Raw genomic sequence first — 137,057 nt, 5'->3', positions numbered from 1 at the left:
ACTCTGAAGTTAGTCACATAGATAGGGATTCACCGGTAAAAGAAGAAGTATGTAATAATTTAAAACGAAACACGTGGCAATATAATAAAATATTTACAGATATCCTAAGTAGAAAAAAGGACAGACTAGAAACTCCTATAGACGATTATTTGTCAATGACTTATAAAAGAAATCTACAATTTGAATTAACAAAAGAAACACCAGTAATTCAATTACCTAGGTTGTCCTTTTACAACCGTAATTTCGTATGTGGTTTCTGTAACAGGTATTTCGACCGCTTAAAAACACTAAAACAACACAAAGACTGCCACGAATTACCGCCGAGTAGAGATATCAAACCGTTTGTTTGCAATTTATGCCAGTACAGATGCAGCAAATCGAGCCACTTGAAAATACATAAAATGACGCATACGGATGAGAAGCCTTTCAAGTGTCCGGAGTGCGATTACGAGTGCAGGACGCTGGGTCATCTGAATAGGCACAAGACGTTGCATAGCGATGCGAAACCGTATTCGTGCGATGTTTGCAACGGTACTTTTAAGACAGTCAGTCATATGAAACGTCATCGGCGGATACATACGGCTGTAAAGCAGTTTGAATGTCCTACGTGTCTTTTTATGTTTACGGAACTATGCGAATTGAAAAAGCATGAAATTATACATACGGAGTACAGACCGTACGCTTGTGATATATGCCATTATAGATGTCGTAGAGCAAACAATATGAAGCGACACAGAGTAATACACTCGGAAGAGAAACCGTTTTCTTGCGATATATGTCAGTTTAAAACTAAAACTATAATCGACGTAAGAAAACATCGGTTAATTCACACTGACAGCACGAAGCCTGTTATTTGCGCCATCTGTGATTACACTTGCAAAAGAGAGTGTGATATGAAATCGCACAATTTGATTCATAGCGGTGTTAAATCGTACAGTTGCGATGTTTGTCAGTATAAAAGCGCTAGAGCCAGTGAGATGAAAGCGCACAGATATATACATACGGGTGAACGACCGTTTTGCTGCGGCAGTTGCAGCTTTAAGTTCAGGACGTCGAGCGGTCTGCGGCGGCACAAGTTGACGCACGTCGAAAGAAAGCTGATTGAGTGCGGCGATTGTGAATTTACGTCGAAGTACATGAGTAATATGACGAATCATAGAAAGACGCATTTAAAAAAGAAGAAATTGGCTTTCATTTTAGATACAATTTGAAGGTGGTCAGTAAATGAATGGGTATGAATTATTGAAAGAAAATTAATTTGCTGTATTTATGGGCCAAACGGTGACGGCGACAATTGGATGAGGAGATACGATGCTGAGTTCTACTTCTTCTTCTGTCGTGTCTGTCCGAGAGATGCATCTATGTCACCGATAGTTTAGCTGGATGCAACCAGCAGATAAACTGTCAACTGTTGCGCAGGCACCATATTACCAGTTTAGAGAATCATCAGAGGATCTCCACTTCTTCATATTGTTTTTAGTTCTGGTCACCCTAGATCGTATGCGATTCATTGTCCTCCAAACAGTGGTTCTGCATGCCCCTACGTGAAGGCTATGCAGTTCCGTCTCTCGCGGCATTTAAGGAAGATTTTCCTGGACTTCAAATGTAATTGTGTCGGTGTATTTCTACATAGTGGGTGTCTTTCATCGCACATTCGGGCTGTGTAATTTACATTGGCGGCTACTTCTCTGCGGACATCCATCCATTGGTGCGATTCCAGCTAGAAAATCCACTTTTGCCAGAGGAGTGCGTTTCAAACGTCAGTATGAACTCTATATTTACGTTTTCTTTCGTTTACTCTCTTACGTGTGAATCATAGACCGCCAAAGATCGTCTAAGAAAGAATAGTATAGCATGACATTGACAGGTTCATGTTGGGCATAATGTGGAAAGATTACAAAAAACACCATTGGATACGGAAGCAGACAAGAGTATGCAATGTATGTCGCTAAAATGAAGGAAAGGCAATGTTAGCGGACAAATAATTACATACAACAATACCCAAGAGGTTCTAAATGACCACAGAGCTACCCTAAAACCCTCTGGATCTGCGATAGATCTTAGTGGTGAAAAGCCAAAGACACAGAAGATTTGAAAGAGTTATGAATTGCCTGTTCTTCAAGCGAACTGGATTCCGGTGTCCTGGAAGGCCGCTAAATACTATCTGTAGAGTGTATACTGGAATGCCGTTATGACCTGGAATAGCGCAAGAAGACTGGCGAGCGACAAGGATTCTTGGTGGTGCCGTGTGGTATCCATATGCTCCATCTAGAGGCTAAACATGGCCGAAGAAGAAGAATTTTTGTAGTCTTGGTAACGTGTCACTACCAAAATAGCTATCGACTAATAATCCAGCCTCTAGAATTAAAAATGATTTATGTTATTATCATTCTGTAAAATCTACCAAGTAAATGATAACTCCATTGATTTATTAATGAATACCATTTTATTTTGTTCGATTCACATGCATAAGTAAACAAGAACATATTTTATCTGACGCAGTTTTGCGTCAGTTTGATACGTTATAATTTAACAGGATTTAAAAAATAATACAAAATTAAACGACAGTTAACATTTTACATCGTCACCTAAATACTACATATAGGCAACATGAATTATCTTGATTTTTGAGATTAATACTGAATCGGATGTAGCAACAATTCCACAGCATAACGCTATAACTAAACGGAAACTGTTGATATAAAGCTTCAGTTGTCTATGCTCTTGTGCTCTTGTTTATGCTCCCATCAGAAATTAAAGGTTGGCTATGCCACATGACCGACCGAGTGCAGGAGTGCCACGATTCGATCCGCACTAAGCTTAAAATTGAATCGGTGACAACCCGCGATTTTGTCTGCGTGAAATATTTTAAATATAGAGTAGATGTAGACGAAATGAAGAAATAGACTGATACAATTAGATAGACAATAATAAGATGTACGCATCTCTACTTGAACCTCACCTCCCTACTTCGCCGCTGCTATCTGACATCTTTACCAACTCATGATGAATTGTTTCAAGAATTTTCATCTTAACTTCGGAACCTTTCGAGATATCGATATGAAACTCTACCATATTTGCTCTAACAATGTAGTTTATAAGCTGCGAAAGTGTTATCGATATTGGTCCAGTGGTTTTTGAGTTATAATAGACAGACAGAAATTTAAAAATAAAGATGCTCACCGAAACAAAAATATTCTAGACAAGTCACATGAGATTCAATAATACTGTAAAAATCAAAAATGTCCGAATGCAGTACCGAAATTCTGGGAGAGCTTCTGCTATTGAGCAGAAGCGTACACCACCATTAAAAAAATATTACAGACAAACCGTCGCACCCTTTGGCGAAAGCTGGCTGTCGAAACGAGGGGGAGCAATTCGTAACAAAAAATAAACAGTAGAGTAAGTAGCGTACACTCAGACAGTAAATTTATATGTAGGTAAAAACCTACAACCTACAACACTTAGACGATATGACTGTCATGCACTGCACCGACATTTACATTTCAATCATAAATTCTTCTTCCAAGCCAGCTATCTCATTGGGCACTTCAAATTTGAACTCGGAAGGGTATCCGTCCGTCAGCGGAGTAGAAGATGCAGCCGTTTCTCTATCCGGCTCGTTGAATTCTCCCGTGAGCATCGGAATGTTTTCTTCACTTGACGGACCGGCAGGTAAAGACGTTTCTATATAGGAATTGTCGAATTCTCTATTGTACTCGGGGAGGTTACGATCCGCCGGCAGACTGGGCATTTCTACATCAGTCTTATCTTCAGTTGACTGCGCAAGGTTTTCATCTGTCCGCAGACTAGGTGTTTCAACGTCCGGCATGTCGAATGCTTCAGGGAAGTGTGACATGTTTGCATCTGTTACCGCACTACAAGAAGCTGGTATTTCTTCATTCGGCTTATTGAATATTGAATTTAACGATGGAAGAGAATGAGAAATCGTTTCCAACACAGTCCTCACCGGATAGCCACCTTTGAAGAAGTCTTCGTTTCTGGTATCATCGCATCTCTCCTTACGGCAGACAGCCAAATAGTTTGTACTGCGGAAGCACTCCCAGAATTTGTCCCACTTAGTCTGCTTCGACGTGCTCTCGATTTGGTTGTTGAAACAGTTGACACCGGCGAACTTCGGCAGCACATATCTGTCAGAGTTTATGACCTTCTCGACAATGCCTGGACAGAAAAAAAACAGGATATTACATCAGCATTTTCCAAATGGGATTATGTGATACAATAACAATAAAAAAAGTCTAATAATGACCTATCGCAGGTATCGACTACTATAAGTTGTTGTAGGATCGCGTAGTCTTGTACCTGCAGCCTGCCTTCCCGGAATTTGGCCAGCTCGCTCTTGACAGGGTGTATATAAAACATTGATATCAAAAGTGATTTTATAGTATTTAAAGGGCCTATATAACAGTATACACAGCGTGCGGATTTTCATTTTCATAATATCGCCACACTTATTGCCAAAATTCGTTCGGAAAGGTTGGCTAACATGGAAGAGAGGTCTATAATATGCGATGTACAATTTAATACTTTAAATTCAAAGAGATTGAACTTTGTTTAAATTCGATTTTTTTATTTTTATGTTTTTATTGTTTGCTCTATTCTGTGTTATCTTAAAATATCGATTTTAAAATAATAAACTGCTTATCTTTCGAAATAAACAACATTGAAATTGATGTAAGTGTGTACTTACCTTTTTATTTCGCTAAGTTTAGTGTTTTTAATCTTTCCTGAACATTTTTGTTTTTGCATATAGACGCCTTTAGATGACAACATCGCATCTCGCTTACTCTTGAAGAACTCTTTCTAGATCGTGCCTGTTATATTGCCTTATCTTACCTTGGCACCCCTCTCACTGTCTCTTGTCCATAATATACATGAAGCGGAAGCGAAGGGTGAAGGTAGGCTGTTAAGATTCAACATGAATGGTGCATATTAAGCTTTGTCAGTCAAACGTGAGCTAAGCTGTTTTCATTGAGCTAAGACAACAATTGTATACATAGTGTTAGTTAGTTTTTAAATTTTAAATAAACCTCGTCTAATCAAAGCCAGAGTAGATATTAGTAAAAAAATATTCATTTAAGGGCGGACGTGCTCAGCGTGGGTCTAAATGGAGCTTTTTTTCTATTTTCAAAGCATGATCCTGGACATACCTTAAACGTTGTAGATAATCTATTTATATATTTTTGAAGCCTTATTATCCTTTATATTTATTTTAAACATTTGATGACTGCATAAAGTATTTTTATTACATAAAATAGTATTCTTTTAAACCTCTTGCTAAAAATAGAACAAAAGCTCCATTTTTACCTACGCTGAGCATGTCCACCCCCCCTTTAGTACACCCGATCCTTTTTGCATGGGAGATACATACCAAAGACTACCGTGCAAAACAAAACCGTGTAAAAAAAGATAAGGTGCCCATACAAAAATGGTAGATAGGTTCCATTACATAAAATCAGCTCAAAATACGAAATTATTGAACCCAAAAATAAATTGAATTTATTTATTATTGATATGATATGAATTAAATTTAGCACAGAGAAATATATTCATTCAGTGTCGCCACTTGACAATAAACGTGTCCGTTTACTGCTGTTTTTCGCTTTCGCTGGCGAAAAATCACTCATCGCTGGAAATATTTAAACTGAAGCACGCGGCGCGTCTTGTATCAAACCCAAAGTGACTGACTAGTGGCGCCATGTATGTACGTATGTATGTCTGGGCGGCATCCGGTGACAACATATGTATGCACCAGCAGTGTGCGGTCCATTGCAACGCAATTTTTTGATAAATATGTACATACATAAATATATATTTTTATGCTTTTTAGTTTTTTTCAACCGTGTTAAAGCAAAAAAATCAGTGTAAATAAGAAATAATCGGTACTTTTTTTTAAACTGTTATTTCGAAACCGTGCAAAAAGAGGATCGGGTGTACCTACCTATACAATGTCGAAAATTATGCCATTAAAATCATACATAATTTTAGATCTTTTATAGATATAAGAATATTTTTTATCTGTATGGTTTTTAATATGCAGGGTTTAATTTAATGAACTTAAAAAAATTGTCTAACACCATCTGTAATTTGTATTTTTAATTCAACGAAAACAAATAAGTATGACTGAAAAAGTGTGCACTATTTTTTGACGTATCGTCCATAGCATATTACATTAACTGTTACGGTTTGGCTTAAGCAGGGTATAACTGAATTTTAAAAACTAACCAACCCCATCTGCAAATTGTACTCTCAGTTCAAAGTAAACAACTAAGTTTGACTGACAAAGTTTTGTGTGCTCTATTTATGTCGGATCATAACAGCCTACTTCCACCGCTCGCCGCTGACGTGAAGTCATGATATTACTAACCGGATTTGCAGGCGCATCTCATCTTGCGTTCTAAATCCATCCTCAGTCCGTCAGCCTTGAATCTTGGGTTCATCCGCTGTGAATTTTGAAAAACAAGATACAATATGTCAATAATCAATATTTTTGTCAAATAATGTTGAAATCACCTTATTTTTTTAATTGCTATGTTAGAATTTAGTTAGGTTAAGTCGTGCCCAGAAATTTGTACGTATGCAGTTCGCCGTATCACACTTCACCTTGTCCTGTTGTATTGGAAATGTGGCTATCAATGGTAGATATCTGTGAGAACCAAGCAGTGTCAGTAGAATCCATGACATGAATCGCTTTCAAATTAATGTTAATCAATTAAATTTTCTGTGCGGTTGCTCCGAACATAAATGATGGTACCAGCATTTGCCTTGGGTGTCTTCTCTCGTCGGCCGTTTTACCCGTGGACATGAGTCGCAACTGTGGATGCCGGTGATTTCATCTCGGATGCTTGTCATTTGAGTGAGTTTCCGCATCCTGGTCTCAATCAGTGTTTCCATAGTTGCCTCCGAGATTGATGGTCTGTGGCTTCAACCATGGCATCAGCAAGGTCCGCAACTTTGTCTAGATGTGTGTCCTTTTGGGTGGCGAGCGCTACCTGCATGGTGTGTGGCAACCTACCCATCTTCTTCCCAATTCTTAGGAATTTGTCGAAAATTAATAAGCGTCCTTAAATGACGTAGGAACTGTGATGGTTTCCGATGCCCCATCTCTTCGTGTTCTAGAAGACGTCTTGTTTTTTGCTCTTGAGTGGAGCTGAGGCGATGTATCAATTCCTTTTTCAAAAGCTGGTATTGTCCCTCGTCTGGTGGGCGTAATATGATGTCTCGCACCTCGGAAGCGTATCGTGGGTCCAATGCTCCCAGGATGTACCTGAACTTGGTCTCTTCCATTACGACTCCTGATGCTGTAAAACTCTTTTCTGCCATGCAGAACCACATCTCTGGATCCTCCAGGCAGAAGGGTGGAATTCGTACGGCGACCCTGTTGACTTCTCCGACCTTCGAAAGTCCGCTGTTACTGGTTGCGGTGGGGCTAGGTGTGTCGTATCCTCCCGGTATCATCTTGAATAGGTTGAATTTGCGGTTGTGTTGCTATCATGTCTGCTTGTTCAGAAGGTTGCGTGGAACGTCGGGTTCACCACTGTGGGAATGGTCGATGGTGTGGTCCTCTCTCCGTAACATTCACTTGATAAACTTGTATCTTGCTAGAGAACTTAATGCCTTGGAAAATAACACCTACCTCTATTATATTGTACCGATTGTACCCTTGTACTTATGTAACCATAAAGAAACTCTCAATTCTCCATCATCACGAATAATCACGATCGACTTTCATCTACCATTGACCACTCCCACAGAAATATATGGTCGCATATTAAAGACTATCCAACCTCTTTGAGTTGTAGTACTGAGATAAAATTCATGTCTAAATAAACACGGTTCTTGTCGGCTTACAGGAAGCCAGTGTAAACAAATTTTGAAAATAGACGATACACTGGATTATTTGTTAAGTTAGGTTAGGTTAGGATCTTAAAAAATTGGAACATTATTGTCTGAAATGCTCCACGATCTCTTTCCGATAAGAAAGCTCACGGCGAACTATGCTACGGTGAAATAAAATACATACAATTTACATGTAACCAGGATAAGTGGGAGTCAAAGGGTCGACGATAGCTAAACGTGTTGCTCTAGGTACCCACCGATATTTCTTTGGCGATTTCCGCGACAGTGCTGCCGAATTTATCGCCATTATTGAGTCTGACCATGGCAGTCTGTATCATTTCCGGGTCGACTGAGCCAACCTAAAAAAAAAAGTAAAATCCAATAAACACTGCCAACAGTTGGTAAGTCGCGAAATCATGTTATGGAGTAATTGCTTAATTTTTTTCTAGCATAGATATTTATGTATAGACACATTAACCGTTGTTAACTCTAAATACCTAAATTATCGACTTACCAACTTTTGGCAGCAACCGCACTAAGAATAACATTTTTTTTTTGTTTTTAGAATTATTAATAACCATGTCCTTGCTTTTTCGTACAAGGTGGTTGTTAGTAATTTTTGAACAATCACAAACACCCAGGCTTTGAGAAAAACACATAAATGTTTTTGTCATGACCGGGAATCGAACCCAGAACTCTCGTGTGGAAGGCCATCGCCTTACCCACTGCACCACGAGAGTAAACACATAAAGCATTATTAAATTGGTAAACACCACAATAATTCATCTTCTCGGTCGTTCCCTCATGGCTGAGGATCGTGACCACCTTGGATTTTTTTCATCGTTTGAGCGACCGAGACTTTCCACCCCTCTCGATCACCTGCTTCTCGCAGGGCAGAGTGAATGCCGCCGCCAGCGCACGGACGCACTTCCTCTGCTTCGCCTTCCCTGGAGACTACCCAAAACTGCCAGTCTTTCCTTATCTGATCTGCGATGAACAATAATATGTCCAAAAAACTGCAGAATACCCACTAAAAAAAACTTCTTTCACCCAACGGGACTTGAACCTGTAACCGCTGGATTCGCCCCAGTGTGCTTTTTCGATTAAACCACGGGCATTCTAGTTAATTACGACGAATGTAACCAATAGTTTTTTCACGAAATGCTTATCAAATTGCGTTATTAATGTTGGCTATTGGTTTTTGTGTATTACATCAATGTAGGTATCAATTAAATGTCTTAATTACAAACCGACTTCACGGACCACTCCAAATATTTAGTTTTTTTTTCAAATGCAAGTACCTATGTTATAAAAAAAAACTCGAGTCCCGCCGGGTGAATTTTTTCTAATGGGTATATCATGGCGCCCACAAGGGGGGTCGACGAGGCTCTAGCCTGGGGGCCCGGGCATAGGGTGGACCCAGCATGGGGGGTCGACCAGTTAAGTGAGATAAACAGACACCGCAAAAATATTAACATTTATTCATATATGATGAAATATGATCGATATAATTAAATAATTATTCACGTGTATGTGCGTTTCCTGACTAATAAAAATCCAATATAGCGAATAGTCGCATGTTACTTGGCAACCATAAAAGGGGGTTGCGATCAGTGCTTTATAATATTATGTCAACAATTCAAGTGGATTTATCGAGATAATATATAAAAAATCACTAAAAACACACAGAACACCCTTAATAATTGTACCTCACAGAAACATGGGGTCCGTGAAATATCATTTGGGGAACTCTACTATTTATATAATATCGAACTGCCCTTAACCTTGGCGATAGGTAAGGGGCATGCCAAACATCCTGGCCTGGGGGCCCGCTTCAGGATGTGGGGGCCGTGGGGTATATGCATGAGATGTTGTCAAATTATGCATGTTCAAGAATATAATTACAGTTGAACTCGGTTATTACGATCACCGACGTAGCGAGATCTCGAATGTAGCGAGGAAACATTCGTTGACATTTTAGTTTATGATTTTCTCCATACTTTTATTAACTTTTATAATGAGCTACTTATCGGGTATACCGAGCTAAAATATTGTCAAAAAAAATTTAAAAACTGTTAATGTGTCGATCGTTTAAAAACATTTCGACCCTAAGCAATAAAATCCGATCGTAGACCGTTGCCGCAGGGATCGGATTACGTTTATGACACTAGTTAAGTGTCTAAAGCATCAATGACATTGAGCTACTTTACAAGCTACAAGCCTGCTTGTAAACTCGCTCAGAGTCATCATCGAACTAGCTTACAAGCAGATTGTAAACAATCTACCGAGAAAAGTTGAAAGCCGGGCTAGATTACTCGCTACTCGCTGGCGTGTGGGCCAATCTGCGTCTGATAGTGGCGAACCTGCTGGTAAAAAAACGAACTACTCAATATGTCCTGTCAAATAGTACCAAAAATGATGGTTTCAACTCGCTAGCTTGTTAGCTTCTGAGCGAGTGGAAAGTTTTGTGTGTCATCATCACAATCGGACTAGCTGATACACCCGCTTTTAAACTCGCCGACTACCAGCTTGGAAAGTAGCTCAATGTCATCGACGCTTTTGTACCTACCTAATTGGTGTTTTCGCCGACAATATTGAAAAAGTATCCATGCATATGGTTGAATTTGCATGTAAAAAATCCAAGGCTTGTGAAGTCACTATGGACCTATCAGCGTTCATTACAATAGATAACTTCTTTGGAGTTTATGAATGCCATGCTTGTTTCGAGGAAAAATTCTAATTGTGTATTTTTGTTTGAATTGTGGCTTTTTGTGTTATGTGTCATTTAAAAATACCTATTCTCTGATATAACGAGTGACGCTTATAACGAGCAAATTCAGTCGGTCCCATCTTCCTCGTAATAACCAAGTTCGACTGTAGTTAAACAGGCCTTCATCGAGCAGTGGATTGATCGAAGAGAATGATTAATGATGGAGTAACACATAAGTTTAAGGTTTTACATAAGTCATACCTGCGGCAGTTTCATCATCGCATTATTTTTTGGCGTATTTAGACATAATGATGTTGTTTTATCAATTATTTTGACTTTAATGGCATCTCGTTTTATTCTTTTATTCTTCTTTTTAACTGTGGCACTTCGTGTCACACGTTTCGATTGAGCGCCTTTTGCCTTCGCACCTAGTTTCCGACGAGCCACTGTGAAAATTATATATACGCATGTCAAAGCAATATAGTAATATGTCAAAAAATACAATTTCAACTTACGCCACAACCTGGACTTAAAATATATAAATCAATAAATAAGCGGACTTAATCTAAACTAGATGTATATAAATATTAGGGACTGGATTTCTATGTAGTGTAGTTTTGTTAGGGTGTATGCACAGCTATGAGAGTTGCGCAGAAATCTGTTTTGAGAGACGAAGAATCCAAAAATAAAATTTCATTGTCTATATAAATGCATATTTGAGACGTTAGAGCATATTTGAGACATTGGTGCATATTTGAGGCGTCTAATTACAAAAAGCGACAAGTCCACAATATTTTCGGGAAACAACGTTTTTATGTTTCAAGCTTCAATTAATTGTTTTAACGTGAGATTATTTTTTCCTTTGTATTCTATGTCGAAATTAGAACCAAATGGCAATTCGTTTCAGCCGATAAACTCTTAAATGTAATAAATATAGGCAAAATAAAATTGGACGTAGCGCTACTTGTACCTCACTTTTTAATTCCGTGGCACTGCCATGAGTTTACCAGATGCTTCAGCATGGGAGACGCCCTTTTCAATATTGAACGTTGCCTTATTGGTTGACTTAAACACGAGTGAAATCAACCAAGCTTTAAATAATATGAAACACGGACTTGGCGTTTTTTGTAATAAATCGAGACTTAAAATATTTTTTTTCGTAGGGTTATGTCGCGTTTTGGAAGTTATAGATCAATACATATTGTGTAAAATTGTTCAAAGAATACGTGCGTATTTTTTTCTCGATTTTGACCCAATGTGGACTTATTGCTTTTGGAATTAGATGCCTCATTTAATAAATAAATGCATATTTTAGGGCCTTTGCATTTATTATTTTAGTTTTTTAAATTATTTTATTGAAATATAACGAAATTAGGTACTTAGGTAGATAGTTTAGATGCACTTGCATTTTTAACGGCATCCCCGAGCTGTGGATTTATCAGAAAAGGTCAACTCGGGTACCTTTATTTAAGTTTTGCGCAATCACCTCTGTGGACATTTATGCAATATATTTATGGACAGATATGCGGAAAAATTGAATAATGCCAGAGCACAATATTGAAAAAAATATTTATACTTATTTTTTCGGACAAAAAATACGGCAAATAGTATTTAGGAATATTTAAGTGTGTCGTGTTTGTTTTTAAAGTTGTGTTTAGTTTACAGTGCATTTCTTGTTCAATTATTTGTACTTGTAAACAAACTAATTTGAAAATTATAATTCATTAACTTTATATTGATTATTTGTATTTTTTGTTATTGTATTATATTGATTAACGCGCTCGGTACCGCAAACGAGAATTCTCGTGATATTAGGTGAAATAATAGATTGAGATTTAAGGGATTGGACCGATTGAATAGGAATGAATTGACCTTAAGATATATTCACTTGTATAGCGACAGGGTGTTGGTGAAAGCATTGAGATAATATATATTAACAAAAGCACAATCACATTGTCAGCAGCACTACAGAGGCACCGGTAAAACCTCAATAAATTCCCCACTCTGTGATAAAAATATACTACACCACAATGGCGAGGGGTGGAAGTAGGTTGTTAAGATCCAACATAAATAGTGCATACTTAACATTGTCAATCAAACGTAATCGTTTCCATTGAACTAAGACTACAAATTGCAGATAGTTTTTTTAAAAATCAATTAAGACGATACTTCAGTGAAACGGCAAATAATTTTTAACTATAGGCGCGATGAAATTTTGGACTCGCTGGCAGTCGGAGAGCGAACGTCGAGGCGTGAATACGTCAATTTGTTTCGTGATGGCGACGGGGGTATTAATTTTTAAATCGTGTAAAGATGACTAAAAACGTTACCCATTTACTTTAAAAAGAAAACATGTCAATGAATATATTATTATTGTTACTGATAGATCAATGAACAGAACATTAAATGGACACATATTGGATTCATATGACAAATTATATATTGTTTGGCATGCGTCATTTGTACCCGCGACCCGCTATCCGCGCATCGCCTAGCCACAATCTTTTTAGACCATGCCTCAGCTGAGGTATAGCCTTAATTAAAATATACAATAAAGCACTAAATATACAGATTAATTTTACCGCATACACCATTTGGAAAACACTACTGTGGAACGTCACACTGCCTTTACGCTTAGCGATAGGTAGAGGGGCCCGCTTGACGATGTGGGGCCCATGGTCTATTCTATACCAATCGACCGCTAACGTGATAAAGTGATAAATATTATTAAACTTAGGTTAGGTTTGTATCAAAGTATTAGCAGTTATTGTAACGATTACAAACATCTTATTGTAATTGTTACAATAAGTGCTGATACTTTGATAAAAATCTACCATAAGTTTGATAATATTTATCACGTTATCACTTTAGCGGTCACTAAGTATAGAATAAACCCACAGGACCATCTGCAAATTGTATTCTTAGTTAAATGACAACAAATAAGTATGCCTGCCAAAGTTTAGTGTGCACTATTTATGTCGAATCTTAACAGCCTATCTCTACCCTTCGCCACTGGTCACATAAAGCACAATTGACAATTTAATATTATGGTTGTGCAAATTACATTTTGAGGTCTTCTTCACGATCGTAGTATTCAACTTCTTTATGGGTCTGTTGCATTCTAGGCATCTGAAACACGGATAAACGATGAATGATTTAAACCAGTGATACATAACCTTTTCTTCTAAATATTGTGAGTAGAATATGACGTAATTCTAACTTACATTTCATCATTCTTATTCAATTTTGTCATTTTTCTTTTGCACTTTTATGATAAGCTCTACCAATTAATTTCTTCAGATGAATCTAAAAACAGAAATAACAACAGCTACGTAAGTCATCGTCGTCACTGTCGCCTTTCATTGTGGCCGCGTTCCAGTTTGGTACCCCAACGGAAGCTCCATCTAGCCCAGGGGTATTCAACCTTTTTATACCTACTGCCCACTTTTGTATCTCTGTTAGTAGTACAATTTTCTAACCGCCCACCGGTTCCACAGTAATGGAGATTTATAAAGTAGGTAAGTAACTTTACTTTATAAAATTTATGAAGCAGAGTTACAGCAAGACAAGTTAAAGCATATTATAATGAAAATAACTTACCAAGTACTTTATGTCAGACTTTCGCTCAGTTTGGCGGAATAAATCTTCATAAAACAACTTACTGTAGTTAAAATCTATGTTTTTATTGATTTTTGCATATCGTCGCTATAGGATTAGTTTGTCGAATAGACCAAATGTAAAATGTTCAGTAGATGAAAAACAAATTACATTATCCTATATTTAAATTCATGAAGGTGTTTAAATTGTTGTTTTTACAGCATATGAACGCTGTTTTCATTACAAAGCAATTTAAAGAAAATGATGGTTCTGGTCCATTTAGATACAAAAAATCATTCTGCATTAAAATGTTGATTTCGAGAAAAACGGATATTCGACAAACCAATCCTATAGCGACGATATATATATATAGTAGCATGAAGGCTGATGAAATTACATTCAATTAATTAAATTATTAATGAGATGCCTGAGGCCGATACTGCTAAACTAAATACTGGATATCTGGCTCAATTTTTATGAGGAACAAACGAAGGTCTCCTCTTTCGGAAATATTCAGGCGGTTTCTTTCTTTAATCATAATATGATTAACATCACTAAAGCCTACAAGATATGAGTTAGGGAAAGGTACCAATAAACTGAATATCATTTTCCTCATATTTGGATATAAGACAGGCATTTTTTTTATTTTGCCATAGGTTTTCATATCCACCACTATCGAACCTGCCTAGGTAAGTACCTATTTGATAATCTTCATAACTAGAAACATTTTAAAATAATAAATACGATAGCAATAAGATAAAATATTTTTGTCATCACATACCTGGGTACCCGATCAAAACTAAATAATTTTTACAAATGAATTTCAACGCGTTTTTAACAATTTGATGATTCTCAATTTGTCAATCAATTGAATTAAAATTTATTGGGTACAGAACAAAATTATAAAACAATATGTTTTGAAAAATAATAAAAAACAATGGCTCACAAACGAATGGCAATAAATTTTCCCGACAAAACAGGAATTCTATTATTTCTTTTGTTTTACTTTTAAATTTAAATGTAATAATATTTTCTTATTTCCAAATTATTAATGATTTAATATAATAAATATTTGAATATTATAAATTAAAAATGGACTTTCTCATGTAAAAAAGCCGTAATAATAAAAATAAATTAAAAATAAAAAAATTACGACATATTTAATTATTTATGTTTGTTTTATAAAGGTTTTTTCTTCAATTAAGTGGGATTTCAAATTTCATATGACCATTTTAAGTATAGTTTATATTACTACTGGCAGCACTTAAGTATTCCGTTATTTCGTTAATTGTCAATTTTTGTTTACAACTTAAGTGGTTATCACAAAATAAGCAAATTATGTTGTTTTGAGGCAAATGTGGCCTTTAAAATAATGAAATATGAAAAATATCAATCCGATGCACATTAATAATGTACAGTGTAACCGTTCTTAGCAGTAGAATCCTTGCAATTAGTGAAATATACCAAGATGCCGGTTGGCCGTGGTGATTATTTTGTATTCGCTTTACCACGGATTTGTGTCGCTTTTTACAGGTTTTTATCATTTATTATCAATTATAAAAGTAGGATATAAACTATTTGTAATGTTAATTTTATTTTGAAATACAACAAGGCCTTAAAACATGTATTAATAACGATAGATGAATATAAATTATGGTAATGTTTTCGATGTCAAACGCAAGTTTACTAACACTAAATCGCATTAAAACTTAATATCAAACGTCTACAATAATATTCTTATGAAATTTGATCATGATTGTGTTATTTGTTTATACTGTTTTAATGTAGTTATAGCCAATATTTAGTGCGAAAAACAAGTTCTAGGTTATAACATCGCTTAGGTTATAACGACATGCCAATACTACTAACGGAAAGAGCCCGATAATGACAGAAGTCGAAACCAACAAAGCATAAAAGAATCCAGATATAATGACTGCCAGGTAACTACGTCCAAAAAAATATTGCAGTGGGTATGTAACCTTCTACTTAGTCCATTTTTTGTATGTAATTATACAAGTGATCACAGGATTCAGCGCCGCAGGAGAAACTATTTCATAGAATGATCTTATAAGTGGGCATTCAGTTAAAATATATACATTTAGGGATAATGGGTAAAGATACAGCACTGTTTCAAATTATTGCTATGATGAGAAAAGACAAGGCATCATAATGATATTTATTTACATCGTTAACCCATTGCAGACAGATTTAATTTTTCAGGATCACTTAAAGAGGCACACTGATTACTAAAATTGAGTTTTAAGGCCATGCATTAGTTGAGGCACGGTCTAAAAAGATCGTTGCTAGGCGATGTGCGGATTGCGGTTCGCGGGTGCAAAAGACGCCTGTCAAACGAAATATTATTTCTCATATAAATCCAACATACGTCCATTTTATGTTCTGTTTATTATTCTATTAGTAACAATAATAATATATTCATTGACATGTTTTCTTTTTAAAGTAAATGGGTAACGTTTTTAGTCATCTTTACACGATTTTAGAATTAATTGGCCCGTCGCCATCACGCAGCAAAGTGACGTGCGTCTGACTCGACGTTCTCTCAATGAATGCGAAGCGAGTACAAAATTTCGTCGCGCGTACAGTTGAAAATTATTTGGCGTTTCACTGATGCGTCACCTTAAGTATTTACATTTTAAGTAAACTTTGTGTATAAGTGGAATGAAAAAAACTTCAAATATAGTTTTTTGGGTTTTTTTAGCCTTTTTTTTATACAAAATGACATAGATAAAAAGTCCATGATAGAAGTAAATAATAAAAGGAAGATATACTAAAACTGGAGCTAAATATAATACTCTTCAAGATATTTAGAAGATGGACGGCCATTTTATGTTTATTACTGTCTCAAACACCTCATACCTAGCGAACTGATCATTATTTTGACAAATTTAAATAAAAATAGATTTTATAAATCAAATATTTTTTAAAAACATATTGGACTGTATACAACTAACATCATACAATGATAGCTACATCGATTATTAAGTAATTTCAACTTAAAAAAAAATTAAAATATGATTAAAAATGTTTTATTTTCATCATGTCCTGCATCCTGTAACACCAGCAATTGGCGCCGATAGGGCGGTATGGGTTAATACATTGTCTTCAGATTCTTCAGGCTTTTCTCCCAAAGTTACCCCAAATTCTTAATTTTTGACTGAATAATGTCTTCAAAAGTGACCTTCCACTGTGCCTAAAGCGCAAAGTGATCAACCAGTGTATGCTTCCTGTAATCACATAATTTGCGTGTGAAACATGGACCCTAAGTAAAAGAGAGATCCAGAAACTTAAAGTAGCACAACGTGGCATGGAGAGGTGCATGCTGGGCATAACGCGAAAGGACAAAAAGAGAAATGAGTGGATAAGGAAGCAGACAAGGGTTTGCGATGTAATAGAGTTCATTGAAAGCCTCAAATGGAGATGGGCTGGACATATAGCTCGAAGAAGAGACAATCGTTGGACAAATTTAGTCATCCAGTGGTATCCAAGAGGTACAAAACATCCGCAAGGTAGACCTAGAGGCCGCTGGATGGATGAAATGATAAAGTTCTGCGGAAGTACGTGGCAGCGCAACGCACAGGACCGAGAGAAGTGGAAGCAGCTTGAAGAGGCGTTAATCCAGCAGTGGATAGATTCAGGCTGATGATTATGATGATGATAAAACACTCATGGTACAAGTCGGTTATGGGGAAGCGATTGACTGACATGTCTGACTTATGGTAACGAATGAATTTGTATATGTCTATTTGAATTTATTTCAGTTAAACTCGGAGAGAATCGAAGATGGAGGTCGATGCTAGGTGCAGGGCGTGTTTGCGGCAAGGAGTGGAGTTGAAGTCAATATTCTACGATGCTGAAGATTCCGAATTGTCTCTACGTGAAGTTATCGAATACGTCACCGGAATTAAGGTGAGTTATGTCAAGACTGCACGTTAATTTCTGATTCACCATAATCTGAGTACGACAACCGATATGTTATCATTTGTTCAGCGGTGAGAGAATAGAACCTCCGTCAAGACGCGTGCCAATTGTTAGTGAACTGTCTACTGCGAAGGTCTTTCCCGATTTAGATTTCCTTTTGATCAGTGACGGGCAGAACATCGTTCACCTTCTCTGTTCGATGGAATTTGAAGAAGATGAAACTGTACTATATTAGTAACAAAATTGTCTCTATCAGCCGTGCAAGTCTTATTACGAGTTATAACACTCAAAAACTACTGGAGCAATATTGATGAAACTTGCACAGCTTATAGAATTCATTGTTGGCACCAGTTTAGTAATAACAATAGAATACGAATTCGACATAAAACTTAGAAGTTTTTCTAGAGAAATTAATACTTGCAAAAATTCATCACGAGTAGGTAAAGTGGTCAGATAGCAGCGGTGGGGTGGTGATGTGAGGTGTGAATAGGGAGATATGCACCTACATCTTTTGACCATCCTAATTTGCTTGATTTCAAAACCTTGGTTCATGGCAACTGGTTTTCACATATCTATCTTATTAATCTGTTTTGTGGACTACATAATAATAATATATGACCATGTTTACACAAATTTTACTGTGATTGTTTGACTTGTACTAGAACCAAAGCATTAATCATGTACATTGCGTATATGGGTATCGCCATAAGTGGGATTTATGAATCTTGTTTAAAACGTTCTTGGTTTAGAGAATACACTTATTTTCATAACAAACGTCTTATGAATAAAATTAAATATTGTCGGTGCTTTGTAAAAAGGGCGGACCAACCATTTTGGCGAAATTGAGATTTTAATGAAGCTTTGTCGTGTAAAAACGGCGAATTTGTATCTCCAAAGGAAAGTACTTAAAAACCATAATCGTAAGGGTGAATATCCACTTAGTGTTACGGATAAAAAGCGAATGTGACATATTATTCCTTTTAAAATACTATATTATAAAGACAGTATTCATTCTAAGCTCTATTATAAACTTGTTGGACATTTATAATCATCCACAGGTAATTAATAAATAAATGTCAAAAGTTAAAACTCCTGTAAAATAGCATTTTGGTTAATTCGCCCTTTTTACAAAACTATATGATTCATTCGATAGATAGATAATATAGTTATGCCAAAGTATTTTCTATTAAGTATTTGTTTACGAAATCTTCAGAGGTTATTTTATAACCCATCGCAAAAAAATATATCAAAAAGCTCCTCGATAGGCTCGAATCGTCAATTTTTCTTCCACCGAGCTCTAGTAATATCTCTTGTTTTCCGCAATTCCAGATAGTGGAAGACGACGGCTTACCCTCGGGGATGTGCGCGCAGTGCATCAATATCGCGTGGGCCGCCCACCGCTTCAAGGAACGCTATGTTCAAGGGCACGGCGCGCTCAGAAAGGATAACCGTCCCACAAACAATGGGGCCAAGGGAGAACAAGAAGACGGCTCACTCATGGACCCTGACATGATGGATCTCTGCGAGAGACCTTACCAGTGCGCCATCTGCGGCAAACGGTGAGTAAATAAATGTCATTATGTTAATCTAACTAATAACCGAGTTAAAATGGGTTACATGTAAGTTGTACGTAAAACATTTCACCGTGGCACAGTTCACCGTGAGCTTCCTGTCGGAAAGAGATGACCGTATACTATACGGTCTCCAATTTTATTAGATTCAATATGAACATTAATTCAATTTTCATGGCTGATTTTGGCAAAATTCAAGAATGAAAACCTAACCTAACCTAACAAATAATCCAGTCTATCGGCTATTTTCAAAATTTGTTTGCTGTCTTCCTGTAAAGCGTAAACCGACAAGAACTGTGTTTTATTTCGACATAAATTTTTTGTCAGTACTTATACGACCCAAAGAGGTTGGATGGTCTTTAATATACGGCCATATATTTCCGAAACTTAAACTTACTAAAAGCTTCGAAAACAGATGTTTGCGACGGATACTGGGTGTGCGGTGGTATGACTTTAGGAGCAACGAGGAGATAAGAGAACGCACCAAGCAGTCTCTCATCACGCTGAGAGTGAAGAGGCGACATTGGACCTGGCTTGGCCATGTGCTGCGGATGCCAGAAGAGAACCTCAACCTGGCTTGCTTGTTCTTCAAGCCAACCAGATTCCGGCGTCCTGTAAGGCCGTTAAATACTATCTATATAGTGTATACGGCGGAGCTACGGGATGCTGGTTTGACCTGAAACGAAGCAAGAAGACTGGCGAGCGACAGGAATTCTTGGAGGCGCCGCTTGGTGTCTATATGCTCCAATTAAGGGCGGATATGGCCAAAGAAAATATTTCCGAAACATTTCACGGTGAAGTGTGATACGGTGAACTGCATACGTACAAGTTTCCGGACATTGTTAAAATGAGTGGCCTTGTTGAACCCCAAACTTATGGTTATACCGCGGATTGCGGGTCGCGGGTGCAAATGACGCATGTCAAACGAAATATAATTTGTCATATAAATCCAACATGTGTCCATTTAATGTTCTGTTTATTGTTCTATCAGTAACAATAATAATATATTCATTGACATGTTTTCTTTTTAAAGTCAATGGGTAACGTTTTTAGTCATCTTTACGCGATTTAAGAATTAATACGCCTGTCGCCACCACGAAACAAATTTACGTGTTTCCAGCTCGACGTTCTCTCTCCGAATGGCAGCGAGTCCAAAATTTGGTCACGCCTATAGTTGAAAATTATTTGCCGTTTCACTGATGTATCATCACCTTATATTTGCGAAAAAAACCTTTGTGTGGTAAAATAGTTGCCATATACAAAATGGTGTGGTTTCAGATTCGAAGAGATGATTTTGAAAAACTCTTTATTGATCGTTTCATAGATAAATAATGATGTGAACCTTCTCAGACTTATTTATGTTGTCATACTCGGCATTTTCCTTTTACTTATTATAATATTGTCAATCTCGTACTGTAACCCAAGGTGATATCACTGGAACGGACGGAATTTATTAGAATCGTAAAGGGAGAGTTAATAATGGTTAAATTGCCTTTTCAGATATCCCGTCAGCAGCCATCTCCAGGCGCACTTGAGGCAGGTTCACAAGAACGTGGTGCCCGACAACTCAGCGCTGATGTCGGCGAAGGCCAAAAAAGATGCGATCCGCTCCAAGATCCGCCTGGCGTGCTCCCTCTGCACCAAAGTCATCACCAAAAAGAGCTACAACCGACACTTCAAGCGGTGCCAGTTGACAAATGGCGGCAGTCAGATTATCAAAGTGGAACCGGTGAGCCGATTGACCATCTTACAATCGAAACTGCAAGGATTTCAACCAAAGACGTTGAAAGCCGATAGATAATCGATGGAGCCTAAATGTATTGTTATGGATCGGCAGGATCAATTTCATATAAACACCTTTTATATATAAATTGGCTTTATTAGAATGTAATATAATATATAATAGATATTAACTTGTAAACAGAATTGAATGCACTTGATGCTTAAATGCAGTTAATACTGATTTCAAAAGCTATTTTGATTCCATATAAAACAAACTTTATTAATACAGTCGAACTCGGTTATTATGATCACGGACATAGCGAGATCTATGTAATGAGGAAACATTCGTTGACATTTCAGTTATGATTTTCTCCATACATTTATTCACTTTTATAACAAGCTCCTTATCGGATATACCGAGCAAAGTCAAAATTTTTCTTAAACCTGTTAATGTGTTGATCATTTAAAAACATTTTCGACCCTAAGCAATAAAATCCGACTGTGAACTGATGCCGCCAGGATCGGATTACGTTTATGACTCTAGTTAAGTGTCTAAGTACTTAATTGGTGTTTTCGCTGACTACATTGAAAAAGTATTGACGCATATGGTTGAAATTTCATGTAAAAAATCCAACCTTTGTGAAGTCAGTAGGTACCTACCATCATCATCTGGGGCGCGACAACCCGGTGTGGGTCCTGGCCTCCTCCAACAGCTCCCTCCACCTGTCCCTATCCAGTGTGGCCACTTTCCAATTTGGTACCCCCAGAATACGGCAGTCACTGGCAGCTCCATCCAACCAGCGAATCTTTGGCCTGCCTCTTCTTCTACGCCCTATTGGATTGCTGGACATCACTCTCGTTGCCGGTTCATTGTCATTCATACGGTGCACATGACCTAGCCATCGCAGTCTCCCAATCTTGATTGATTGAACTGCGCTGCAATCTTTGTATAGCCCGTAGAGCTCAGCATTATATCTTCTCCTCCAATTGGTGCCATCCCTGATCGGTCCATATATACGGCGGAGAATTTTTCTTTCAAAGATGTTCAGGGCTCGTTCATATCGCAGAGTTAATGTCCAGGTTTCCGATGCGTAGGTGAGCACTGGCTTTACAAGTGTCTTGTAAAGAGTGCTTTTAGTTCGGCGGATAGTAAGCGGCACTTAAAATGTCTTAACAGGCCAAAGTAGCATTTATGTAGGTACTTACCAGGCATTCATTTTAATAAACAACTTCTTTTGTGGCTTATGAATGCCATGCTTGTTTCACGGAAAAATTTTAATTGTGTATTTTTGTTTGAATTGCGACTTTTTGTGTTATGTGACTGCTCATTAAATACCTATTCTCTGATATAACGAGTAATGCTTATAACAAGCAAATTCAGTCGGTCCCATCTTCCACGTAATAACCAATTTCGACTGTATTACGCATGGCATTCTCAGACGTTTAGTTTGATATGATAAGTGGATATAAAACAATACCCGTTAGAAGGTAGGTTTGAAACAATGAACGATATAGATGCATTGCATTCCAGACGTTTCGATTGATGAGAACAATGGTGCGATAAAGCAAATCTTTATCAAATGCATTCCGAGACATTCATTATGCTGCTTATTAATACTTGATATGAATAGGCACAAAACTGCGGGGCAATAACAGTATGAAATTGAACCAAAAAATGACCTCTCATATATTGATTAAGTTAGGTACAGGTGACTTTCAGCGTGAGTTCATTTGAAGAGAACTTCACACTTATATTGTGAAAATCAATTTTAATTTGAAATTAACCTGATAACTCAATTACATACGTCATGATTAAATGTAAAAGCCTTGAATACTTAAATTCACAGTATTAGACATTTTAATAAGTATACAATTTAGCTATATACTCCCTTGTCAATTTTATGTGGGCAGCCAAAACAATATATTTATCATCATTTTTAGATTGAATTTTTCGATGAATAATCACGTAAAACACTAAGCCGGCTCGCACATCTAAACTCGTCTCATCTGTGACATAGCCATAAATCAAATATTGTAGGAATGTCGCGCCTAGTGACGGTGACGTGCGAAATGTGAAAGTCCTCAACAAAAATTTAAACGTCATTGCACAAAAATGCCATTAAATTATTAAGTCTCGATACGACATGAGCAACATGAAGTGCGTGAAATTTGTTGCTGGCAACACCGGCTGTTTTTTCCAAAGTAAAATGACACATTCCAGCAGTGTCCGTTAGATAATGTGTGTTTTGTGAATATCAATAAAGTACATCGACATATTCAACGTGATGCAGTAGGGACGAGTTTAGATGTGCGAGCCGGCTAAGAAATGCATAAGTAGGTTATGTAAACGAAGCGACAGACTTCAAACTGAAATGCAATCCGCCATTTTATTTTCGGGGTTGCCAATAGAAGAAGAAAATAATGAATATGTTACCAATACAACCACATGTACAATCGTTTGATTAAAATTCCAAATACTGATTGCATAAAAGAATCTTGGTCTATATTCTAGTCGCTGACCGAGTAGTTACAGCGTCGCATATAATGTCGAGTGTCTTCGGTTTGAATTTTACATGGTGTTTTTCATTGTGTCCAGAGTATGGGCCCAATAGGTTGAACAAGTGGCTAACATTCATTTCTAATAACATCGTTTAATCCTAAGTTTCTATACTTTATCCAAATTTTTTAGGAGAGCAGTGATAGTGACGCCCCATTGGCCAATATCCGTCGCCGGAATGGTTCGGAGTCGGAAAACGATCGCTCTTCCCAAGACGAGCACATCAGAATCGAACCGGAGACCCTCCTGGTGGAGATTGATGAAACGCAAAACCGCCTGGACCCTTCCGAACCCTACGAATCTCCGCTGGAAGAGGCCCAGAACCAGTTGAACGACAGCGCGCCTCCGAAGAAAAAGTCGCGCAAGAATAATGATAACGTGGATTCTGAGAGCTACGCCAAGAATAAGACGAAGAAAGTGACGTTCACGAAAAAGAGGAACCGGAGCGGAGGAGTCACGTCCTACAAAGAGTGCAGTGACGACGACAGCATCTTGAAACTCGAGTCCGATATGCCCTTCCCTTGTACGTTGTGTGAGAGACGTTTTTACAATGCAATCACGTTGTCTCTGCACGTGAGGGAACACGAGGAGGAAATACCCGAAATTCACACATGTTCAACTTGCAAAAGGTTGGTTTTGCTATCATTGTATATATTAAAATCCTATGTGGTATTTTCTGATTTATGTATGCGTTTTCCATTACTAACATCGGCATGATCTTCCATGCATAATTTTTTGTGTAATTGACCGATGCGGTTTCCTTTTGTTTCCAGAGAATTCCAGAAGTTGGTCCACCTGGAGAATCACATGTTGACGCACTCGGTGGAGAGCCAGATCGCTGCGGCCAACATCGTGCCGTTTCATCACATCGTAGTTCCCGAGATTCAACTCGACAATGGCCCCAAAAAAAAGAACAAGTGTAAATTTTGCGATAAAAGTAAGTGCATACATAATATACTCCAAATTGCTCAGTGTGGTAAATAGCGAGACGATTCTAACACATCACTTAACACCCAAAAAGAGCTAAATCTAATATATAAAAATTAATATTTGTTTGTTTGTTTGTTCGTATTGAATGCACTGCCATACCGTTCATCCGATTGCGATAAAACTTTGTTAACTTATTGCTTGCACTTCCGTGAAGAGTATAGGCTATATTGTTGTTCGCTGATGACTTGAAACTCTTTTTGGAAGTTGTCACCTTGGACGATTGTCGTCAGCTCCAACTTGATATAGATAATGTATTAAATTGGGGCAGGAGTAACAAACTAGAATTCAATATTGATAAATGCAATCTTTTATCGTTTACCAGAGCCTCAAAAGTGTTGTTTTTCCAATACTCGATGCATGGCAGAGTACTGTCACGAATATCATCTGTAAGGGATCTTGGCATTACGTTTGAGAGTAAACTGACATTTATCAGCCATATAGTTACTATTTGTAACAAAGCGCTTAAAATGTTGGGCTTCGTCATGCGTACTTCCCGGGTTTTTTCAGATGTTACGGTATTAAAACTTTTATTTAATTCTTTAGTTCGAAGCAGACTTGAGAGTGGGTCTATTGTTTGGGCACCACACCAGTTGAAGTGTGGCCTTATGGTGGAGAGGGTACAGAAGAAATTCTTGAGACTCCTTTACTTGAGGTTGTATGGATACTATCCGTGGCTTTATCCAACTGACTTTCTCTTAGGCATGCTTACATACTGCAGTCTGCAATTTAGAAGAAATTTTTATTTAGCTACGTATTTTTTTCGACTTATACAAGGTATAAATGAGAACTCTGCCATTCTGGGCAGTGTTGACCTGTGTGTCCCTGATAACTATCTTAGAAATAGAGACCATCAGTTGTTTATTCTCCCAAGGTGCAGAACCAACCTGTCACTGGTAATGCCAATTGGGAGAGTGATAACTATGTTCAACGAAATTGCTTCGGGTGTTGATATATTCCACCTACGTGAGAATGAGTTTAGGTGGATGTTGTTTTATAAATTCTTAAAATAGGGTCTGCTTAACTCATCCGGTGTACTTCCTTGTACCTATCTAATTCATCTACTATATATCTTTGTTTCTAAATGTCATGTTGTGAACGTCTTAAACTTATAATTTGTAATGTCCACAATATGTTAAAAAAATAAATGAATTGAATTGAATTGAATTGAATTGAATCTTGTATATAAAAATGAATGTCTGTCTGTCTGTATGCATGTTTGTCTGTATGCATGTTTGTCTGTATGCATGTTTGTCTGTCTGTCTTTCTGTCTGTCCCGTATGCGTTCCTATACCATTCATCCGATTGCGATGAAATTTTGGTAAGTGGTTGTATGCACACCCGCAAAGGTTTCTGAATTAGAAAAATCATCATCTTCTTCTTCTTCATCATTCTATTTTCTTTTATTCGTATGGTTCCTATACCATTCATCCGATTGCGACGTAACTTTTGTCAGTTATTGTACACACACCCGCAAAGGTTTCTAAATTAGAAAAACCATCTTCTTCTACTTCTTCTTCATTATATCTTCTTTTATTCGTATGGTTCCTGTACCATTCATCTGATTGCGATGAAACCTTCGTCAGTTGTTGTGGTAACACCCGCAAAGGTTTCTGAATAAGTACAACTATCTTCTTCTTCTTCATCATTCTATCTTCTTTTATTTGTATGGTCCCTATACCATTCATCTGATTGCGATGAAACTTTCGTTAGTTGTTGTGGTAACACCCGCAAAGGTTTCTGAATAAGTACAACTATCTTCTTCTTCTTCATCATTCTATCTTCTTTTATTTGTATGGTCCCTATACCATTCATCTGATTGCGATGAAACTTTCGTTAGTGGTTGTGCCAACACCTGCGAAGGTTTCTGAATTAGTACAACCATCTTCTTCTTCTTCTTCATTTTATCTTCTTTTATTCGTATGGTTCCTATACCATTCATCCGATTGCGATGAAACCTTCGTCAGTTGTTGTGGTAACACCCGCAAAGTTTTCTGAATAAGTACAACCATCTCCTTCTTCTTCTTCTTCTTCTTCATCATTCTATCTTCTTTTATTTGTATGGTCCCTATACCATTCATCCGATTGCAATGAAACTTTCGTTAGTGGTTGTGCCAACACCTGCGAAGGTTTCTGAATTAGTACAACCATCTTCTTCTTCTTGTTCGTTATATTTTCTTTTATTCGTATGGTTCCTACACTAATCATCCAATTGCGATGAAACCTTCGTCAGTTGTTGTGGTAACACCCGCAAAGGTTTCTGAATTAGTACAACCATCTTCTTTGATTTTATATTCTTCTATTCCATTCATCCGATTGCAATAAAACTTTCGTCAATAATTGTGCCAAGCCCCGCGAAGGTTTCTGAATTAGAATAACCATCTTCTTCTTCTTCTATTTTATCTTCTTCTATTCACAATGAAACTTTGGTGAGTTGTCGTGCGCATGCCCACGAAGATTTCTGAATTAGAAAATCATCTTCTTCTATTCGTATGCGTTCCTATAACATTCATCCGATTGTGATGAAATTTTTGTCAGTTGTTGTGCGCACACCTGCGAAGGTTTCTAAATTAGTATTATATAAAATACAATGTTTATTGTTTGTTTGTTCCATGCAGTTTTGATTTTTTTTACTACATATTAATAACATTAATAACGTTTGCATATTTTGGATTCGATTTTAATTTAGTGATCTTTTGTTTGACCTTTACTCCTATTAGAATTATTTTCATATTGCCATTTTGTATAATACAGATATTTTAATATTAAAAAAATAATTACCTCTTATTATTTTTTAAATATCTAAGATAAATATAACGACGAAGCGACCCTATGCGAAGCCGGGTACTTCAGCTAGTAGGAAATAAATATCATATTTATCACTAAGTACTCAGGCAGTTAATTATTACAATAAGTTAACTGTCAAAAGTGTTATCTTTTAACACTCCCTCTCTTGGCTGTGTTAACTTTTAGAGTGAGATAATACATCAATTACATATTTGAAAATTGAGATGCGAGTATTTTGAAAAATAATCTACGTTACGGTCACGGCCGACGCCTTTTATTCGGACGGTAGCCGCAAGCTGTCAGATGTCGAGTGCCGAGTAGTAATGTATTTTTTTTATTACAAATACTGCAATGACATGACTGAAATTGTAGATCATGTTGATATGCTCAAATCTTGTTTGACATTTCAATACAAAATTTCAAGCATCTAGAAGTTCGGGTGAAAAACTATAGATACGCCAGCACGAACATACCCGAATTTGACCGAGGTCCGCAAATAGACGTATTTTTAGTACAGCCCTACAAACTTATCTGAAGAATGGGATGAGGGAGCCACTGGTGAAAACTACCCAATCAAGACTCGTAACTGGATAAAATCTGACATTCAAATGAAATTTTCAAAATTGCGTCCTATGGTAGTTCGTAGTTCCATTTTTGGCCATTCTACAGATAAGTTTGTAGGTCGTTACCCATGGGTTTACAGAGCGATCAATCAAGATTGGACGCATTGGACATGCCTGGTGTAGACTGAATACACTTTCTTCATATTTTTCAGTCTCCTTCGTAGCGATTGAACTTGTGTTCGATAGTATTGATTTTCTTTGCACCTGTGCAGGTTTCAACATGTTATGCACCCTGAAAGACCACCTGAGGACCCACACGGGGGAGAAGCCTTTCGTGTGTCCGCACTGCAACCGAGGCTTCACGCAGAGGACCAATCTGAAGGAGCACGTCAGGAGACACCAGGGCAGTAAACCGTTTCCGTGTGAACTCTGCGACAGAGCGTAAGATATCTTACATTTTTAATCAACCTTATTCTCTGGCGCTACAGCCTAGGTTGTCGAACTAATGAAGCTTTATTCTACCGCACAATCAAATACGCATACACCAGGACAGCAAGCCAATTCAGTGTGAACTGTGCGACATACGTCACCTCGACTCATTCGATCGTATGGGGATCATCTGAGCCTAGTGGAGGTTGTATTAATAGACTTCGTTTTTACGAGAAATGAAAGTCAGTCACTTGTTCAATCTATTAGTTCCAAACACACTTTGAAAAACAACATGTGAATTTTCCAGGCCTGAGATTATAAGTCAACCTCAAGTTCAGGCAATCGTGAAGCATACATATATTATTCAATAAAATTGCACCGTCTTGTCTGTTCGAGTTTGTTCCGTTCAAAAACTACTTAACCAATATTGATGAAACTTGCACAGCGTTTAGAATTCATTGTTGGCATCATTTTAGTAGAGTTTCATTTCAATATCTCAAAAGGATCCGAAGTCGAGATAAAACTTCTAGAAAATAACACATTTGCAACAATTCATCACAAGTAGGTAAAGTAGTTAGAGAGCAGCGGTGGAGTGGTGAGGTGAGGTGCGAGTTGAAAGGCATGCGCCTACATCTTCTTTTGACCATGTCCGATCTTAATAGGATCATATGGACCTCCACAGAGTGGATCACATCTCAATATCTCAAAAGGTTTCGAAGTTACAAGATTAAACTTCTCAAAAACAACGCTTCAGGTAAAGGGATCGGATGGTAAAGGGGCACCAGTCTAAATCCAACCGTTGTCTATCTCATTAGTTCAGAAAATAATTTTTATACTACATTGTCTTTTTTTATCTGGGAACCCATCCCGTGATCTTGTATGAACTCTGTGGAACGTATCAACTGCATAAATCGATTGATGAATGTGCATATATTGAAATTGTTCCACCCTTTGTGTCTCCAGATTCGTGTCGAAGGGGGAGCTGAATGCGCATACCCGCAAGCACAGCGGCGACCACCCGTACATCTGCACCCTGTGCTCTGGCGGCTTCACCACCTCCAGTTCTCTGGCGAAGCACATGAGAATCCACACGGGGGAGCGCCGCTATACGTGCCACTTCTGCGCAAGGAAGTTCACCGCCATCGACACTCTCAAAAAGCACATTCGCACGCACACCGGGGAAAAGCCCTACAAGTAAGTCGGCTAATAAAAGAGCTGAGGTTTTAAGGAATCCAGTCTACAGTAGTGGCGAAGGGTGGAGGTAGGCTGTTAAGATCTCACATAAATAGTGCACACTAAACTTTGTCGGCCATTCGTATTTGTTTTCATTGAACCAACACTACAATGTGTACATACTGATTTTTAGTTTTTAAAATTTAATCAAACCCTGCCTAATCCAAGCCATAGTAGATAATAGTCAAAAAATATTCGTTTATCTATAAAATATCTAAAATTATGGTATTAAACCATACATACATAATTTTAGATATTTTACTTAGATTATTTTAGGTTGTTGAACTGCAAATCTTCTAAATATCACGCACAATAAACGTCTTAAATTTATAATTTGTAATGTTCACTGTCTAAAAATAAATTTGAATTGAATTGAATATTAGAAAATTGAATTCTTAAGAGCATACATAAGTGAAATGTCAAATAATTTTCAACAATAGGTGGGACGAGATTTCGCACGCGTTGGAGAGCGGCAGTCGAGATGTGAGCAGGTCAAATTGTTTTGTGATGGCGTCGGAGGAATATATTCTTAAATCGTGTAAAGATGACTAAAAAACGTTACGCATGTACTCGAAAAAGAAAACAGTTGTTAAGACTTGTCTGCGCTTATTATGTATAGTTTAATGGCATATTTTTAGATATTTTATAGATAGACGAATATATTTTATAGATTATGGTTTGGAGATGAAGGGCTTAATAAATTTAAAAAAAATAACCAATTTCATCTGTAATATCATTAATTCCACGAAAATAAATAAATATTACTTAGAAATGTGTGCACTATTTTTAGTAGATCGCTTTATAGCATACCTAAACTTAGGGATTGCAATACCGAATGAAAATTTCAATACCGGTTTTTCGGTATTTCTTATTGAATACCGGTATTAGTATTTCTTAAACATTAAAAAAAACAGAAGTAGCTGCTTATGAATAAATATAGCTATTAAAATCTTTTTAAAATAATATTTTATAGCAAAAATCTACATAGCTACATTTATTATGTTGACATTTAAAAATATGTATTGATCATAATCGTAGAACTAGTGATTTTTTACAAATAATTTGAATATATTGATAATTTTAACTAAAGCCCTCAAATTTCATCAAGTGCAAATAAGTCCGGCTGCAGGAAAAGCTTCTTAAATTAAACGCTTGTACAGTCATCAATAATTATAGAATAATTGAACATTTTTGTCACGGATGTTTTATATTTCGAAATAATATTATGATAATTCATCGCGACAATCACTTATATAAGTAAATATATTTGATGAAATTTGTTTTATCATTTTTTCACCTCTGTTGGATTCACTCAATATATTTTCATTTTAGCAGCACATACCTTATAATTCATTTTCAAAAACGTAAACGGGTGTGCTTTCTTAACCCGGCACCTGCCTCAAAAATCGTATGACGCACCATAACTACGCATGAATTTCATTATCGTCTTTGTTCTATACTAAAAAAAGCAATAAAAAATATGTCACAGCTCCAGTCGAGAACCCAAAGCCATTAAGATAATTTCGACACACTAAAAAACCGTAATAAATCAGTTATAATATCAGAAACACTCGAACAAACGAATGCTATCCAAATTTGAAAGAACTTACCGCAAGTCGCCATTTTGTAGCAACTAGTTAGAGCTCTGCGCGGTGTGTAATATTTCGACACTTGTGCATACGTTCCCACGAATCGAGCGTTACTAATTTTCAAGTGCATATCGATAAATCACATATTAATGTCTTCGGGTTGAGTCATAAACAAATATAAAGGGGACCCTTTTAATATATTTAAACTACACAAACACTTCACTTATTGAATATTATTGATAAATTAACACGAACTCACATATTAAAAAAAAAAACAAATACAATAATAAACCTATTTTAAAATTCTTTAGATGTGTGATATATTTTAAAGCAAGGTGACAGACATAACGCAACATCACACGTTGGGCACATATAGCGAGAGAGTTTTGTTTTTTTCGGATTTTTTTTAGAATTCCCGCATACGAAACATCTTCTTCTAGGCTTATCGGTATTTTGTGTCGGTAAAATGTATTCTGGCAAATGTCCCGTTGCACTTTTGGGCAATAATCGTACGGGATTATCGCTAGTTGACGCTGTCGGCTTAGGCAGGGGTGCATTTGAAATTCTCACACAATATTTGTCCACTAGTTGTTTTATTACACAGAGTTGAAAATCGCCCAATGTTTTTTTGTCAGATTTAATAAATTTATATAAATAAAAAGCATTTAATAAATATAAGTCGATCATGTGGAATGCGACCTTTTTATACCACTTGATCGATTTTCTCATACACGACAAGTTGCTAAGCATCATGTCGGACTTATCTACCGTACCCATATTTTTGTTATAATCTATAACACATTTTGGTTTTTCAATGTTTTCGCCAGTTCTATAGTTCACTTTTCCCGTTGGTCCAAATGATGCATCGTGGAGGGTGGATAGCATGTGAACATCCCTCCTATCGTGCCATTTCAGAGCCAAAAGTGGACTATTGTACTTAGCCTCGGTATCTCCCTTTTTCAGTTTGCTGAACTCTGGCATATCTTTACGATTTTTTCTCACTGTACCGCAAGCATTCGTTTTGTGAGAGTGAAGGTATTTAAAGAGCGCCGGACTCGAATACCAGTTATCACACCATAAGGTGTGACCTTTCCCGATATAGTCTTTCATTAGCGTTGTCACTACCGCACCGGAAATACCGAGATTTTCATTGTCTTGTATGTCAGTCCCTTCCCCACAATAAATTATAAAGTCAATAATATATCCTGTCATTACGTCACACATCACAAACATTTTTATTCCAAATCGATGTCTTTTGGAAGGAATGAATTGTTTAAAAATTAATCTACCCTTAAACACGATTATGCTCTCATCTATGCAAAGATTCTGATACGGTATCATCGTTTCCCTAAAAATTGTTCTTGTGTGTTCTAACAGTAATCTAATTTTAGCTAGTCTATCATTTGAGGCGGTCACACTAGGATCAGAAAAATGAAGCATTTGTAAAATAAGTTGGTATCGATTTCTAGCCATTATTTTCCCAAAAATGTCTGCATGCAGGTAAGGATCGGTACTCCAATGTTCCTCTATCGACGTGTGCTTATTTCGAGTCATCAGCATTGATACGGCAAAAAATGTATACAACTCCGGCACTGACGTGTCTGTCCAATTGTGTGACCGCGATTTCGGTCCGAGGTCTCCCGCACTGTACGAATGGTTAAAAAATGTATTCGTTTGGTTCACTATTTCCGACATTATATTTTTATTCAAAAAATGTTCAAAGAAAAGACATTCGGGAGAGGATTCGTCCAAGTCGTTCGATGTCACGCCAGATCGACAATCATTGAATTCGTGAACTATTGGAATATACGGACCAGTTCTCCATGACCGCAAAAATTCAATTGGCTCGTCAGAGTCCGTATCGTCAACATCATGATCAGTCTCATGTTGTTCCAATTCCTCTTCCGACATGTCATAATCTGAGTCCAATTCCTCATTAGTACGCACATTTTCTTCCTCCATATTTACGCACTATAAAACTATGAAATGTTTTTAAAATGTTTAACTACAGTATTAAGAAACGCCAAATCACAGAAACCATTAAACTCACACACCATAGTTATTGATATCAGTATTAATTTTCACATTCACTAAAATGGGACACGGTAGACAGTACAAAAAGTATTTTAAAAATCGCGATAAAATAAAATCATACGTTCAATAGTTAATCATGCCAGTTTTAATGTGATAAGTACACCAGACAGCAAAAAAAGTATTTATCAACGATTGCGGTAAATATTCAACTTGTATGCGATAAATACAATCCCGCGCAATGGCCCGCTCGGTTGAAAGTCTGTCGTATACTGCGCAGTCGCGGCGCGCAGTTCAAACTGATTTCTGTCGACCGGCAAAACTTGGCCGTACGAATTGGTTCGAAACTTTGGTGATTATTTTATATTTAGAACCAATGCTTTTAAAATATGTCATAGGTGGCAGGAGAAGGACAAATCAGGCCAAATTTACGTGAAAAAATCAGTCCCGTATGATAAATATGGACGCGGTGGCATCGATTTATACACATGCGCATTGCGAATTTGGCCGATTTGTACAAGGTGTGTGACATCGGCGCCGGCCGGGTTAATACCGAAAATTCTGGTATTTTGGATTTTTATAACAGGTGTTTCGGTATTGATAAATACTGGAATACCGGTATTGCAATCACTACTTAAACTATTATGGTCTGGTTACGCAGAGTTTATTTGGCATGCCACAGTATCAGATCTAGTTCAATGATAAACCTTGACGACTGTGAACCCGAGCACAGCTATGATTATTTCTACAAATATTTTTGAACTGCTTTGTACAATAGTGTACCTATTTGTTTGCTGACATTAGTCTGTTTTTACTTGGTCCGCACTATGATATACAGTCGAACTTGGTTATTACGAGGAAGATGGGACCGACTGAATTTGCTCGTTGTAAGCGTTACTCGTTATATCAGAGAATAGGTATTTTTAAATGACACAACACAAATAGTCACAATTCAAACAAAAAGACACAATTAGAATTTTTCCCCAAAACAAACATGGCATTTTTGGTTAAATTTCATACTGTTATTGTCCCGCAGCTTTGTGCCTATTCTTATCAAGTATTAATAAGCAGCATAATGAATGTCTCGGAATGCATTTGATAAAGATTTGCTTTATCGCACCATTGTTCTTATCAATCTAAACATCTGGAATGCAATGCATCTGTATCGTTCATTGTTTCAAACCATCCTTCTAATGGGTATTGTTTTATATCCACTTTTGTTATCAAACTAAACGTCTGAGAATGCCATGCGTAATACAGTCGAACTTGGTTATTACGTGGAAGATGGGACCGACTGAATTTGCTTGTTATAAGCATTACTCGTTATATCAGAGAATAGGTATTTTTAAATGAGCGGTCACATAACACAAAAAGTCGCAATTCAAACAAAAATACACAATTAGAATTTTTCCCCAAAACAAGCATGGCATTCATAAACTGCAAAAGAAGTTGTTTATTAAAATGAATGCCTGGTAGGTACCTAATGACTTCACAAAAGTTGGTTTTTTACATGAAATTTCAACCATATGTGTGGACACTTTTTCAATGTTGTCGGTAAAAACACTAATTAGGTACTTAGACACTTACTTAACTAGTGTCATAAAACGTAACTCGATCCCGGCGGCGTCAGTTTACAGTTCGATTTTGTTGCTTAGGGTCGATAATGTTTTTAAATGATCGACACATTAACAGTTTTAAGAAAATTTTTGACAATATTTTTGCTCGTTATATCCGATAAGAAGCTCGTTATAAAAGTGAATAAATGTATGGAGAAAATCATAAACTAAAATGTCATCGAATGTTTCATCATTACATCTGTGTTGTTGTTTTTATTTAATAAAACGCAATTTTTTTATAGTACTTATTCCACTTTTAAAAGTACTATAAAAAAAATTGCGTTTTATTAAATAAAAACAACAATACAATGCAGTTCCACCATGAATTGACAGTTAACAAAATAAAAGAAATTACATCCGTGATTGTAATAACCGAGTTCGACTGTAATATGATATTTTTACACTTGTTTCTTATTCCCCAGATGCAGTTACTGCGAGAAGGCGTTTGCCCAGAAAAACGATCTGGTGTCTCACACCCGGACGCACACGGGAGAGCGACCCTACTCCTGCCCCGTCTGCAGCCAGCGTTTCCGCCAGAACTCTGCCCTCAAGACCCACTACAAGGTGCACGGGGGCGCCGATAAGGTCTTAGCGATGGAGGCTGCCGGTCTAATCAAGGCTGCAATGATGGAGGGAGTATCGGTGCAGGTGAGTCGCTATTGGTTGCTGTTTAAAAACCAATTAAACCTTGCTTATACCGAACCATAATAGTTTTGGTATATTTTGAGCGAATGACAAAATTGTGCACACTTTATCATTCATACTTACATATTTGTTTTCGTTGGATCAAAAATACAGATTACACATATTGTTGGTTCATTTTTCACATTTTCACCCTGCCTAAACCAAACTCTAATAGATAAAAGATATTATTTTATCTATAAAATATCCAAAGTTATGTATGATTTAATTCCATAATTTTAGATATTTTATAGATAGACGAGTATTTTTTGACTATTATCTATCATGGCTTGGTTTCGCAGGGTTTAATTGAATTTTAAAAACTAACCGACACCATCTGTAAATTGTAGTCTTATTTCAATGAAAACAAATACGTATGTCTGAAAAAGTTTAATGTGCATTATGTATAGCGGATCTTAACAGCCTACCTCCACCCTTCGCCACTGGTATTCAGAATGGCACAAGAGTCGCAAAGCGGGCGGCGATTTCGGATATTTTCGTACGTTCTCGGCAATCTTTGATACAGCTGTAGTAGAATCGTGGAAGAAATAAGATATTTTCCCAATTTCTCACGACTGCGGACGATTCAAATTGACGTTTAACCATAGACAATATTATCTTTTCGCAATCGTGGGAGGCAATCGGGCCAAACAGAATCTGCCAAAGTAATTTGAGCATTAGGATCGGACACCGTAAAAAAACAAATTTAAAACAAAAGACAGTTTGTACTTTCTCGTAAAAAAGTGTTTTTTAGTTACAGTCGAACTTGGTTGTTACGATCACGGAAATAGCGAGATCTCGGATGTAATGTGGAAAAATTCGTTGACATTTTAGTTCTTGATTTTCTCCATACATTTATTCACTTTTATAACGAGCTACTTCTCGGGTATACCGAGCAAAACTGTTAATGTGTCGATCGTTTAAAAACATTTTCTGTCAAAGTTTAGTGTGCACTATTTTTATGGCGGATCTTAACAGCCTACTTCCACCCTTCACCACTGCTAAACGGTCATCTCTTCCCGATAAGAAAGCTCAAGGCGAACTGTGCCACGGTGAAATGTTTTACGTAGAATTTACATGTAACCGGTCGTTATAACGTATTATTTAAATATTTTATTTAGACATGAATTTAATCTCAACACTATACGGCTATCTATTTATCTATTATACAATCAACTGTGACTGCAACGTACAAATTCAATTTGCATTCAAATGTGACTGATATAATCGTAAAGTTTTCGTATTTATGAAATCTACATCTTTCTTAGCTGCTAATGTATCTTTCTTGTTTCAGGATCCCGCGGGCTTCCCAGCGATCGGTGACGTTGGTAACGAGGGTGTCACTTCTATCGCCGAAGTCATGGCCGAAGAGTGAACCGACTCGCAGACGGGCGGAGCATACGGCAGATTTGAAAATTAATCCGTGTGCTATGCGTCCTACTAGCTCAAGTGACATTTTTGCGCAAGCTGAGACAATTTTATTGATAGTGTTTACTTGGTAGTGTACGGCTTCTAAAACTTTGGGCCGGCAAATATTTGATACGGAAAAGTCAAATTTTGGTAGTGCAGCGATTTAATTATATTTCAAGAGCCATAGAAATATATATAATATAATTTTATTGAAAGACTTTGTAAACGTACATATTAGGGATTTTTTTTTTAAATATTTGTAACGAATGGGACTTGAACTCATAATCATCGCATTCCGGACGCTGTATTTTGCCGTTTAAACTGCATTTCTTTTTGCTAATCACGATGAAATTCACGTAACCTACATTGTTAGGTTAATGATTATTACAGTGAAACACCAATTTTACATTTTTAAAGAGACTGACGAAACAATATGTAAAACGTATACAGTGAAACCCCGATTCTACGATTTTCAAGGGACCCTAATAAAACGATAAATGCGGGATATATAAAAACAAGTTTTTTTGACGTCTTGAATTATTTTCATTTTCTCAGCTAGAGTTCTAGTTTTCTTCATGGGTGGAATTTTAGTTGCGACTTATAAAAATTCGTGATACTAATAAATAATTCTACGAAAGCGAAATGAAAAATATTCAACAAAAACGGTCAATCAGGATAATAATTGTGACTGGACCATAATATTTAGACGGTATATAGAGTAAAACGATAAATCGGGGAACGGTTAATGCGGAATTATTTAACATTGTTCTTATGGGTGTTTGGCGGGACTTCAAAAATGAATGATCGATGTGGTAAAACAATTTATGCGAGAATGGTAGAGCGGGGGTTCTACTGCGTTAGAGTTATTAAAATTTTTATTAAAAATCGTACAAATGTTTGGAGTAGGTATATTTTGTCAATGTGTTCTTTCACTTTGTCGAGAATGTTCCTTTATTCTTGTTTTTCTTGTCTGAGACATTTGAATGGGCGTAAACAAAAACATCAGCAATAAATAACATACAATCCCGTTGTGTAACCTTGGTTTTGGGCACTGCAGACATGTTTTTAAATAGAAACGCGCACGTGTGTCCGTAATTTATGTATTAATTTACGATTGCCATAAGTTGAATGTGTTGAAATAAATTTGAAACTTGTGCATGACTGATACATGAAAAGAGTGTTGGGCACATCTGAGCAGAGCGTTCTGCATGGTATCTTCGGACCCATCAACGACACACAGTTGGAGCAGAGACGAAGATACATTTTGTACGCTCATCTGCAACAGCTTATCTGGTATACACCTGCCGAGTCCAAAGGCTGCGAGTCCTTTCTTGTCGCGATGTACCTAAGTATTCATTTTCCAAATCGCCACATCTCAAAGTCAAAAGTCATAATTGTCGTCCTATATCCAGTTCAGTCCAGGACTGTTCATACTTTGAGATGATCAACTCTTGCAATACGACATAGCAGTTATGTTGGAATGGCCCTGTTGAGCCGTAGTTCTGTAGCTGTTAAGTGACGTCACGTACTTAATATTACTATTTGCGAACCGCCACTCTGCGTGATTGAGGAGACATCTATTGCTTGTTTTTCGAAGATTCTTGTCGCAAAATCGTACGAAATTTGAAATTTATAAAAATTATGTCTAGGTAAAATTATCTTGGATAACATATAACGCATTGGTTCATGAGCCTCATAATGTAGTGAAATTTCATTAGGTATTGTGTTTAGAAAATTCTCATAATATAGTTTAATTATTTTTATAAATCATGGTAAACGTTAAATAACCGGTTAGTATCGAGTCTTCGTCACTGGTACATTGTGTAAATAATTGGGGCGTGTATTTTCAAAACCGATAAGTCAACTTATTATGGTAAAAATTTAAGAAAAAATATGTAGGTAGCAGTGTTGCCATCTTTCTCTTTGTTGATTATAGTACAAAAGGGTAAAAAATATAGTATTTATGAAAAAACTACAGTACAAGAACATTTTTTGTCTGGAATCCTTCAAAATTATAGTATTTTTGTGATATTTGCATAAAATTTTAAAACTGACCAACACCATCTGTAATTTGTCTTATTTCAATGAAAACAAATACATATGACTGACAAAGTTTAATGTGCACCATTTATGGCGGATCTTAACAGCCTACCTCCACCCTTCGCTACTGTCAATCAGTTGGCATTCCGACATTCTTACATACGCAATGGTGGCAAAATTTTTTCATTCACTGTGTTTATGTACTTACTCGAGTGCGTGTTTGTGTAAAACCGTTTATAACTAAACGGTTTTACACAAATTTTACATGATTTTTAAACTAAAATAAAAATGCTGAAGTACAACAGTACATATTATTATTGGCTGCTTAGTTGAAAATCATGAATCTATTTATATGCCCTACAAATTGGTAAATAAATGTCATAGCAGTAGTGTGAAGTTCTCTTCAAATGAACCTGTAGTGCAAAGTTCATGACGCCCACAGGCCACGACCCTTGGCGGGTCCCCCTACGTAAGATTAAAGGCAGTGTGACGCTCTACAGTAGCGTTTTCCACGAGGATTTTTTTGTATTTGTTAATATATTCACTTGAATTATGGAGTTGTCGATACTCAACACACAAAGTTAACATTCTTGAAGTAACATAGTGCCGGTCCTTTTTACTATTAGAGGAAATTTGTGATGTGTGTTTATCTCATTTATCTGGTCGATCCGCCATGTCAGCCGGTCATGGCGAAGTACTATCTTAATCGGTGGACGATTGGTCCTTGCTTAAATTTCATACATTTAGGTTGCATCCTCAGTCTTGGGTATTTTCCCAGGAAAAATTAAAATAGATGCTTCACATCGCCACTGTAGGGTCCCGTGATACGCTCGATTAAGACCGAGTGTGGTGCTGGGCGAGTTTTTGGTTTGGAGGGAATAACTTCAATGTATAGAAGAAGTAGGTTTTTCAACATCTTTGGTTGTAATATAAATGTAACAGTGGCGAAGGGTTGAGGTAGGCTGTTAAGATGCGACATAAATAATGCACACTAAACTTTGTTTTCATTGAACTAAGTCTTCAATGTGTAGATAGTGTTTGTTAGTTTTAAAAAAATCAATTAAACCCTGCGTAATCTAAGTCGTATTAGATAATAGTAAAAAAATATTCAGCTATCTATTGAATATCTAAAATTATGACATTAAATCATTCATAATTTTAGATATTTTGTAGATAAAAGAATATTTCTTCTCTGTTCTGGCAGAACACACTAACTGGAGAATACTAGTTTTGAGTAATTTGACTTTGAAGTTGTTAAAATGTTTGAAATGGTCTATCATGTGAGTTTATTAAGTAATCGTAAAAAGGATGACTTTAAAATAAAGACTGTTTATTTATTATGAAGGTTTCCAGACGGTAAAGTTTGAAATAAGGAACATTTTGGTATAACTAACTCAATATGTCATTTTTTCGAATTAGTGTCTTCTGCCAGAACAGTGACGATTTATTATCTATTATGGTTTGGGTAGGCAGGGCTTAATGAATTTTAAATAACTAACCAACACCATCCGTAATATGTATTTTTAATTCAACAAAAACAAATAAGTGCTGTTTTTATCAGATCACCCATAGTATACTGTAACTATTTTGGTTTGGTTGAGGCAGGGTTTAATTGATTTTTAAAAACTAACTAGCACCATCTGTAATTTGTATTATTAGTTGAATGAAAACAGATACGTATGACTGACAAAGTTTAGTGTACACTATTTATATCGGATCTTAACAGCCTATCTCAACCCTTCGCCACTGATATGTAATTATTGTGGACTTACGGTATTTGTAAATATACGCTTCAAATATTTTTATCTTAACGGAGATCTTTGGGCATTATGAATATGTCTCTCCAGCTGAGAATCTTATCCTAGGAACTGTGGTCGGCTTCATGGATTTAATTTTATCACTGGCAATCGTTAAGGTGTTAGCAGGGCTTTATTTTAAAAAACAAGGGTGCCGGAACTCACTTCTTGCTAAACTTCTTACCTACTAAAGAAAATTATATTCAAATATCATTTAAAGCAACTTTTCCTATGCCACGAAACGCATAAAAAATTAAACAAATACAAATAAACAACTAAAGCTGTAAAAAATAAAATTGGAAAAACATCATATATTTGAATAAAAGTATATAGTGATTTCCATGGCCCCCACATCCTGAAGCGGCCCCCCTACCTATCACTAAGGTTAAAGGCAGTGTGACGCTCAATAGTTGCGTTTTTCAAATGGTATTAAAGGTATTCAGTGTATCAACAAACATTAACCAAAAATGCAAATACAATATCACATATTTTAAAATGTTAATACACCTGAAGGAAATTAGCGCCTTGAGCCATTGCGATTAGAGCAAATTTGTGATGTGCGTTTATCTCACTTATCTGGCCAATTCCCCAGGCTAGCCAGCCCCCCCTTTGTGGGGGCCATGGTGATTTCCAAAGTTCATTCCTATTTTCGTCTGGCAAATCGTCTCGATTCCTTTTATTAGTGGCCGAATGTCTTCCACTGAGTAACCACCGATCAACGTATTTTGAAGGATCGAACAGTGTCAAAGGTGGTCCGACGAGTTTGATGAACAAAAGTGCCGAAACTGTTTTGGTCTTCAACGAAGCTGTTATTGGGGTAATAATTAGATTCATTTGCGAAAATTCGCGTTCACATTCACTTGAAGAAATGGCGATAGAATTCAATGCATATATACGCGATAGTTTTTCATATAATGTCTTTTTTTATGAGATGATTCGGGAAACTTAATGTGTACTATTTAAGCGCCAATATTGTTTAGTCCAATTGCTTTGATATTGATACCATGAAAAAAGGTGCCGGAACGCCGTTCTACCGTTACATTACAAAAAAAACATTGGGTGTAAGTCGTCTTTATAGTAACCGAACAATCATCTGTTTAGTTTTTTATTCATTCGCTTTATAATATGCAAAATTTTTGTATTATAGAGGTTTAAAATAGTACTGCCCTTTTTTTGTATATAAAGTTTCAATGTGCTAACAATATTTTTGTATTGGATTAACAACAATAAAATGATTAATTTTAAACAATAAACGTATTTATTTATTTATCCCAGCATATAATTTTGTCACTCTCTCGGTGAAGCTGTGCAATTTGGAAGATGCTGAGCTCCTATTCGACAACATTTAAGAGAACGTCGACAGGCTGCGTGACAATTTGTCTCACGTTGGTTTGAAAATTCATGGTTAATTGGTTCCACTATGACAGGCAGCTATACCAGTGGTGAAGGGTGGAGGTAGGCTGTTAAGATCTGACATAAATAGTGCACAGTAAACTTTGTCACTCATACTTATTTATTTTCATTGAACTAAGAATACAAATTGCAGATGTGGTGCTCGTTAGTTTTTAAAATTCAATTTAAGCCTGCCTAAACTAAACCATGATACACAAGATTTAAGAATGTAACATTCTTTTATTGAATATATTATATAATTCCAAAATATATCCACTAAAAAAAATCTTTTTTGAAACCCAGCAGGATTTGAACCTGTGTCTCGGGAATTGCGCCCATGTGTAATGACCACTATACTATAGGTATCTTATCTAATTGTGATGAATTTTAACTTACGGTTATTACAATACTCCCTAAAATTTATGATATTTTATAGATAGACAAGTATTTTTTGACTATCATCTATTATAGCTTGGTTTTCGCAGGGTTTAATAGTATTTTAAAAACTTACCAATGTCATCTGTAAATTATCTTATTTCAATGAAAACAAATATGTATGACTGACAAAGTTTAGTGTGCACTATTTATGGCGGATCTTAACAGCCTACCTCCACCCTTCGTCACTGAGCTATAGTATATTATTTTATACAGGCCGCTGGGACAAAGCCAGCTATCTATGTCTTGGTTTTTTTTTGAAACTTCTCATGACAATTCCTGCGGAAATTCACATTTTGATCAAAATATTGTTGAGTAGCCTCTCATCACACTGAGAGAAATGTGGATGTCGGACCTGGCTCGGCCACGTGCTGAGGATTCCAGAACAGAACCTCAACCTGGCTTGCCTGTTTTTCAGCCAGATTCCGGCGTCTTGGAAGGCAGCTAAATACTATCTATAAAGTGTATACGGAGGAGTTATGGGATGCTGGTATGACCTGGAACAATGCAAGAAGACGCGAGCGACAGGGATTCATAGAGCCGCCAAGTGATGTCCATATGCCACAGCTAAGGGGCCGACATAGCCGAAGAAGAAGACAATATGTCGCTATAAGATTGGTTTGTCGAAATCGACCTTTTAATGCAGAATGATTTTTTGTATCTAAATGTACCAGAACCATCCTTTTCTTTAAATTACATTGTAATGAATACAGCATTTGTTTTTTGTCTCCTGAACATTTGACATTTTGTCTTTTCGACAAACCAATCCTACAGCAACGAATAGGCAGCCAAATACTGAACCATCATGATTCATTATGATTGACATGACAATTGGTGGGTCTTGGTCGCCTATAAGAGATGTCTCCACCGCCATAATCTCAGGTCTGATGTGTCTCTTTCTATACACACCAACTATTGATTGTGGTCTAGGTTTCCTGACCATTCTCTATTCTTCTTTATTGAAAAAGGGGCTGTTAGACGGTTTTTTTTTTCTGACCATGTCCGATCCTAATAAGATTTTCCATATTCTAAAAATATGACCAAATAGATAAATGCTGACTCTTATGCCCATTTATAAAGGGAATAATTTATTCAAAAGAAACGAATCTAGATCATCGATGACCCAGTATTGAACGGTAACAAATATACTCGTAAAAAATGAGGTCTTGTTGGTTTTGTACAGAAACGATTCGAAAAAAATAATTTAGATACCTCGAGAGTCAAAAAACCCATATGAAATTTTACAAACTTTCTAACAAAACCAGTTTTGTACAGAAACATTTCGAATTGTTTCCATTTAAAACTGACGATTGACCATACATTTCAATTTAAACTAGATAAATTCTGACATGTATATTAAATCTTGTGTATTGTAAAATAGTAATCAAAGTATTAAAACATTTTTTAAGTTGTTACTGTTTAATACTGGGTCATCGATATATCCACACTTATAATATTGTTTCGGCGAATCGATAAAATACGCAACATTAGTGAAATCATTGTTTATTTTACCAACCGTCATTAGTGTGTATTTTATGTCAATTTGTTTCTTATAAAAATAACTAGTTATAATAATTATCAAAGTAAAATTATTCATGTATCAATATCGTTCAAGTATACCCTACTTAAAACCAATTATTTAAACACTACCCCTTTGTATTATCTCTGTGAACTTAATCTCCTAAGTTTCTGACGCTTGGTACAAACTTTACGCATATGGACACGTCTGTTGACAGTTTGAAAGATTTAAATGGGGTAGTTTGAACTGATCTGTGATGTGCCCACTAACGTAGTTATTGTCTGTGTAGGCTCAACCTGGAGGTGATATCGCTGTGTATGGGCACCTATATAGTTTGTGGATGTCATCCCACGTTTCATTGAACCGTCCATACAGATTATTTAGTTGAACAATCACAAAAAGTCATCTCAAACTCGTTAAGTCATAAATCAAAACTGCCACCAAAGTCCTTGGTCTATGGCAGTGGCGTAGGGTGGAGATAGGCTGTTATAATAGGTAAAACGTATTATTCTATCTATAAAATATTTAACGTTGTGTATGATTTAATTGCATGATTTTAGATATTTTATAGATAGACGAGTATTTTTTGACTATCATCTATTATGGCTTGGTTTTCGCAGGGTTTAATAGAATTTTAAAAACGAACCAACGTCATCTGTAAATTGTAGTCTTATTTCAATGAAAACAAATACGTATGACTGACAAAGTTTAGTGTGCACTATTTACGGCGGATTTATATCTTTAATCTGTTTTGTGTTCATACACACATAAGACTTTCCCCATCTCGCATAAAGAGGATCAATTGCCCACATAGAAAAAGCGAATCTAGTCTTTTGAGGGTCTCAGAGAATGGTAAACCCACCAGAGCATCTTCCGTCCGGAGCCAGTCTCGAGTATTGAACATGGACAACCCATAATAGAATGAAACCATGGTAAGGCGCACCCAGGACGATGGTTCTCTGATTACCAAGTCTGCAAGTACGGTGAAAGAGAAAGCATGGAGCAGGTGTTTTCATGCCGACTGAAATGCAATTCCGAAGATCCTACAAACTGGAGTGACATCCGGTAGCCATTGAGGACCTGAGGACCAGGCACAATGAAGAAGATGAACTCCCTCCCAGTAAAAAATTCTTGATTTAATTAATATGTTATCTACTATATAATATCATAATTCAGTTGAAAATGTCCCTCTGAGACGGACGAAACCGGTCCAAATTTAATTATAAAAGTGGAATAAGTACTACAAAAAAAAAATGCGTTTTATTAAATCAAACAATACATAATATCTATTGTGATGATATCAGATATTTTAATTGAATCAATTATCTTCTGCAATACTGTCCATGGTGCGGTCTTCATTGTCTGTCGAGATTGACATGGACGCTTTGACTTCGACGCACTTTCTGCCGGCTCTCCGTTTCGTGCAACTGTAAATACAATAAATTATGACTAAAGATTCAAATGGTCATATAGCATTGAGATCAAATTCATGTCTAAATAAAACATGAAATATGTAACGAAATAAGTAAATTAGAAATACAGTCATATCATATTATATATATTTATATAGAATTCTCACAAGACCCGAAAGACCTCCAAGGAAGAATGCAAGAACTCGCGGATGTCAGTCAAACAGTCGGTCTAAAGATAAATGTCTCAAAGACAAAAGTGATGAGGAACTGTTTTTCGGACCCTGCGATTATCTGTATTAATGGCACCCAACTCGAGCAAGTCAGCAGCTATGTCTATCTCGGACAGCAGGTGTCCATAGACGGAAGCATGCACGATGAAATTGCTCGAAGAACAAAGCTGGGATGGAGTGCTTTCGGATGTCTGAATAGTATCTTCAAGAGTGACCTACCATTATGTCTTAAGCGTAGGGTGTTCGACCAATGTGTGCTACCCGTGCTCACGTATGGCTGCGAGACGTGGACCCTCAATACGAGAGATGTCCAAAGGCTAAGAGTCACACAGCGAGGCATGGACAGGTGTATGTTGGGCATCACGCGAAAGGACCGTAAGAGAAACGAATGGGTTAGGAAGCAGACAAGAGTATGCGATGTAATAGACGTTGCCAAACAGCTGAAATGGAGATGGGCGGGGGACATTGCTCGCCGAAAGGACGGCTGCTGGACAAATGCCGTCATCCAGTGGTACCCGAGGGGCACGAAACGGCCACAGGGTCACCCTAAAAGCCGCTGGATTGACGAACTGGTAAAGTTCGGCGGAAATACGTGGCAGCGAACGACACAGGACCGAGAGAGTTGGAGAAAGCTTGGGGAGGCCTTCATCCAGCAGTGGATTGACCCCGGCTGATGATGATGATATAGAATTTTGAACGAATTAGGTTAGCAAGTAGGCTTGGAAGTCTCAATTAATAACTATCAATTGTCTGATATTAATAACAGCGTTGGATATAATCAGATATTTGATAATAATCAATTTTTAAATTAATGTTCTTATTGGATCCAATAAAATTGCAACATTACTGTCTGCAATGCTCCGCAAACAATGCGTCATTTTTTGATCTCATTGCTATATAACCATCTCTTTTCGGTATGACACTGACAGTGATCTGTTGATACGGCTCATTTAGTGCTAACACAGCGACTGGCGCGTTTGGAGTAGTTGGCCATTCGATATAATTAACATGTTATTTAAATGAGGTAATTAAAAGGTCAGCAGTGATTGTGTTAATATATGTCAATAACATTATTAACGGACAACGCATCCAATACAGTAGCTAGCGAGTAAATTCGCGCATAGCGACATTCGCACATGCATAGGTAGACGTCACGCAATTTCCATTATGCAATATCCACGCATCGGGAATTTATAGCAATATCACCTTTATTGTAATGGCGTTAGAACAGTGTTTCTAGTGTCAATGTTCATTTGAGCGAACCCGTTCGAACCGAACCATTCGGCAGACCCGACAAAAAGCGTTGGGAATTTATAGCAATATCACCTTTATTGTAATGGCGTTAGAACAGATTATGCCGTTCGGCAGACCTGACAAAAAAGTGAGTGTCATTTTTTTTTCCAGATGCTTCGTCCATATTAATGTCATTGATATATGTAGACATCACTTTCTGATACAGCATTCGCTATTCTCATGGAGGAATTTGGTTATGGCAGTTCAGTTTAATATTTAAATATGGCCGACCGGCTAACTCGTTGGCTTATAATGACGTGGGTCCCAGGTTCGAATCCTGGGTCTAGCAAATGCGCATATTGTTTTTCAATTTGTGTTTGGAGTCAGAGTATGGACTTAATAGGTTGAGCAAGTGGCTGACATCCATTTCTAAAAACAAAATCTGTAAATACAATCGAACTCACTCGTATTTCCTGGTCTTCCCGCAGCGTTTCTTCTGATGCTTAACGAGGTTTTTCTTGTAGTTGGACGTGTACGGGCAGTTTGCACAAGTGTATTGTTGTTCATTGTTGTGTGACGCCATGTGTTTGGCCAACCCTGAACTTGTTGAAAACCTAAAAAGACAAACATCACGACCATTACATATATTGAATCATCCAAAGACATTGAGTTGCAGTGGGAATTTATATCAAGTATTCCACGTCACCACGATCGTTTCTGGAACTAGCACATGCCCCCTGCATTTACTTTCTCCCCAACCATAATTCAGTGTGTGTTTGATATTGCATGGGGTTTTATTAATGTTTAAATGCCTAATAATAATAGACAAAGAGAATTATTTCGAATGTAGAACAATAGTGCCAAGAGGGCAATTTTTGAATCAAACAGTATCAAAAAGGGCCCGTAAATAAGCAACTTTTTGCGGCAATGTGATACCGCAAATGTGTTGCCGTTAATGGCTTCGTAAAACGCGAAAATAGTAGTCTACTGTCATCTCCCGTCAAATGAGCGAGGGAGAACATGCATACTCCTTCTCACTCAGTATGCTGGTTGAGGGCTTCGTCTGTTGTTTGGGACTTTGGGAGTGATCAAAATAAACACCTCGAAATTGTGAGATTTATTTAAATTATACTGGATACTAGGTACTACACTTTATACAATTTTATATCTGCTTTTGCGGAGGGCGAGATTGACACTGTTTACAGTTTGCTCGGCTAGGAGATTCTTCCGCCAAAATCTTTCACGCCTCCGACAACGCAGCCCCTTTGTGCAAGCTCACACATAAAGACAACATGGCTGGATATTTTTTCAATGGCGTACAAACAAAATATGGAAATTATTTTAAACAGATTTAGAAAGAATTTTTTTTTATATTTTTATATTTACCATTTTTGTCATAAGTATGCACAGAATACATCGGCCTCACTTGCCCGGCAACGATGTCGGGTCATACATTGGTCCAGCAATTGGGAATAGTTTCACTGTGGCAATTGTATCGGCAATCTGCCAATCAAGCAGCCTGCTTCGATATTTTATGAGAAATTTTATTTTTGCTTCGATTTGTACAAACGCAACTAAAAGTGGCGGAGGTTTTTGAGTTTCACATGTTTCCCCGGTAGAGACACTAGTTTGTCGCTGGTGGTCATCCATTTTAATTTTGATAGATCGAAAACAGATTGAATGTCATAACGTAACGTCGTAAGGCTCTATCATTTATTGTTTTTTACCTTTTAAATATTATCGTTAGACGTGTTATTTTGTATAACTTCTGAAACCCGCGAAAAGTATACAAATAAATGGTCAATATTGCGACATAAAATGCAAAAACAATGAACATTCACCTGAAGTCACATTTTGTGCAAGGGTACGGTCTTTCACCAGTGTGGATTCTCTTGTGCGCTTGAAGACGGTCATTGGAGTAGCATTTGTATGGGCAGGTATCGCACGCAAACCGTGCGTCACCCATGTGTCTCTGCCTGCAAACAGACAACATTAAACACACGTTTAATAGCGTGTCCGGAAGATTGCACGTATGCAGTTCGCCGTAACACACTTCACCATGAAATGTTGCATCGGAAATATCGTCACTGTTCTGGCAGAAGACACTAATTCGAAAAAATGACATATTGAGTTAGTTATACCAAAATGTTCACTATTTCAAACTCTACTGTCTGGAAACCTTCTTAATAAATAAACAGTCTTTATTTTAAAGTCATCCTTTTTACGATTACTTAATAAACTCACATGATAGACCATTTCAAACATTTTAACAACTTCAAAGTCAAATTACTCAAAACTAATACCAGTTAGTGTGTTCTGCCAGAACAGAGACGATATTATATATGGTCATATATTAAAGACCGTCCAACCCCTTTGGTTCGTATAGTACTCACATGTCTAAATAAAACACGGTTTTTGTCGGATTTTAAAAATAGCCAATATAGCAGATTATTTGTTAGGTTAGGTTAGGTTTTCATTCTTGAATTCATGAATTTTGCCAAAATCAACTATGAAAATTGAATTAATGTTCAAATTGAATCTAATAAAATTGGAGACCGTATAGTATACGGTCATCTCTTTCCGATAAGAAAGCTCACGGCAAACTGTGCCCCGGTGAAATGTTATACGTACAATTTACATGTAACCGTTTAATAGACGGACAGATTTCCTTTACAAAAATCAAATGCGATTTTATATTGCTACGATGTAAGTGGGCTCAGTTTGATTTTTGTCTGTAATGGCGTCTCTGTGGGCGCAGTGAAAAATTCAAACCATATTGTAATGTTCATAGTAGATTTATTTGACGTCTTCGATTTAAACTAAACGTGCAAAAGAGGAGATCGGAGACGTTCTCTGGTGACGAAGAGGAACTCACTTGTGAATTTTCAGGGCGCTGACCGTGGTGCATTTGAAGTCGCACAGATCACAAGCGGCGGGCTTCTCCCCCGTGTGTTTGAGCGTGTGTTTCTGCAGAGTGGCCAGGGCGGTCGCTCGGTAGCTGCAGTGGCTGCAGGCAAACCTTCGTACGATTGGCTTGCCAGGGGAGTGCTTTCGGTCTATGTGGAATTTCAGGTTCGATTTCTGAAAGAAAAAAATATTATCCCAAGATCAGTTGATGGTCGCAATTATTTTGAAATGAGTAAGTGGAGTGCAGTGGCGACGGGCGGAGGTAGGCTGTTAAGCTCCGCCATAAAAAGTGCACACCAAATTTTGTTAGTCATACGTTAGTTATATGTATACAATTTACAGATGGTGTTGGTTAGTTTTTAAAATTCAATTTAACTCTGTGAAAATCAAGCCATAATAGATAATAGTCAAAGAATACTCGTCTATCTATAAAATATCTAAAATTATGCAATTAAATCATACATAACTTTGGATATTTTATAGATAGAATATTTTTTTATATATTATACATAGTTTGTTTTAGGAAGGGCTTAAGGGGATACATGCTCAGCATAGGTCAAAATGGAGCTTTTGGTCTATTTTCAAAGCATGATCCTGGACGTGAAATGCGTTTAAAAATTAATAAACGTAAAAAACCACTGCACATTTATGTACTGAAATATGACTATATTCTAGAACATTAGAGCGAGAGGTTTAAAAGAATACTATTTTATGTAATAAAAATATTTTATGCAGTCATCAAATGTTTAAAATAAATATAAAGGATAATAAGGCTTCAAAATTATATAAATAGATTATCTACAACGTTTAAGGTATGTCCAGGATCATGCTTTGAAAATAGAAAAAAGCTCCATTTTGACCCACGCTGAGCACGTGAACAATAAGTGCAATATGTATTCTTAATCCAACGAAAACAAATAAGTATGAATGAAAAAGTGTGCACAATTTTGTCGTATCGTCCAAAATATACCAAAAGTATTATGGTTTGGTTGGGGCAGGGCTTAATTGATTTTTAAAGACTAACCAACACCGTCTGTAAATTGTAGTCTTAGTTCAATAAAAACAAATACGTATAACTAACAAAGTTTAATATGCGCTATTTATGGCGTATATTAACAGCCTACCTCCAGCCTTCGCTACTGGTGGACTGTATAGAGGAATGAGAACTAAGGAAAAATATTGAGTTGCTATTACAACAAAATGTTGTAAAGTTCAGTATGTTATGTTAAATACATAAATTTGACAATATTGAATGGTTACCAACCTGACCGAAAGCACTCCCGCAGATGTCGCAGATATGTGGCTTCTCTCCAGTGTGTGTAAGGATGTGTGTTTTCAGGTAAGTCGTTCGGAAAAAACTTTTACTACACGTGGGACACTTGTGGTTTTTCACTTTCTCATGACATCGAGCGACATGCTGTTTGAGACTGGAAAGATGAAACATTTATGAAAAAATATACGCCGCGAGTGATGCTGTTTTAAATTCATCACTGATGATAAAATTGGAAGTTAGTTAACTGTAAGTGTAGTGCTTAAACAAAGGGTTTTGAACATGTCAATATGAGTATTCGAAAGATAATTAATCGTAATGTGACCTAACTTAATCTAGCCCTTTCCTCTTCGTTCCCCTCGCCATGCAATCATTTGACGCTCGTTATTTCTGACGTGTTAATAATGTAAAAAGTGTTAAAACGTGGTAGCAGGAGGATTATAAGTCGTGTTATAACCTACCACAAAGAAGAAAAAAAACAAAATGAGCTCACTGGGTCTATAAATAAGGTCGATGATAGAGTCACTGCAATGACAGGTAGATATTCTTTGACATTTCAGTGTTACCATATAACTAAAAATATCCCAACAGATTGGGAAAATATTGTCGTCTGGTATTGTATTCGATATTTCGGTTTTTAACGGAAGTCTCCTAACACTGGCAATCCTTTCATAATATATCGCAGCCCCACAACGGCGGCCATGACACTTCAAGTTATAAGTTTCGCACTTTAGTGTTCAAATTAAAAGTCAACCAAAAAAATATGTTTTCGACGGAAGAAGTAATCGAAATGGCCTCCTTACCCGCTAGCCAGCTTGCAGACGAATGCACACTGCTGACACGCGAAAGGTTTCTCCGAGCTATGCGTCGCCATGTGCACCCGGAGAGCTGAACTCGTGGCCGATCGGTATTCGCACTGTTTACATGGAAACGGTTTCTCTCCGCTGTGCTTGCGTTTATGATCAACCAGGGAGCGGACGTCAACGCACCTACGAATGAACGAAAAACATTATAGAATCGATAGATCAAGCGACATATACATGAAACACTGAGAGACCGACCATTGATATTGTAAAAATAGAGACATACGGAAGGCAATTGATGCCTTCAAAATGTGTTGGCGCCAAATGATTCATATTTCTTGGACAGAGCACATGATGAACCGGTTAATCATCCTACAGACAAAGGAATGACTCTCGACAATATGTCTGAGATGCATTCTGCAGTATTTTGGACATATTGTTCGGCACGGATCGGATAACCTGGAGAGACTGGTGGTTTTGTGTAGCCTCCAAGGGGCTGAGTGAAGGAGCTGACTGGGGGGCAGCATTCACTCTGCCTTGAAAGAAGCAGAGGATCGAGAGGGATTAAAAGTCTTGGTCACTCAAAAAGTGACAGAATTTCAAGGTGGTCATGAGGGGACGACCAAGAATTGAAGCAAAAACTGTTGCTCAGCCGTGTATTAAACTTCCAAAAAATGCATTAGTAGATGCTGAGTACTTCCGCTACACAGAAGTACATTGGACCATGTATATGTCAGAGAGCGATTATTTCTCCTAGAGGTAATCGTCTAAGTTTATAAACGTTAATTTTGTCACTCATAGCGCAGCGGTAGCGTGCTGGGCCCATAAGCCAGAGGTCCGTGGATCGAAACCAAGATCTGCTAGTTTTTTTTTTTTTATCGAAGCAGGTCTTGATAAATTAAAATACATATTAATAATAAATTACTTAATAATTTAAGAAATACTAATAATAAAATTTCACAACTTATTTTCAGTTGTGTAATTCGCAATTATTATAATATTATAAAGTAAAATCGTCACTATTGAAGTTTTATGCCATGGCGCAAAGCTAGCACGCTCGGCTGGTTATTTTTTCGTGTGAAAAAAAAGCAACCACCCATCCAAGTACTATCCATGCCAGATATTGCTCAACCTCGGTAATCGGACGGACGGTACCACTTGGCTGGTAACATTCTGCGTAACTCTATGCACACAATTTCAATATCATGGTCAGGGATAAGACATATACATGTCAAAAATAGAACATCTGGTCCACTGATTGTGTTAATTACAAGTGACTTCAAATTGCGGGACCATTTGCATTGACATTTATATGCTAATTTGCAGGATGTATGAATGCGAACGCCGCTCTAAGTATGTCAAAAGGTAATTCGATAAACTGAGAGAAAAAGTTGCTCAGATTCAAATAGTACGAGGGTGTATTGTTAGTTGTGACAACCAGAGATACCGGATGGAATATTGGATTTCACTGACAGTTCCGGCTTGCGCTCTTGCCTAAAATACTAATTTACCTATAATTGCACTCGTCGCAGAATATAGGCTTGTCTCCAGTGTGCAAAAGCATGTGTCTCTTCAGCAAACTGAACATTTCCGTCTTAAATTCACACTCTGAACACTTGTATTCGGAGCCGTTGTCTTGTTTTACATCGCTGGTGGTGTGCGGCACGCGGTCGGCCTGCGGAGTACCGGCTGTCGGGAGGACGAAGACCATTCCGTGTATTTTCTTCAGATGCTTCCGCTGAATATGTGCACTGCGGAATATAGCCTTGCAGAATTGACACGTGTACATTCTGTAAAAAAATATATAAATGACAGACATTCATCGGCAATTAAAATTTTTATTAAAAAGGTCAAGGGTAGATTAGGTAACGAAGAAGAATGGAGTCTTCGCTACTGATAAATACTATATAACTTGGCTTCATCGATACCGTCGCCTGGATCTTAATAACAAGGTCTTACGTGGGCGAAGCTCTGTACAGAGGTAGCCTAATGAAATTTTAGTATTACAACCTAACCTAAACTATAAAGCTTGTAATGCATGAGTGGTAAGTTCAGCTTATGTCGCGGGTCTCAGCTTTGAATCCCGTGTGTGTTTCAAGCCTCGTATTCACTAGGGGACAAAATGTTCCTCAACATAGAGTTTATGTGATGCTGCAACCTTGCGCACTGTCCCGCAATGTTGCATGCAACATAGTTGGGCATTTCTACGTGACGCGAGTCATGTTGCATATTGTCGCTTCGTAAACAAGCGCACAGAGCGCGCGTCTGTCCCACATCAGATATTGGCGAGTGTAGATGGGTGCGCAACATGAGTCACTCAAAAATCCACTCTTTTTTCTCTTTGTAGTAAGTAGTTGATAAACTACTTGTTATAACCTCCTCGGGAGACAATTCTGCGCAACTGATGTCAATCCTGGTGTCTACAAGCCAAATGTTCCGCAACATTGTTACCGAGACAACGATGCAGATGTTGAGGGTCATGTCCCGCGACATGCTGTCCTCTAGTAATACAATATGGCTTAAGGCCGTACATCAGTTGAGGCACGGTCTAAAAAGATCATTGCTAGGCGATGCGCGTATTACGGGTCGCGGGTGCAAATGACGCCTGTCAAACGAAATACTATTTGTCATATAAATCCAACATACGTCCATTTTATGTTCTGTTTATTGTTCTATTAGTAACAATAATAAAATATTCATTGACATGTTTTCTTTTTAAAGTAAATGGGTAACGTTTTTAGTCATCTTTACAAGATTTAAGAATTAATTGGCCCGTCGCCATCACGAAGCAAAGTGACGTGTTTCTAGCTCGACGTTCTCTCACTGAATGCGAGCGAGTCCAAAATTTCGTCGCGCCTACAGTTGAAAATTATTTGCCGTTTCACTGATGCGTCACCTTAACACATTCACTGCGTACACATTATCATGAGCATTATAAGATGCTGAAAAAATGGCAATTTTCAAAACCCGAAAACCCTATCAAAAATATGAAATATTCAAAAGTGTTAAATTGAAAACGTCAGTTGACTATTTGACCCGAAGAATGCGAACAACACGCGCCGCATCTACCGGATGCGTGACTCACAACACGTCGTCAAAGAATGATCAAACAAGCAATTTCAAGACGACTAAAGCTGCGTTCACACATTACACATAACTTACGTTTTATTATTTTTTACTTTATGCTGGAAGTGATGGCGTCTCAATGTAGGCTAATCTTATCTTGCATTCACATTGTTTACATTCACATTGTTTTCACTCATTTTATTACATTTTTTTTTTTATTATTATAGGTTTTCGAACATTATCGATGTATTTATTACATTATATAAAACTACTTATGTATTAGAAAAATCAATGAAATTACACCATGTTTATTCCAATTAGCTTTATAAAAGTTATTATTCACACTACTTATATTTATGGAACAACCTAAAACATGGGTCAACACAAAATCCGGGATTTCCGGAACAATCTGGGCAGCAATACATGGAATCGCAGCGTTTATTGAGAGTATCCAAACAATATTTACACCTTTTTCTTTTTTTTTCCCGTTATTCCCCTTTTCTAATAAAATGGGTAAATGTATTTTACATGGTAGAGTAGAACTCAACGGTGTGGTAGAATGCAACAATTTTTTGATAATGGCTAGCCTAAAATCATATAATGTAGCTTTTTTATCACAAGTTTCTCGGTATAAATAATAAGAATTTAGCAACATTGATTGAAAAATATGTATTCCGAGTTTTTTATACCACCGAAGTGTCTTCCGTTGACATGGATAGTATGCCATCATTTGATCATGGTAGTCGATGCCACCCATAAATTTATTGTACTCCACTATCATTTTTGGTTTTGTAACCCGTTTCCCGAAGCGATTTGTTGTTTCCGTAAGTTCGCCGTCAAATTCTGAAGATATTGATAGAACTTCTCTTCTATCCTTCCACTTCGTAATACAGACTCCGTGCTCTGTATATTGACTAATCGATTCTCCCGTTTTTAGTTTTTTATTTGCAACATCTACTGAGTTTCCTTTTCTGTTGCTTCTCAGTGTTCCAGTTACAAACGTGTCTTCATTTAGCATAGATTCTGTTAGTTCTACGCTATTATAAAAATTGTCCATGAACAATGAATGACCGTATCCAGTTTTCCCATTCATTAGTTTGAAAACCACTTTGTTTGTATGATTTTTGCCACCCAACTCCTTGTCAGCGGCGCCACCATAAACTATCATTTTCAAAGCCAGGCCATTCGATTCCGCCAGTATGTATAATTTTATCCCGTATTTGGCCTTTTTACCCTTGATGTATTGACGAATAATCAATCTGCCTCTCCACAGCATGAGAGGTTCATCAATAGATAAATTTTTTTGAGGTGCATAAATAGTGTCCATTCGTTGGTTGAAAAAATCTATCAGCGGCTTTACTTTATCCAATGTAGAACTATTTTCGACATTCTTATTGAAATGTAATGCACGCATTATCAATAAAAACCTATCTCTAGACATATACTTCGAAAACATTTTGAGATTGAACAGCTCATCTGTTTTCCAGTAATCATTTATCCTATTTATGCGGATAGTGCCCATATGAAACAAAAGCCCTAGCCAAACACGGAATTCTTCCACAGTAATATCTTTCCAATGAGTTATTCTGCTTTTTTCTCCTTCCGATTGAGCCAAGACCTCTACTGCGTAAGCGTTTGACTCACTTATAACTAAATTATAAAAGTCATTATTGAATAATACATTGAAAATATCTACAGGATCCTTGCTTGGGATGTCAATTTTTACACCCGGTATTCCCAAAAATGGTATATTTTTAGCCGGTTTTCGCGTACTCGACCATTGTGTGGATCCAGAAGTTGATGGTCGTAATAATTCAGGTGTTTCACTGATCTGAAAATCATCCTGTCCCGATGTTGAAGTGCGATCGGGTGGCAACCGTGCCAGTCTAATCACCCCATCATCACTTCCTGAGTCTGTTTCCGATTCACTATGTACCTCAAATTCAAAGTCACTATCATCACCAATGTCAATAGATTCACCGTCACTATCGTCATCTTCAACCCTTGCTCTTTTAGAATTTGAAGGACCATCCATTTTGATAATAAAAAAAACAGTAGCAGACTATGTATAAATGATAAAGAGTAAAAAAAATGTAAAATGTTCACGTTGTTTATGTTCACTGCTCAATGTTTATGTTTGTAACGAACCGTAAATAAGTTTATAAAAAAAAGCTCTAAATAATATTACGACCGAGAGTGTGAATGCACCTTTATCTAGATTTTTTATGAAGCCGCGCGAAACGCCCGATTTCGTCGACGAAAGGTATTGGAATGAACGTATATGATATGCTACATGTGTATGTGTTCATTTGTAACACGCTGACGAATATTTTTTACCATACAAACCCATACTAACGTCTGACGCACCAGTCTCGTAATCAGCGCCTTACCAATGTATACGATTACGCACACGGTGCGTCTTCAGCGTCCAACGTGTTAAATGTGAGTCTAGTAATATCCATCTCTCATTAAAAAACGTCTTAAGAAATATAGCAGAAATTGTAGAACCATTGAAAAACATAACCTAACCCATAAATAAACATACTAACGTTTTCTTGCTATTGGTGCGGTATTTGTTGATGTATTTTGCTAAAACTGCCGTCGATTGCGGTCGGCCGACTTCTTTTTTTATTGTAGGCGAACTAGTAGATGTTATAGAATGTGAACTATCACATTTATTAGTAACCGTACTATTAGATTTTTTAAAAGTTGAACTAATAGATTTAATAAAGAATGATTTGTCATCTTCGTCTTCCGATATTTCATCTTGGCATAAATCGTCTGTTGGATCATAATCCTTATCGTCGTCGTCATAGGTAATGTCAACTTCAAACTCGTCGCTTGTAGACGGATCGGATTTGATTTCCAACATTTCCTCTTTTACTTCATATTCTTTGATTTCTTCTTCCTCATTCTCTAATTTGGTTTCCCTCGGTGCTCCGATGCTCTGTAAGCCACAAAACAACTCTGTTAAAACACATGACTCCTCAATTATAGCCAGTTTTTGAATTTTTTTAAATATATTAATAACCACGTCTTTGCTTTTTCGTCCAGAGTGGTTGTAAGTAATTTTGAACAATCACAAACACCCAGGCTTTGAGAAAATCACATAAATATATTGTGTCCGCACTGGGAACCGAAACCGGAGCTCCCGGATGGAAGGCCAGCGCCTAAGGGCTCATACGCACTAGCGGCAGCTAACCGTGAGTCGCGGTTGTATTCGTGGTTATCGGCAAGGCGGCTGACCGCAGGGACAGCGGTTACGTTAGCAGCTAGCCTCAGTCAGTTTTAAAATGAACGTGACTTATATTGGAGTTCTGTTAGCTACCTCAGGATGTTTGAGAACCCAGATTGATCAAATTATAAATAATTGTCTGAACAGTTTTGGAACTAGGACACTTGAAAGAGGGGCGAATCAACTGAGAATGGTTATAAAATAAAACTCATCGGAGATTTAAATGTTTTATTTACCTCCTTGTTTGTTAGTGCACTCATTTAATATTAATTTCAGAAATAAAATATTTGGGCGTTCATTTAGGAACTACTGCTTTACTATAATTATTCTTCTCGTTTATTAGTACTCATTTAATAAATATATATTTTTTTAAATTAAATAAATTAAATATTCGACGCATTTCATGTTCCATAATATGCAAGGTCGTTTTTCTACATCGTGTATACATTTTTCAGTGTCAAAATTCATATTGGAATAAGTTTTTAACAAAAACACTACGTGTCACTCATGTGGTAAGCCGCCGATTAACCGCCTAGTGCGTAGTGCGCCGCGGTGCGGTAGACCGCGCTGTGCATGACAACCGCCGCGGTAGCCAAACCATCGAGATGTAGTGCGTATGGTGTAGGCACTTTTCTTACAAAAAAACAGTTGGCGGCCGCAAGTGCGTATGGGCTCTTATGCATTGCACCACGAGAGCCGCCTCCAATTATTGCATTATTTATAATATGTAAACCAATAACAAAGTTGAAGTGTTTGTGATTTTGAAATAATTGGCTTTTGATTATTCACATGATAATTAAGCACAAAATATAGATATAAATTTTTTTGTCTCCCTGCTGTTCCGTTATACTAAAAAAAAAACTGTTGCTGACCAATATTGATGAAACTTGTACAGCAGACAAGATTGCTTGTACCAATTTAGAAGAATTTCATCAAAATTTCACTACTGCTAACCAACACCGTCCATGTATTCGTAATTCAACAAATATACAAATGAGTATGACTGAAAAAGTGTGCATTATTTTTGTCGAATCGCCCATAGCATACCTAAATTATTATGGTTTGGTAAAGGTTTAAATGATTTTTAAAAACTAACCGGCACCATCTGCAAATTGTATTCTAAGTTCAATGAAAACAAATAAGTATGCTGACAAAGTTTAGTGTGCACTATTTTTGTCGAATCTTAACAGCCTACCTCAACCCCTCGACAATGATATATGAGGCGTCTAATGCCAAAAAGCGATAAGTCCACATTTGGTCAAAATCGAGAAAAAAATACGCACATATTCTTTGTATAATTTTACACAATATGTGTTGATCTATAAATTCCAAAACGCGACACAACCCTACAAAAAAAAATATTTTAAGTCTCGATTTATTACAAAAAGCGCCAAGTCCGTGTTTCATATTATTTAAAGCTTGGTTGATTTCGCGTTTCGTTTTATAAACGTTAATCAGTTGAAATAAGTACACTGCTTCAATTGTTCGTCATTTGAATAATCTAGCTGACATAATAAAATTAATATCAAGTGTCAAAGTGGCCATTCATTTAATAATCATAAAATGATGGACTTATGTTAAAGGTAACCGTGGTTTTCTGATTATATTGTTTCAAAGAATAATATTTCTGTCATTGAATGCATTATAAACGTGTTCAGTTTCATGATATGTAATTACGAAATGGAATTATTTTTGTTTATGTGGTGCTATTGCATAATGAATTAATGCGTGTCCATATGGACACGCGTGCCACTTAACACTACAAATTTAAATTATGATTTGTTATCAGCGTTATCACTATATTTTTTATAAAATATATTATTCTCATTTTGTATTTAGTATTTAGTTTCTGGGATATGTCTAAGATTGAAGAAAGAGAAATGCTAGTAAATAATGCATTGAATGCACTTTATGAAGCTGGTGATGATGATAATGTCGACAAACATAATATTATTATTTATCTCACCAAAGACCAGATCCTGCAGTTTTAACAGATGAGGATGGTGGTGGAACAATCGATAATTTAAATCATAGACAATTAAAAGCAGATACACAAGTGAAATCTAGGAATGCAAGAACATAGATAGACCGACCTGATATTTTATACTATAACTGGAGATTCTACACGCAATTACACCTAACTGCACAAAATATCAATTTTACGGGAAAAATGTGGAAAACAAGAACGCTGATGGATCTTGATAGGATGGATATTCAAAACTATGTACATCAAAATCAATGGTTCTAGCAGATATACGATTTAATGATAAATTTTATTCAAAAAAATAGAAAAAATCAACACTGGACTGATTTTTGAAAGAAAAAGAAACATCTGAAATCAGAACGCGGTGAAGAAAATGCAATACTAGCTTGTGTGTAATGTGTATTGAAAACTATCATACTTTATAATAATTCTACTAATAAACCATACAATCCAAAAAAAAAGATTGATAGCATAAATGTCACGCGTGTCCATATGGACACGGCTATTATCTCAAAACTTAAAAACGATATGAAAATTTTATTTTCACTATTCATTCTCTGTTATATTACAGATACATAAAAAATGTAAATAAACAATTTTTAAAACAAATAAAAATTCATGTCACACCATCAACAAAATTGATGTGTCCATATGAACACCTGTGCCACTAATGAGTTAAGTCAACCAATAAGGGAACGTTCAATATTGAAAAGGGTGTCTCCCATGCTGTAACATCTGGTAAACTCATGACAGTGCCACGGAAATATGTGCCTTATGCGGAGTATATAAAAAAGTGAGGAACAAAGAGCGCTAGGTCCAATTTTATTTTGCCTATATTTATTACATTTAAGACTTTATCGGTTGAAACAAATTGCCATTTGGTTCTAATTTCGACATATAATACAAAGGAAAAAATAATCTCACGTTAAAACAAATAATTGAAGCTTGAAACATAAAAACGTGGTTTCCCGAAAATATTGAATTGTGGACTTGTCGCTTTTTGTAATTAGACGCCTTATATAGTGAATTTGACATGAAAAAACAAGGAAATACTATTAAAACCAAAGATGTTGAAAAAGCCTTCTTCTATACAAACGGAGTCAAAAAAAGGACCACTGGTCCACTGATTAAGTTAGCTACAAGAACCTCGACAAGAGCCTGTACATGCGCATGGATTTACTTGCACCAATAGTGGGTATTTTAAATTATCGTGATAATAACTGTTTACACGTAAAAGTGCTGACTGTCTTGCCAATCTTATTCTTCGAGAGTAAGCAAGGCGCGATGTTGTCATTTTATGGTACTATTTGACCGGTCGTGAAAATCGGTTAACCTCAAAATGCGCGGTCTAGTTAGTTTTTTTACCAGCAGGTTCGCCACTATCGTTCTACTGCGCAGGTGCAGATATCGCACAGTCCAATTGTCACACTTTTTTAATCCGTGTATGCAATCTTTTTTTTTTTCATGGCCGCGATAATAAGTACTGTCAGCAGTAAATCCATGCACGTGTAAACGGGTAATACTGCTATGATATTTATTTGCCTATTTGCTGGGCAGTCACGATGAGCAGATAACAGTTGATAATACTAAACTTATTTAATTGAAAAACCTTATAAAATTTGAGTAAAATTGTTCACAATCACAATAAAAATAAAAAATGGTCGCCATTGCTTAAGTAAGAAAATCAGAAAGGCAACTAAACGGTGTTAATATTAATAGTGGCGCAACTTAATCATGCTTTATGCGCTTGAAAAATAGTTTCAAATATCATAACATTAACAGCGTACGACTCATTCTATTTATAGTCCAAATTTTTTGATTAAAACAGTATTAACCTTTTCTATGCCTCGCGATATTACTATGGCAGTATCTGACAGGCTACAGATTTATAATGACACGTCGAATGTAGAGCAAAGCTCATACTAATATCGCTGTAATACCGATAATTTGTGGCTTAGTATTACATAATAATTATTCAAACAGATGTCACTGTGTGTTTAATTTTTTATATTATGCAAATCAATCGACAGTGGTTAGTAATTTCGGACAAGATAACTCGAAATTTGTATGTGCGGCCTGTCGGTCACGGCTTCATAGAGCAAGATAAATCGCTGAGGGCTTAGAACCGGTTTAAAAAACGAAGAAATAGAAGTAATATTAGTAAATTAGTATAAAGAATAAATGGAAATGGAAGAACTAGATGGAAGTATACCGAATGAGCTAAGTAGACGCTATTTTAAGAATTCATCCATCTAAACTCATCCACAAGTAATCCATCTTAATGTTACAATATCACCTCTGCTTTGGTTCGGAGTATAGTATCCGATGCTTCACAGCGTATCTTGAAGTCGTACGCGCTTTCTGCATCCATCGTGCATTTGTCGCATACAAATTCCGACAGACCATCCATTTCTGATATCTGGAATCATAAAATCAGTCTTTTTAGGTATATTCAAGCGTAATCCCAAAGAGTTTCACTAAAACAAGAGGAGGCCTTATGAAATTTTAGTATTCAAACACTTGATGGCAGTTCTGGAACGTTCTTGGTGTGGTTGAATTGGTGGCTAGAACAACTCGATACTCACAACTATACTCAGTCAAAACCAAATGCTGCCTATTTGACACTTGCATTATGACGGTGCTGCTTTACGATACCGAGTCATGGTGTCTTACGAAGGTTCAGAGCAACCGTATACTGAGCTTCGAGAACAAATGTTTGCGACGGATACTGGGTGTGCGGTGGTATATATTTAAGAGTAACAAGGACATAAGACAATGCACCTAGCAGCCTCTCATCATATTGAGAGTGAAGAAGGGACATTGGACCTGGCTCGGCCACATGCTGGGGATGCCAGAAAAAAACCTCAATCTGATTTGCCTGTTTTTCAAGCCAAACGGATTCCGGCGTCCTGAATGGCCGCTAAATACAATCTATATAGTGTATACATACTGATTTCAATCAACTAAGACTAGAATATCGCACCGTGAGTGTAAAACCAACACATCTACAAATTTTTCAATTTCGAGATTAAATGCAAAACAACTGCAAAAGTCGTGAACCTGATAATGTAAAAGTGAAGTAACTGAAAGAACATGCAATATAATGTAGATATAAACCAAATATTAACAAAACAATGACTTCAAACCCTAATATATCCAAAATATGTCTTTTGCAGATGCCTTGGTTTTACACTCACGGTGCGATATGTATAGTGTTTGTTAGTTTTTAAAATTCAATAAAACCCAGCGTAAACCAAGCCATTAGTAATAATAGTAAAAAAATATTCATTTATCTATAAAATATCTAAAATTATGCCATTAAAATATACCTACATAATTTTAGATACTTTATGGATACAAGAATATTTTTTATCGATGATGATTTGGTGGGGCAGGGCTTAATGAATTAAAAAAAAAACTAACCAACACCATCTGCAATATGTACTTATCTTAATTCCACGAAAACACATATTTAAGTATGACTAAAAAGTGTCCATTATTTTTGTCAGATCGCCCATAGCATACTCGGTTTGGTTAGGTAAGTTTTAATTGAATTTTAAAAACTAACCAACACAATCTACAAATTGTATTGTTAGTTAAATGAAAATGGTGCTTTTTACTGGTGCTCCGCCGTTTTTATCTGTCAGTCGCCATTTTGGAATTCAGCTATCTTTTTGTCATCGAATTATAGTACGCGGTCCAAGACATATTTGTATTTCGGCAAAAATTATAGGACGTGTTGAAAATGTAAGTTTTTTGTTTGTCACATAAACAAAACAGAGTATTCGAGAAACTCCGATGCCCTGCTTTATTTAAGCACCTCTTACGACCGAAAAATGCTAACACCGGCCGCCGTCATTAACTGTCACGTTAGTTTTTTAGAGTATACAACGCAAGACTACGTCCATAGACTACTATCGCACACTGAGATCTTATATTATTTATATTATATTACAACGTCCCTCGCTTCACGTTATTACGATTTAACAATACATAAATGACCCCCTAACAAAACCGGCCAATTCAATAAATTCCATTTTTCAAAATTGTGGTATTTTTGACATACTACACTTTTTTAATAGTACGCGAACCAAAATGTACTATAATTATACTTTGGTTGGCAACACTGCGCTCACTGACAGATGACAGCGAGCGACGGCGGAGAACCAGTAAAAAGATCCATGAAAACAATCAAGTTTGACAAATTTTAGTGTGCACTATTTATATCGATTTTTAACAGCCTATATCCACAACTTTTTAACGTCTGTTTTGACGACATGGAGCACCTATGTATTATTTATTTGCTTTGGTATGAACTGGTGATGTTAATAAGAATAAACAGTTGAAGCAAGTATACAAAATAATTGATGCCATGGCAACTAACCCGAACATTTGCAATGGTCGTGATGATGTATTTGAAAGATAAATTGTGGAATGATTTGGTCTCCAATGTGGATGTCATATTATCGTCTAACATGGTCAGACATGTTCTGCATGTTTTTGGACACAGCAAACTATCTGAACATTCTGACATTTTGCGATATTTAACCAAAACTAAGCGTTGTTGTCGAATAATAAAATTATGAAATGTCAAACCCAAACGTATGATTTCTTGTTTACCAACAGAGTTGCCATGACAAAGTTTATTTAAAGAAAATTCATTTTCCTTAATAAAATAATAAATTTACTATTTTTAAATAATCATTTTTTGAATAAAGATTAAACGGTGCCCATTTTGGTAATTGTGCCGCAGACGCCGTCTTTTTTACGAAAACAGTTTATTCCATGTAGACCAGTACTTCTCAAACTGGTAGGTGCGGCCCCTAGGCGGCCTTGTAGCATCTGCCCAGGGAGCCGCGAAATATTTCAGTATTATTTGAAAAAAAAATCATAAACATGTGATCACTGGACGATACCTGATACAAATCAGTCTAAATCTCGAGGTCGAATTTTCACGAGATCACAATATTATCTACTACCTAATATTAAATATATAAATTATTTAGATTTTCCAGGTAAATAAATATTATACAAAATTGACCTAATTGACCAAAATTGACCTAATTGCGACATCATAACTATGCGAAACAGCATTTTCATCATTACTCGTAATACAAAATAAACACAGGTCGTCTCTTTCAACGGTGACTTTGGAGAAAACCCTGCCTATTACCATTTCAAACATTGTACCGCAAATTGATTTATTATGACGTAAAAACATGCAATCATTCCCCTTTCATTAAATTGTGTTTGTAGGCTGTATCTGTAATAAATTTTAAGGCTATACTTCAGTTGAGGCATGGTCTAAAAAGATCGTGGCTAGGCGTGCGCGCATTGTGGAAATGACGCGTGCCGAACGAAATATAATTTGTCATAAAAATCCAACATGCGTCCATTTAATGTTATATTACTAGGTAATAATAATAGTATATTCATTGACATGTTTTCTTTTTAAAGTACATAGGTACGTAAAGTTTTTTAGTCATCTTTACACGATTTAAGAATATTTTCATCCGACGCCATGACAAAACAAATCGACTGTCGATCTCCGATTGGAGACTAGCGATAGAAGCGAGAGGGTCTACTCTCGCTTCTATCACTAGTCTGGTAGTACTGGTCCCATCATTACAATTTATTGTAGGTGTATTAATGTTAGTGTATTCATTTATCATTTAATTCATCTATTCAAATCAAACCATCCCTGTCAAGATAGGTGGAAATATCGATTTGTAATAGCATTTAAAAACTCATATTTTTATTAGCAGTGTGCCTATGTAATATTATTATGAATAGTGTAGGCAGCGCTCGAAATGGAAAATTTTACGAACCGGAGCGCTCGATAATATTATGAAAATATTAACGTTGTTATCTAATTGTGTAATATACAATGAGATAACAACGTTAATATTTAAAACCATCAGCACAGAAAACAATATCAAAAAGTCAGTCAAAAAATATCAATAAGTAGGTATTTGTTAGCCCTACTTCTACTATGCTTAAAATATCTTAATCATACACCGAATCCGAATATTCAAAGTTAGTAGTACCTATCTTTGTTACTAAGTAATGTGAAAAAAATCACAGAATATGAATGAATATTTCAAATCAATATTGATCAATTCAATCAATTCCTAAATTGAATATTGTCAATTTACTTAATTATTTACAACTTCAATTAGTCATCTATTTAAAAATAGCCTCATGGGTTTCTTAATTATAATTATTATATTAGATAGAACATAACTATTTGATTTTTTTTACTTTTTCCCTATAGAAGTATGACAAGCATCAATGTGCTTGAATTATTTTAGTTTTATAAGGAACCACATAAAATGTTTCCTTATAGAACTACGAATTTGAAGAATGCAAAGAAATTCCATAATGAATTATTTGCTTTTATTAATTGCAGAGATTTTTATTATTATTTTTTCTTATTGTATTATGTAGCTGTCACGATTTTGTATCAAATCATTAACTCAAAACACCAAAATTTTGAGTTGTTTCCTTATAGAACTAGGGTATCGATATGTATTTTATAAAAATAAGTCTGTTAGATTTTTTATTATATGACATATCTAGCTCAGGCGGTCAAATTAATATTTCCACGAGACGGAGCGATAATTTTGGAGATTTTATGAACCGGAACGGCGCTCCGGTCCATTTCGAACCCTGAGTGTAGGAATATGTTTTCTGAAAATAGAATGGCTTGTAATGAATAAAACTGAAATCAAGTAAGTCATACGTTTGAAAAATTGATATTCTGATTGTCTTATTATACTTATCACGCTTCTTGCGTAAATAAGCCCTGAAAAGGAAGGAATATAATAATATTATGAAAAAAATGCCATCGTGTATCATAAAATATTTATTTTAAAATCTGAAATTAAGAATACTTCGACAAGTGAACACGACAGTATGAGCACTCTATAGACAATGACAAGTCATACATAGACAACGGGAGGGTCGGAAAGGTAGGACCAGTCGTGAATGTATCGGCTTTCTCTTCAGTCGGCAATGAATGAATTCAACCACTCAATATCGTAATACATTATTACTACCTACTAGGTACCTACCTTCAGTCGGCAATTATTAGGGACACCCTACCAGTGGGTCTATTCTATACTTATCGATCGCTAAAGTGATAGATATCATCAAACTTAGGGTAGGTTTGTATCAAAGTATTAGCACTTATTGTAACAATTATTACAATACGTTGGTTGTATTGTTGCAATACGTGCTATATTTTAACAGCAACAAGAGAGGCGCTGTTAAAATGTAACGCTTATTGCAACAATTACAACCAACGTATTGTAATTGTTACAATAAGTGCTAATACTTTGATACAAACCTACCCTAAGTTTAATAATATCTATCACTTTAGCGGTCGATAAGTACAGAATAGACCCACTGGAATGTGTATTCAATTTCGGTATATTTTAAAATTATATTTGTTGTTTTATACATTTTGTAATTTTTACATCTTTATATCTTGTTATACCTATATAAATATATGATTTAATTATAACAGATTAAGAATAAATGTCAAGTAATAATATAAACAGCGATTGGTTTAGAAATATTTTATAAGCCTTTTTCAAAAAGAAAACATTGCAGAGGTTTTGACCACAAGAAAGCATTACAAAACTATTACGAATTCTTCTTTCGATGACGCTACAGCTCAATTCTAGATTTGGCCTACTCCAGCATATTCTTTCCTCTCTATTCTTCGACGGTGAGATCCACTTGTGCTTCACTATTCACCCCTTCTAAGCGTATCCGCGGTCTTTCAACTGGCCTCCTTCCTGCTTCGATTTCAACGAGAACACAATCTGACCAGTTGTCTCAGGAGTTTTGCGAAGATGAAGGGTTTCGAATCCTGGTACAACTCATCGTTATACCTCACTTTCACTCACAGGTCCATATATCTCAAGGATGTTGACCAGTCCAACTGATTTCGTTAGTGTCAATTATTGATAGTTTTATAAAGTTTTGTAAAGACAAATCTTTGTTTTTCCATGGACACTTCGACTTTATGATGCAGTAAGTCAGCGCCATCTTTAGATTAATAAAGCCTGAGCATATCTTTTTGCACAAGCAACGAGTGCTCAACTGTTCAGCTGTCAAAATCAGATCCCAGATTGCTTGACATAGGTATTGATTCGCCTGTTCTCGTTTCAAATTGAATTATAAAAAAAATCTCAAATCAAATATATTAACTATCAGTGTTATTTATACTTAAATAATATACATTCCTGTTATTCATGAGCTGTCAAAGTCAGACCAGTCCTTCACACAAAAACCGATGGTAATATCGATTTCCAAAAAAATATGTAGCCTTGATCTATGTATTTCATTTGTAAAAGGTGTAAAAGGTAGTGTATTATTTATCATGTAACTCATCTATCCAAATCAAACCATTTCCTGTGTGAACACGACAGACGCGTCAGTATGAGCACTCTATAGAATAATGACAGGTCATCCATAGACAACAACGGGAGAGGCAGAAAAAGTAGGACCAGTCGTTGTGAATGTATCGTCTTTCTACTTCAAGTCGGCAATGCACCAACCCAAGAGCACTGACCTTCAGTTGGTGTTCGTGGAGGTGAAATTTTGGCGACATAACTGGTAAAGCACCATCATCGAGTGTTTCTACTATGTTCTCCAAGATCCTCACATAGATGACCCCCAGATCCCACATCTGAGCTAGCCGAATGTGTGATTGTCAATATGTTAAGGCCTTTGATGCTGGCAGCTTTGCAGGTACACTTTGTCAAAATGTTGTCTGTGAGATTAACCGTCATTACAATACATTTTTTTTGTTTTGATTATTTTTTTAAACTAAAATGTCGATACTTTTTACTGAAGATCTTCTCAAAAGTTGTAATATTTGAATTCATTCCTTAATTCGCCACCTCAAAGCAATGCCTGGCCTGCCTACTCCCACGGGACGTCAGGTGACGATCGAGTTGAGAATACTTTAAATAATGTTCTATATTTTCACTTCTCTGTTATTCCAGTGTTAGTGTGCTTTGGCTGTGTTTAATTTTGTGGGGACGACAGCCATAAGTTTTTTTTCCATATAAAATCCATATAGGATCCGTGTGACCCAGTTCTCAAATCAATATCATTTATTTATATAATGATTCACAGGCCGTCAGCAGTTGTGTATAGTGTTGACTCGGTGAGAAAGGTAAAAACAAACGTATATTTCTTGCATATAAAATTCACACAGTAAAATTACTTGAATGTAGGCATTTTTTTCACCTCAGTAACATTATTAATGTTTATTTATATTAAAATGTTTGTCTAATCAAAAGCCTGCGATATTTGTGTAAGCATTTATTTTAACCATGTTGGGTTAAATAAAAAGCTAGAACGATCACTAGAAACTCACTTCACATCGAGAGCTACAACTTTATTAACTCATTATTAACTTTTACTATTGTACCAAAGTATCTACCTGACAATCTGTCAAATAAACTCGCCATCTCTATCAGCAACTGCAAGTCTTCATACTTCAGTTCTTCACTCCTCCATCGCTCATTCACCTACACCATCACCACTATAGCCAAATAAATTTTCAGATACATTTGGCACGGTGTTCATTTCAGAACCTTGAATGTATTGTGACGTGATTGGTTCACCCAATTATATCGATATTTGCAAAAGCCAGTATTTACTTACATATTATGCATTTAAAGTATTAACGTTTTGTCATTCTTGTGAGACATTTTGTGTTTTCTCATATAACCTGCATAGCTACATCTATAATCACACAAGTCACACATAAAGGGTTTTGCAACGCTGTGTATCAATTTATGTTTATTCAAATCGCACGACTGTATACAGCGATAATCGCATTCATCGCATTCAAACGGTTTTTCGCCAGTGTGAAACATTTTATGTATCTTCAATGCGCTAGGTCGCGCGCATGTATATTCACATATATCGCATTTGAACGGTTTCTCCTCAATTTTAACCAATTTGTGTCCTTGTTTACTATCATCAGATTCAACCACTTTATCATCACTTACATTACACACGGAAGCAGCTTCTCCAGAATGTACAATTTCGTGCGTCTTTAAATAACTTGCTGTAGTGCATCTATAACCACAAATATTACACACGAAAGGTTTTTCTCCACTATGAACCATTTTATGTATCTTCAAACTTGTTGATTGTTTGCAACTGTAATCACACATATATAGTTTTATTCCAGAATGTGTTAAGTTATGTATTTTCAATGTACTATAACGTGTGCATTTGTAATCACATAAACTACAAATATACGGTTTTAATCCAGTATGCGCTGAATTATGTATTTTTAAGCTGCTCATTCTTATGCAACTGTATTCACATAAATTACATTTAAAAGGTTTTTGACCGGTGTGAATCATTATATTATGTCTCTTCAAATTATTAGGATCGTTGCAGTAGTAATCACAGAAATTGCATTTAAAAGGTTTTTCCCCACTATGAATCAATTTATGTTTTTCTAAATCACCAAATCGAACGCAAAAATAATTGCATTCCGTGCATTTGAAGGGTTTTTCTATGCTGTGAGCCATTTTGTGTCTGAACAAGTTACCAGTTAAATTGCATGCGAAATCACATAATTGACACTTATAAGGTTTTTCTTCACTGTGAATCAAACTATGTCGTTTCAAGTAACTACGTCGTGTACTTTCATAACTGCATAATTTACACTTATAAGGTCTTTCACCACTGTGTAACATTTTGTGTTTATGCAAGTTTCCTGCAGAAGTACATTTGTAATCACATAAGTTACACTCGAAAGGCTTTTCTCCACTATGGACCCTTTTGTGTTTCTCAAAGTCGCTGACTTGTGTAGAAAAATAATCGCATTCAGTGCATTTAAACAGTTTTTCGCCACCATGAATAATTTTGTGTTTTGATAAGTTGGCAGTGGAATTGCATGCATAATCGCATGAATTACATTTATAAGGTTTTTCGTCGTTATGAATTAAACTGTGCCTTTTTAAATAACTAGCACGTGCACTTCTGTAACTACACATATTACATTTAAATGGTTTTTCGTCACAATGAACAATTTTGTGATTTTTGAGGTTGGTTGCAGTATTACTTCTGTAGTCGCATAGATCGCAGTTGAATAATTTTTCCTGTCTGTGCGTCATTTTGTGCCGTGTCAATCCGCTTCCCTTTTTGCATACGAAATCGCATAAGTTGCATTTGAAAGGGTGTTCAACACTATGCACCAGCATATGGGCCTTCAAACGAGATGCATAGACGGCTTTGTAACTGCATTCATTGCAAGAGAATCGCCGTATCTTCTTTTTGATATTACAGTATAAAGATGGATCGTGAATACGTTTGTGCTCATGCAAAATGTGTTTGGCTGAGAAAAACTTGTAGCATATGTCACATACGAAATTCCTGCTATAAAACGAAGCTCGATTCAGCTTTAGGCAAACTTCTTTCTCTGATCCAAGTGATATTTCCATTTTAATATCAGGTTCCACAGCTCTATTAGATCCTAAGTTTATCTGTAAATAAGAGAACACAAAAATAAATTCAAAATTGTTGACAAGCTAAAAAAGAAGACACGTCTTTCAATAAAAATATGAACATTTACGATAATAAACCATTAAACGAATAAGTATTCATAAGATTTCAGAATAATATATTTAATATATTGAACATACATAACTTGAAAACACTTCAGATATATCTTCTTGGCCATGTCCGATTTAATAGGAAGACCTCCACAGAGTGGAGGTTTGTATTAACAGATTTATTTTTTAAAAAAACCAGACTAATGAATTAAATATAATAGATATTATCATTTTGTAAAATGGAATTACTTACTAAGCTTCAAGAGTCTCGGCTTTTGAGCTTTGAGAATCGATGTCTCTGACGAATTTTTGGGGTACATTGGTACGACCGAGTTACAAACATCCGAGTTCGTGAGTGGACACAGCAGCCTTCGGTGATTGAGGCTATCACGAAGAGACGCTTTACGTGGCTGGGACACGTATTCCGGATTCCCTCAAGGGTTCCGTCGCCGTGGCCGGCCCTCCCTCACCCTGCAGCGGTGCTACAGAGCGACCTACGTGCTGCAGGTCTGACATGGCGGGAGGCGCAAGAGTTGGCGATGGACCGAGGAAAGTGGCGCGAAGTTGTGCTTGCCCTATGCCTCAATATTGGGTCGTGACAGGGTGGGAGAGAGAGAAAATGGAATTATACCAGGTAAATTCTAAGTCAATTAATAATGGAACATACCCAGGGAACTCAGAAATAATGGGAACCGACTCGAATAAGGAAAAATCCGGGTTAAACTTACACACGTGTCAAGAATACGTTTTACGTCGAATACTGAAAACTGCTCTCGGTTTATGCATTTACGCTCATTTAATGTTGGGGTATTACACACACTATTGCACGTGGATAATGCGTTATTCAATTTCGTAGGACACTCACAGATTAAAAACCCTGCATCAAGATGCGGCGTATTGAATATAGCCTATCGGTATTATATTTATTATCTGTTCTGTGAACCTACCTGATAATCTGGCGTCTTATCTGAAAAGGTACATCCCGGTTGAGGATCATCGTAATTGATTGAATGATTGACCTCTAACTCCTGAATATCTATCTCAGATTTTATATTGGCAAGGTATGTTGAAGGATTCTGAAAAAAAAAACAATATGCCATATAATAATAATGTATTATTGTGTTTCCAATGTATATTACATGAGCACACGTAGCACATATCGGTTGAATACTTTTCGCTCAAGTCACAATGAGAGGTGACCTTTAAAGATACTATTCAGGCGCCCAAATTCACTCCATGCCAGTTTGGTTCTGCGAGCAGTGACGTCCTGTGGGGGTGGGCAGATTGAGCGTTGAGCGTCGCTTGGGGGGCGGCAGTTCCTCGAAGGGCAGCAAATCGAGGATAATCATTTGGCATATATAGAAATAGCTACCTAAACTGGGTACATAATAACGAAAATATCTTTCCTTTAAAAAAATCAGCTCACTGGTTGTAAACAAAATGTATTAATTAACATAAAAGGTTTAACAGGGATGTAATTTTTTGTCGGGTTCGCGATGTTTAGTTTACTTCCGTTGTCATTATACGTCCTTGGTGACCAGAAACGACACGAGCACGAATGATAAAAAATATTGTAGGGGCGGCATTATGGCGCTGCCCAAGGGCGGAATTTTGTCTAGGGACTTCACTGTCTACGAGCAATGGTGGCATGGAAATGACGTGCATCTTGTGCATAATGCGGAAAGACCACAAAACAAACAAATGGATAATGAAGCAGAAAACAGGCTGGAATGTAGGTCAGCGAGCGATTTCAATTATATGTACTCTATTGCTGCGAGTAAATTATGATAACGTCACGTGTTGTCACATTCTGGTACGGCGATAAATTTAGTCTATGGTTTTGTCATTCCGTGGAATATTTTGAATGATCACTATAGTGGCCTCATGGTGGATACTATCGGATTTATAGTGAATACCTTCATTTGGCCATTCCACCTAATCAGAGTTCACCCTCTGCCATGCCCAGACAAATCATAAAACATGATGTAGGCACACAGAGGATCATCTTTCGCTGGTGTAGATATCATTGAGTATCGCTAGGGAAGGTTTGTATTTTGTATTCGAAATTTTATTTTTCTGTATAAAGTTGTAGTTATGTTTTTTTTTATTATTATTATATATTCTCTTCTTCTCTTTTGTGAGGGTAAAATTTGTTAAAATGTAAATCTCATGTTGTGAACGTCTTGAATTTAGATTTGTTATGCGACTTAATTGCGAAAAATTTTAACTAACGGCTCTTATAATACTCTCTGAAGTGATTTTCAAAATTGAGCTACATTGGCAATCGGTTTTTGTACTTTAAATCAAAATAATTAATTAAGTAGGTACTTTTGATTACTAACCGACGTCACAGATTAGGTACTTCAAGATATTTTGTGTTGTAACTTACTTAAACTTGCTAATAATTTTGCTTGAACTTGCTCAATTTTGAAAATCACTTCAGAGAGACTATTATAAAAGATAATGGATTCAAGCTCTGTACTTAGTACAGAGCTTGAATCCATTAGAATTTAAATTCAAATTCTATCAAGTACCTTCGGTCGAAAGTATTAATATATTATAAAAGCCATTAGTTAAAATTTATCGCAATTAAGTACGGCAACTTTAGCATTGTGGTTAATGTGCACGGGCGCAAAACCCAAGAGATCCAAGTTCTTATCCTGCGGGGTTTCTTACTTTTTTCAAAAAGATTTTTTCTATGGTTATAATACATTTTCTCAGAAGTGCTTTCAAAATTATGTATGTTCAATACTTAGAATATTACATTCTTAAATCTTGTGAGTTATTCGTTGAATAAAAAATATAATTAATTAAAATAAATAATATTTTTTTAACCTGATTGGGTGGATTCCAATCAGAATGTGAGCATTCTGGTTGCAAATTTTCATAATTTAATAGGGATGTTGTGTCTTCAATAAGCTCTTCCTTGACGTTAATTTGCTGGGAATTGGTAGCTGGGGTCTGAAACAATAATACGTTGTTTTTAGCCATCTATAGCTATATATATATGTTACGCCGAATGTGCAAAATTGACTATTACATGAAATGGGCAAAAATCAAAAATTTACCTAAATCATGAAAAATGCAAGCCCGTTGCCTTATTCATGAATTAGACAAAATATCTGCCGAGTGCTTGAATTCGGCAGTAATTTTTCTGCCTAGGTAGTTCATGCATTGGACAAATAATTAGATAGTAGCGCTACGGTTGTGTTTTTTGCAACTAAACTAAATGTGTCAAATGCTCATGCATTGGTCAAAATAGATGGTCGCGCTCCGGTGGTGTTTTTTGCAACTAATCAAACTAACCAAATGGGTCAAATGTCATTGATTACCTATAATATAAAAATATACCAATCAATAAATACAATGACGTTCATATGCATTTACTATGCGCAAAAAAAATCAACTATAATACTATTGTGATAACAGAAGAATTTTATTAAAAGGTATTTTCGCGATTTGATTCGTGCTTGGGTCGATTGTATGTTTGTGATAGTTTGTTGACACTTGTTAGCTAACCTCAAAATGGACATTCAGTTGAATTCAGAATTACAAAACCTAACCTAACCTAATAATAATATTATATTATGTCCAATTATAACTAATAAAACCATCCGTATTAAATTTACTTTTTCTACTGTCATGTTGACAGTTTAAGTAGGTATTCCATACCCTGGCGAATTCACGTACTCGGCAGATAATTTACCTAATTCATGAATATGGCAACGGGCTTGACTATTACATGAATTAGCCAAAATTTTGCCCATTTCATGTAATAGTCCATTTCGCACATTCGGCATAACATATATACATAGTCAGGCGGCAGGAGTTTGAAAATAAAAGTAGCAAAGCTGGTTTAAAGATAAATGTCTCAAAAAGCAAAAGTAATGATAAACTGCTTTGTTTAACCACCTCACAAATGACACTCGCCTACAGCTGTCACAATACCAACGAAATTAGTCAAACAGTAAACAGTGACCGGAATAATTGGAACGTCTAGAATCTAAAATGTTTTTGCGTCTCCTGGAAATCCGAGATTTATTCTAATCGAAAAATCAATATGATATTGACGACATATTACCTTTAACTATATTATGTGTATTTTGGTAGCGTTATTTAACTCGTCAGTCTAGAAATCTTTTGTTTAATCGTGAAAAACTAACCTCAAAAGTGTAACTGTCATCGTCGAGATTCTCTTGTTTTATATAAGTAAGCTCAGTTGGATGATTTATTAAAGGCACATTAACCCAGAATTGCTCTTCAGCATCAGGTGCAAATTCGTCTGGTTCTTGTTTAATGTCCATTTTGCGTATTTAAGCCGAAATGTGTCAGGAGGTATCGGATAAATAGATTAATATAGCAATTAATGATAACAGCCGTGACCAGAGATAATAGCTTATGTGTATGGATGGGGGCGTCAAAAATATCTATTCTTTTTAACCAATACTTCGATATTTTGGCATCAATACTTTCCTTCCGATACGATAACGGTATTTTTACAGTCCCTTGTCCCACACTCTTTTCAATTTTATCACGAATTAAATATGTTTCCCAAATGGGGTAAGATTAGACAAATGTTAATTTCAAAACTTTTTACATCTAAATAAAGTTTTCAGCCTCAATTTTTGTTAAATAGTAATTTCGTATGACTGCATAAATTAAGTTTTATATCACGATTATGGCTTTCCAATATCACATGTTTGTAAAATTACAAAGTTTCGATAGGTATACCTTTGTACCGATATTTTTTCGATATGCGGCCTATTTATACAGCATAATATAAAACGTTTTGGGAGAATATTGCCAGTGTGGTAATATAGCTTAGTAATCTTTTACGACCACCCAACTCAGTGTTGCCGACTGTACTATAATTATAGTATTTGTACTATATATTGGTCCGCGTACTATGTACGATATAAAACAGGTATAATACGCCCAAAATACTATAATTTTGAATATCGGAAAAAATATGTAAAAAGTACTAAAATTTCGATATTTTCATTCGATAAATTGGTGCAAAGTACAACAATTTTGCAATATAAGAAGATTTAGAGAACTTGGAAAAAAATGCTCGAAAAACGGAAAAAATCCCTTGACTTTGGTTTAAAATGAAATTTATTGAATTCTTCGGTAAGCATTTTTGGTCGGAAGAGGTACCTAAATAAAAACGGGTCTCGGAATTTCTCAAATTTTCCGTTATTTTCTTTTTCTGAGAAACAAAAAACCTATACATTTTCAACAGATGACAACGCGTACTATATTTTCCCCCCAAATACTATAACTTTGGAGGCTCTGTACTATAATTCCACTTTGAATAGATGGTAACACTGACCCAACTAGAACCTATATTTCATAGATAATATGCAACACTTTTTCTTGACTTGATGACAGGATCATGGCCAGGATGATTTGGCCGCCTGATAGTCTTTTCCACAGCTTGAGTCCATCCAGTGACGCCCTTCAGCAGACTTAGAATTCCGTCCCCTTTAATTTTTTAGTTTCAATGGTCTGGAAATTTGTTAGGTTAGGTTAGGTTGTCTATTTACTTATTAAATAGACAAAATTAATACACCAAAAATCTTTAAATTTATATACACATCTACTACGAATTAGATAATTTCCACTAAACCTCTCTCAAACAGTTGTGTGGTTTTAGGTACGCGGGGGACTGTGGTGGTGACAGGTTTGGATGCACCCTTGTAAAAATATGCGATTAACAGCCATTGCAATATTTATATATTACAATACGACAATAGTTGTGATGTGATGTTAGGATCTTTTTTTATGCTTAAATAAAATAGTAAAGTTCATAGTAGGTGTATAGGTACCAAACCAATTTGCTGAAAAAATGTAAGAAAAAATGAATAGGAACGGTATTTTGCCTCAGTAAATGCGGCATTGCCTAGGGACGTCACTATTTATAATTATCAACAAGACATTAGAGGTTAATTCAGGAATGCCTGAAGTTAGCCGTCTAAACTATCAAAACTGTTTATTATCTAACACAACCAAGAGGTGCTGTTTAAACATAACACTTTTGACAGTTCAGACGGTTAACTTACTTATTGTAACAATTAACGGCCTCAATACATAATGATAAACTACCCTTGATAGCAGCTTTGTATATAGAATAGATGCGCTGAGAGCGAAAAGATTAATCTTAACCTTTCTATGGGGAGTGATTTTTTTCATGTAAATTCTATATTTTTTTTTCTTTATAAATATAATATGATGTGTTATGATGACAACAATGATTAAAAAATAATTAAAAAATATAACTTACGATTCTAACGGCTATCGTAAAAAACTGCTCGGGTAATAATCCAGGGGTCACAAACCACTGACTGTCAAAAAACACTTTACAAAAATTTATTAAAAAAATATTTGAATACTATTTTAAAATTAAAACAAATATACTTAAATGACATTCAATAATGTTTTTTAGTATGATAGTCCATGAAACATGGATACACACACAAGGCAACGTTGCATTCACAACACATGAAACGCGTTTCCTTTCTCTTTGGTGGCCTTTGTGAGGTGTGTGTGCACACAAAACATCGACGCTGGGTTTTACTCCCTCTGCTCTCCGAAGGTGGAACTCGTTGTGGAAAGTGTCTTTCGGTGAGTCTTATGGGGTTGTCGTTTGCTCGTCTACCACCAGAAGACGATGCTCGTGGTGTATGATATTTTTCTATCAGCTGAGCCACGAGTTTCTCTTTGAACTCTTCATATGTAGTATTTTTTGACTTAGCAGATCGATACAAAGAGAACGCATTGACGATTGCGATTTCTAATAGTCTGAAGAAGACTTTTTTGTACCATTTTATGCTTTTACCACTGACTGCTCCAAGTCCCAAAATTCTGTCAACACTGTCAACACTTAACATATGCTTTGTGTAATAGTCAAATACAGCTTCCGGTTTCTGTTCCTTTAATCCAGTTACATAGTCTATGTTTGACGTTTCAACCATTTTATTGGAATGAATATTTGAAAGCATCAAAATGTCTCGCCATTTTAAAGCCATCAGGTTTCGAGAATTGTAGGCTACTACGTCACCTTTTTTGACCTTGTCGAATTTGGGCATCTGTTTACGATTGCTTTTCACTGTTCCGCAAGCATTTGTTTTTTGTTCATGAAGGCAGTCAAATAAAGCGGGAGAACTGTACCATTTGCCGACATACAAACGATGTCCGCAACCAAGATAGTCCTTCAACAAAGTTAACACCACAGAACCCGATATACCCACACTCGAATGAATGTCAATATCCGTTTTAGAGCCTGTATATATTATTAAGTCTAAAACATAACCTGTTGTCACATCACAACACACAAATATTTTGATATCAAATCTGTAACGTTTTGATGGAATATGTATTTTAAAAGATAGTTTCCCTTTACATATCAACAAACTCTCATCAATACACAGATTTTGGTAAGGATAAAATGTTTTCTTAATAATATCTTTCAGAGGGTCCAAAAATTTTCTTATCTTGAAGATTTTGTCTTTAACATTGCATTGACTCGCAAAATGCAGATTCCTCAAAATAAGTAAAAAACGATCTTGAGAAAAAAGAATTTTAAAAAAAGGTGTTTCTATGATGGGGTTGTTTGACCAATATTTTTTTATATATTTTTTTCCAACCAAACTCATTAAAATAAGGGTGGCTATAAAAACACGTATCTCGTCGGCCGTAGTGTCAATCCATTTTTTCATTTTGGACATTGCGGACGAATTTTGAGATACAGACTTGGCGTAAATATTTGTTTCTGAAACTATTGTATCTACAATCTCTTCGTTAAAAAACAACTGAAAAAAATGGAGCTCTAAGTAACCCTCTTCGAAATTTATGCTGTCTTTTATGCCGGATTGAAAATCGTCGAAATCATGGAGTGTCGGAGTGAAATTTGTATTACTCCATGTTCTGGTTTCTTCGCGCTTGCGTTTAGCACTCGGATGATGAACTGGAACGGGCTCCTCATCGTCATCAGAAGAAGAAGATTCATCACCACCCATTGACAGGTCATCGACACTTTCGATATTTTCCTCTTCATTGTCGCTATTCATCAGAACATCGGCAATATCTACCTCTCGTTGGGAATCCATTTTTACTTAAATAAAAAGTTACAGAATTTTGAACACAACATAAATCAAATATTCAAACATAAAACTTCAAAATACATAGAATACTGTTGAAGATAGAGCTACAAACTGTTTTCAAATATTTGCTAAAGGTCAAAAAGTTACATACAAATAGCCATCAATGGATGAGAATATGTTTTCAAGTAATGTACGTTCAATATATGGAATGTTACATTCTCAAACCTTGTGAATTATTCGTTGAATAAAAGAAATGGTGTAATAAAAATTGCCAGCAAGTCAAGTAGACGTTATAACTAAATATTTGGCGAAAGCCAGGCTTCAGGCAATTAATATTTTATGATTTCAAACACAAAAACCGATACCTAGTCAATAATAATGCAATTTGACAATCATTTTATATTACTAGTTTAAATAATTGTAATTAAGCAGGAGATATGTAGCTTAATTGGTTAAACCATATTGGCGCGATACCAGTGGATATACGGGTTTAAATCCCGTCAGATGTCGTATTTTTTTAAAATGTGATTATTTAAGTTATACTTCTTTTGGGGTGTTTGGTAGAGCGTAAAATTGAGAGCTGCGCGCACACACCGTTACGAAAGTGCACGACAGTATGAAGTTAGCTGCGAATCAGTCAGCTGTATACAAACGCAACTTTGATAGTACAATTGTTCCGTTGCCTAGGCAACGAATTTATTATTGTCGGCCATTTGCAATTTCTTACGTAAACAAACGATTAAACGTCAGAGTGACAGTTGTTTATTTTAAAAATAAAAACAACGAAAAACAATTATTATTAAGTATATAATTTAGTAATATAAGTTAAAGTGTATAGAAATAAACCAACGGCACTTCAATAAGCGGCCCTTTTTCTTGAGAGTGTAATTTAACAAGATAATTAAGAGCTAGTCGAAGAATCTATGTTATCACAAGTTTTGTTTTTGTTTTGTTACGGCAAAAAAGTATAACTTCTGAAGTGCGTACATTAGTACAAATACTGTTTTTTTCCTAATTTTGTAACATATACTAATAATTCGTGGTGAATGAACGTGATTGAATAAAATTAAGTTTACCGGTGCGACAGAATATGGCCTCTGTATGTTTAAACCCTTCATGTATTTCCTCGAGGTCTATTTTAATAGCTTGATCGTCAATCTGTATGTTACTATCATCGTAAGGTTCCTCCTTCGCTGCTGACAGCTTCCGCGAAGATTTGACTCTCGCAACGTTCTCCATTACAGTGTGTCCGTAGTTAAACTAAAAAACATAAATCATGAATAAACAAATTCGGTTTGATACAAATTAAAATCCATTATACTGGGAAGGTATAATCTAGATATTCAACAAATAACGTAATAATACTAATATTATTTTTTATTTAGTATTGAATATACACCAGGGGCGAAGAGTGGAGGTAGGCTGTTAAATTTCAACATACATATTAGACAGTAAAATTTGTTAGACATACGTATTTGTTTTTGTTGAACTAAGATTACAGTTTACAGATGGTTTTGATTAGTTTTTAAACATCAATTAAACCCTGCCTAACCAAAACATACAAGTTTTGGTATATTTTGGGCGATACGACAAAATTGTGGACATTTTTCATACATACCTTTTTTGTTTTCGTTGGATTAAGAATACGTATTTCACATAATTTTGTTGGTTTATTTTTTTAAATTCAGCCCTGCCTAGCCAAACTATAATAGATAAATAATATTATTCTATCTAAAAAATATCCAAAATAATTATGTATGATTTAATGGCATAGAGTATTTTTTGACTATTAACTATTATGGTTTCGATTTTTCAATGATTTTTTGAAATTTAAAAACTAACCAATACCACCTGTAAATTGTAGTACCTATTGCGAGGAGGTGTGAGTGAGGATGCGGTAGGTAGATGGACTTCAATGGATCGAAGGTAGATGCGTGTTTGAGTAAATCTCAGTTTATTCTCCTCAACAATACTTGAACAATTCTTACAGACAATATATTTAGAATTACAGTTAAATTGATAAGGTTAAATTATAAAGGCGTGTTGCTATGAGAAAGGTTGAACCGAGAGCGACGAGCAGAGATTCGACTATGTGTTTCAAAGATTTGACGACGTATGTTATCAGATTCGCCCCGCTTTGAGCTTTTATAGAAATTATAACAAAGAAAGGTTATCTGAGGTCAGGGCGTTGACCGGTGACCACATGTCACTTGTTTACTGTGAGTTTACTAAGTACGAGCAAATCTGATAAGTTGGCACATTTCCTGATTACCTTATAAGGCCGCGGAAATGCTGCTAACGCATACTTGTTACAATGTTGCTCAATAATTATTGTGAATAATTATAATTTATCAAGAAAGCAAATGTGTTTATGATGAAATTTGATGTCTTGCAAATTGCTGCGAAAGTTGACTGACCTGCCAGTGTGTGCAGTCAGTCAGATTATGAATCATGCCAACACGCTTTTCTTATCAACTAGTTTACATAGTAACAAATATTATTAGATACTTAAATATATTATGATAATTTATATGTAATGGTGAGTTTCCATGCTAGTCCCGACATACCTATTAGTTCAATGAATGCAAATACGTATGACTGACAACGTATAGTGTTCAGTATTATTTATGGCGGACCTTAACAGCCTACCTTCACCCTTCACCACTGATATAATATATTAGATTTCCAGATTGGCATATTCTTTATTATTGAAATAATATAATTTTAAGACACCCCAGAAACATACATGTTAGAAAAAAATCTAAAAAAAGGTTGGAATGAGTGAGACATGAACTTACTCAAGTCTTTGAATGGTATTGATTGAATAGAGGGTTTCCTAATTACCTGAAATTTTGCTAATGGGTAGGTAAATGCATTTTTACAAAATGATCATACAAGTATCATAAACGAATTTTCTTTGCTCGACTTAAGACATCGCGTGATTCCAATTGTTTTGTCCACAGAACCAATAACATGTAAATGTGAAAGCCAATCGCCATGGATTAATGTTTTGAAAGATGGTTCGCTTTGTTTGAAAACAACTTTTAAAAACGTTGGATGTAACCTTTTAAAATATGCAAATATTCATTAAACACATGTTTAACTTTATACTTTATTTTCCACACTTCAAAATCGCTACCGTGTTAGGCCAAGCGCACACTATAGTCAATAATGTAGTTAAGAGTGTCTACGTATCTACTGTCCGACAACATTAATTAGGCGAGAACAGGAAGTCGCCCTTGTCGCATTTAGAATATTTCTCAGTGTTGTCATTTTTTGAGAAAACATATCCGCGAAATAAGGTGTTAGTACATTTTCTTAATACATTTTTGTTTTAGTACATTTTAAGTACATTAATTTATAAGTCTAATTATTGTTCAATAAATATCAATAGATTTTTTTTTTCAAATAATTTCAACTCTAATTATTACTATTATATTAGGTTAATTAATACAGCGTAATTATTGAATTTGGAAGGAAATGTATCATTGAACCCACATTAACGGCCCACGTGCTCGTCGTAGGTCAAAATTGAGTTTTTATTGTATTTTCAAACCATGATCCTGGACACTCCTTAAACGTTGTAGATAATCTATTTATATAATTTTGAAGCCTTATTATCCCTCATATTTATTTTAAATATTTGATGACTTTATATAGTATTTTTGTTACATAAAATAGTATTCTTTTAAACCTCTCGCTCTAATGTTTTAGAATATAGTCATATTTCGGTACATAACTGTGCAATGGTGTTGGGCAAGATTAACACATTTGAAAATGATTCTAAAGATACTTATTATAAGCTATGTCTTTGACCATTCAAGTGTGATAAACATCCTATGAATAATGATTGCTTTATAATAATTATTGACCTAAGAATAAGGTAGTGTTTTTTTGAAATACGCCATTTCTTTTGTCATTTCCCAGTAGTTAAGCTACAACATACGGCCGTAGCCATAAATTGACAAACTATAATTGAAGTAGGAAGTAAAATGATATTGACGCGCGTGTTTGAACATGTACCTAACCGACATTTTTTTTATTTTTTTTTTAAACGGTACATGTTCAAACACGCGCGTTATTATCATTTTACTCCCTACTTTAATTATAGTTTGTCAATTTATGGCTACGGCCGTATGTTGTAGCTTAACCACTGGGGAATGACAAAAGAAATGGCGTATTTCAAAAAAACACTACCTTATTCTTAGGTCAATAATTAATATAAAGCAATCATTATTCATAAGATGTTTATCACACTTAAATGGTCAAAAACATAGCTTATAGTGAGTACCTTTGGAATTATCTTCAAATGTGTTAATCTTGCCGATTTTTGAATAATAAAATGGCTAATTCTTGTCAAATTTGGGATCACAGAGATTACCAATATAATTTTTTATCGTAAATATTTCAATATAATAATGTCGATATAAATTATACTGATAGTTTTATAAATGCGTTTAAAAATTAATAAATGTAAAAAATCTTAACACCACTGCACAGTTATGTACCGAAATATGACTATATTCTAAAACATTAGAGCGAGAGGTTTAAAAGAATACTATTTTATGTAACAAAAATACTTTATAAAGTCATCACATGTTTAAAATAAATATGAGGAATAATAAGGCTTCAAAATTATATAAATTGATCATCTACAACGTTTAATTAGTGTCCAGGATCATGGTTTGAAAATACAATAAAAACTCAATTTTGATACTTTTGACATGTCCCCCCTTAACTGATAGTATTGGTGCAGGTATTTTTTAATGAAATAACTAGAACACAAATTATGACTAAATAAGTAGAAGTGAAAGCTATAACATATTCAATATTATATTGATGACCCAATCACATGTTTTAGAATTTACAAATGGTGTCTTTATATCGTATTTTTAGTAAAATTGTTGTAGAAACACATACTGTGAAAATAATTTTCTATAAATTAAATTATATCCACCTTACATAAATTTTAAAACAATATGTACCTACTTATCGGTTTAAAAATACAAGGATAATTCATTAATTAACCAATGATCATTTATACTTAATTATTATACGTCTAAAAATATTAATAAAATAGATTACGATTCACATAACTTTATAATATACAAACATAATTTCCAGGATTTGGGGAAATATTTCTAGGATCGCAACACTGAATTTTGACATACCTGACATGACAGGAACCCGTATAATGGGCTTGTTTAAAGTATTGTATAAGCTCGCCTTTTAAATACGACTATTTTGCTTCTTCGCAATAAATCAAAAGTTTACTGATAATATTACGAACATCATTTCGTATTGTTTTAGACATCTTTTGAATATAAAAAGCTTCAAATTACGTTAATTGATAGATGCGTCCAATACGAAGTGTCAAAAATGTAATGAATAATTTGGGGGCGTTCCTAATTTGAAACCGGAAGTTCGATTGGGGATTGTAGTTCACAGAATTGCCACGTAGCCAAGATGAAGTTGCCGGACAATAGTTAGGTTCATGATAACAAATGGAAGTATGCACACTGACAATATACAGGATGGTCGAGCGACCAACCGAACTGCAGTCTACTTCTCTTTGAAATGTATGCGAATTTGCAGACTATGAAAAAACGGTTTAGTGCTCCGCCTTCTTATAGTCATAATCATCAGAGCATCCCTAGGAAAGACGTGGTTGTCTTGCTCTATTTGCTGAACCATGTTTACGGAAGAGGAAGGGAAGAGAAAAATTAATCGAACAATGAATTAAAAAAAAACTAACCTCAAAATCGCAACTGTCATCTTCAGCATTCTCTTGTTTTAAATTACAAATACTGTGGGCATCTGGGCCATTAAATTGTGTTAATGGCTCACAGACCCAATGCAGCTTTTCTTCCTCAGATTTGATTTCATTCGGTTCTTGTTTTACGTCCATTTTTGTTTAATAATTAAAGTATAAAATTAATTGTCAACACACACACAGATCGCAACTTTTTTACCATAGACAAACGTAATAAGCGTATTGCTATCAGTGTTGCCATCTTTTTGTCACCGAATATAGCAAAGGTCGTCATATTATTGAAAATAAATATAGGTTTTTTGCTTCTCACTAAAAAATATAAGGGTGAATATGAGAAATTCTTGGACCCCTGTTTATTTCGGTACCTACCTCTTCCGACCAACAACGCTTACCGACGAATTATTCAAAAAAAAACATTTTAAACCAAAGGCAACGGTTTTTTTAGGTTTTTTTGAAAAAAAAATTCAGGTTCTCCAAATTTTTTTATATTGTGAAATTGTAGTGTTTTCCGCCAATTTATAGTACGGAAATATCGAAATTTTAGTACTTTTTGCGTATTTTTTCCGATATCCAAAATTAAGCAGGAGAAAATTATAGTACAAATACTATAGTTTTAGTACGATTGGCAACACTGATACATTTCCCGATTTCGTTAGAGCGAATTTGTTTGATATCAGTAAATTTCGCGTTTGTTGTCCCACAATAAATTATATCAGCATCATCACCACCCGGGGTATATCCACTACTGGATGAAAACCTTTCTTAGCTACCTCAACTCTTCTCGCTCCATAGTTATTTCATGTAATATACATCCACCAAACTTTATGCATGACATATTATTTCATAATATGCTTAGCGACTTCCATCAGTGGCGCACCCAGGGGGGGGCCAAGGGGCCCTGGCACCCCCCAAAAATGAAAATTATCAGAATGATTTTAAACATTGAAATTGAAAGCCAAAAAACTATACCTACCTTTGGGCTTAGATAAATAAAGACACGGCAAAAAAATGATTTGTAATGATTCTCCAGCACCCTTTTTAAAAAAAATTCTTAGATTTTAATTTCTAACACAAAAATTTCGAAATACTATGTCTGTCAACTGTCAGGTTTTTTTAGAAACACAATCCCTAATGGAACTGTCAAAAAATTTTCGGTGTCCACCCGAATTCCGGAGTGGTGTAGGTCATGGCTGGGGAGGGCTGACCCGGGCCCGGGCTGTGGGGGGCCCGGCATGTAGGGTTGACCAGATAAGTGAGATAAACACATATCATAAATTAGCTTTAATAGTAAAAAAAGTCGCCTGCGGCGCTATTATACTTCATGAGCATGAACATTTCCAATTACTTATATAATTATTGTGCAATATATTTTTTGATTATTTTGTAAAGTAGATGTATTAAAAATCGCCAATAATTCACTGTATAAGTACCCTTAATTTGAACTGAAACACAATTTGAAGAACGTTAATGTAGTGTTTCACACTGCCTTTAATCTTAGCGGTAGGTAGGGGTCCGCCAAATATCGTAGCCTGAGGATCCGTTTCAGGATGTGGGGACCATGGTGTAGGTACACCGAGTGCAATATACAAAATACCGATAAACGAGAAATTAGGCTGTGAAGAAGAAAAATATCCTATGGGACTAATTTACATTCTCCTCCTTGGGCCCCCCCAATACTAAATCCTGGGTGCGCCACTGACTTCCATCACATAGTTTACTCTTGTTAGCATCCTTATCTGTTGGTTTTTTTGTGATCTTTCCGCGTTATGCCTAACATGCACCTTTCATGAGGATAATATCTCTAATTTAGTATTTATTAATAGGTAGGTACTTACCTACCTAACAATTTATCGTCTCTCAGTTTGAAAACCAACGATTTGCCCATAGCACCGCACCGTCCTGTCATGCTTTAGATCCCCATGATTAGTAACGGGCAAAACATTGATAGTGTCGACAGCTTTAAATAGGTACCTGGTGGTGCACATCATGGAAGATACCACCTCGCAAAAAGAGCTCGTTATCATAATGGAGCAACATTCACTAGATACGGGATGTCTAGATCTCGCTATTGTTAACGGTTAAAACCATGTTACTATAAACCTATTTCAGGGCCACACCCACGGTGGCCGCGCGGCTTAAGCGTTGGACTATCACGCCATGGGTCCCAGGTTCAAATCCTGGGTCTGGCAAGTACACATATTGATTTTAAATTTGTGTGTGAGTCAGAGTATGGACCTAATAGGTTGAGTAAGTGGCTGACATCCATTTCTCGTAAAAAACAATATCAGCTGTTAATACAAACCTCTACTCTGTGGAGGCCTATATGATCCTATTAGGATCGGACATGGTCAAAAAAAATTTTTTTTAAGGGCATTACAATTGGTAAATCAATACTATGTAAACAGTAGGTAAGGTCAAATTTATTTTTATAATAATGCATATTAACATAAGGACATTAACAGAACATAATACATGATTTTGGTACTTATATTAGTTACTTGACTAAGATTGTGATGTTAATTTAAATACCCAATAACAATTATATTATTATTATTATCATCAGCGGGGTTCGATCCACTGCTGGCTGAAGGCTTTCCCTAGCTCTTTCCACTCGTCTCGGTCTCTAGTTCGTTGCCGACATATTGTACACCCATCGAATTTTATGAGGTCATCTATCCAGCGGGTTTTCGGGTGTCTCTGTAGGTCCTTTGGTAGGTACCTCTGTATGACGGTATTTCTCCAGCGGTTGTCTACTCGCCGAGCGATATTCCAACCCATTGCCATTTCATCTGCTTAGCGACTTCTATCAGATCGCGTACTCTTGTTTGCTTCCTTATCCATTTGCTTCTTTTGTGATTGTTAGGCGTTATGCTTAATGCCACAATATATACATAGTTAAATATATAATGCAATCAACAATTTAATATATTGTGTCTACATAGTTGAGTTAAATAAAAATATAGTTTTGTAGTTAACTATTGATTGCGTGACCAAGAATCGTGCTGTATAAAGAAAATCACAATAGTGATAGTAAAAAAATAAATTAGTAAAACATTTTCGTTGAAAAATAAAAACATTAGAAACATATAACAGGTTTTTGTCATTAACAGAGAACCAATCGAACGTGTGACCCATTATAATCATTTAGGTACATGGGTCAATGAGAAATGGGACCAGTCTCAGGAAATAAAAACTAGAATTGAGATCGCAAGGAGCGCCTTTCTCAAAATGAGACGCCTCCTTAGCAATCGAGATCTTAACCTAGGTCTGGGACTACGTATGGTACGTTGTTATGTTCTCTCAATTCTTTTCTGTGGTATGGAAGTATGGACGCTAAACCAAGAGATGTCACGGAGACTTGAAACTTTCGAGATGTGGCTATATAGACGGATCCTCATAATTTCTTGGACTGACCAAGTGACAAATGTTGAAGTTCTCAATCGAATGGGGAAGGACCGAGAAGTTCTACGTAGTATCAAAACCAGGAAACTACAGTACCTCGGCCACATTATGAGAGGACAAAAATACAGCATTCCCCAACTTGTCATTCAAGGAAAGATCAATGGGAAGCGTAGCAGAGGACGGCGCCGCATTTCGTGGCTTAAGAACCTCCGCGATTGGTACGAGTGCAGCTCCACTGAACTGTCCCAAGTAGCAGACGACAAAGATAAGATCGCCTTAATGGTGGCCGACCTCTACTAGGGGATGACACAATAAGAAGAAGAACAGGTTACGTGGAACTGACAAGGAATTGATCCACGCAATAATAGGCCGTGATCACACTTATGGAATGGGTACTGTGGAAATCTTGAGCAGCCTTCTCTAACTATTTGTAAGGCTTGTGGTAGATGGTATCCGTTTTGTAATGAATTCATTTACTTGGCCACTCTGCCTATTGTCTGATACAATTATTCTTTTGAAGCTCTCTGAGACAGCTTCTTGCTGATCTGAACCTCGTGCAGTAACAAGTATATGTGCTGTCTTTCATTTAGATCCTAGGATATCTTCAGCAGTTGTTCCAGACATGCCTTTTTCTGGTCGACTAAATCGTTCACTTGTCTTTAAGCAAAACTTTTTGCCAGATGACTATATGAGTGAGGAAGGATACTCAGATAATCCCATAAACTGTTTTAATTCAAATTAAGTAAGTGGTAAAGTAAATAGTTACTATTTAATGTTTAATAAAACCTCAGCATAACTTTTTGCACAAGCAACGAGTGGTCCACTGCCATACTATTTATTGATAATGTACTTGCAAGCAGAGTTTGGTATTCTATGACTGAAGAGTATAAATAAGTTATTAGTTATTGTCGTTTAGAATCGACTGTCACATTCGCAAACGTCCTAGTGTATTATGATATTATTATACACAGAAGAAGTTTACTTACTTTGATCATCACTTGCAATTATTAATAACATATACCCACTAAATCAGATGATATGTGTTAAATATATTAAATAATATGTTAAAATAATCTGAAACTAAGAATACTCCGACAAGTGAACACGACAGACGCGTCAGTATGAGCACTCTATAAACAATGACAGGTCATCCATAGACAGCGGGAGGGGCGAAAAGTAGGACCAGTCGTGTAATGTATCGGCTTCCTTTTTCAGTGGGCAATAACTTATCACAACTCTAATACTACCAAACACCAAAGAATAATATATTACATAGTCTATCTTATTATGTATATAAGTAATCACATAGATTACACTGTTTTTAGTGGGGCACAATGTCCTTTAGTAGTGTGAGTAATTATGTGTTTTTTCAGGTTGCCGGAACGGTTGCATTTGTAATTACAAAAATTACACTTGAATGGTTTTTCACCACTATGAACCATTTTGTGGTTTTTCAAATTGATAGCTTGTATACAGCTGAAATTACATTCATCACATTTTAATGGTTTTTCTCCGTTATGTATCATTTTATGTTTCTTCAATTCGCACAATTGCTTACAACGATAATTGCATTCGTCACAGCTATACGGTCTTTCACCACTATGGACCATTTTATGTTTTTTTAGGTCACATGAACGTATACATCGATAATCGCACTCATCACAAATGTAGGGCTTTTCACCAGTATGAAACATTTTATGTTTTTTTAATTCACCTGATTGTATAGAGCTGTAATTACATTCATTGCATTTAAAAGGCCTTTCGCCACTGTGGACCATTTTATGTTTCTTTAATTCAAACGATCGTTTACAGCGATAATCGCACGAATCACACTTCAAGGGTTTTTCACCACTATGAACCATTGAATGTATTTTTAAAGTACTGTTTCGTGTGCATTTGTAGTCGCATATTTCGCATTTAAACAACTTTTCAACTTCGTGAACAATTTTCCTACTATTCAAGCGCGATGTCCTGTATTTACTAGATGCAATCTGTTTTATCTTATATTTCATTTTACTGTGGCCAGTTTTGGAAGATTCATGCCAAAATTTGTGGTCGTTTAAAAATTGTTTTCTTGAAAAAAAAGCAAAGCAAACATTGCAAACAAAATTTCTCCGATAAAACAATGATCTATTTAACTTCAAACATACTTCTTTATCGGATTCAAGATTAATTTCCTTTTTGAATACATGTTCCTTAATTTCAATTTCAACATTGTAAATACCCACGAAAGGCTCAATTGCGTTTATTTCATGATGTGCGGCATTTGTCTGAAAACAGAAAGTGAAATAATTACAAGATAAAAACAACTTTTTATATACGTTTTTAAATTTTCTGTTGAATCATATAAACTTCACTTGACTAGCTTAAACGATCAAAAAAAATTGTACTTGATAGAAATAATACTGAAATGTCATTTTGACATTTCATATTGATTTCCATAGTAACGCACGTATATACTAATAATTTAGTTGCTAGGACCCCAGACCCCAAGCAACCAATAATAGTGGATTGGATTTCGGATTTCTTCCGAAATAACTTTTCATACAAAACAGAATTAACTGAAAATGAATTCAATTCTACTTAAAGATGGCTAAAAGTGTTAAAACATGCATTGGCATCGTGTTCTGATATATTCTAAAAGTTTCAAATGCCTGGGTCTTAGTCGGGAAGTTAGTTAAAAATCGATTGCAAGATTTGTACTGGATAAACAATCACCGGACAAATAAGAATACGACCTGATAAAAACGTTGTAAAAATCAGTAGGTACTTATCAATAAAAACTTAAAAAAGTAGTTAGTTCGTTTTCGAATCAGTGGCGTGCGGTCAATGGATGCTGTAGATGAACAGAAAACATTCCATGATATATATTAGCCATTTCCGATCCTAATAAGATCATATGGGCCTCCACAGAGTTTGTTTAAACAGATTTTGTTTTTACGAGAAATAGATGTTAGCCACTTGCTCAACCTATTAGGTCCATGTTCTGACTCGTACACAAATTGAATAACAATATGTGTACCTACATGCCAGACCCAGGATTCGAACCTGGGGCCTACGACGTTATACGCCGACGCTTAAGCCGCACGGCCATCGTGGGTGTGATATTCACATAAAATAGCTATGCTATGAAATAAAAATAATTAAGTAAAAACCGTGGTAATGAGAACAGATTAGCTATTGTCATGCAATTATGTAAAAATATTTTATATAATAATATATATAGCCATTATGCTATTTATATGTTTTCTGTAAACGCCCACGGTGGCCGCGCGGCTTAAGCGTTGGACTATAACGCCGTATGTCCCAGGTTCGAATCCTGGAGCTGGCAAGTACACATATTGTTTTTCAATTTGTGTGTCAGGGTATGGATCTAATAGGTTGAGCAAGTAGCTGACATCCATTTCTCGTAAAAAAACAAAATCTGTCAATACAAACCTCTACTATGTGGAGGCCCATATGATCCTATTAGGATCGGACATGGTTGAAAGAATGTTTTATGTTATCATGAAATGTTGATTTATTGGCTGAAAAAAGACGGAATAATAATTGAATATAGCTACATTTTCTTATAAAGTCTACATATTATTATTGTTATGATTCAGGTTTAGCTTTCAAATGTACTTACCTCAAATTATTTATTTTCGACTCGGACCCTTGATAGATAGATAATAAATTGCTTTTTCGATTGAGAAAAACGGGTCTAGGACGATTCGGCGCTGGGACAACTGGGCGCAATGCAATCAAATGAAATTCGAAAATAGATAGACGCACGTTAATTATAGGTACTTTAAAAAATATATTTAAATTATTATTTAATACTTGGTAAGAATTTAAATATGCACACGTAAATCATAATTTAATTGTGCATATGTGTAAGTTCCAACGAGGAGAGTTCTTTTATTTTTATATAATGCCTCAGGTATGATAATTTTCAATCCAAAATAAAAAAAACCTTATGTGAAGAGCAAAATGAATTAAAACTACTAAGATATAAACTGATTAAAATTCCTTGTCTACTTTCTTTATGAAATCGTATCGAATATCGAACGTATATTTATGAAAGACAGTGCGGTGCCTAAGTGTACTGGCGCCCAGTTGTCCCATTCTCCTTCAAGAGTATCCTCAATCTCAAATTTACGCCACTACTATATTTAATATTATCGCGCAGGACTGCGTACAATTAAGCGACCTTGTGCTTGTTCGGTACACCAAGAAGCCTTTTTTTACGTACTTGATTTACTGGTCGCCATTCTGAATAAGAGCAACTGGGTTGTCTATTTTCACTGCTTATTGGCAGTTTCGTGTCTTCGACGAATTCGTCTTCCAAGTTTGCCTCCTGTAAATTAGTCTCAGGTTTAATATTGAATGAGTCTGTTAAAGACTTCTGCAAACAAAGAACACAATACGTGACCGACCATCCACAATTTCCGATCACAATAAGATCATATGGGCCTCCACAGAGTGGAGGTTTTGTACCCAACGCGCCCTATCGGCGCCAATTTGGCGCCGGTGTTACAGGATGCAGGACATGATGAAAATCAAAATTTAAAACATTTTCTGATTTTTTTAAAGGTTGAAATTACTTAATAATATCTGTAGCTATAATTTTATGATGTTAGTTATATACAGTCCAATATATTTTTTAAGAAATATTTGATTTATAAAATATATTTTTATTTAAATTTGTCAAAATATTGATCAGTTCGCTAGGTATGAGGTGTTTGAGATAGTAATAAACATAAAATGGCCCTCCATCTTCTAAATATCTTGAAGAATATTATATTTAGTTCCAGTTTTAGTATAATATCTTCCTTTTATTATTTACTTCTATCATGGACTTTTTCATTCCACTTATACACAAAGTTAACTTAAAATGTAAAGACTTAATAGACAAATTCAATACTTACCTAGAAATACTTAAAATATTTATTTGAATTGAATGAATAATACATGAGTTATATCAATTTTAGTAATTAGTGTGCCTTTTTAAGTGATCCTGAAAAATTAATTCTGTCTGCAATGGGTTAACAAATTTTGTTTTTACGAGAAATGGATGTCAGCTACTTGCTCAACCTATTAGGTCCATACTCTGACTCATACACAAATTTAAAATTCATTGAAACAAGCCCAAGTATCACATTAATTGGTTATTATTGTATAATAATTATATTAGATTGATTAAATAAGTTAATACATATCGTCACCTTACTATTAAAAACTGGTAAGTCTCTTTGAGAATAATATTGTGAGGAAGGAAAAAACGTAATAAAAACAATATTTTAAACACCTCTCCAATCGATGAACTGGTTGTGAAATACGAGGTTTTAATTCCATGTTCGAAACCACGAGACTTGGTTTCGAATGGTTTTGAATGTGTGAGTGTCCAACGAAAATGAAACACGAATTATGCACGTGCAATAATGTGTGTAAAACACCAATATTAAATGAGCGTCAATGCATGAACCGAGAACAGTTGTAAGTATTCAATATATTCTGTATTCTAGACAAGTGTTTAAGTTTATGCCGGGTTCTTCCTGCTACTCCTTACCCGTTAGGTATTTCAGTTCCCATTATCTCTGAGTTCCCTGGTTCCAATTTTATTAGATTAAATAAAAACATTAATTTGATATAGACTGGTATCTAATGTACCTATATATAGGTAAAATGCTGTCATTATTATCAAATATTTGATAGGTAGGTATAGGTCGCGCAACCAGAGTTGGTGCGACACAGATACGGAAGATTGTGTGTATTGGTGGATTTATGAAAATTACAGTCTTTTACAAGCTGTTCTTTTTTTGAATGCGTCTGTGTGAGTATTCGCCTCAACTCTGGTTGCGCGATCCATACTACGAGCTTCTTGACTTAAATTTACTTACCTAGGTACCAATGATTCTTTGTATAACGGTGTTTTTTATTAGGTACATATTTAGACATGATTTTAAATCAATACTATATGGCCATCTATTTCCGATAGAACATCTCACGGTGAACTGTAATACGGCCAACTGTATACGTACGAATTTCCAGAAACGCTCTATAGAAGATGGATTTCTTCCAACACTTTGATAAAACTATACTTACATGTATGTTTGCCATAATTCGGTTTTTGTTTAGATTTGTGATTAAAGCAGTTCTACGAAATGTTCAATAATAAATAAGTCCTATCAGGAACATTGTATGTATGCAGTTCGCCGTATCACACTTGAAATGTTGTATGGTCGTATATTAAAGACCGTCAACCTCTTTGGGTCGTATAGTAGTACTGACATAAAATTCATGTCTAAATAAAACACGGTTCTTGTCGGTTTACACTTTACAGGAAGCAGCAAACAAATGTTGAAAATAGTTGATATACTGGATTACTTCGTCACTGTTCTGGCAGAAGACACTAATTCGAAAAATGACATATTGAGTTAGTTATACCAAAATGTTCCTTATTTCAAACATTACCGTCTGGAAACCTTCTTAATAAATAAACAGTCTTTATTTTAAAGTCATCCTTTTTACGATTACTTAATAAAGTCACATGATAGACCATTTCAAACATATTACTTAACAACTTCAAAGTTAAATTACTCAAAACTAGTATTCTCCAGTTAGTGTGTTCTGCCAGAACAGAGACGATTTGTTAGGTTAGGTTAGGAAATTTTCATTCTTGAATTCATGAATTTTGCCAAAATCAGCTATTAAAATACGGATTAATGTTCATATTGAATCTAATAAAATTGGAGACCTTATAATACGCGAACTGTGCCACTGTGAAATGTTTTACGTACAATTTACATATTGTAACCTAATGAATTATCCCTATTCGGAAAGTTAATTACTGACCTTAAAGGTACAACTGACGTTACCACCTTCATCCTTTATGTTAATATTATCGTACGGACTGTTTGGTTGTATTATTGGCACATTAAACCAGTGTTGGTCTTCTGCGTCAGATTCTACATCACATGGTTCTTGTTTTACGTCCATTTTAAGCATATAATAATAATATAACAAAATTTTGACAGGGTGTTGTCTCAAAATGCGTATCCATATTTGGCAACCGTGACAATAGCCACTCACTTTGCCATAGCCAAAATCACTGCATTGGATTTATATATCAGTGTTGCCATTTTTATCACCGAATTACGTAGTACGCGGTCCAAGAAATTATAATATTTCCGCAAAAATATGGTTACGGTCCTGCACACTTATCGATAAGAACGGTCAAAAATGGAAGCACAAACTACCATATTAACGCCATTTTGAAGACGTTATTCTAATGTCAGATTATGTCCAGTTGCGAGTCTTGATTGAATAGTTTTCGACTGTTGTTGTTGTGGTATGTTTGGCGTGTAGGGCACCGGGGCAAGCCCCATATCCCTTTCATCTGTATGATGGCGTGTGATGGAAGTCTCCTCCCTTGCGGGTTTTTCTGTAATATCTGCATCATGGCTTGTTGGTTTGAATTAAAATAGTGTTTCTTTTTCTTCTTTCTTCTTTCTTCACTCTTGTCGGCGCTCGTTCGTTTCTCTCTATCTTGGTCTGGATCTAGGTCCTTTTGCTGGTTAGTCTATTCATGAGTTCGTTGGCGATATCGATGGCGTTCTTGAGCGCCATCAGCGCTTCATTGATTTGGTCTGGCTCCGAGTTTCTGGTGGTGGTATTCATCCAAGCTGGTCTGAATGTGTTTTGCGGTTCTTCGCGTTGTCTGGGCTGTTGTTGAAATTGCTTGTCGGCGTTTGTAAACGCATATCTGGCGTGTTTGGGGTGCCTTGGGCAACCTCTGTAGTTGGCCGGGTGTGGGCCACCACAGTTGGCGCATTTGGCGGGATCGGTCGTATTTTTCTTCTTGCAGTCCGAGGTGAGGTGTTCGCCGGCACATCGGACGCACATTGGAGTTGCGTGGCAGCAGGAGGCGGAGTGGGCAAAGCCCTGGCAGCGATGACACTGTCCATCCGCCGTTCTTCTGCGCAGCGGCTCCACCTGGATGGATAATCCGAAGATGGAGGTGAGCTTGAAGATATTCTTGGCGTCGCCGCTCTTCTCGACGTCGAGGAGAATCAGCGGGATCTGTTTCTTCTGGCTCCCTTGGGTCATCCTGAAGGCGTTCTTGATCGGGTATCCCAGTGTAATGAGTTCACTGCGAATTTCTTCGGCAGTCGTCTCTTCAGGGATACCTCTGATCACTATCTTTAGCGGTTTTTCCTCATGGAGGTTATATGAATGGTACTCAGTCTTGTCTGCGTCCAGGATCCGTACTGCTAGCCTGTAGGAGTCTGAATCTGGCAGGGTGAGTAGGATTCCTACCTTGATATTTTTTGCATTAGAAATAGTGACACCGGCGTCTTTCAGCTTGGTCATTGTATTCCTAAATACTTTTTTATCGTGTAGGATGATAGGCGGAGTTTTTTTCGATCTGTCTGTTTTTTTATCGTTTGTTGGTTCTGCCGTTTTGAGGCTTGGCATGTCTGGATTTTTCGGTGTCTGTTTTGCTGGTTTTTTTGCAATTTTGAGATCGGGGCTTTCGGTAGCTAGGCGTTTGCTAGCTCTCCTGATCTTTCTTCTTTCTTTTTCTTCGTCTTCTTCTCGATCGAAGCGATCGTTGACGGCTTTTAGTCTTTTATAGTATTCTTCGTCCTCACTCCTCTTGGTCTTGGCTGCAGCTGCATCTGATTTGGCTGCAGCTGCGTATGTTTTTGGTATGTCTTTACTAGTGCTGGGAATTGATGGCACCGCAGGAGTGGTGTCCATCTTTTCGGAGCTGGTCGTGGTTTTGGCGGCGGATGTTGAAGGGCCGCCTGAGGCCGGGGCTTTGGCGGTAGCCTCAGCAGGGGCCTGAGCGGGTTTGTCAGCATCCGTGGTCTGTGATTCGTCGTTGAAGTAGTCTGAGTCATCTATGTCTAGGTCCTCATAGTCAGCGTCGTCCTCCGTGTCGGCGTGATCAGAGGTGACTAGTTTGATGGCCTCAATTTCCTCCAAGACTCTCTGCATGTTTGATTTTGGTTTCTTTTTTTTCTCTGGCTTATCCTTTTGTTTTTGGAGATCTGGCAGTGACTCGTGAGGCGGGACCCCATAAGCGATGCAGAGAAAGCCGTAGATGTAGGCAAAATCTGCCGCTCTCAGCTTCCTCTTCAGCCCATGGATTTGCGTCAGGTCGGATTTAAAGTTGTCATCAATCGGCGCATGTGAGTCCGGGTTCAGTAACCCGGTAAGCGAGGGGATCTTGCTCATCTTGACCCGCTTATCGAACTACAGCGCAATATCGGTAACAATATCTGAATGTGTCTGCTCTATTCGTCGTTATGAAGGCTTCAGAGAAGTTCTAGTTCGGTCGGCTGTCGATAATTATCTTGAAAAAGACCATCAATGGCGGCAGATATTCACCAGATGTCCTCCAGATCGGCGATGATAACGGCGATACAGCGTCCAAAAGTGGCGAAGGTGGCAGGGTTATTTCAATGAAGGTGATAGCTTCGTATTGAAATCAATCGGTAGTGGAGGCGGAGCAAGATGGCGGCGTTATGGCGTTCGAGAAAGGTGGCGGAACTCGCATCAATGTCCTCTGGATGGGCGATCGTAATGGCGTTGGCATCCAAAGGTGGCGGGCTGGGTCGGCGGAGGTGGCGGAATTATTTCAACGAAGGTGGCGGCTTCGTATTAAAATCAATCGGCGGAGGTGGCGGAGCAAGCTGGCGACGTTGTGACGTTCAAGATAGGTGGCGGAATTCGTATCGAATTTGTTCGAATTATTGTAACGTAATTCGTATCGAATTATTTATATCGAGTTGATTATTACTATCAGAGTATATAATATAATCTCAGTAGTAACTGTAGTAACGTATCGGAGCTTGAAGTGACTGTTCGCGGTGAGTGCCAGTCTGCGAATGAATGAGTTTTCGACTGTGGCTCCTCCTACAAACTTATATAAATAACGGTCAAAAATGAAACTACGAACTATCATATGGACGCCATATTGGAAACGTCATTCGAATATCAGATTCTGTCTAGTTGCGTGTCTTGATTAGGTAGTTTTCGATAGTGGTTCCCCCATCCATTCTTTAGATAAGTTTGTACGTCTGTAGGTATATGTAAATTGTACGTACCAATTACATTAAATTTTTACCGTGAGCTTTCTTATCGGAAAGAGATGAGCGTATACTATACGCAGGGCCCCCACAAGGGGATAGGGGGGCTGTCAGGGCTTTAGCCTGGGAGCCCGGACTCAGGGGCCCGACGTTGTGGGTCAACCAGACAAGTGAGATAAACACACATTGCAAATTGACCCAAATAGTAAAAAAGTCGCCTGCGGCGCAACTAACTTCAAATTTTTACGTTGATTATGGTTTTAAAATCTACCAGTTATGCGATGTAATTTTTGATGTGTGTCGATACTCGACAATGCAATAGTACAGGGTTGGCAAACCTTTTTACATACGCATGCCAAAATTTCCCAAAAAATATTTTTCTACTGTCTGATGTGCCAAACAGTTTTTCATATGGTAAAAATGATAGAGAAAGGTTTTTAAGAATTTTATGTTAAAAATTTTCGGTTCGTTTTTTAAGGTGAAAATTTCGCCGCGGGCCGCAGGTTGCATTATTTTTAACAGTCGACTCGTTTTCAGCCTGCTATTTTTGTACAATGCGATCTGCGCATCGATTGGTAAATATAATAATATATTAAAACCAAAGGAAAAACGCATGGCTATTGACATGACCCGGCTCACGGCTAGCTCATTAATGCTACCGGGCCGTCACTGAGGAGACTAGTGATGAACTAGGAGGGTGGATCTCCTTTGTAGTATCACAACTTTTGAATTCCCAAATAAAACTCTCAGCTGGTGTGGTACCGAATTTATTCAGGTTCTAGAGTTCACGGTTTCACAATAAAGTTAACTGTCATTGTTCCCGTAATTAAATCTCATTAAAGTGTCAGTAAACTATTTATTCGTTCACTATAGGATCTCTGTGAAATCTTTCACAAGTTTCCAAAAAGTCACACCTAACTCGGAGAATGTATACGTAGGTATTCTTTGGATATTTTTATTTCATGAAATATTTTCCCGTAAGAAAGAAAATATAAATTATTCTTTGGTCACACAGTATTGGGTTTATAAAAAAGAATAGAATTTATTTTATTGTTGTTTATAAAATTTATTTATGTTCACAGCATGTTTACAAATATTTATTTGTGTTTACAAACTTGTTTACAAAAGGTTTGTTAATGTTTACAAATTTATTTACTAAAATTTGTTTTTATGTTTACAAATTTATTTACTAAAATTTGTTTTTATGTTTACAAATTTATTTACTAAAATTTGTTTTTATAATTATGTTTACTTAATAAAGTTTCAAAAATTTATTTTATAATTCTGAAATGATTTGTAAAATTTATTATTACAAACTGAGTTTATTAATTTGTTTTTATAAAACAAATCCGATCGCGTAATTTATCCCGATTACGTCACCTCGTATGATGCGTAATGAAAAATAAAATTACTCCGCGTCATGCGTCACTACCGGCAGATACGTGGTATTCGCGATACGTTTAGCGGCGTACGTCACTACCGACAGATACGTGGTATTCGCGCTACGTTTCGCCCGCCGAAGGGGACTTACTTTACGTACGTATCGCGAATGTACTGAGAACCATGTCTCGCAAGCTTGCAGTGAGGACTGCTGCTTTGCTGAAGATCGCTGGTGAAGAGTGTGGAAACTAATGAATAATCGGGAAAAAGTGTTACCTTTTTATACCCTCAGGATGAAGTTTTAATAAGAAACAGTCCGTAAAGGATAGCAGATCTATATCTTTCTCTCACGGGATAAATTTGTGTATATCTCCCGTTCCTGACAACTTTCTAATAGAGATATCTTCTACTTTAGTCGGGTTAAATTTACTCTACTTTATTTCCGCAAAATTAAGACTCAATAGGGGTGTTTTAAACACCCTCTAGAACATGTCCCTTAAATGCGCAGTTATGATGACATAAGCAAAATAGTTGATTTTATATAATTTTTCGTGTTCAAACGAAGGGGAAAGTTTTTAGCTTTCCAATGAGGTATCGGAATAGGTATTCGCGTACTAGATAAAGGGATGGCAGTCTTTAAATTTAAAACGTCAAAACGAAAGGTTGACACCCAAGTTCTGGTCCTTTCCACCACTCTTGGACTTTTTAGGCCAATAGAATTTTACTAAGTTTTAATAAAACTATTTGGTCCCGCAGAAACTTTCTCATTCGATAATTACCTGTCGGGCAAATATTATTACGAAAAAACACTATAATTTTATACTTAACACTTCTACTTAAGTATATAAATGTTCGAGTTTAACAAGATGTTAAACATGAATAACTACCAATCTATTTAATCTTTAATAGTAGCTTTTCCATAGTAATTTAAATGCAATCTTTAATCTATTTTTATCTCGCGACTCGAAACAGCTCAGCTGTGTTTTTGAAGGTCGGCGTTTTTGTTCGTGTCACTATGTCGTTCATTTTTTTAATATTATTTATATGTAGGTAAGTATAATATTATTGTTTGTAAAACTTTTTTGTAAAGTATTATTGGTTTTTTTCTCTCTTCAAGATAAAACATTCGCGTGCCGTGCAAAATCATCTCGCGTGCCATAGGTTCGCCACCCCTGTGGCTAATATACTAAATACTCTTAATTTTACCTCGAACACCATTTGGAAAATGTTACGTTAGAGCGCCAGACTGTATTTAATCTTAGGTATGATGGGTAAGTAATGGGTAAGATGTATGGTAGGTAAGATCCTGGCCTGGGGCCCTGCTTCAGGGTGTGGAGGCCATGGCTACGATACCATCTGGCCAAGGCAGCGACGTCCCTAGACAAAATGCCGCCTCTAGGCAGCGCTAAATTGACACCCAATTTTTATACAGTATTTTTTATCATCCTTACAACACCCCAATGTTTAAGAAATGTGTTGTATGGATACAATACTAACAAAATATATAACACTAAATCCAATTTAAATGCCATCTCTACTACAATAATCAATATTGTGAGTCCACGGTTTCAGATACATTTAAAAATACACCTGACAACATTCAAAACACGCAAGCTAGGTAAGTACCTATGTACTATAATTCAAATATAATTCGCAAATCTGCACATGTCATTGCTGGTCATCAAGGACGTGACGTCCAAGGACAACAGAAGTAAACTAGACATCGCGAAACCGACAAAAACAATACAGTCCTGCTAAACCTTGTATGTTGATTCTTAATACATTTTGTATCCAACCAGTGAGCTAATTTTTTTAATCGAAGGATATTTTCGTTAAGTACTAAGTTTAGGTACCTATTTCTATATAATATACCTAATGATTCTTTTCATAACATATTCAATAATCGGAAGATTTTTGATATTTACAGCTTTCAAAGAGTTTGTATCCAATGTTCACCCAAGGTTTGGGCTAGTCATTAAGGGTTTTAAAAATGGGATCAATTTTGTATAAATAAAAAAATAATTATTGGACAAGATATTTATTACAGAAATAACATTATAAAAATGTGAGGAAACACCAGTGAAACTATCAATAATAAAATGAACATAACCGGCGTTTTTATTTAAGGGGGGACATGCTCAGCGTAGGTAAAAATTGAGCTTTTGTTCTATTTTCAAAGCATGGTCCTGGACATACCATTAATGTTGTAGATAATCTATTTATATAATTTTAAAGCCTTTTTATCCTTTATATTTATTTTAAACATTTGATGACTGCATAAAGTATTTTTATTACATAAAATAGTAGATATTCTTTTAAACCTCTCGCTCTAATGTTATAGAATATAGTCATATTTCAGTACATAAATGTGCAGTGGTGTTAAAATTTTTTACATTTATTAATTTTTAAACGCATTTATAAAACTATCAGTATAATTTATATCGACATTATTTTAGTGAAATATTTACGATAAAAAATTATATTTATAATCTCTGTGATCCCAAATTTGACAAGAATTAGGCATTTTATTATTCAAAAAATGGGCAAGATTAACACATTTGAAGATAATTCTAAAGATACTCATTATAAGCTATGTCTTTGACCATTCAAGTGTGATAAACATCCTAAGAATAATGATTGCTTTATAATAATTATTAACCTATGAATAAGGTAGTGTTTTTTTGAAATACGCCATTTCTTTTGGCATTCCCCAGTGGTTAAGCTACAACATACGGTCGTAGCCATAAATTGACAAACTATAATTGAAGTAGGGAGTAAAATGATAATAACGCGCGTGTTTGAACATGTACCGTTTAAAAAAAAAATAAAAAAAATGTCGGTTAGGTACATGTTCAAACACGCGCGTCAATATCATTTTACTTCCTACTTCAATTATAGTTTGTCAATTTATGGCTACGGCCGTATGTTGTAGCTTAACTACTGGGAAATGACAAAAGAAATGGCGTAGTGATTTAAACGCGCGTGTTTGAACATGTACCTAACAGATTTTTTTTTTAAAAGGTACCTACATGTTCAAACACGCGCGTTAACATCATTTTACTTCCTACTTCAATTATAGTTTTGACCCACACCGAGCACGTCCGGCCTTAAAAAAGAAATAAAAAAAATATTAACCCACATTAGCTGTTCTGATCACCATTTATTTTTTCCAAGAATACACTACTTCGTGGGGTTGATGCTAAAAGTTGGTAAGTCGATAATTTGGGTATTCATGGTTAACAACGGATTGTGTGTCTATCAGTAGCGAAGGTTGGAGGTAGACTATTAAGATCAGTCATAAATATTGTTCATTAAACTTTGTTAGTCATACGTATTTATTTTAATTGAGCTAAGACTGCAGCTTACGAACAATTTTCGAGCTTCAATCCCTAAAAAAGATTTTATATAAATAAAAAGGATTTCAAGTTATACACATTCATATTTGTACAAAAATCGATGTTTTTCAAAATAAATATTAAAACTATGAATTAATCATAAGTATAGCACATAAAACTTAATAAACCAAATTTTAATAATAAATATGAATATAAAATATATGTAATAAAGGGATGGGGTCCTTTGACAAATTCACATTTTTTTACAATTGTAAGTTTATCTTTGACTTAAAATAAAACATATTTTTATTTTAAATGTTTACAGATTCATATATTCATGAATCTGAAATGCATGTTGGGCATCACGCAAGAGGACCGTAAGAGAAACGAATGGGTTAGGAAGCAGACAAGAGTACGCGATGTAATAGACGTTGCCAAACAGCTGAAATGAAGATGGGCGGGGCACATTGCTCGCCGAAAGGACGGCCGCTGGACAAATGCCGTCATCCAATGGTACCCAAGGGGTAGGAAACGGCCACAGGGTCGCCATAAAAGCCACTGGATTGACGAACTGGTAAAGTTCGGCGGAAATACGTGACAGCGAACTACACAGGACCGAGAGAGTTGGAGACCTTCATCCAGCAGTGGATTGACCCCGGCTGATGATGATTTATTAAATAATACAGTTGAAATTGTAAATTATCAAAAAAATGTCTCAAATTGCAAGCTTCGTATTTTTCCGCTAGGTGCCTCTGGTAGGTAAAGACATCGTCTTAAGCTATATACCTCAGTATTCTACCTTCATACACCTTGTTCGAAGAAAATCTATCGTTTTTCTTTCAAAATAATTATAAATATACGGCACCGCGATGACTCATTACGATTGATCTGGAGTTATCATTTGAGAAAAGTGTGCAGATTTTCTTTGTTGTCTTAGTATAACTAGGAAGCTACATAAACATAATTATTAATTACTGAACTAAGTATGTTATTGAGAATAAATGAATCGATTCAAATTAACATACTTTTCGAAATAGTTGTGTGTACGCCAACTTATATAAGATGTGAATTTTTGTGCGACTTCAAATAGTTGGTTCAAGAAAAATTGTATTTGTCACATTTATATGTTTTTTTTACTAGAATGTGACATTTTGTATGATTTAAGCTTATCAGATCGCGTACACGAATAATTACACTCATTACATTTAAATGGTTTCTCACCTTAATGCGACGCATTGTGTCTTTTCAGCTGATTAGATCGTATACACGAGTAATCACATTGATTACATTTAAATGGTTTTTTTCCAGAATGTGTCGTTTTGTGTAATTTAAGATAATCAGATCGCGCACACGAGAAATTACATTGATTACATTTAAATGGCTTTTCACCAGAATGAGTCATTTTGTGTCTTTTCAGCTGATTAGATCGTATACACGAGAAATCACATTGATTGCATTTAAATGGTTTTTCTCCAGAATGTGTCATTTTGTGTAATTTAAGATGATCAGATGTTTTAGATGAGTAATCACATTGGCTGCATTTGAATGGCTTTTCCCCAGAATGAGTCATTTTGTGTCTTTTCATCTTACTAGATAATATACAAGCGTATTTACACTGGTCACATTGTAATGGCTTTTCACCAGAATGACTCATTTTGTGTATTTTCAGCTGATTATATTGTATACAAGAGTAATCACATTGATTACATTTAAATCGTTTATCCCCAGAATGTGTCATTTTGTGTAATTTAAGATTAAAAGATTGCGCACATGAGAAATAACATTGGTCACATTTAAATGGCTTTTTACCAGAATGAGTCATTTTGTGGATTTTCAGGTTACCAGATTGTTTACAAGAGTAATCACAATGCTCACATTTAAATGGCTTTTCAGTAGAGTGAGTCATTTTGTGAGTTTTCATATAAGCAGAGCTTATACATGAGTAATTACATTGGTCACATTTAAATGGCTTTATACCAGAATGAGTCATCTGATGACGCCTCATTTGACCTTCATATTTAGATAAGTAATTGCATTCGCTACATTTAAATGGCTTTTCAGCAGAATGAATCAATTTGTATATCTTTAAATCACCAGATGTAATACATGAGTATTCATTATTATCACTTTTTGATGGTTTATCACCAGAATGAGTCATTTTATGCATTTTCAGATGAACATATTGCATACACGAGTATTCACATTGATCACATTTAAACGGGTTTTCACCAGAATGCACCATTTTGTGTATGTTCTTGGAATTAGATTTAACACTGGAGTAACTGGTAGGTTTTAATAGACCTACACCCTTATCTATCTTTTTAGTTGTTGCTGTTTTATGAACTGCTTTGTGAAGTTTTAATAAATATAACGATGCAAAAAAATCAAAACAAATACTGCATACAAAATTTTCGTAATGAAATGATTTCTTCTCAATCTTTATAACAGCTACTAATAATTCTGGATCTGTGACAGTAGATTGCAATTGATTACATTTAACAGTGTGACTGACGACGTCTGTATTAGTAATTGTTTGATAATATGTCACGAGTTCTTGCTTGATGTCTTGTTCATCAATCTGTATTTCATCATATGGCTCTTGTAATTCTGAGATTTTCTTTGACAATGCGACACTAGCGGTGTCGGTCAATGCAGAAGTTGCAGGAATGAACTAAAAGAACATGGAATATAACATCAAAGTAAATAGTAAAGAATGTATTAAAAAAACGGATATGTTGATGTTATAACAAATGAATACGCATGGAACTTAAATAATATATTATATTATTTCAGACGATTGCTAATCATTCACCACCGGATTTGCTTATGATGTATTATGTACGCATGGGGGCTAAAGATTGCAGGAATGCGAAACTCGGCTACAGATAAACCCATAACCCTGTGGGGATACCAAATAAGCTAGTCTAGAATTCATCTTTAAGATGATTAGTTAATCCGAGTTAAACATATTCGTTGACGATCTCCATATCTCCGAGCAGCAGATTAGTATGTGACCATTCCTGAGATACCATGGCTATAAGAAATTTTTTGTTGCTAATGTAGACTTTAACAGGTGAGGCTTAAGGTGACACATTAGTGAAACGGCAAATAATTTTCAACTATAGGCGCGACGAAATTTTGGACTCGCTCGCATTCAGTGAGAGAACGCCGAGTTGGAAACACGTAACTTTGCTTCGTGATGGCAACGGGCCAATTAATTCTTAAATCGTGCAAAGATGACTAAAAAAGTTACCCATTTACTATAAAAAGAAAACATGTCAATGAATATATTAATATTGTTACTAATAGAACAATAAACAGAACCTAAAATGGAAGTATGTTGGATTTATATGACAAATTATATTTCGTTTGACAGGCGTCATTTGCACCCGCGACCCGTAATCCGCGCATCGCCTATCCACGATCTTTTTAGACCGTGCCTCAACTGATGTACGGCCTTAAGTTGTGATCGAATTGAGATACATGTCACGTCACTGTCACGCTGTCATGGCGACAAACTTAGTCAATGGTTTCGACATTTTGCACAATATTTTGAACGATTACCACCTCTCTAAAGTCAATTGATGAGAGTGCAACGTTATTGTATTATTATTTTTAATTATTAATATTTATTCATGTTAATTTTAATCAATTTTAACAGTTTCTACGTGTGGGTACGTTAAAATGACTTGCGATATTATATCCATAGATGCTATTTTGAACATAACCCAACCTACAAACGATAGATAATAGACAATATTCATATTGAGAATACATAGTGCCAACGGTTTAAAACAAAAAACGTGATTTTGACATGATTTGAAAAGTGTAGACATGTAAAAAAGATAAAAATGTTCAAAACGTCATGCAGGTGTCGATGCAGTGTGGTTATATTTTATTCAAACAAGTACCTAGGTGCGTACTATGAAACTGTATATATATGCCATGTATTTCACTCATTTTAATATAAACCTTACAAAATTATTGGTTCACTGATAACATTATAATCAATGATTTCAACATAATAATATTTTAACACGTCAAAAAATATCACTAATAATCACTATGACAGTAAGTAGGCATTGTTGAATTTTCATAGAGTTTTGTGGTGGACATACCTGATTTGCTGGTTTGCATTTTGAAGAACAGTGACTGGGTAGAGGATCCTCGTGAACGGTTTGGTTTATTGTGTCTTCAACATTCTCTGCGTTTAAATCTACTCCCTGAAAATAAGTATTTGAGTTTGTAGTGGACAATTCATTTAGAGGTTTTTTTGAGAATTAATAGGTGACGCTAGACTGACAAGATATATTCGTCGTACTATGCATTTTCACATCGGAATGCGAGGTGACATAATTATTTTTAGAATGCGTATAATAATTAATAGTTAACTGTTCCTGGAGCCACGACGACACGAAGTTACAGCATCACCGACCGTTTGAGGAAGCCGTTGTCCGAAATTTATTGCAATCTTAGGCCATCCGCTCACGCAGAAACTACAATCTGACGAACTGGTTGGTGATGGAACTCATAAACTGCACAGTGACCGATGCTTCGCACACGGTGCTACTGAAACCTAATAGTCTCATAACCTCAAACTGTCAAACCTATTGTCTTTCCTACTTATTCAAAGTATTCTCCGTAATATCTTTACGGGAATATTGACGTCATGGCTTGTTGTTTCGTGTTCAGTTCAGTTCTGTGCTACCAATTTTGGTAAGGAAATATGATTTTTCATCGAATGTACTAATATTGGGACCACTGTTTTATGAAGTGACCGCAAACTGAGAGTAAATCGCGTCTCTTCAGTTTCGATCGCGAACGTTTTGAAACTGACAGATTCCAGTCTTGCCGTCATTGAAATACATTAGCTAGATACCGGAGTTTCAGTCTCGTCTTTTTTGAGTATTCACGTGAGCGGATAGTCTTAGGCCCGTTTCTAACGGGACACTGGTGTCGCGCTCGTATATAATATAGGAGACCTTTGTATTCGAATAAAGTGGCCCATGTATTATGTTATGAGTGCCCCAGAGTCAACGCATAATTTTGCGTTATGAATTAGAACATAAAACTGCCTGCGGTAATAAAAAAAAGTGTATCGGCGTCTTGAGAATGCACCAGCCGACGGAAAAGAGCACCGGACACGCGTTTACTCATAAGCTCTGGGGCGTTCATAAACATAATACAAAGGCCCCTTTATTCGAATACAAAGGCCTCCAATAATATATGCAAGCGCGACACCGGTGTCCCGTCTGAAACTGACCTTACAGTCGCGACGTACTAGGTACCATTCTTAAAACACGACTTCGGATAATCGCCAAAGAAGAAATTGCTGGGGAAGCGAATAGGTATGCGAATAATAAAATGACATCATATTGGATATCTACGTTTAGTCTGCTATTATCTCATAGGTAGGTAATTTACCAGTACACAATACACCTCAGTGTCACTTCTATTGGTATTGTAATTTATTATGGTGACATTTTTAGCGCTGTCAAATTGTATACGTCATTATGGTTTTAATATGCCCAGTACTTCAGCAGCTAGGCACAAAGAACTGCAACAGATGCGAGTGCTGACGAGGAATACAAACTCGAGTCGAGCGGACCTACCACACTCTCACGCTCGGTCCACCCCGAGTGGTCTCGGTGAAAATGCGATTCGGCATTAAATCGATGTGTGATTTGTTGTTTGGTAAAATTCAATCATTGCATTGATTATTCTTCAAACATCCATTAGATAGGTACTCTACAAGAGTAATCACGAGGGGTACCTACCCATTAAAAATATAATAACAAGCACAGTGCAAACAATATAATCTACCCAAATTAACAATGTCACGTGATAATTCATAGGTACCTACTTATAATAATAGAATTAAAAATAAAATAATATGTTATGTAAATTTAATAATAATGTTCTCAAAGCGAACAAAACCGGTCGTTAGACAATTATGCGAACAAATTAAAATAAGTGCTAGGTACATTGTTTTATAGCTTTAATCACAAGAACGTTTTGATAGATTAAATTCAGAACGAACCGCTCAAAACTTATCTAAATCAATAGAGCGTAGGTACTACTACTGCTGGCGACTCATATACAGTAATTATAATCGGTTAAGTTTTAAAAAGTTTCCTTCCACAGCCTTTGAAAAATTCCCAAGTGACCACATATTTCTTTCGGGAACACACTTGCTTCCTGTTTACTTAGGTTTATCGTTGGTGTCATCATCTGAGAACAACTGTCTTAGAATATTACAATATAACTTTTTTATACAAATATTATCGATTGAAGTGTTTTTATAATGAATAACATTTGACAACTAACCTCAGCAACGTGGTCGGGATCATCAGCATACTCTTGTTTGATGAAAGTATTTGACTGTGGGTTATTTACATGTAAGGACATATCGAACGAATGTTGCTCGTCTGCATCATGTTCGAAGTCAACTGCTTCGCGTTTGACGTCCATTTTACGCATTGAAAGTGTCCGTTCTCAAAAAGAATCGTGTCGAGCTAAGCACGTGTAAGCAAACTGTCAAACAAGTACTTGGCCGCCGTCATAGACTAATATTAATTGGTCGCCGTGATAATAGACAATAATGTATGACAAACATTAATCGTCTTTGGTGATCCAACACAGTTCATAGGTACCTAGTTTGTTAATAAGTTGGTTTATTTAAGTAACCGATATTATTTCACTGCCATCCAATATTTACTAGGTGTAGCCCAGCTATTTTTGGAATAAAGCTATATGTATACCTAAAAAAAGCTAGGTATATAATAAAGCACGCGCTCCACTGGCACGCAAATCAGACGATCTTCGGATTTTTTTCGCGTGGAGCACCCCAGATCTGCGTACTTTTTAATCAGCAGACAGGTTCTTTGGATTTCAAACATGTTTGAATTATTTTACTCACTTCGTCCGTCGATCACTACGTAAATTCGATTTGATAAATAGGTAGGTACCTACTCAACCATTCTGACCGAAAAAATCTGTAATTGTTTTAAACATTTTTATTAATTAATTTACACATTAGGAAATGAGAGATTTATAAATATTTTTTTTATTTGTATTTATGAAATTCATAAAAGAAAACGTAAAACTTGTGTTGTTTTCACTGCTATATCATTTTATGCAAGTCTACATATAAATAACACTAAATTATAGGATTATCGGAAGACATTACGATAATCGCATTATTTGACTTTTGACATCTCGACTTTTTTATTCGTTCGTTGATCAGTACCTAGTAAGGCATAGCAAATCGGACGATTTATTGTCGTCGGACTTTTGGCTCGCCAATGGAGCGGCGCGCTGGCATCGTCTCTCACGCAGAAACTAAAATCTGTCGAAATGGTTGGTGATGGAACTCATAGGCCATCCTCCCACGGCGCAACTTATGTCCGTCGGAACTGAAACTAAAATTCCAGCCAGTATCTAGCTAATGTATTTCAATGGCGGCTCGCTGACGGCGAGACTGGAATCTCTCAGCTTCAAAACGGTCGCGAAGAGACGCGACATGCTAGTCGCGCGGTCTTTGAAGTTTCCAGTCACCGTAAAACAGTGGTACCAACATCATTCTTCTTCTTCTTCTTTCACCCTGTCACGTCCCAACATTGGGGCATAGGGCAAGCACAAGTTGGCGCCACTTCCCTCGGTCTATCGCCAACTCCTGTGCCTCCCGCCATGTCAGACCTGCAGCACGTAGGTCGCTTTTGTAGCATCGCTGCAGGGTGAGGGAGGGCCGGCCACGGCGACGGAACCCTTGAGGCTGTGCCACAAGGGTACGAAGTGCCGCACTCTTTGGCGGCATCCGGAATACATGTCCCAGCCACGTGAATCGTCTCTTCGTGATAACTTCAATCACCGAAGGCTGTTGTGTCTGCTCACGAACTCGGATATTTGTAACGCGGTCGTACCAATGTACCCCTAAGATTCTGCGGAGACATCGATTCTCAAAGCTCAAAAGCCGTGACTCTTGAAGCTTAGTAAGATGCCATGTCTCACAGCCATACAGGAGCACAGGTAGCACGCACGCGTTAAACAAACGACATTTGGTCCTCACAGAATACAGCCTTGACCTCCATGCGACTCCAAGTTGGTTGAACGCAGAGCCCGCCACACCCATGCGGATTCCAAGCTCACTAGAAATACCACCATCATCGGCAACCGTGGCACCCAAGTACTTGAATCTGGACACCAGCTCGACGGGCAGACCAGAAACCCGCAGAGGAGTGTCGGCGTCGATGCAAGCAGCACTGCACATGGATTTGGTCTTAGCGGCATTCAGATGAAGACCCACACGCATCGAGTTCGCGGCTAGCCTGTTCACGGTCACCTCCAACCTCTCGATCGTCGAGTCAAACACGACTGCGTCGTCTGCATACTCCAAGTCGCACAGTCTTTCTTCGCATAGATCGCTTGTGTCATCATGATGTAGGCGTATCCCACTGTCGGGGCAAACCGTCTTACGCATTATGAAATCCATCATGATGATAAAAAGAAAGGGCGCAAGTACACATCCTTGCTTGACTCCTGACGTGATTTCAAAGAGGTCAGAGGATGTTCCGGCTGCTCTCACGCGACACTCTGTATTGGTGTAGAGAGCACTTATCACGGCGACCAGTTTCCGTGGGACACCATATCCTAGCAGAATTTGCCACAGAGATTCACGATGAGGACTGTCAAATGCCTTTTCATAGTCCACGAAGCAGCAGGCGACAGGTATATTCATCTCTTGGTACTGTTGCAGAAGGCTTCGGAGAGTTGAAATATGCTCTGAGCAGGACTTCCCCGGGACAAATCCACTCTGCTGCGCACGCAAAACGTCCAGCATGGGACTTCTAATCCTGTACAGGAGAATCTGCGCCAACACCTTCCCGGGAACGCTGAGGAGAGTGATTCCTCTGTAATTATTACAGTCTTGTGGGTTACCTTTTTTGTGCAGAGTAACAACGGTACCATCCCTCCAGGCTTTGGGGCACTGCTCCCTTTCCCACACCTCGTGCAGAAGGTCACACAAGGACGGCAATACAGCGCTCAGTCCGCAGAGCAGAAATTCTGCATGGATGCCATCATCTCCAGGAGCTTTCCTGCGCTTCAGTCTTTTGACAGCCTCTTTAACTTCAGCAGTTGTCGGAGGATCTTCGCAGAATCCCGATGCAGTAGTGATTCCGAGGGCGAGGATCTCCGACGGAATATCGAAGGGATGCAATGGAGGTGGGCGATTCAGGACATCACTGAAATGTTGGCGCCATAGCTCCTGGACCTTTGCAGGTTCGGTGACTGTCACTCCGTCAGAGTTGCGTAATGCAGTGACCACTGGACGTTTCTTACCGCAAATTGCTCTGGTGATGCGGAAGAGAGCACTTGGATTATTCTTGCAGGCAGCAGATTCCGCATCCCGAATGAGGTCATCCAGGCGTCGGCGCTTATCGCGGCGGGCAGAACGCTTTACCACGCGGTCCATTGTCTGGTATTCCGCGCTGCGCTGTGGGTCGTATGTACCATTGTCTCGCAATTCTTTCAGGAGCTTCCTCTTCTCAATCATCTCCCATGTATGAGGTGACTACCAGTCCGGTCTGTGCGTATGCCGCTCTCCTAATGCAGTACCTAGTTGCGGAGCTCATTATAGCATCCCGGAATAATATCCATTTTCCTTCCAAGGGATCCGAGTCGATGGAAGACGTGAGAGTTCTAGCATCATATAAGCGCTTCTGCAGCTCCAGCTCATAGGTTGCACGCACACGGGTACTTTTCAGTTTTTCCACATCGATCTGTCACAATCTCGAACTGTCAAACCCATTGTCTTTCCTACTTTATTTGAAGCTTTTTCCGCAATATCTTTACGGAAATATTCTGGCAGCCTATAATTATTATCCAGGCAGGAGTATTTCTCAACATCTCTCAGATATTTTAAATTAAAAATCCGTTCGCCCATTTTTAAATATTGACGTCTCGACTTGTTATTGCTTGTGTAGGTACCTACCTAGGTATTTTAGTGCAGTGCTGAGAAAATACTATGATAAATGTGCATGACGTTGTAACCACAATAATAATAATTATTATAATTAAATGATAATTTGGCACTAAATTTGACTCTTTAACTAAAAATCATGATCCATGCAAAATTTGACTCCAGAAAGGATATTTAGTAGGTACGATGCTAAATTAAGTTAAGCTTTTTTTCTAAATTTTTAGGCTTCCTACCTATATTTTTATAAAACTGATCGATTTTACGTGGTGAAGTGAATTGGTTTGAAATTTTATTTCACCACAAAATACCGGTGATGTGGGCCAGTTTTTAATCGACCATAACTTTTCCGCAGTATTGGAATTATGTACTTATTTACTTTCCATTAGAATGAGAATTAGAATGTCTTTAGGTTCGTTCTATTAGGTTCGAAGACACATTTATTATATACCTATTTAGAATTAAAATCTTGCTCTAGAATAATGCATTTAAATAATGTATTTGAAAAAAACGTCAAAAGTTGGCACCACTTCACCCCATTTTACCAGTACTCAATCATTTGATAAATTAGGTAATATTTTTGATGCAGTAGGTATTCATAAACTGCACTGGTTACATCTGACAATAATCAGACCAATGTCCAATAAACCACCACCTACTGCACTGTAAGAAGGTATGGCTACATGAGGTAGGTATAATAATATAACTTCTATTGAAGCCATTGATGGACATCCATTCGTTCTTATTCAGCTTAGTAGGTACAAGATAAAGCAACGTGGAACTTAACACCAGCAATCATTGTCACGTCATGCATAAACTTGGCATTCACAGTAACAGGCGATAGCCAACAGAATTTTCAAGAAATTCAAATTCAAAATCAAATATTAAAACTAAAGATTAAATAATTTACTTGGGTCCGGAAAGCAATGCCCACCGCAAAGGTGTTATATAAGTACGACAAAAGATAAGTACTTTAAAGGTTGGGTTTTAATTTTAATAAAGCTAAACACACTGTCTTTTTACTTAGCAGGGCAGTAGGTATAATGGTGACGAGGCAGCAACCTCACCAAAACATGATTGGGCGAGGATTGCTTCCTGAATATTGATCATGTTCTATTGTCCTTGTATGTTTGGTTTCCGAAGAGGACAGGTAATTATTGTATTATGGTTTGGGTAGGCATAAGGGGTTCAAAATCTGGGATCAGTTTTTATTTTTAATAAAAACAAATTGTGGTCACGTTTTTATTACAGAAATAACATTACAAAATGTGAGGTGAATGTGACCCTTGAAGCCATCAATAATAAAATATTAACCCACATTAAATTTAATTATCTTGACTAGCAGAGCCATCTGGCGGTCGCCAGTCTGTCTCGCTGGTCTTGTAGACGGCTTGGCGTCATGGTTTTGGATTTTAATATACTTGTAAAGTATGCATAGACGGCGCCATAGTTTTCCCTTCGGAATGGATTTTCATTCACCTCAGACAGTTTGACATTTCGCTGATTTATCAGTTTTACGATTTGCATTTCTTCACTGTGACTTTATCCGGGCTCTGGGTAGCTCCAACCCTGAATCAGTACGTCTAAATTGAGTATTTGGATTACGTTGTAGTAGTGCAGTACCTAGTAATCTCCTTTATTCACAAACAGTTTTATAATTATACCCGTAGGGGGTTCTATATATTTAAGGTTCTTATCAAATGTCTATAAAAGTTCTGTAGTTGATTTATTTATAAACCTTAAGGTCGCTTATAATGGAAGCTTCTTCATGAAACATCCTTACTAAAAGTTTGAATAGGTAGTAGTTTATTAATTTATAAAAACAGGTTTATTTAGTTTATAAAATTTATTATTCATTAAACTCATTTATTACACAGATTACAAGTTTATTATTTCGTATAATAAATTTTACAGAGTTCGTAAAGTTTATTATTTATTAACTTGTTCATTAAAACTAATTTTATGGTTAATTATGTAAGTATATAAAACTTATTTATTTAATTACACACGCCACGCAAATTCAAAGTGGTGAGAGTCACTGTCCTCCTTAGATTGGGGACTACTGGTAAAAGTACTTGAGTCTTCGTAGAGGTAATGGAAACTGGTAGTTATGCGCAGCTGATGATGAATGCTGTCATCGTAAGATGGTGAGGTCAAACAGAGACGCACACATGGAGCAGAGCGAGAATGAAATAGATTTAACTAGCAAATATTGCCTTGTTTTCGATTGAGTTCGCTATTCGATATACGATCAACCATGCTGCCCGAAAGCAAAGGCAAGAGAAGGAAAGTTTTGGCAACGTAGACTACTATTTACATATTTTGGGAAACTTTTAACAGCAACACAATTATTGCCATCACAAGTTGCTCGTTTACGAGCTTCTTTAGCGTTGCGAATTGTACCAAAATTATAGCTTTCTCACTAGAAAAAAATGTGCGACAATGCGTACATTCGTTATTTGAATTGAAATAATTAGTTCTATCTGTCAATAAAGGGTTAGAAGGTCTTAAGCGATGAAAATGTCATTTTGTTAGACGTGAACAGTAAATATGGCGAACGTATACAGTAAGGAAATATCGGATATAAACATCACGTATCTGTAAAATCTTCAGGACAATTTTGAAATGTCTCAATTCAATAGGTAGGTAGATATTTTGGTGGCACACAGATCAAAGTAAAAATGTTAAAATACCAATAAAGTGTCGTTTAATTGAAAAATTAGTGCGTTTTACATAACCTCTTAGGATATTAAAGTATTTGATTCTGCAAATCAGTTTTTATTAAACTTTTTTGGTGGTACGAATATTTTGTTAGATCTTCCCTTGGGGCTTTATAAATCAAATAGTATGTAGTAACAGGCTGTTCTAATTACCATTTATTTTTTCCATGAATATAATATCTCGTGGGGTTGGTAAGTCTATAATTTGGGTACTTAGACCAATTAATTGTGTGGAGTGAGATATCCCGAGAACTCAGGGTTAACAAAAATAAATAAAATAAAATAAATTGTTTTTTGGTGAGCACGTGGCTTTGTATTTTCAATGGTTATTAGTTTACAAACTTATTTTAAACAGTGAGATAGGTGTTTATTATTATCGTTTCTATAATTCCTTAATTAACTGTATCTTAATATCAGTTATATTCTAATTATTAATGGCCGACATACGTTTTATTTTTGGCGCGAGAGGACTCAATTTCGCATCCGCTCACTTTCGTCTGACTATTCAGCGTATACAGTTATCGCAAGAGAACTCTCATGCTAACTGTCTTCCACTCTTGCATCTTTTACATCCATCTCTTTTAAACTCATAAAAAATGTTACATACATTTACAAGCTATTCCTATTACAAAATTAATAACAATTTAAATGCTTTAAATCTTAATATAATACTTAAGCTATTGGTTTGAAATCTTATATCTTGGTACAAATTCTAAATTTAACATTTTCCTTTTATCCAGATAGCCAAGTGATACATCATACGTCTTTCCTATTCTGGTATTTGACTATGTGGCCAAGCTGTACTTTAAGGCCTACAAAACTTAATTCCGGCTCCCATTGAAGACGGGAAGTCCAGGAGTATGTCAGGAGGTAGAATGATAAGATCCGCCATAAATAATGCTCATTAAACTTTGTTAGTCATACGTATTTATTTTTATTGAAAAAAGACGGCAATTTACAGATGGTGTTGGTTAGTTTTTCAATATCAATTGAACCCTACCTAACCAAACCATAATAGTTTTGGTATATTTTCGGCGATACGACAAAATCGTGTACACTTTTTCATTCATACATTTTTTTTCTGGTTGGATTAAGAATATATATTACACATAATTATCACTTCTTCATTTTATTATTAAGCCCTGCCTAAAACAGTCTATAGGTAATAGATAATAAATATTTTCTATCTATAAAATATTCAAGGTGATGTATGATTTAATTGCGTAATTTTAGATATTTTATAGCATACGAGTATTTTTTAACTATTATTTATTATGGCTTGGTTTTCGCAGGGTATAATTGAATTAAAAAAAAAACTAACCAACACCATCAGTAAACTGTACTCTATTTAATGTGGACTTTTTATGGCGAATTCTAACAGTCTAACTCCACCTTTCCCTGCTGGTGTATATATAAATATGTATTCTAGAAAAAATCAAGATTATCCGATATATAGAACATGAATATCTAGGCGGCTCTCGTGGTGCAGTGGGTGAGACGCTGGCCTTCCACCCGAGAGTTCTGGGTTCGATTCCCGGCCATGAAAAAAATATTTATGTGTTTTTCTCAAAGCCTGGGCGTTTGTGATTGTTCACAATAACTAACAACCACCTTGTACGAAAAAGCAAGGACATGGTTAATAATAATTCTAAAAAAAAACATGCATATCTCTATCTATCAAGCACAAATAAATTAGCACTGAGCCAGATTTTAGAGAACATGTCAAACTTTTAAATTGCAATAATGACTCTATCATAACATGAATTCGGGACATTCCAACTACTGTGCGGTACATAATCCTACGATCATTTATTTTATTTAATCTGTTTAAGTTATATAGCTCAGTATTCTACCTTCATACACCTTGTTCGAAGAGCATCTATCGCTTTTCTTTCAAAATAATTATAAAATATACGGCACCGCGATGATTCTTACGATTGATGTGGAGTTATCATTTGAAAAAAGTGTGCAGATCTTAGTATAACTAGGAAACTACATAAACATAATTATTAATTACTGACCTAAGTATGTTATACCAAATAAATGAACCAATTCAAATCAACATACTTATGTAAGTAGTTGTGTGTACGCCAATTTACATAGGATGTGAATTTTTGTGCGAATTCAAATAGATAGTTCAAGAAAAATTGTATTTGTCACATTTATATGTTTTTTTTTTACCAGAATGTGTCATTTTGTGTGATTTAAGATGATCAGATCGCGCACACTTAAAATTACATTGATCACATTTAAATGGCTTTTCACCAGAATGAGTCATTTTGTGTCTTTTCAGCTGATAAGATCGTATACACAAGAAGTCACATAGATTACATTTTAACGGTTTCTCTCCAGAATGTGCCATTTTGTGTAATTTAAGATGATCAGATGTTTTAGATGAGTAATCACATTGGCTGCATTTGAATGGCTTCTCCCCAGAATGAGTCATTTTGTGTCTTTTTATCTTACCAGATACTATACAAGCGTAATTACACTGGTCACATTGTAATGGTTTTTCGCCAGAATGATTCATTTTGTGTATTTTCAGCTGATTAGATCGTATACACGAGTAATCACATTGATTACATTTAAATGGTTTTTCTCTAGAATGTGTCATTTTGTGTGTTTTAAGTTTATAAGATCGCGCACATGAGTAACTACACTGATTACATTTGAATGGCTTTTCACCAGAATGAGCCATGTTGTGTATTTTCATTTCAGTAGACAATATACACGAGTAATTACATTGGTCACATTTAAATGGCTTTTCACTAGAATGAGTCATTTTGTGGAATTTCATGTAACCAGATTGTTTACAAGAGTAATCACAACGGTCACATTTAAATGGCTTTTCAGTAGAATGAGTCATTTTGTGAGTTTTCATATTAGCAGATGTTATACATGAGTAATTACATTGGTCACATTTAAATGGCTTTTCACCAGAATGAGTCATCTGGTGACGCCTCATTTGACCTTCATATTTAGATAAGTAATTGCATTCGCTACATTTAAATGCCTTTTCACCAGAATGAATCATCTGGTGAAGCCGCATTTGACTGTCATATTTAGATAAGTAATTGCATTCGCTACATTTAAATGGCTTTTCAGCAGAATGAATCAATTTGAATATCTTTAAATCACCAGATGTAATACATGAATAGTCATTATTATCACATTTTGATGGTTTATCGTTAGAATGAGTAACTTTATGCATTTTCAGATGAACATATTGCTTACACGAGTATTCACATTGATCACATTTAAACGGGTTTTCACCAGAATGCACCATTTTGTGTATGTTCTTTGAATTAGATTTAACACTGGAGTAACTGGTAGGTTTTAATAGACCTACACCCTTATCTATCTTTTTAGTTGTTGCTGTTTTATGAACTGCTTTGTGAAGTTTTAATAAATATAACGATGCAAAAAAATCAAAACAAATACTGCATACAAAATTTTCGTAATGAAATGATTTCTTCTCAATCTTTATAACAGCTACTAATAATTCTGGATCTGTGACAGTAGATTGCAATTGATTACATTTAACAGTGTGACTGACGACGTCTGTATTAGTAATCGTTTGATAATATGTCACGAGTTCTTGCTTGATGTCTTGTTCATCAATCTGTATTTCATCATGTGGCTCTTGTAATTCTGAGATTTTCTTTGACAATGCGACACTAGCGGTGTCGGTCAATGCAGAAGTTGCAGGAATCAACTAAAAGAACATGGAATATAACATCAAAGTGAATAGTAAAGAATGTATTAAAAAAACGGATATGTTGATGTTATAACAAATGAATAAGCATGGAACTTAAATAATATATTATATTATTTCAGACGATTGCTAATCATTCACCACCGGATTTGCTTATGATGTATTATGTACGCATGGGGGCTAAAGATTGCAGGAATGCGAAACTCGGCTACAGATATACCCATAACCCTGTGGGGATACCAAATAAGCCAGTCTAGAATTCATCTTTAAGATGATTAGTTAATCCGAGTTAAATATATTCGTTGACGATCTCCATATCTCCGAGCAGCAGATTAGTATGTGACCGTTCCTGAGATACCATGGCTATAAGAAATTTTCTGTTGCTAATGTAGACTTTAACAGGTGAGGCTTAAGGTGACACATCAGTGAAACGGCAAATAATTTTCAACTATAGGCGCGACGAAATTTTGGTCTCGCTCGCATTCAGTGAGAGAACGCCGAGCTGGAAACACGTCACTTTGCTTCGTGATGGCGACGGGCCAATTAATTCTTAAATCGTGCAAAGATGACTAAAAACGTTACCCATTTACTTTAAAAAGAAAACATATCAATGAATATATTATTATTGTTACTAATAGAACAATAAACAAAACATAAAATGGACGTATGTTGGATTGATATGACAAATTATATTTCGTTTGACAGGCGTCATTTGCACCCGCGACCCGTAATCCACGCATAGCCTATCCACGGTCTTTTTAGACCGTGCCTCAACTGATGTACTGCCTTAAGTTGTGATCGAATTGAGATACATGTCACGTCACTGTCACGCTGTCATGGCGACAAACTTAGTCAATGGTTTCGTAATTTTGCACAATATTTTGAACGATTACCACCCCTTTAAAGTCAATTGATGAGAGTGCAACGTTATTGTATTATTATTTTTAATTATTAATATTTATTAATGTTAATTTTAATCAATTTTAACAGTTTCTACGTGTGCGTACGTTAAAATGACTTGCGATATTATATCCATAGATACTTTTTTGAACATAACCCAACCTACAAACGATAGATAATAGACAATATTCTTATTGAGAATACATAGTGCCAACCTCTTAAAACAAAAAAATGATTTTGACATGATTTGAAAAGTGTAGACATGTAAAAAAGATAAAAATGTTCAAAACGTCATGCAGGTGTCGATGCAGTGCGGTTATATTTTATTCAAACAAGTACCTAGGTGCGTACTATGAAACTATTTATATATGCCATGTATTTCACTCATTTTAATATAAACCTTACAAAATTATTGGTTCACTGATAACATTATAATCAATGATTTCAACATAATAATATTTTAACACGTCAAAAAATATCACTAATAATCACTATGACAGTAAGTAGGCATTGTTGAATTTTCATAGAGTTTTGTGGTGGACATACCTGATTTGCTGGTTTTGAAGAACAGTAACTGGGTTGAGGATCCTCGTGAAAAGTTTGGTTTATTGTGTCTTCAACATTCTCTGCGTTTAAATCTACTCCCTGAAAATAAGTATTTGAGTTTGTAGTGGACAATTCATTTAGAGGTTTTTTTGAGAATTAATAGGTGACGCTAGACTGACAAGATATATTCGTTGTACTATACATTTTCACATCGGAAAGCGAGGTGACATAATTATTTGTTGAATGGGTGAATAATTAATAGTTAACTGTTCATGGAGCCATGAGGTCACGAAGTTACAGCATCACCGACCGTTTGAGGAAGCCGTTGTCCGAAATTTATTGCAATCTTAGGCCATCCGCTCACGCAGAAACTACAATCTGACGAACTGGTTGGTGATGGAACTCATAAACAGCACAGTGACCGATGCTTCGCACACGGTGCTACTGAAACCTAATAGTCTCATAACCTCAAACTGTCAAACCTATTGTCTTTCCTACTTAATTCAAAGCATTTTCCGTAATATCTTTACGGGAATATTGACGTCATGGCTTGTTGTTTCGTGTTCAGTTCTGTGCTACCAATTTTGGTAAGGAAATATGATTTTTCGTCGAATGTACTAATATTGGGACCACTGTTTTATGGAATGACCGCAAACTGAGAGTAAATCGCGTCTCTTTGGTTTCGGTCGCGAACGTTTTGAAACTGACAGATTCCAGTCTTGCCGTCAGCGAGCCGTCATTTAAATACATTAGCTAGATACCGGAGTTTCAGTCTCGTCTTTTTTGAGTATTTACGTGAGCGGATAGTCTTAGGCCCGTTTCAGACGGGACACTGGTGTCGCGCTCGTATATAATATAGGAGACCTTTGTATTCGAATAAAGTGGCCCATGTATTATGTTATGAGTGCCCCAGAGTCAACGCATAATTTTGCGTTATGAATTAGAACATAAAACTGCCTGCGGTAATAAAAAAAAGTGTATCGGCGTCTTGAGAATGCACCAGCCGATGGAAAAGAGCACCGGACACGCGTTGACTCATAAGCTCTGGGGCGTTCATAAACATAATACAAAGGCCCCTTTATTCGAATACAAAGGCCTCCAATAATATATGCAAGCGCGACACCGGTGTCCCGTCTGAAACTGACCTTACAATCGCGACGTACTAGGTACCATTCTTAAAACTCGACTTCGGATAATCGCCAAAGAAGAAATTGCTTGGGAAGCGAATAGGTATGCGAATAATAAAATGACATCATATTGGATATCTACGTTTAGTCTGCTATTATCTCATAGGTAGGTAATTTACCAGTACACAATACACCTCAGTGTCACTTCTATTGGTAGGTATTGTAATTTATTATGGTGACATTTTTAGCGCTGTCAAATTGTATACGTCATTATGGTTTTAATATGCCCAGTACTTCAGCAGCTAGGCACAAAGAACTGCAACAGATGCGAGTGCTGACGAGGAATACAAACTCGAGTCGAGCGGACCTACCACACTCTCACGCTCGGTCCACCCCGAGTGGTCTCGGTGAAAATGCGATTCGGCATTAAATCGATGTGTGATTTGTTGTTTCGTAAAATTCAATCATTGCATTGATTATTCTTCAAACATCCATTAGATAGGTACTCTACAAGAGTAATCACGAGGGGTACCTACCCATTAAAAATATAATAACAAGCACAGTGCAAACAATATAATCTACCCAAATTAACAATGTCACGTGATAATTCATAGGTACTTATAATATAATTAAAAATAAAACAATATATTATGTAGATTTGTTAATAATGTTCTCAAAGCGAACGAAACCTGTCGTTAGACTATTATGCGAACAAATTAAAATAAGTACTACATTGTTTTATAGCTTTAATCACAAGAACGTTTTGATAGTTTTAAGTCAGAACGAACGTTCCAAACTTATCTTATCTAAATCAATAGAGCGGACCTTTGCTGGTGACTCATATTTATAGTAATTATAATCAGCTAAAGTTTTAAAAAGTTTCCTTCTACAGCCTTTGAAAAATTCCCAAGTGACCACATATTTCTTTCGGGAACACACTTGCTTCCTGTTTACTTAGGTTTATCGTTGGTGTCGTCATCTCTGAGAATCAACTGTCTTAGAATATTACAATATAACTTTTTTATACAAATATTATCGATTGAAGTGTTTTTAATGAATAACATTTGAAAACTAACCTTAGCAACGTGGTAGGGATCATCAGCATAGTACTCTTGTTTGATGAAAGTTTTTGACTGTGGGTTATTTCCATGTAAAGACATATCGAACGAATGTTGCTCGTCGGCATCAGGTTCGAAGTCAACTGCTTCGCGTTTGACGTCCATTTTACGCATTGAAAGATTCCGTTCTCAAAAAGAATCGTGTCACGCTAAACACGTGTAAGCAAACTGTCAAACAAGTACTTGGTCGCCGTCATAGACTAATATTGGTCGCCGTGATAATAGACAATAAAGAATTACATTAAATTAATCGTCTTTGGTGATCCAACACAGTTGATAGTTACGTAGTTTGTTGATAAGTTGGTTTATTTAAGTAACCGATATTTCACTGCCAGTCTTGGACTATAGCCAATATTTACTAGGTGTAGGCCAGCTATTTTTGGAATAAAATACGTCACCATCCTCACACACAGAAACTATAATCTGACGAACTGGTTGGTGATGGAACTTATAAACTGCACAGTGAACGATGCTTCGCACACGGTGCTACTGAAACCTAATAATCTCATAACCTCAAATTGTCAAGCCCATTGTCTTTCCTACTTTATTCGAAGCTTTTTCCCGCATTATGTTTACGGGAATATTCTGGCAGCCTGTAATTATTATCCAGGCAGAGGAGAGGGGTAATTCTCAACATCTGCCACATATTTTAAATTAAAAATCCGTTCGCCCATTTTAAAATTTTAACGTCTCGACTTGTTATTGGTTGTGTATTATAGTGCAGTGCTGAGAAAATACCTACCATAATGTCCATGAAGTTGTAACCACAATAATAATTACCTATTATTATAATTGAATGATAATTTGGCACTAAATTTGACTCTTTGACTAAAAATCATGATCCATGCAAAATTTGACCCCAGAAAAGTGCATTTTGTAGGTACGATGCTAAATTAAGTTAAGCTTTTTTTCAATTTTTGAGGCTACCTATATTTTTATAAAACTGATCGATTTTACGTGTGAATTTTATTACCTTTGAGGGGTAGACCAGTTCACCACAAAATACGGGTGATGTGGGTCAGTTTTTAATCGACCATAACTAATTTTCCCCAGTATTGGAATTATGTACTTTACATGAGAATGAGTTCGAAGACACATTCATTATATACCTACCTATTTAGAATTACAATCTAGCTCTAGAATAAATGGCAGAGGTACGAGTATTTGAATAAAGCGTAAAAAATTGGCAACACTTCACCTCATTTTACCAGTAGGTACTCAATCATTTGATAAATTAGGTATTATTTTCGATGCAGTAGGTATTCCTAAACTGCACTGGTTACATCTGACAATAATCAGACCAATGTCCAATAAACCAGTACCTACTGCATTGGTAAAATCAGTAAGAAGCTATGGCTACATGAGGTAGGTATATAACTTCTATTGAAGCTATTGATGGACACCCAGCCATCAAAAAGAAAGCAACCCATTGACGTTCTTATTCAGCTTAGTAGGTACAGGATAAAGAAACGTGGAACTTAACCCCAGCAATGGATCATTGTCACATCCATGCATTTGGCATTCACAGCATCAGGCGATAGCCAACAGATTTTTCAAGAAATTCAAACTCAAAATCAAATAATGAAACTAAAGATCTAAACAAACTGTCTTTTTGCTTAGCAGGGCTGTAGGTACGAGGGTGGGTCAATAATTCCTTAGAAAAAAGCATTAAAACAGTTTTTTTTTTTTTTTTTTTTTATTTCTCAACATAATCTCCTTGGAGCTCAATACACTTGGTTAGACGTTTCTCAATTTTTTTTAAACCGTCAGAAAAATAAGTTTTCGGAAGGTCATCAAAATTAGCATTTGTCCGATCGATGACTTCTTCATTTGAAAAAAAAACGTTGTCCACTTAGCCATTTTTTTAAGTTTGGGAAAAGGAAAAAGTCACTGGGGGCTAAATCTGGCGAATACGGTGGGTGGTCGACCAATTTCTACTTCAATTCTTCAATTTTAGCCATTGATCGTAAACATGTGTGAACACGGGCATTGTCCTGATGAAAGAGGATTTTTTTCCTGTTTAAATGAGGCCGTTTTTCTTCAATTTTGTTTTTTAGCTGGTCCAATAAAGATGCATAATAATCCCCTGTTATTGTTTTTCCTTTTTCCAAATAGTCAACGAAAATAATTCCACGTGCATCCCAAAATACAGTAGCCATAACCTTACCAGCTGATTTTACGGTTTTCGCCTTCTTTGGACATGGTTCGCCTTTCGCAATCCACTGCTTTGACTGTTCTTTCGTCTCGGGAGTATAGTGGTGTATCCATGTTTCATCTACAGTCACAAAGCGTCGAAAAAATTCATCCGGATTGCGTTGCATGAGCGACAACAGGGCTTTAGAGGCCACCACCCTATTGCGTTTATTGTCGACTGTGAGAAAACGCGGCACCCATCTTGCAGAAATTTTTTTCATGCCCAATTTGTCATGTAAAATAGAAATGACGCTACCTTTTGAGATCCCTGTAACCTCAATTATCTCACTTAACTTTAATCTTTGGTCACTACTTAACACCATATCGTGGATTTTATTGATCATTTCTGGTGTAGTCACCTCTACAGGACGTCCTGAGCGTGGTTCATCCTTTGTTGATGTACGACCACGTTTAAATTCATTTAACCAGTTATAAATAGTTGCAAGTGAAGGAGCAGATGTGCCGTGAACTAAATCCAACTCATTTTTTATTTCTTTTGCTGTTAACCCTTTTATATTAAAATGTTTAATAACAGCTCTAAACTCAATTTTCTCCATTTTTGTAAACAAGCAATTTTTTTTTTAAATGTACGAGAAACACACAACAACCCGACCAATCTGATTGAAACTTCGAAGCATACTGAATCGGTAGTGCCGCTGCATGAAAACAAACCGCTTACAGTACTAGTCGCGCCACCTGTCGGCTTTTCTAAGGACTTATTGACCCACCCTCGTATAACGGTGACGAGGCAGCAACCTCACCAAAACATGATTGGGCGAGGATTGCATTCTGAATATTGATCATGTTCTGATAAGTACAATTGTATTGTCCTTGTATGTTTGGTTTCCGAAGAGGACATGTAATTATTGTATTATGGTTTGGGTATCCATAAGGGGTTCAAAATCTGGGATCAGTTTTTATTTTTAATAAAAACAAATTGTGGACACGTTTTTATTAAAGAAATAACATTACAAAATGTGAGATGAATGTTACCCTTGAAGCCATCAATAATAAAATTAGGTAACATAAACGTCGTGTCGTCATTTTTAAAATGAAATATTAACCCACATTAAATTTAATTATCTTGACTAGCAGAGCCATCTGGCGGTCGCCAGTCTGTCTCGCTGGTCTTGTAGACGGCTTGGCGTCATGGTGTTGGATTTTAATATACTTGTGAAGTATGCATAGACGGCGCCATAGTTTTCCCTTCGGGATGTATTATCATTCACCTCAGACAGTTTGACATTTCGCAGATTTGTCAGTTTTACGATTTGCATTTCTTCATTGTGACTTTATCCGGGCTCTGGGTAGCTCCAATCCTGAATCCGGAGGTCTAAATTGTGGATTTGGATTACGTTGTAGTAGTGCAGTAGTAATCTCCTTTATTCACAAACAGTTTTATAATTATACCCGTAGGGGGTTCTATATATTTAAGGTTCTTATCAAATGTCTATAAAAGTTCTGTAGTTGATTTATTTATAAACCTTAAGGTCGCTTATAATGGAAGCTTCTTCATGAAACATCCTTACTAAAAGTTTGAATAGGTAGTAGTTTATTAATTTATAAAAACAGATTTATTTAGTTTATAAAATTTATTATTCATTAAACTCATTTATTACACAGATTACAAGTTTATTATTTCGTATAATAAATTTTACAGAGTTCGTAAAGTTTATTATTTATTAACTTGTTCATTAAAACTAATTTTATGGTTAATTATGTAAGTATATAAAACTTATTTATTTAATTACACACGCCACGCAAATTCAAAGAGGTGAGAGTCGCTGTCTTCCTAAGATTGGGGACTACTGGTTAAAGTAAGTCTTCGTAGAGGTACTGAAAAGTGGTTGTTATGCGCGGCTGATGATGAATGATGTCATCGTAAGATGATGAAGTCAAGCAGAGACGCACATATGGAGCAGAGCGAGAATGAAATAGATTTAACTAGCAATTATTGCCCTATATTCGAGTGAGTTCGCTATTCGATATATCGACAACCATGCTGCCAGAAAGCAAAGGCAATAGATGGAAAGTTTCGGAAACGTAGACTACTATTTTCGTATTTTGGGGAACTTTTAACAGCAATACAATTGCCGTCACAAGTTGGTAGCTTTCTCACCAGAAAAAAATGTGCGGCAATGCGTACATTCGTTATTTGAATTAAAATAATTAGTTTTTTCTGTCAATAAAGGATTAGAAGGTCTTAAGCGATGGAAATGTCATTTTGTTAGACGTGAACAGTAAATATGGCGAACGTATACAGTAAGGAAATATCGGATATAAACGTTACGTACCTGTAAAATCTTCAGGACAATTTTGAAATGTCTCAATTCAATAGGTAGGTAGATATTTTGGTGGCACACAGATAAAGGAAAAATTTTAAAATACCAATAAAGTGTCGTTTAATTGAAAAATTAGTGCGTTTTACATAATCTCTTAGGATATTAAAGTATTTGATTCTGCAAATCAGTTTTTATTAAACTTTTTTGGTGGTACGAATATTTTGTGAGATCTTCCCTTGGGGCTTTATTAATCAAATAGTATGTAGTTATAAGCTGTTTTAATAACCATATATTTTTTCCAAGAGTATAATATCTCGTAGGGATGGTAAGTCGATAATTCGGGTATTCAGAGCAATTAATTGTGTGGAGTGAGATATCCCGAGAACTCAGGATTCACAAAAATAAATTAAATAAAAGTTTTTGTTTTTTGGTGAGCATGTGGTTTTGTATTTTCAATGGTTATTTGTTTACAAACTTATTTTAAACAGTGACATAGATGTTTATTATTATCATTTCTATAGTTCCTTAAACATAGTTCCTTAATTAACTGTATCTTAATATCACTTATATTCTAATTATTAATGGCCGACATTCGTTTTATTTTTGGCGCGAGAGGACTGAATTTCGCATTCGCTCACGACTCGTATTTTTTTTCGACTGACTATTCAGCGTGTACAGTTATCGCAAAAGAACTCTAATGCTAACTCTCTTCCACTCGTGCATCTTTTACATCCATCTCTTTTTAACTCATAAATAATCTTACATAGATTTACAAGCTATTCCTATTACAAAATTAATAACAATTAAAATGCTTTCAATATTAATATAATACGTAAAACTATTGGTTTGAAATTTTATATCTAGGTACATATTATAATTAGCATTCTCAATTTAACATTTTCCTTTTTATCCAAATGATACGTTCTAAGTCTTTGCTATTCTGTTAATTGACTATGTCGCCAAGCTGCACTTTTAGGCCTACAAAACTTAATTCCGGCTCCCATTGAAGACGGGAAGTCCAGGAGTATGTCAGGAGGTAGACTGTTAAGATCCGCCATAAATAATGCTCATTAAACTTTGTAAGTCAAACGTATTTATTTTTATTGAAATAAGACTGTAATTTACAGATGTTGTTGGTTAGTTTTTCAATATCAATTGAACCCTTCCTAACCAAACCATAATAGTTTTGGTATATTTTCGGCGATACGACAAAATTGTGTACAATTTTTCATTCATACATTTTTTTTAAGAATATATATTACACATAATTAATACTGCTTCATTTTATTATTAAGCCCTGCCTAAAACAAACTATAGGTAAAAGATAATAAATATTTTCTATCTATAAAATATTCGAGGTGATGTATGATTTAATTGCGTAATTTTAGATATTTTATAGCAGATGAGTATTTTTTGACTATTATCTATTATGGCTTGGTTTTTGCAGGGTTTAATTGAATTAAAAAAAAAACTAACCAACACCATCAGTAAACTGTACTCTATTTAATGTGGACTTTTTATGGCGGATCCTAACAGTCTACCTCTACCTTTCCCTGCTGGTGTATATAAATATATGTATACTAGAAAAAAATCAAGATTATCCGATATATAGAACATGCATATCTAGGCGGCTCTCGTGGTGCAGTGGGTAAGGCGCTGGCCTTTCACCCGAGAGTTCTAGGTTCGATTCCCGGCCATGAAAAAAATATTTATGTGTTTTTCTCAAAGCCTGTGTGTTTGTGATTGTTCGAAATTACTAACAGCCACCTTGTACGAAAAAGCAAGGATATGGTTAATAATAATTCTAAAAAAACATGCATATCTCTATCTATCAAGCACAAATAAATAAGCACTGAGCCAGATTTTAGAGAACATGTCAAACTTTTAAATTGCAATAATTACTCTATCATAACATGGATTCGGGACATTCCAACTACTGTGCGGTACATACTCACGATTATTTATTTAATTTATTCTGTTTAAGTTATATACCTCAGTTATCATTTGAGAACAGAATGCAGATTTTCTTTGTATCTTAGTATAACTAGGAAACTACATAAACATAATTATTAATTACTGACCTAAGTATGTAATACCGAATAAATGAATCGATTCAAATCGACATACGTTTCTTAGTAGTTGTGTGTACGTCAATTTACATAGGATGTGAATTTTTGTGCGATTTCAAATAGACGTGTCATTGAAGAAAAATTGTACTAGAATGTGACATTTTGTGTGCTTTAAGCTTATCAGATCACGCACACGAAAAATTAATCTCATTACATTTAAATGGTTTCTCACCTGAATGCGACGCATTGTGTATTTTCAGTTGATTAGATCGTATACACGAGAAATCACATTGATTACATTTCAATGGTTTTTCTCCAGAATGTGTCATTTTGTGTGATTTAAGATGATCAGATCGCGCACACGAAAAATTACACTCATTACATTTAAATGGTTTTTCTCCAGAATGTGTCATTTTGTGTAATTTAAGATTATAAGATTTCGCACATGAGAAATTACATTGATCACATTTAAATGGCTTTTCACCAGAATGACTCCTTTTGTGTATTGTCATCTGACTGGATTGTATACATGAGTAATCACATTGATTACATTTGAATGGTTTTTCTCCAGAATGTGTCACTTTGTGTTATTTAAGTTTATCAGATCGCGCATATGAAAAATTACACTCATTACATTTAAATGTTTTCTCATCTGAATGCAACGATTTGTGTATTTTCAGCTGATTAGATCGTATACACGAGTAATCACATTGCTTACATTTAAATGGTTTTTCTCCAGAATGTGTCATTTTGTGTAATTTAAGATTAGAAGATTTCGCACATGAGAAATCACATTGATCACATTTAAATGGCTTTTCACCAGAATGACTCATTTTGTGCATTATCAGCCGACTAGATTGTATACACGAGTAATCACATTGATTACATTTAAATGGTTTTTCTCCAGAATGTGTCATTTTGTGTAATTTAAGATTATAAGATTGCGCACATGAGAAATGACATTGATCACATTTAAATGGCTTTTCACCAGAATGACTCATTTTGTGTATTTTCAGCTGATCAGATTGTATACATGAGTAATCACATTGATTACATTTAAATGGTTTTTCTCCAGAATGTGTCATTTTGTGTAATTTAAGTTTATCAGATCGCGCAAACGAAAAATTACACTCATTACATTTAAATGGTTTCTCATCTGAATGCGATGCATTGTGTATTTTCAGCCGATTAGATTGTATACAAGAGTAATCACATTGATTACATTTAAATGGTTTATCTCCAGAATGTGTCATTTTGTGTAATTTAAGATTATAAGATTGCGCACATGAGAAATTACATTGGTCACATTTAAATGATTTTTTACCAGAATGAGTCATTTTGTGGATTTTCATGTAACCAGATTGTTTACAAGAGTAATCACAACGGTCACATTTAAATGGCTTTTCAGTAGAGTGAGTCATTTTGTGAGTTTTCATATAAGCAGATCTTATACATGAGTAATTACATTGGTCACATTTAAATGGATTTTCACCAGAATGAGTCATCTGATGACGCCTCATTTGACCTTCATATTTAGATAAGTAATTGCATTCGCTACATTTAAATGGCTTTTCAGCAGAATGACTGACGACGTCTGTATTAGTTATCATTTGATAATATGTCACGAGTTCTTGCTTGATGTCTTGTTCATCAATCTGTATTTCATCGTATGGCTCTTGTAATTCTGAGGTTTTCTTTGACGATCCGAGACTAGCCGTGTCGGTCAATGCAGAAGTTGCAGGAATCAACTAAAAGAACATGAAATATTACATCAAAGTGAATAGTAAAGAATGTATTAAAAAAACGCGTATGCTGATGTTATAACAAATGAATACGCATGGAACCAAAGTCTGAACAAAAACGATGCATAAGTGCGAGTAAGAAAGTATTCGGCACCTTCAAAATCTCTACGACACGCGCTAGAGTAAGATAAAAGGTTTACAGATGTGTAGAAGGTTTTGTTGTTGGCGAAGCCGCCAAATCTTAGTTTTTTGCTTAACTAAGCGTCGATAACCTGCAAGCACGTGTTGCTAAAATTGATATTTTTTGTGATAAACATAAAGTCAGTGGTAAATATTTTTAGTTAAGTAGAAAAGATGGTTCTGTGTGCTGTATTAAAACGTGGTAGCCGTACTGATAAGCATGAAGATGGTATGACGTTTCATAGGTAAGTTGATACATGTTCGTGATAATTTATTTGTATATTATTATATATTTTAATATCAAGTGACCGTGTTTCTTAAAAATAATTTAAATTATGAATATTTTTACCTAATGGTTGCGTTTTGACCGGTTAAAAATACTATGTAACGTAAAAAAATAGAAAAATATATTTTAATTCTGAGCGTCTAGTGCAAGCACTTTGGGCGAGCACTAGCGAAATGGTCTATGGTCTCGAAAATTTGCATACGAATGCGTTCGCTCGCCCACAAACCAAACGCATGTGGCATCTTCATTTAGCAATGGAATGGGTGGCGTCTAGATGTATCTATAGACTAAGCATGGAACTTAAATAATATGTTGTATTATTTCAGACGATTGCTAATCATTCACCACCGAATTTGCTTATGATGTCTAATGTACGCACGGGGGCTAAAGATTTCAGGAAGGCGAACTCGGCTACAGATAAACCCATAACCATACGAAATTTTCTGTTGCTAATGTAGACTTAGGTGAGGCTTAAGTTGTGATCGAATTGGGATACATGTCACGTCACTGTCACGTTGTCACGGCGACAAACTTAGTCAATGGTTTCGTCATTTTGCAGAATATTTTGAACGATCATCACCTCTCTAAATTTCATTAAAGACAGTGCCAACGATATAGTATTATCATTTTGAATTATTATTTCTTATTCCTGTTATTTTTAATCAATTTTAACAGTTTCAACGTGTGCGTACGTTAAAATTACTTGCGATATTTTATCATTTAATACTATTTTGAACAGAACCTAACCTACAAACCATAGATAATAGACAATATTCTTTTTGAAAATACATAGTGCCAACCATTTAAAACAAAAAACGTGATTTTGACTGAAAAAAAAAGTAGTCATGTAAAAAAGATAAAAATGTTCAAAACGTCATGCAGGTGTCGATGCAGTGCGGTTATATTTTATTTAAACAAGTACCTAGGTGCCTACTATGAAACTATTTATATATGTCATGTATTTCACTCATTTTAATATAAACCTTACAAATTATTGGTTCCCTGATAACATTATAATCAATGATTTCAACAATTAACATTTAATATTTTAATACGTCGAAAAATATCACTAATTATCACTATGACAGTAAGTAGGCATTGTTGAATTTTCATAGAGTTTTGTGGTGGACATACCTGATTTGCTGGTTTTGAAGAACAGTAACTGGGTTGAGGATACTCGTGAAAGGTTTGGTTTATTGTGTCTTTTACATTCTCTGCGTTGAAAACTACTCCCTGAAAATAAGTTAGTATTCGATGTAGTGGACAATTCATTTGGAGGGTTTTTTGAGATTAAATAGGTGACGCTAGACTGACAAGACATATTCGTTGTACTATGCATTTTCTCATCGGAAAGCGAGGTGACATAATTATTTTTTGAATGGGTGAATAATTAATAGTTAACTGTTCCTGGAGACACGAGGTCACTAAGTTACAGCATCACCGACCGTTTGAGGAAGCCGTTGTCCGAAATTTATTGCAATCTTAGGCCATCCGCTCATGCAGAAACTACAATCTGACGAACTGGTTGGTGATGGAACTCATAAACTGCACAGCGATCGATGCTTCGCACCACACGGTGCTACTGAAACCCAATAGTCTCATAACCTCAAACCCATTGTCTTTCCTACCTAATTCTAAGCATTTTCCGTAATATCTTTACGGGAATATTCTGGCAGTCTGTAATTATACAGGCAGGAGTATTACTCAACATCCGTCGCATATTTTAAATTAAAAATCGGTTCGCCCATTTTTAACTTTTGACGTCATGGCTTGTTGTTTCTTGTCCATTTCAGTTCAGTGTTACCAATTTTGGTAAGAAAATATGATTTTTCATCGAATCTACTGATATTGGGACCACTGTTTTATGGGTGACCGGAAACTGAGAATATATCGCGTCTCTTCGGTTTTGGTCGCGAACGTTTTGAAACTGAGAGATTCCAATCTTGCCGTCATTGAAATACATTAATTAACTAAAAATTAATTAAAAAAACCCGTTTTGCACAAAACAGCTTGGACTGTTAAAACACCAAATTTCATAGATTTTATGCTTTTATCTCTTAATAAGTTACACAAAATCATATAAATATATAATATCTATCATTTAAAAGGTATACATAGTGACTTTGTGGATTTAAAGAAACACACTTTAGATAAAAGTGCTTGTATCTTGTTTGAGATTTGTGTGGCTTGGCTGCTTTGCGTATAACTACGCTCAATTAGCATTCTAAATTTAACATTTTCCTTTTTATCCAGATAGCCAAGTGATATGCCGGCCACAGACGGACAGTTCTCGTAACAGGTTGAACATGCCAGTTAATAACTATACAGTTATCTTTGGTAGATAATCTGCTGCGCCCATAGACGGACACTTTTCGACCTTTCAGATGTTTGCCATGTTCAAACTGCCAGCGACCCCCTACTCCCGTGTTTTTGTAGAACTGTTGGAATTTCAACTAGCCGAAAGTTTTCGGGTGACGTTAGATGTTGGTAACGTAAAGTAGAATATACCGCGCGATACAACTTCGGCTGGTGTTGCTTGTTATAAAATACAAATTCATTTATTATTAAAAATGTAATAATATTATGTACGCGGAGATCGAAAATATTATATTTTATTTATTTTTACGAGAGTAAAACAAAGTAATAGTTATTTATGTAAACATATTATTTTATACAATATAATATAAATGTTAAAATGAAAGTTGTTGTGAAAATATAGACTAATAACTCAGTACTCAAATTTTGTTTATTGTATGTAGTGAATATTAAAACGTATTAATTGAAGACGTTCACAACATAAAATAATATACCTAATTGTGAATGACAATCTCGGTAAATCTAAATAAAATTTAAGTATATATTTTAATAATATCATAGTAATTAATTATTATACTGATAATTGATGTAAATATAATTTTGTGGCATGTTTAAATTTATTGTAGGTATATAAAATCAATACCTTTATAAATATTACCGTTTTCTATTACAATATAATATAAATGTTAAAATTTTAGAGAGCATTATAAATATTAAGTTATTGTGAAAATATAGACTAATAACTCAGTACTCAAATTTTATTTATTGTATGTAGTGAATATTAAAAAATATTAGTTTAAGACGTTCACAACATAAATTAATATACCTAATTGTGAATGACAATGTCGCTAAATCTAAATAAAATTTAAGTACCTATATATTTTAATAATATCATAGTAATTATATAATACTGATGATTGATGTAAATATAATTTTGTGGCATGTTTAAATTTATTGTATATAAAATCAATACCTTTATAAATATTACCGTTTTCTTACTTAATTAATACTGTCCATTAAAGGGAATAATTTATTCAAAAGAAAAGATTACATTTTATATTTACACGAATGTGTATAATATTGTTTCGGTGAATCGATAAAATACACAATCCACTAGCGAAATCATGATTTATTTTACCAACGTCATAGGTGTGTATTTTATGTCAATTTGTTTCTAATAAAAACAATTATAACCATAATAAATTCAAAGTAAAATTATTCGTGTATCATCGTTCAAGTATACCCTACCTAAAACTAATTGAAACAATACCCCTGTGTAATATCTCCGCGAACCTAACCGCCATAGTTTTTGACACTTGCTCTGCCACAGACAATAACTGTACGTATATGGGCACGTCTGTTGACAGTTCGACAGATTTAAATGGGGTAGTTAAACTGATCTGTGGTGTGGCCACTAACGTACAGTTATTGAACAGTTATTGTCTGTGCCATGTTCAACCTGTTACGAGAACTGTCCGTCTATGGCCGCCTATACGTCCTAAGTCTTTGCTATACTGTTAATTGACTATGTGGCCAAGCTGCACTTTTAGGCCTACAAAACTTAATTTCGGCTCCCCATCTACAGGAGGAGGAAGACTGTTAAGATCCGCCATAAATA

The 137,057-nt window shown here is 35.9% G+C and overlaps 3 protein-coding genes and 1 long non-coding RNA gene across 5 annotated transcripts; 1 reads left to right on the top strand and 3 right to left on the bottom strand.

The window, feature by feature from the left end:
- Positions 1-15,429: 15,429 nt before the first annotated feature.
- Positions 15,430-37,300, top strand: LOC147076324 (uncharacterized). Its single transcript, XM_085941714.1, has 10 exons — positions 15,430-15,700; positions 17,947-18,094; positions 19,436-19,665; positions 21,178-21,406; positions 24,089-24,585; positions 24,730-24,893; positions 28,566-28,734; positions 29,686-29,916; positions 35,614-35,839; positions 37,167-37,300. The coding sequence occupies exons 2-10, from the start codon at positions 17,969-17,971 to the stop codon at positions 37,245-37,247; spliced, it is 1,953 nt and encodes a 650-aa protein (XP_085797840.1). The 5' UTR covers positions 15,430-15,700; positions 17,947-17,968; the 3' UTR covers positions 37,248-37,300.
- Positions 37,301-45,642: 8,342 nt separating this feature from the next.
- Positions 45,643-76,559, bottom strand: LOC147076323 (uncharacterized). Of its 2 annotated transcripts, XM_085941712.1 has the most exons (12): positions 76,362-76,559; positions 75,034-75,159; positions 73,146-73,274; positions 62,901-63,023; positions 57,935-58,332; positions 53,831-54,109; positions 52,320-52,505; positions 51,511-51,673; positions 50,215-50,420; positions 49,181-49,315; positions 47,804-47,953; positions 45,645-45,891 (listed from the first exon to the last, which is right to left on the bottom strand). In XM_085941712.1, the coding sequence occupies exons 1-12, from the start codon at positions 76,500-76,502 to the stop codon at positions 45,783-45,785; spliced, it is 2,145 nt and encodes a 714-aa protein (XP_085797838.1). In that variant the 5' UTR covers positions 76,503-76,559; the 3' UTR covers positions 45,645-45,782. The 2 variants fall into 2 exon arrangements, with proteins under 2 accessions (XP_085797839.1, XP_085797838.1); XM_085941713.1 differs by lacking the exons at positions 73,146-73,274; positions 75,034-75,159; positions 76,362-76,559 and adding an exon at positions 64,989-65,210 and having other exon boundaries at positions 45,643-45,891.
- An 11,918-nt stretch (positions 76,560-88,477) lies between these two features.
- On the bottom strand, positions 88,478-96,539 carry LOC147076322 (uncharacterized). The gene is made up of 3 exons (XR_015069594.1): positions 96,313-96,539; positions 93,710-93,814; positions 88,478-91,745 (listed from the first exon to the last, which is right to left on the bottom strand). It is a non-coding gene; the product is annotated as an uncharacterized LOC147076322 (long non-coding RNA).
- A 14,702-nt stretch (positions 96,540-111,241) lies between these two features.
- Positions 111,242-113,822, bottom strand: LOC147076321 (uncharacterized). Its single transcript, XM_085940412.1, has 2 exons — positions 113,234-113,822; positions 111,242-111,264 (listed from the first exon to the last, which is right to left on the bottom strand). The coding sequence occupies exons 1-2, from the start codon at positions 113,820-113,822 to the stop codon at positions 111,242-111,244; spliced, it is 612 nt and encodes a 203-aa protein (XP_085796538.1).
- Between the last annotated feature and the right edge of the window lie 23,235 nt (positions 113,823-137,057).

This window comes from Rhyacophila brunnea, unplaced genomic scaffold, assembly GCF_057557595.1.
Source record: "Rhyacophila brunnea isolate RB1 unplaced genomic scaffold, BYU_Rbru_1.0 scaffold_13, whole genome shotgun sequence".
In the NCBI taxonomy this organism is placed as follows: Eukaryota; Metazoa; Arthropoda; class Insecta; order Trichoptera; family Rhyacophilidae; genus Rhyacophila; species Rhyacophila brunnea.
This window is presented reverse-complemented; position numbering and strand designations above follow the sequence as displayed.

Excerpts from the sequence above, each read along its gene's own strand:
- LOC147076323 (XM_085941712.1), bottom strand. The coding sequence starts at position 76,502 with ATGGACATTAAACAAGAACCAGACGAATTTGCACCTGATGCTGAAGAG. Across the intron at positions 73,275-75,033 it reads ATTGGAATCCACCCAATCAG|AATCCTTCAACATACCTTGC; the intron begins GTTAAAAAAATA and ends TTTTTTTTTCAG. Across the intron at positions 58,333-62,900 it reads TACTCCGAACCAAAGCAGAG|AGCATCGGAGCACCGAGGGA; the intron begins GTGATATTGTAA and ends TGTGGCTTACAG.
- LOC147076321 (XM_085940412.1), bottom strand. The coding sequence starts at position 113,822 with ATGATTGAGAAGAGGAAGCTCCTGAAAGAATTGCGAGACAATGGTACA. Across the intron at positions 111,265-113,233 it reads CCCCAAAGCCTGGAGGGATG|ATTTTTTCGGTCAGAATGGT; the intron begins GTACCGTTGTTA and ends AAACAATTACAG.
- LOC147076324 (XM_085941714.1), top strand. The coding sequence starts at position 17,969 with ATGGAGGTCGATGCTAGGTGCAGGGCGTGTTTGCGGCAAGGAGTGGAG. Across the intron at positions 24,894-28,565 it reads GTGTAAATTTTGCGATAAAA|GTTTCAACATGTTATGCACC; the intron begins GTAAGTGCATAC and ends GCACCTGTGCAG. Across the intron at positions 35,840-37,166 it reads TGGAGGGAGTATCGGTGCAG|GATCCCGCGGGCTTCCCAGC; the intron begins GTGAGTCGCTAT and ends TTCTTGTTTCAG.